The sequence below is a fragment of the Lygodium microphyllum genome, chromosome 1 (genome assembly GCF_053477565.2).
Source record: "Lygodium microphyllum isolate KBCC chromosome 1, Lygodium_microphyllum_v1.1.10, whole genome shotgun sequence".
Lineage (NCBI taxonomy): Eukaryota > Viridiplantae > Streptophyta > Polypodiopsida > Schizaeales > Lygodiaceae > Lygodium > Lygodium microphyllum.
The window spans coordinates 160,700,437-160,844,615 of NC_141135.1; the positions used below are offsets into that span (position 1 = coordinate 160,700,437).

Here is a 144,179-nt window from a genome sequence, read left to right on the forward strand (position 1 = left end):
TAATAAATGATAGCAGGGTACAGTGAGAGTCAATTACTGACCAAATCATTGCACCAAGTCAAGAAATAACAACCAAGATATGACCAACCACAAACGGGCATAAATCAGCACACCAAACAATCATCAAGACCCTGAGCAAACACCCAAACATGTCACCAAAGCATCCATCGGCATACCCCCTGGACAATAGGGCAAAGTATACATAACAGTGGCAAGACTTGACCCTAGTAGATGTATGCTCACAAGAGTGCAAAGCCCAAGCTCAGGTCAAAAGCAACTCCAAGATATCAGTGCATGAACCATGCAACATATAAGTGTAAGAGATCCCAAAGTCTCAAGTATCTGCAAAATGCTCAAATAGCATAAACCTCCTGCTTAATGTCGGTCAAGCATACAAGATGCTCCCACTGGCACAAAAGGCAGATAAATGAGCTCAACAGCTCAATCAAACCAAGTCAAAGTACCAAAGACAGGTAACCAAGACAATGCCTCAATAGCATCCCAAGAGCATGACGGCTACAGAGCAATTGTAGGTAGCATCCATGAGCAAGACATACATCCCAATAAAGATCTCTGACAATCAAAGTGACATCCAATACAAAATTTTGGAATAGAAAATGAGAATCCAAGCCACATCTTCAAAGAGCACTAAAGCTCAACAGGTACATGGTACATTGTGCCAAGACATATGCATCAAGCCATAGGCGTTGGGTAAGCATGTACCCAAAGAGCATATAACTATCAAAGCACTGACCACTGTCAAGCATAGACCGATGTCAATATTTGGAATAAGCTCAAGCTTCCAAAATCATCTGGATCCAATGACAAGCTCGAAGTCATCCCTCGATGATCAATACGTCATAGCATAACCCAAGACATACACCCGGAACCAATAGGCATATGTCAAAGCATGAAAGATAGCTTCAGCCCAAGAGTATTCAGCATGCATTTATGTTATAAACTGTGTATTTCCAGCCCCACAATCAGGCCAAAATCATAGCATTACATGTAGCTTCAATCCCCCAATCAATTGGGATGCAATAGGCATCAAACTGGTTATGTAATCATGCCCAAACAAGCATAGGCATACAAATACATGTTGTCTCAGACCTGAAATCTGTTGCAGAATATTCTATCATCAGAATTTGGCAAATTTGACATCACCATCGCTTTCGGAGCATGCCAAAACCCCAACTTAGACTCTTACCTTGCCTGAATCGGGTTCCGAATGCCCGAGATATGACAAAAAGAGTGATTTTTGGGCCAGATTTTGAAACATGCGTAAAAAAAACGTGAGCTGACTGGGGGGGTCTGCTATCCCACGTGTTAACAATGGGACCCAAAGGGGGCACAAATGGGGGCCAAAGAAGGCCTACACCAAGCCTCAGCAAGCCTTGATAGGCTGGAAGCAAGATCCAGGTGAAGGAAGCTCCAAGAGGTGTGAGTTATGGCTGTCCACAACCTGTGAAAACCCTGTTTACCTAGACCTGTGGACTGAGATAAATCTCTGAAATAATGAAGCAATACCTCAATGTCAATGCCCTGATGGCCCCTCAATAGGCTGGGAAGAAGCTCGGGAAGCCGAGGAGTGACTCGAGCTCAAGAAAATGAGCTATGGCTACCGGGAAGGAGACCCAATGCGAGTGCGGAGTCAATGGGAAGCTGAGAATGCCATGAGCCAAGCTCAAGAGTCGGGAAGTCGTGTTGTGATACCAGTTGAAAGGTGAGAAGGATCGAAGCTTGCACTCGAGAGCTATGGCGAGAGAGCAAGAGCAAGAAAGAGAGAGACAAGAAATGGGAACTCCAACAGTCACAATGTGTGACCGGGCCTTCCTTTATTCAAACTGTCACTAAAAGAATAAAGAATAAAGTGACGGTGATGGGCGCCCGCCACCTGCAGTGTGAAGTGGTGGTGACTATTAGTGTAGTAATACACGGGTGGCTAGGCGAAGGTGCCTTTACCCCCAACAGATCTATTGGATGTAGAATTTGTAGATGACACATTTGTTTACTTGGTTGGGGAAGAGGAGAATTTCGCAACCTTTTATAGCTAGGATGGAGGTCTTCTATAGAGCTCTTATTAATTGGCACAAATTCTATGGACTTTGGGTTTGTGACACATGTTCCGCTTGATTAAGTCATGGTTCTTATTCTTGGGTCTTGGATTTTGCTAATGAGATGCTTCTATTTCAAGCATCGAAGGATCACTTTTTAGAAAGATCAATTAACTTTTTATTTCAATTTCATCAAGATTTATTCTTCTATTCAAGAGTGAAATACTCATTGAGATACCTTGCTAGAAAATTTTCCAGCAAACAATGGTGATATTTTCCTAATCCTTACTAGCTTGAGAGATCAATTTCTCCCTACTACCTGGTTCTATAAGATTATTAGAATTTTCTTAACTTCTTTGAGTTTTGATATCACAAAAGGTTTCCTTTCAAAGATGGAAGTCAACTTTTTAAATTAAGTGAAAATTTTTAAATAACTCATTTCACCATATCAATATAAAACGTCTAATTAATTAAGAAAGTTCTATGTGTGGACCAAGTACCATCACTAGATGGGTTATTCCTATTGGAATTTTCTCTTGGATACCTATATTCTTCATCCATCTACTTGATTCTCGATGTCCACAAGGATCTTGGGGTATCAACTAGTTGTGAGCTATATCATTAATATTATTCATACAATGGTTTGATTATTATTGTATCAAGATTATGTTTTGAAATATAGAGGGAACACATAGACTTGAGTTGGCATGATTATTATTGTATCAAGATTACTTTTTGAAATATAAAGGGAACATGTAGACTTGAGTTGGCATGACGGGAACATCGCATGTACATGCTAGTTCTAGTCCAACTGCAACATTCATTTGGTTTGGGGCCATCTTGCTAGGACATTCCTCGTCTCACTCTCTTTGTAACGCCTTCAAAGGATTTTGTATCTTTTATCAAGGCTTATCAAGGTAGAAAAATAAACTCAAAGAAAGTGTGGAGTTTGGTTGACTAAGAAGAAGTTTCGGTTATGAAGAGTAAGCTTTGGTAGTAAGAGGGAAGATGAGGTATAACATGTTAGAGGGTTTGATGCAATTTTGAGTGAATTTAAGATAGAGAATTAGGAAGGGCCATCATAGGCCATGAAGGATAAAGGCGATAATTAGAAAATTTGAAGATAGGGAATGGAAAGGGATTGGTATAGGAAATTGGTGTTGATTTGGGAAGTAGATGGATGGGGTGAGAAGAGTGATTCATGGGGAGAATGTAACTTGCAAGGAGGAGGAGGAGGGTATAAAGCAATTGGATATACAATCCTAGACATTACCCTCTTCAATGTCTCTCTCTCTCTCTCTCTCTCTCTCTCTCTCTCTCTCTCTCTCTCTCTCTCTCTCTCTCTCTCTCTCTCTCTCTCTCTCTCTCTCTCTCTCTCTCTCTCTCTCTCTCTCTCTCTCTCTCTCTCTCTCTCTCTCTCTCTCTCTCTCTCTCCCCCTACCTCTCTCTCTCTCTCTCTCTCTCTCTCTCTCTCTCTCTCTCTCTCTCTCTCTCTCTCTCTCTCTCCCTCCCTCCCTCCCTACCTCTCTCTCTCTCTCTCTCTCTCTCTCTCTCTCTCTCTCTCTCTCTCTCTCTCTCTCTCTCTCTCTCTCTCTCTCTCTCTCTCTCTCTCTCTCTCTCTCTCTCTCTCTCTTTGTGCACAATAGTGTGTAGCCTTAAGCCCTATAGGCTAAGGCTTTTATACCCTTTGGTTATTCCCCCCTCTCATCATGCTTTATAGTGGTGCATCCTAGCTTTTCTTCATAGCGCATGAGACATGTTCCATCTCATCCCCGATGTTATTTTCAACTTTTTACAGCAAATGTGTAGAGATTTTAATGTCCGAATAATGAGGATGAGGATAGTATTGGCATTGTTGCAGCCAGTTGTGCTGCTGATGAGGATGATGACAATTATAAGAGTGACTTTGGCAAGGTAGTTTAAAAGACTTTATTTCTCATTTTATTCTACTCATTATATCCTCTCCTCCTTAGAGGGATATAGATTTCATTATCTCAAGGGAGACTAGGGATATTGTCTATACAGAGCTTCCTCATCAATCCAAGTGGTCCCTTCTTTAGGGTAGTCCTTCTAGTGGATAAGGTATTCCCTTAAATTTTTACTTATAAGGACTCTCTCCTTCACATCAAGTATCCTCTTAGGCTCCTTGGCTTGGCATTACAATCTATTGATCATCTAATATATGATCTGGGTCAGGTACATAAGCCTTTAGTATTGGATTGGAAAATTTGAGCAAGATGAGATAGTCTTGCCCATACAAGTCTTGGAATGGAATCATCTTGATGCTTTGGTGGTAAGAAAAATTGTAAGCAAATTCCATTAAGGTCAGACATTGCCTCCATTGCTTAGATTCTCTAGAAGAGTATGTCCTTAGAATGTCTTCTATAACTTGATTGACTCGCTCTATTTGGTCATCGATTTATAGATGATATGTTGTACTAAAGCATAGCTATGTGCTAATAGCTTGAATTAAGCTCTACCAAAATTAAGAAGTAAAGAGGAAACCTTGATCACTAATGATTCTTTTTGGAAATGCGTGAAGCTTAAAGTGATAGGAATGAAATGAGTAACCATTGTTAGCATATAGACAATCACCATGATAGAGTTGTATCCTCCTTGGATTGGAGGAAACCCTACCACAAAATCCAAGCTAAATATTCCCACTTCGTCTCAAGAATGTCAAGAGATTGAAACCTAGCATTTTAACATGCTCTACTTTTAGCATTTGGCAACTTAGGCATTCAATGACATACTTAAGTACAACACCTCAAAGCTTTTCCTAGTGATAGCTTTTCCTAATTGCATTGAGTCTCTTGGCATAGCCAAGATATCCTGAAAATAAAGAGTCATGTGCTTCCAAGAGTATCTTCTTCCTCGGTTTATGACTAAAAGGAATGCATAATCTTTTCTTGAAGTACACAAGTTCTTCCTTGATGGAAAAGTTTTGATACTTAAGTTGCAATTTAGGATATTGATCCTTAAGTTAAACATCCCTTCTTAGTTATCAATATCTAGGGTCCTTGAATTACGAAAACCATTGGGAACAATCTATACAAGCAAACTATTTGGTAAAAGCTCTTTGGTAAAAGCTCATCCATATTAATCAACTACTCCTTGAGATGTTTTATCTTTTCAAGAGATTTTCCATAGAGTTCCCTTCATCCATATTTTGACTCTCTCATTGCCCTTGCAAGTGAGAAACATGGGCCTCGTTTCTTCCTTGACACAAATGTGCAAGTATATCCTAAGCATCTCTAGTTATCTTGCATGAGTGAATATGCGAGATCATTGTATATTCAACAAATAATCAAGGCATGAGCCTCTGCATCTCTACCATCCTAATAAATCTACTCAAGTGTAGGTAGTGGTGGTGCTCTAACAAGACCCTAAACACTAGGACTGTACTTTAATTCCATGCACAATGTTCTATAGCCCTTTTGTAAATAGATGGAATATATCATTGTTATCAACCATGGCCATTGACTGCACTTCATAAAAAGTTGCCTATAAATAGGAAAATTTGGACAAAATTTGCATGTGCTATATAGCATAGCACAAAGTAGACTATAAGAGCCCTTACTTGCAAAAAATGACGGCTACAGAGAATTTTACACAAAGGCCTAAAATACCCTATGCAATACTAGTAGTAGTGCAAACAGAGCCTAAAATAAATCTGAATAAATTATTTGACAATGTTGAGACCTACATGCCTTCTTGTAGTTTTTCTCAACTTCCAAACACTCGTGGCAAATCTCATCTTGCAATCAAAGGAAATCAAGCAAGGGGTATTGATGACTTTGCCCAAGAGGTCCAATACCACTTTTTGGATTTAGAGTTGTAAGAATGTATGCACACATCTTGAGTGGGAGAAGCTTGAGAGCACACAACACAAAGTGTATTGAGAGGTATCAAAGGGAAAAAAAGTATCCTAGTAATCCTAAGTGTGTTCACACACATCACTATCAAAATATGGTATAACATAAAGTATGCACATTGAGAAGGGATGTTTGAGTATTCTTACCAGATCCATATAGCAAAGAGTTTATTGGTCCTTTCTTGGTGGAAAGTAATTAGTTCCATGACTTTTGAGCTCCAATATGTAGATACATTAATGGTTATATACTCTTGCATCATCTACTAGTTGCAAATGAGATTAATTCATTTTTAATTTTGTTCACTCAAAGTGCGTGATTAAATTGAAAATATCCAAGGATAGTGACTTCATGTATTGCTTTTGAAACTTGTGCATCTTGCAAAATATTTTTATTTTTTTATTTTGTGTAGTGAATTATGTGTCCATTAAGGAAACCATGTCACGATCCCATGAGGTTATAGTAGAGAGAGTTGGGAGTTAGGATGAGGATGAAGTAGAAATGGATACTAAATATGATGGCATTGAGAAAGTGTGGATGATATGGCTCATGTACCTATTGAAGAGCAAATCATTTGAATATTTAAGTGTCTTTGCTCATAGTTATTATACTTTAATGAGATAACAACAAATTATAACATTAAATTATGATACACATAGTATAAAATTAACTAATTAACTTGTTATCCCATGGATATCTGAAGCATGCACTTTTTAACTTATAAATACAAAATTACAGCATTAAAGTGTGATGTGCAAAGTATAAAATTGAGCTATTATCTTGTAGTCATTGTGTATTCAAAGCATAAAATTTGTGCCTCATATATGTAAAACATTATCATATTAAATTATGATGTGAAAACTTAGAAGTAATAATTGAGATATTAGCTTGTAATCCTATGCCTATGACAATTTCAAAAGTTAATGTAATCCATATTCAATATTTTCATAAGCACATGAATAAATGCTACAAAAAGTATCCAATTACAATGAGTCTTTACTCATTAATATGGAGGCCCTTGCCTCATTAGCTTCATTAGTAAGCTTAGAAGAGAATTCCTAGGTGAGCTTACCAAGGAACGCATCTTAACAATCCCACTTGTCAATCTTGTGTCTCTTGGCCCTTTTACCTTAGGTAGTGTCAAGCTCTTTCAAATATTGAACTAATATATATCTACCCTCATCTCTTTCCCTACATGCATCAAGATTTGCTCTTTAAGGTCTTCAACCTTTATTTAAGTTGATCTGTTGCATTTTTGAATGTATCATGTTGCTCCTATGTCATAATGATGGGCATAGTGGGCATAAACAATTGATTCTTCCTTCAAGAACAAGCCATCATGCTTGATCTTCCCAAGCATATGCTTACATCGAATGGCTTTTTTGCCCAATTGAAAATTCTTTTTAAATGATAACACTTGTTGAACCATACATAGGGACCAAACATAGCTTTGTTCACCTTTACAAAATGTTTCAATAACACATGAACCATCCCAATATGGTGGCATTCCAAGAAATTTAAGGGAGTTATGTCCTTGTATTTTCTTAACTTCTAGAATAATTACTCCCTTACAAACTTCTTCAATTAATCTCCCTAGCCTTCTTAAGAGAGCAAGGTGGTAGATCCTTGCATGCACTATCAATCAAGGGCAACAATCAAATTCAATGGTCTTATGCCCCCTAAGAAATACGTGCCCCTTTACAAACTTCTTCAAACAAATCTTTGTGACATTCTTTAGATAGAAAGATGGTAAATCCTCCCATGTGCTATCATGGAAAGCACTTATTAAATCAGATGGTCCTACGTCCTCTAACGCCAGAATGATATTTTTTTAACTTTTTGTAGCTCTATTGGGTCAATATAACCATCTAGATGTTTGGCCATTGTGTCGTTATAATGCAAGAGATCTTAGTTAGAATACATAATGACATGTAAATTTAAAACAAGGGTGCACTATCGCATGCAAGAACATTGCCCTTTCTTTCTATGAGAGAGAGAGAGAGAGAGCATCCTTTTTCTTTAATTTTCTAAAATAAACTCTTCTTTCTTGAAAGTAAAATAGCCACACATTTCAAGCCTAAGTGGACCACTTAATTGAAGTTAACAATGGGTAATATTTTTGGGACCTCCATCACCTTGTCTCACCACCATTTCTAAGCATATGCCCTAAAAGGCAATGCTAACAAAGTAAGGGTACAAGTTGTAATGTGTAAAATAACCAAGTAATTAGTGAAAAGCAAAAGTATTTACGTATACATTGTGCATGTCATGTAACTTGTAAGTTCATGTAATTTTTAGGCTTAAGTTTTAAGCAATGTGGATTATAGACAACCAATTTTAAATTGCAATTAATTTGATAATTCTCTAAAAATTGCCCTTTCCTATACATGGAGCCATCATTTTGCAACTTGTGCCTTACAACTTATTTTCTTACAATTCAACAAACCGTGAACCACAACTTAAATCATGATTGGGAGGTTTCCTCCAATGATTAGGGCTGCATGGGAGACCTTGACTTCACTCCCTTGATTCTTTGCAATCCATTGTAGGTTCTCAATCACAACTTGAGAAATCTAAGTTTTTCCCTTCATCTCAACTTGAGGAGTCACTATCCCCATCACATGATATCACCAAGTTGGCACAACTTGATACAAATGGCCCTTATCTTAACACATGTCCTATTAGTGTTGAGCCAAACATACCTCCCCCATCTAGAAATGTTGATACCCCTTCAAACTATTATGATCCTAGAGGTAAGGGAAGGGGCAAGGGCAAGAGGATAGTACCTAGATTATTACACCTTCTGACCCTAACAAGTCAAAGTGGCAGGAGTGGGAGATAATGGTTCTCCACAAATGTAAGAAGAAATACAATCTCATTCATGGAGTGTCAGTCATAAAAATAAAGGAGAAGCATGGATGGCAAATGATTGTCTCCATGTGTAAGGAGCAAGGGTGCGAAGAACTAGCACCCAATGCTAGGAAAATTGGGAGAAGTTGTAAGGCACCTTCAATAAAATATATGATACAAATGATGCCGCAAGAGTGGCAAGCTTGGCTTTTTCTAGATGGCTCATAAAGCTTGGTCCAAACTCTTTTTCAATGGACTTTATGATAAAATGGTAGCTTTGTTTGCTAGAGAAACGTCCATGAACCCTTACTCCATTATGATTGCTTTAAGCAACTAAAGGTACATCTTCATTAAATTGAGTGCTGCCTATATATAAGCATACAATGGTGTATGCATGGATTTTTTATTTTTGGTTATGAAGGCACCCAAAAGGTGGCACCGATTGTAGCAATGATAGTCCCCATTAAAAGTGAGGAGCCTTTTATAATGTTGCCTCCTTGTCTAGAGTCGCAAGGTGCTTCCCTTTTTCATATTGTGAGAGGCAATGGATACAATGAGAAAAAGTGTAACCATATTTGATGTAGGGCCAAGGAGAGAAAAGAACAAAGTGAAAAGGATATGGAGGACCATAGAGCCAGGGACTCGTCATTTCATGAGCACATGGGCAAAATGGAGGCTAGAAGAATCTAGAAAAATATATTTACTGGTTGCATTTTGCCTTTAATAGGTATCTTTGTTCTAAGGATTTGTTTATGTTGTTACATGGGGTGCTTTGGAGCATTCACATTGTCTTGGAACATTGTTACTTAGGGATGAGTACTTTAGGGACCTCTTTATATCATGATTTGTTTGCTTTAGTACGGCACTTTGTCATCTCTTGCTTTGGTATTTAACATCTGAGTTTGCTTTCATGTTTTTGCCAAAAAAGAGTGAGACCTAAAGGTAAATGATCCCGTTACATTGTGAAACATAACAATGTGCCACAAATTAACCGAAAGAAAGGTGGCAAGACCAAACAATTAATGACTTGAAACATGAAAGTAGTTTAATATTGAAGTTCACAATTTGATCAAGCTTACAAAGAGGAAGCAACAAATTGCATTCGCAAGCATACTCAAAATTTTGATCAAGCTCACAAAGTGGAAGGCAAGCAAATAATTACACAATGAAGGGAATAAATGATCACTACTTGTTCATAAATAGTACTAAGTCCAGCACAAATAGTGAAAGAGAGCATCCAGTGTCATCCTCCCATGTGGAAGGATTAACAATATGGTTGGGAATGTTGGAAACTTCATTCAATTCAAGGACAAAATGTTCTTTTGTTACATCTATCTCGTAATCTAGGGCTAAGTTATGTAAAATGAAGCAAGCCACTAGTATTTTTGTGAGAAACTCTTTGTCGGTTTTCTAATTGGGTCATACAAGGCCATGTTTGCTTTAGGCACTCATTCCACTTCAATCCTAGTGGATGCTAATTTGAAGTTGAAGGCTTGGTTTCAAGAATCTTATGGAGGAGGGAAAGAAGTCACAAGACATGGAAGGCATAGGTAGTCTACATATGCAATGATGTACTCATATATTTATTCATTGCACCTATGAATAAAAGGAGATCCATTTTAGATTTCTCCACTTTTAGCTTGTGTGAAGATGGATCCATTACACAGATTTCAAAGATCTGCATTGTTTCATGTCCACCCAACATTGATGCCAAGGAACCTTCAATTTGGATTAACAAGCCCTTTGCATATACATGGAGTATTTATGGCTTCAATCCTTCCAATTCAGTTGAGATTCATTGGAAGGGAACTTATTCTCTATGTGACAATTTGAAAACCCTCATTGAGGTTGAAAACTGTATTTGATTTGTTGGAGATGCTCAAGAGACAATGAAGTGAGACAAGTGTGAGATGAGGGCTTCTACAAATTGCTGCACTATTTTAGAGACCATCAAATGAGCAACACCATATAATTCAAAAATATCTATACGCCTCTTCTTTGAATCAAGGTGGTGATGGCCTATAGCCATTTTCATGTCTATGAGGATGACACATGTAGGCAAAGTGTTAAACCCTTGGGAATAGGTATTTGTGTGAGTTGTGGGGCAAGTAGGTTAGAAAGGAAGAAATACAACTCTCTCATAATTTTGGTGTTGGCCTCAAACCTGAGATCGTCATCCTCCATGTACCATAATAATGTATCCTAGTATTTTGGGGACCTTGGTTTAAAGTACCATCTCCCGATAGTGGATGACTTGCATAGATCAATGATGTAGACTACATAATTTAGGATAGAGAGTAGAAGGACAAGGGAATAAGAAAAATTATTCTCATCAAAATGGTCTTGAATGTGAGAGGAAGTAGAAGAGGTCATGTAAAAAGGTGCAAAATCTCGAAGAGGTGAATCCATGGTTGAGGGATGCAACATAGGTGAGAAGTCATCATCCATGTCCTTGTCCTCAATGAGCTGCCAAATCACAATAGCAATAGAAATCCTCACTTATGCAAGCATATTATTGATATCATCATCCATGTCCTCGTCCTCAATGAGCTGCCAAATTGCAATACAATAGAAATCCTCACTTATGCAAGCATATTATTGATATCATCCACAATTTTTAAAATCAAATGCCAAAAGGATGTGCCATGTTTCTTTCATATGGATAGAGTCCTTGGAATAATATTGTAGTTCATCTAGCTACATTTGATATCTAAGCTATAGATTAGAGGGTTGATGAGTATGATCCAAGAAGGTTCATGTTATGTTTTTGCTTCACTAACACAAAGCATAAGATATGTAAGAATCCAAATCTCAATTGCAACTTTCAAGAAAAGTAAGCAAAAACCACCATAGTCGAGAGAGATAGGTTGTGATCTTGTAGAGGCAAGCTTCCATATACTACATAGCCTAAGAAGAGGAACTCTAAATGTTACAAAGGTTGCTCATTTGTAGAGAGAAGACCTTGAGCTCTAAAGACCCATCACAAGCCCTACACCAATAAGAAGAGATGGGATTCAAGCACCCATTGACCATCAAAGACCTATCTATGATACCTGACCTCGAAAACACCACTTAAAGCTAGCATTATAACCTTCTTGCAATTGTAGTTATTATACAACAACATCAAGCACCCCCTCTACAATCCCCCTCATGATCACTGCTATGACTAACTAATCTACAACTACAAGCTCACGAGTTGCATCTTGAACAAGTCCAAGGTCAAGTTTCTTCTCATCAAGATGCACCTCAAGTTGATACATCATATATGAACATAGATCACTCTCTAAATCTCTTGAACATAGATGTGCAAAAGACAAAGAGAAGTAAGAAGAGGGATTTGAAGTATGTAGCATCCAACACTGCAATAACATGTTTTTCATGTAGCATAGAGAAATTTAGGCAAAAAATGAACCTAAGTTGAACCAAATGAGATCTTAACTCAACAAAATCTAAAACTAGGTGACTTAAGTTAACTAGGGGTGATTTTTTGAAGAAACATTGTGTGATCATCCTACGACTATAATAGAATATACCCTAATGTGTAATGCTAACATACAAAAGAGATGCAACCAACAAATTGTCATGAAAAGTAGCACATTCTCCAAAAAACACCTCAACTTTCCATTGTGCACTCTTTTCATTGGTAATTAATTAACAATAATATTAACTAAGGTCACACCATGTGTATCTTAATGCATCAAAACATGCTTGCAAGATTGATGCCACTAGAATCAATACACATAATTGCAATTTCATCGTGCATGCAATGCAAGAGTACTTTAGAGCACGTCTATCATAACGTCATCATCATCGTTATCCATAATTAATTGATCAATAGGAAAACAAATTCATTATGATTTGTCATCTTGCATGTTACAAGGAGGATAATTGACTACAACCTTGAGTACAACCTAGAATATGCTATTACTACAATATCATCAGCCCTGCACAAAACAAGCTTCCACACATTCTTAGAGCCATACCACTCACCTTAGCTCGTATGGTTTGTTTCCATCTCTATTGATCATAGACATGGAGAGGGATAATTTTAAGAAAAGAAAGGAAATTAAATAAGAAAACAAATCAAATTCACTTGTAATGGCCAATACACCATTGAAATTAAGGATATTCATCATTGCTTGATGTCATATCATGAAGCATCTTTCAGTCCCTGCCCTTATGATCATTATCATGCCTGCCATGTCTGCACCTCTAACAGTCAATGCATGTGAAGAGCGGGAAGCATCCTTATTTCTCTTGTTGATTTTCTTAGTCAATAAAGCACTCTCAACATCTTTGATTTTCAGCCCATCAAGCTTGTTAGTGCATATGGTAGTACACAGAAGACATCCCATGATTCAGGCAAGGTGCCAAGCAAAAACAATGGGTGCAAGTTGTCTTTGAACTCAATACCCTGTGACAACAAATTCTTCATGATAGCATGAAACTGACTGAAATGAGATGATAGGGTTGTCCCCTCCTTCATGCGAAGGTCCATTGGTCCAAAATCTCAATGATCCCCCCCGGTGCATTGTTCAGGTCCCCCATCTCCGGCCCCTCTTAGGTAGTGTAGGTTTGGCCTCTTTCATCCAATTTTCCTAGTTTTTAATTCTTTTCACCTTTTGGAGTTCTAACACTACCTTTTACTTTCTCGTATAGATGGCTAGGACAAAGCAGACTGCCAAAATGGTACCATCGAGAGACCCTCACGCAACAGGGATTTGTCTCTAGGGGGAGCATGCAATAGTGTGAGTAGCCAACAATTTTGGAAAAATCATATCTACATTGCAAGCTGGAGGTTGATGAAAGAGATACCAACAACATGGGTCCATTCTCAAGGAACTAAAGAGAATCATGGACCACCATAAGCCTACTATCTCCAAGCTCTCGCTCATAAGGATTGTTAAAGATATATGGGAAAGAAGTCTCAACACTGGATTGCCTACATGAAATTGCAGAAGACTTTATGGTCAAGTTATTCTAGGATGCATATATTTTTGAGACTTGTGCACATTGAGTTATGGTTATGCCAAGATACTTCACATCCCTTAGGCTTTTTAAGGTTCAAATAGGAAAAATTGCTTAGCATAGATGGCATTTAGGATAGAAAAATGAAGGGAATTTTGAAAATACCTCCCCTTAAAAGAAACATGAAGGTAAAGGTGACTAATGCCATAAGAGAACCCTCACACTCAAAGGATGACAACCCATGAAGGAAGGGAGATATGTGAGACAGAGGCTAGAGAGACTAATGTTATTAGTGAAATCAATGAGATTCATGAGAGATACATTAGTATGCATGAGGAGAACTATGAGACACTACATATGCTTGATCCATCCTTTGACATTGTGCTACCTCTACGAAGGTTGCATTATCCAGGCTCAGGTGCCATCCAGTTCAGAGAGGAGGACATTTTAGTGCTTGCAAACCTCCATAAGGAGGTCAACAATTATGTGATGAATGCCATCCTAAGGTATATTTGTTAAGTCATTATATTTGGAAATTTTTACGTTCTTTTCTTGGTTTAGATGGCTTGAAACTTATTATTTGTTAAATTTTAAAACTTGTTGTAAATCTATAATTTGATCAACAAGATAAGGATTTTGTCATAGGCTCCTTACAGTCCATAGTCTTAATCTAGGACAAGACACCCCTTATGGATGTATGCCCTTGGTATAGAGATTGCAACTTAGATCTTGTCAAGAACCTTGTGATGGTATACCATTAGAGATAATGAACTATTTGGTATGTTTTCTCTAAAATATCTCAATTCTATTTTTTGGTAATTTTGTTCTTCTCCTTGCCTTATAGATCTCATTGGAGCTCTCTTAGAGTTTAATTCAATGTCACAATAAAGAGATGCTTTCTAACCAACTTTACATATGGACACCATGATAATGTGAAGAAGTAAATTCCTTAAGCCCATGAGAGGGAGGGGGGAGAAAGAGAGAGAGATACTAACATTGACTTCCTTTATCAAAATAAATCCATTGAAAATTTTATCAAAGTCTTTGAGAATGTCACCTAAGACAGTGAAATGCTAGAGAATATATTCATAGTCAATTGTAGAGTACCAAAGCAGGGTGACAACCATAGCCACAAATGGAGGGTTTGCTACAACACCAAACTGCTCCCAGAGCATCTGCTTGAGATCAAAACCAATGATGCGAGTTGAATTTTTCTTCAATTAACTTAGCATAGTGTCAATGACTTTAAATTTAGCCTCATTTTGTACAATCGGTTGATCATTTGGTAAATTACACAGATGACAATCTTCTTTTGTTAAGAGAAGAGATAGTTGAGAATTTGATCAACTCTGTAATACATAGAAATGTCTCAATACCACCTATCTATGCACCTCCGCCACCTTGCCCACCTCCTAAAGAAGTTAAAAGCAATGAATCCCATCTGAATACCATACATTTGGATGATGTGGAGCTGAGTAATGAGGCAAAGGATAGCAATGATGGTTTTAAGAGTTCAAATTTGGAAAGAATGTAAAGATTATAAATACAGAACGAATTTGTATACAAATTAGAACTTGCCTTGTTATATATAAAACATAGCCTTGTAATTAGATGCAATCATTAATGATAGAATTCAAATTATTTTTGTATTATGTTTTGTCATTGTTACAACCATTGCGTATTCCTATCAGATAGGTTGTGGCAAGAGGAAAACTTGTTTTGTGATAATGTCCCCACATAAACTATTTTTGTCTTTTCTTTGGGCACTTACACATAAGATTCACCATGATTAGCATTATTAGCAAATAAAAAGATGTGTATCTTAGACAATGCCACACAATTTTGGGTTACACGTTCTATTTACCTTGTAATTATTGCACTTGAACAAATAAGTATTAGGCATACTTATGTCCTCATTTGCTAGGTCCATTCACAATCGATGTAAGGAAACGTTTGCACTTACATTTAGCATTGTTAAGAGCTTATTCTCTAATCAAACCTCTAACATCATGATAGGATTATCAATTGCAATAGAAAGTCAAAATAATTTTGTGATGCAATCATGTATTTACAGACAATCAATGTCCATTACACTTTAGACATAATCCCACACACTTCTTTTGTATCTTAACTTTGATGTAAGAAGTCCATGCATTTCTTTGATTTACATATGAACATTGATGATATTTTTCAAACTTTCTCATCATAAAAGAAGTCCACAAAAACATGCAATGGTATGAAGACTACGATCTTCACGTGTCAACTTGCTACATTAGGTCGCATATATCTTTGATTATATGCATAAATCTTCAACCTTAAAGATTCACATACTCTATGCTATCTAGAGCTCGGAGTGAAAGAGGCTTGAGATATCCATATCCTATCATGCTCGATGGTCCATTGGCACCAATAGAGTCATGAAATGCATCAAAGCAACTATGCTTTCAATAGGTTGCCAATCTTTGAGGTTTGATGGATATATATCTACAAACATAGACAAACTTCAATAAATTCTTGAAATATAAAATTGAGTTCAAAGCCTAATGAAATATTATAGTAAACTTATAGTTTGGTCTCTATGGCATGGCATGTTAATGGGCTAGTTCTGTAAGCACAATTCTGAGTCCATATATGCATGTTGTATAAGCATCTCCTTGATTGTTTTTCCTTGTCCTTCAAGCTTGAAATCCTTAACTTGCCCCTTGAAGTGTCAATGAATTCATCCATGTTTTCTCCTCTTTTTTGCGTGTAACATAACCCAAGAACCAACATACATGGTAGTAGGAATCCACCTATTGTTGTTAAGGTCAAAATTGTTGTAAATTGTGATTACTTTGATAGAAGATGAAGGATGCCAAGGATATGAATCTTCCATTGAAATAGAAGATGAAGTAGAAGAGGATGTTGAGTGAAAAGAAAGAATAGCAAATCTTGTGCAAAAATGACGAGAGGGTATACAATTTCTTGAACTATTTGAGATTTTCAAGAAAAAGAGAGAAATACGACAATGGAGGGAATATCTTTGGGTGTTTTATTCAAAATTTCTAAGAAAAACATTGGGAGACTATAAGCTTACATGGGAATAATAAGAAATATCTCTATCTAGTGTCTTTAATTGCACCAATACCTCTCATAGTTTGTGTCTCCATGAAAATTTTATCCAAAAATACCTCAAAATGCTTCAGTTCAAAAATCTTCAAATATGAGATAAAATACATCAAAATTAGAAAGCCTCTATTTTACCATAATGGTAGCTCTCACCTTATTGTTTGGGAGGCTTTCTCTCTCTAAAACTAAAAGGCCCAAACTTGAGTCCAAAGCTCACCTAATGGATGTATGCGAGTTGCCTACACATCTATCATCACCATCACCCATGGACAAATTAATCAACATTTTGCAGCAATGCTAGCACACTAAAAAAGTCATCCAAATCCAGATCCTACATGGATAACTCTACATTCAACACCTAGAATCCCACCCTGGGGTGGGTGACTAGCTTGACTGAGAGCAGCAGTGCAAAATGTAGGTGATAATGGGTAATTAGACCTGTTGGGCTACAAGCATAGTTGTTGCAAATATAGGTAACATCTGAAGAAGTCTCAAGGGATGTTGGGCAACAATAGCAGACTACAAACTCAAGGGAAAACTTGCTATTGATGGAGCAAATAAATTGGGCAACTAGGTGGAATATGAAACATAATTGTAATATGTATTGAATCGTATTGGTGTAATGGAAAGAGATCATGTGTAGTAGGGTGAGGTGTTTATGAAGACATCTAGGATGAGGGAACACTCTAGATCATGTTGGTTGCATGTAGAGACCTTAAAGAAGGCTTTGGTATCACTTGATAGATTCCATAGTCTAAGATGTACTCTATGTAGGGGTGTGAATAATAGTGTTTGTGCACTACAATTAATTATTAATGCATGTGAGATTTTTGGTTGCTTAATATCCCTTTAGATCAACAAAGGCTTATCTTTAGTAAGCAGTTAGAAGATAGACACACCCTCACATATTACAACATCTAGAAGGAAAGCACCCTCCATTTGGTGTTGCTTATGCATGGATTATAGCAAATTCTGAAGACTGGTGCATTATGGGACTTTCTCACAGTCACCTAGTCTAGAATAATGGGTTGAGGTCACTCTAAATTTTTCTTCCCAAATTAAGAAATATTGTTGCCTTGTAGTGGCTCCTCAAGTGTTTGTCAATTATTATAGAAGCTCTTGTAATGTCTATATGCATGTGTTTGTTGTTGTAGAAGCTCTTGTAATTCATGTATGTACGCATTTGTTGTCCCTAGCTTGTTTATATGCATCAATTGTCTATGAATAGAAGAAAAATAAGTCTACATTTTGGAACAAAATCTTTGACTTTACTTTTACTTGTTGTTGGTTTTCTAAACTCTTTGGGTGGCACATGAAGAGAGATTTTTTGAGTATATGATTGAAATGTTTATGTATCAAGAGTTTTGATGAAAATCTTAAGTATAAAAAGGCTTTTGTGTTTGCCTTTGCATAATTTTCTTGGGAATGCATGTCTTATTAGTTATTGTTCCCATGGCATGACTTTATTTTAAATAGAGTATCATTCATGTTGCCTAGAGAGAACTTTTGTGGGGACTTTGGAGAAGTATATCATCCATTTCAACTTTATGTGGGGAATTTATGCAAGTTCAAAGAGATGTAGTTTGGTCTTTTCAATTTGAGCAAGATATTATTGGAGTTTAAATTCCACAGTAGATTGTGATGTAAAGTTTTCCATACTTTGAACTCTTCCTTGCTCACTTTGAGCTGGATTTAGGCAACATGTTCAATTCTCTTATTACCTTAATGTTGGTTTTTATAAGTGCAAATGGTAGCCACTAATTTTCTTAGAATTTTCCTTGTGACCTAGTGAGCATTCTAAGGAGATGAGCCAAGTTTTTAACCAACATAAATAGTCTAGTATGGAGTATGCTTAGGCTAGTTCTATAGGCATGAGTACTCAACCATGGATGTAAGAATCTCACAAGATAAAGTTGAGTAGGATAAAATCGATTGAATGCATTGCTTTGATTCTCAATGATTGCAATAGGCATACCAAGTTGAATTCTAGTCTAGTGAATTGGTTTGAAATAAATTTTATGGCTCTAATGTTGAAAATGACCATTTTGAATGGATTTTATCATGTAGGATTGAGTGAAATGGAGATGCTAGACCCATTTGACTTAGACACATGTTTGGAAAATGAAGTTTATGCATATCCCATGAAGGAACATAAAGAATCTTACGTAATACAATGTGCTAGTCAAGGAGGTTGGAAGCCTCACCAAGATCATAGAAGGAAGGTTGTTTGGTAGTTATGGGCAAGGAGGATGCCTCCAAAAAAGGGGGATCCCAAAGAGCTAATGGTCATAAGCATTATATCATGGTTGGTCCCTACTATTTTCAAGAGACAATCTCTTCCACTCGCATTGTGCAGTACAACTCTCAAACTTGAACAATTCAAGGGGGGTTCTCAAGATTTTAGAAACCCCCCCATTGCATTGTGTGATACACCCCAAACCTAAACAATGTGAAGGGGGGGATTTTCAAGATTTTGGGAGCCCCCACCCTCACATTGTACAATACCTCCTAGGGACCCAAACAATGCAAGGGGGAGTCCTTTGGATTTTGGACCCCCCCTCCCCTTGTGTTGTGTGGTATACACTCCAAACTCCAACAATGTGAGGGGGTCCTTAAGATTTTGGATCCTCCCCTCCCCATGCATTTTGTGGTGCCCCTAGGTCTTGAACAATGTGAGGGGGTCGTTGAGATTTTGGAAACCCCTCTCCCTCTCCCTCTCCCTCTCCCTCTCCCTCTCCCTCTCCCTCTCCCTCCCCCCTTCCCTCCCCTCCCCCCAATGTTGTGCGATATTTCCCAAAACTTGAACAATGTGATGGGGGTCCTCAAGATTTTGAGGACTCCCTCCTTGCATTGTGTGATATATCCCCCTTGGACCTGAATAATATGAGGGGAGGGGCTCCGAGGGGGCTCCTAAAGATTTTGGGTTCCCCCCTTTCCCCTTTCTCATTGTGCATTATCCCATTGAGTCCTAAACAATGCGACAGGGGTCCTTGAGATATGGGAAAACCCCTTTGCCCCTCGCCTCATCCAGTTGTGTGGTATCCCCCACACTCGAACAATGCAACTAGGGGAGTGGGGGGAAATCCTTGAGATTTTGGATAACCCTCACCTCGCATTGCATAGGCTACCCCCTTGAAAGGCAACCACACAATGCGATAGGAGGTGAGCACCAAACAATGCAAGGGGAGGCCATCAAGATGTTGGACCCCCACCCCTTCACATTTTGTAGGGCTTGGACTAGCACAACATGAGGAGAGGGTCCTCTTTGAGCTTCTATGGGTGTTATCACATTATCATAGCTTTATTAGTGGGAAAGACTCACCATGCAAGAGCACTAAGAATCATCAGGATGAGAAAGACATAGAGTTCCAATAGGCATGCAACATGTGAAATGAAAATTTAATTTTAATTTGAGCTATAATATATATGCGACGTCACTTGGTGCAACATAATCGAAAACATGGAGTGACACATATGAAAATTAATGGAGGTGCATAGATAAGATTGTGCAAGTACCCACCATGTGTCCAATACTTGAGGCTATAAATGGCCAAATATGCTTGCCATTTTTATGATCTCTCTCTCCCCATTTTCATGATCTCTTTCTCCTCTCTCTCCCCATTTTTGTGATGTTTCTCTTTGTCTTTCTTCCCCCACTTATGGTTTGCACCCACATGCTCTCTCTCTCAAGAGATTGAAGGTCTCCCTCTTCAAGGATACAACCCTTGTCCTAATCATTTCTTCATGAAATTTTGTTATAGCACAACGAAGGGGGGGACTTGAGATTTTTGTGCCCCCCTATCCCCCATGTTGTTTGGGTCCCCGAGGTGAATGGCACAATGTGAGAAGGAAACCTCAAGATTTTAGCATCTCTCTTATTTTCATTGTGCGGGTGCTAAGGGGATAAACCCACATAACACAATGAGGGGAATTGAGATATTTGTAAACCCTCTCGAGAGTGACTCATCCAACAAGCCCAAGTGGGGGAGGGTTTTGAGATTTTTTCACCCCCTCTTCACATTATGCAGATCCTAGGGGGTGACCCATACAATGCAAGGGGGCCTTCCGATTTTTGTAGCCTTCCTTTGCATTATGTAGTTCTTGAGGGGTGGCCAACACAATTTGAGGGGGGGAAGCTTGAGCTTTTTGCAACCCCCCTTCATGTTGTGTGGGTCTAGAGAGGAGTGCACAATGCAAGGGGGGGCCTCGAGTATTTTACACCCCCCCCTTGCATTGTGTGGTTCTCGGGGATGATCTGCACAATGCGAGGGGTGGGTCTCAAGGGGTGACCCACCCAATGCAAAGGGCCTTAAAATTTTTGCAACTCCCCTTGGGGCATTGTGTAGTTCCTGAGGGAGGGTGGCCCATACAATGCGAGAGGGGAGGCTTGAGCTTTTCATAGCGCCCCTCCCCCCCGCCCCGACATTGTGTGGTACTTGGGAATGATCGCACAACGAGAAGGGTGGGCCTCAATATTTTTGCACCCCCTCTTCACATTGTGCAAGACTTGAGGGTTGCCCACACAATGCAAGGGGGGGGGGGGGGGGGGCGGCTCTCCAGAATTGGCCTGCACAATGTGAGGTTGGGGCTTGAGACTTTTGTGCCCCACTCCTTCACATTTTGTGTGTCTTGGGGGTGACGTGGACAATGCGAGAGGGAGCCTTGAGAATTTTGCACCACCTACCTGTATTGTGTGTGCCTTGGGGGTGATGTGGACAATGCAAGAGGTAGCCTCGAGAATTTTGCACCACCTGCCTGCATTGTGCGTCCCCCCCGCCCCACACACACACACATTCTACAGGTCCACCTTTGGACCTAGTAGCCATTGGAGTTTCTTATGCAATTATGTATTTACAGATGGATGCTACTGAGTTGCATTATGTGGAGCATGCTCAAGAGCCTGCGAGTCTAGGAGGAGTGAAGGCATCTCTAGCAACATGATTTTAGGTTTCTTTTCTCGAGTGAGACAAGAACATCTACTATCACAAGTGTTACATGTGTTTTTCATTACTATCTCCATGGAGAAATGGCTTTAGATCTCATGAATATACCTTGGAGAGTAAAAGGCCACTTTTCTAGACTAGACATCTATTGGAGAGGTTCATATTTAGGGCCCTTTTTGATACGTTATGAATGATGCCTTTCCCAAAAAGCCCCTAAGTAGAAGGTTCAATAGGGCTATTTTAAGGGTTTTTTAGGGTATGAAAAAGGCAAATTTGCAATGCCTTGTACACAATTAGAAGTGCTATGTCATGGAATACTTTCACAAGTTTGTTTACTTTCTGTATGTGTTACTGGGGGATGAAGGGAAAGAGCATGTCCAAGATCCAGAAGATACACTAGAGCCTATTGAAGCAGAAATTGATGAGGTGCAAGAGGTTTTGCAATCAGTAGATGTGGCAAGTGAGAGGGAACAAAGTGATCAATTGGATGTTGAAGCTTTGAGAAGGGAGAACTCAAAGGTGGATTCAGTTTAATGAGCAAGATGAGGTTGAGGAGGAGGATGGCAGCATTCTTATGGCTCTATTGTTCACCTTCCCTATTGGAAAAAGGTAGCATGTTCTCCCCTATGATATCCAAGCCCTTTTTAACATCAAGGAGGACTACTGCCTAGCTAACATTATGCAAAATCTTGCAACAAATTCTAACTTTATTGTTCTAGATTAGGATAAGTATCTGCTTGTGGGTTCAAATGTTAAGGACACAAAATACTACTTTGTAGTAGAGACTTTATCATTTGCAAAGAATCAATTAGGAAAAAATCTTGAGTTAAGAACTAATAATGGTGCTAGATATACTTCTCAAGCCTTTATGAACTTTTATGCTAGCTATGGTATCAAAAGAGAGTTAATAGCTCCCAAGAGTATTGCTCAAAATGGTGTTGCTAAGAAGATGAATAGGGCCATTTAGGAAAGGGTCTATATTATGCTCTCTAATGTTTGTCTTCTTAATGGGCTTTGGGTCTTCTAGTAGCAAGCTATTGCATAGTAGAACTCGAGGAGTTATGGTTTGGAAAAAGACCTAGTTATGATCACTTATGTGTCTTTAGCTTTGAGGAAATTTTGCATGTACCTAGGGACAAGCAGAGTAAGCTTAATCCGAGCTTAATCCTAAGTCTAAGATGTGGAGAATTAGGAGAAATTGGTTATCACTTAGGGAATCCTAAATCTAAGAAGGTAGTATGCAACTATGATGTCATTTTTAATGAAGATAAGATGCATAAGAGGCCCATTAAACAGGTGATATCCATAGGGTAGTGTCCAAGAGCATGGAATACCACCACATGAGCAATGTGTACAACTTACTCCACATGATGCAAGGCTTGGACAACTAGCTCATGTTGAGGTGGGAGTGCCAGAGGTAAGTGAAAAGCCTTGTGTTTTACGGGATGGGAGATGGGACAATTGCAAGCTCCTATTGAGCAAGTTTCACGATAGCCTACAAGGCTTTTTAGACCCCCGAATAGATACACTCCACCTTCGTTCTCTATCTTGGTTATGAATTGCAGTGAAACTCCATGTAATATTAATACTATGATTAGGGATGAGAGTCATAAGTGGAAGTGGGCTATGTCATCAGAGATAGATTCTTTGGTGAAAGATACTATATGGAAGTTTGTTCCCTTGCCAAAGGGCAAACAACATACATTGCCATGCATGTGGATCTACAAGTTAAAGGTATCTCCATCTCATGTACTAACTAAGGTTGACGGCCAAGGGATTGAATCAAGAGAAGGATATTGACTTTGATGATATATTCTTAGTAGTATTCAAGATGACCACCCTTTGTATGGTACTTTTATTGCCAATGATGATATGGAATTGATTCAAATGGATGTAAAGATATATTTATTGCAGGGAGATTTGCATGAGGATATTTATATGCAGCATCCTAAATTGTCTATTTGTGGAAGGCAAGTAATAGCGAGTATGAAAGCTACATAAGAATTTACATGGTTTGAAGCAAGGTCCTAGGGAATGGTATCATAAGTTTGATGCCTTTATATGATCTTAGGTGTACACTATTGCCTATATACTAGGAAGGCTAAGGATGGAAACCTTATGTTTTTGATTCTCTATGTGGATAACATGTTGATTGTTGGGAAGTTAGTCATGTTCTTCATATACTTATATATAAGTGCATTGGCCTTTAAGTGGAAGGTTATTGGTGTAAGGAAGTGGGAGGTTGTTGGGGTAAAGGCCAATGGAGGACATCCTTTATATATGGCATACTATGTGATGATATATAAGTAAATATTACAAATAATAATGTATTGTTAATTATGCCTACTAAAATCTATTGTGTACTTCTCTCTCTCAATCCTCTTGCACTCCATAGCTTCTACCTTGCATCTCACCATTACTTCCCTCTCATCCTAAGTCTCCCACTAGATGAATAAGCTATATAGCTTCCTTGTAGGCCTTAGTGGTTGTAACATACATGGCCTCAATTCGATAACGTTGTAAATGGTTGGAATCAAGAAGAGAGTACACCATCTATGAATATAAAGGAAAAAAACTATAACAGACCTCCTAAAGTCTACATTTTATGTTACAAAATCAATATCTATATATTCAAGATAAATGCATCTTTCCTTCCAAAGCATATACATACCTCCTAATGCTCATTGCCATGGTTTGCTATATACTTGCTAACAACTTTCAATATATAGGTAATGTTTAGACATGTAGCAACCATGCTGTACATCAAGCGTAACTAAAACATGAAAAATGATCATCTATTATGTCAATAGACTAAATGTAGTATTTAACTCATTGAGATGTTTGGATATAGAAGCCCCCTATTCGATGTGTAGATATTAATGAGTTTTTAAAATCAATAAATCTAGGAAGTGGTACTTTCTTTCTCATATAAATCACCAAGCTTCTTCCATACACCAAACATACCACCTACCATGTCTTTTACATTAAAATAAATGGGATTTGAGAGTGTCAACATGATCATAGAATTGACTAACTCATCCATTTCTTCCCATACATATGCATGTAGGCCCTTAAGCTTAATCCCATTGCATTTGATTGGATCTTTTAGACCAATACATTATAGATTTATTATTTTTAAAAATAAAAATTTGTGTCGTCCAATTTAAAAAATTTAAATAATATATATCTAGAAGTGGATGAAGAAGCCACAATAGTTGCAATATGTCCTACACATCAAAATACCAAAATATGCCCAATCGCAAGCTCAAAATAGACCAAGAAACTACAATTTAAGTACCCCATAAAGCCAAATTGATGGGTAACATAGTATCAAACCAACCCAAACCTAATGCAGATCTAATATTCTAGCACTCCCAAAGGCAAATGATTAGCTTGCAATTTTTTGATCATTTTTCAACTATTTTCCAATCATTAAATAGCTATCCAAAAACAAATCCATACAAATTACCTTTAGAAATCTAATGCAACTAGCATAATTACTATAAATTGAACATAATAGAGAAAAAAGTATATCTCTATGATGATCATTTGTGGATGTTGATGTCAATCACAAAGGCTAGGAAGTGTACAGGTGAAGGCTAGTGTGAAGTGTGAACAACCCAAAAGAGATAAGGTTTAAACCTAAGTTTATATTTAATAGTGAAAGCAATGGCCTAAAACTCTCATGAGGCACCATTTTCTTACACAAGAATGAATTATGTCAATGCCAAGGTCGATTTGATCCATAAACAATATAATTTAACAAGTGATCATATTCAAGGGGATGCAGGCTTCATAATGATTTTTTAAAAATTATTTCCTTGTCTACTATATAGGGAATAAGATCCCTTTCTTAAAAGTGTTGCTTGAATCCTCTACTCAAACCCCCATATTACAACAATAAGCAGGCCTCTTCTTACAAATGACAAGTCTACCCTTGCTTAAGCAGACCCCATGCTTGAATATATAAAAACCACCTTCCAAAAATCTCTTATTGATCATCCAAAGCCAAGCAAATTTTCATCAATTTGAGCCACTAATAGCTGCCTAAACAATGCCAAAGTGGGCTATTGTAGCCCCTAGAGTGAGCCTCAATGGATGCTCAATCTGAAGTATATGTTTATCTTAGATGTAGATCTTGACGATAAGAATAATACCTCTATTAAGATGTGTATGGCAATCATAAATGTTGTGAAAGAGGATTGAATCCTCGATCTTCATGATGAAGCTTCACTTCTCACGCTCCTTACTCTAACGAGCTTTGATGAATGCCTATCTAATACTACTTCAAAGGGAATTAATAATGGGATGCCATCTAGAAGCTATGGAGTGCAATAGGGTTAAGAGAGAGAAGGACACAATGGATTTCTTTAGGGTACAATGAATGATACTCTTACTTTTTGTTATCTTCACATAAGTATGACTATATGGTATGTATAAGGGATGCTTGCCAAACTATTAGGGCCATTGACCATTACTCCAACATCTATTAGCTAATACAATGATTTACTAATTACGACACACTAATATCTATCTAAGGAAGTAAGAAATTTAATTTTAGAGGGATGAGTTAGATTTAGGCAATGTAGCTAGGTCCCAAATATAATCAATGATCACCTTGGAATGGAATAAGGCTAACCTATGATAAGAAGTTTCATTATACTAAAAAAAACATGATACAAATGCATTCAATAATTATATTAAAATATGCAACTATACACAGACTTCATAATTCTATAATGCAATTGGTGGCATGCATTATTTAAACAAGTATGTTTTCTTTCAAACATTAAACTAAATACATGTCCTTAATTTGAGGTTTGAGTTTATGTTAATCTTACTCCTATAGTTAACCCAATCAATACTAGATTCAAATATGGCCATAGTATGTTTGTGTTATTACAAAGAAATCTAAGACTAGGAAATTTGAAAATAATAATTATAAAGAAAAAAGGAACTAGGAAAACTTTTCCAAAGTTTGAATAATATTTTAAGTAGCCTACTATGTATTTGTAGCATTCTTAGTATTTTGAATTAGTTCTATATCAAAACTAGAAAGTTTTAGCTATCAAAAAATGCTACAATATATGTACTTATGATGGATAGCTAACACACACTATGTGCATAACATTGGCAAGGACCCTGATTTTTTCCCAAAATCATAGGTTTTGATTTGCAAGCTATATTTGCCTAATTATGATGTTTATTATATTAAGAATATATCAAAAACATCTCTAATACAAGTTGTAGACCTTTGTACAGGATGTAACATTTTGTTAAATAAAATGATCAAATTCTATACCTACAATATGGCACCTAAAGAAGATTTTGAGTGGTTATGGGTAACATGATGGTAACTTCAAACTTCTTTGACTTGGGCCATTGTTGAGCTTTTATGCCATGTTAGGAATTTAGACAAACTCTTATTATTTCAAGACCTTTCATTCTATTATGAATGAGGCTACCCCTCACATAGCCGACCCGTGCTTTGGTTTTGAGTTGTTTATGCCTCCCACTCTCTATTCCAAGAAAGAAAGAAGACAAAGATAACTACTCAAATGTTGTAGTAGGGTCACCAATAATCAACCATCTCATTGTAGTCTACCACTATGAAAGGTGGCTTTGATAGCCTAGTGATTCAAATGTGCTCCTCTTGTGTCTCTCCGAGGGTTGCTAAGAAGAAGAGGAAGAAGAATGGAGGAGTAGAAGCTTCACTCTTTTGGTCCCTCACTCTCTTTCTCACTTTCAATCAGATATGGAGTCTCAAGAAGTACCACATTGTATCCTTGAAATAAAAAGAAGAAGAATGGATGTAAGAAAAGCTTCACTCTCTTAGTCCCTTATTCTCTCTCGCTCTCAAACTCTCATTCTTTGTCTGTGTCACAAGCAATGGCTATGGGTAAGTACAAAGGTAGAAGAGAAAGATTGAGCTCAAAGTTGCACACATAAGAATGAGACATTCTATTCATTTTACACATTATATACACATGGTTTCTTGGGCAAGTAACCTCAATCCTTGGCCTCTCTCAAGTCTCATTACTCTCTTTTGCATATATGTGGCCTTTATGCAAATAGAATTGCATGTGGATCTTAAGTATTTCTTGTCAATCTTATATGCATACATAAATAGATAATAAAAATACAAGTTGTGACTCTAGCAAATATTACAATGTGTATGCTACTTTTTGATTACATGTACATCATTATGAGATTAAATGATGACTAAGTGGTTGAAGTAAATTCTTTGCCTATTGACTTCTAGTGCATATGCTACACAACCTTCATATCCCACACTCCTTTGATATGGAATTGGCCTTGGTTCTTTCTCCCAGTCTACTAACTAGTCTTCTTTGACTCCTTTGATTACCTTGATTAGCCATTGACTTTGATTTTTTTTCAAAATTTTCATATTCTTTTTTAATCTTCTCTATTTGGTATTAATATTGGTCCTGTCTCTAGATAAGTGTTGGTGTCTTTGCATATCAGTCTAAGGTATCAAGGTTTTGCATCTACTCTCTATTTGAAGGCGATCTAAATGTGCTTTAATTTGATGAGTTGGTTTTTATCTTACTAGAAGAAAAATCTCAGCAAAACATGGCAAGTATATGTGTTGCAAATCAAGCTTTTGTGGCTAGGCAAAAATATATATGAAAAGCTACATTTTTTTATTAGTAAGTAGAAATTTGTAGATGTTCTTCGAATAAAGAAAGATGATAACGATGAGAAGAAAAATGATAGTAAAATCTAACACAGGTATTGTAAGGCAAGAGAGCATGTGATTAAGAATTGTCCTAACTTGGCTATGAGAAATATGCTAAGTAGAACAAGGCTAATATGACTATTGTAGCTACATTTTCTTCTAAATCAATTATGCTAATGATATGCAAGATGTAGAATGGACAATTACTATACAATGTAGTTATGACCTTTCATTACATTGTCCTAATATGTCTATTGTGGATTCATATATTTGATACTTTGACACAGCAGATATGTGATACTTTGACAATGTAGTTATGACCCTGGATTCAGATATCTGATACTTTGACAACAGATATGCGATACTTTGACAATGGTGCCTCTAAGTATATTACTTCTCTACCTAGTCTATTCACTTCTTTTAACTCCTCTTATCCCATTAAAGGAGTTGGCAAAATTTGAATGACTGTCACTACTAATAGAAGTACTCTAGGTGTTCATACTTACAAATACTTTGTGTATCGAAAAGAAATTGTTGTTAGTTTCTATACTTACCAAGATCAGCTTGATTGTCAATTTTGTGGATGACAAACACATGGTTTATGATCCCTTATGTGGTGATACATTTATAACATCTCATTCCTATGTCATGGGATGTATAAGGTCAATAATATTGGTAAATGTGTGGAAGATATAGCATGTACAATTGAAAGTTTGCAAGCTATTTCAGATGCAAAACTTTACTATGCTTGTTTTGGTCGCTTGAATTTTGTTGATTTGCTATGTATGGATAAATGTGCTATGGTGTCTGCACTGTTTGCTCTTGAGACACATGCAAAACATATTTTCTTAAGGGATATATATTGGGTCAAATGTAGTACACTTCCTTTCTAAAAGATGGTTTAGTGAGAGCTATCCTCACAAATTATAGCTTGTACATAGTGATGCTTATGGTGTGATGTAAACACTGCGTTTTAGTAGTTTTCTCATGGAAATGGCATAATACAAGAGCAAATCACATAATTTTTGGCACGTGACAATCATGTCACATGTGCAACTTGTCTACTTAACAAGTGTCCAAGGCATTGCAATCTATCACTCCATAAGAGGCTTGCCTTGGTAAAAAGCCATCTAATATTCACTTGCATATATTTGGTTGATTGGCTTGTGTAGTGATACTAGTGCAATGACATAAAAATTTGGATAATGTTCACCACATCACTCCCAAGGGCGATTTCTTACCATATCTTGGTGGTGATATGTGAAGACACTTAAGACCACACTTAAGGAGCTTTTTTTCATTAGCCTTGTATATATGCCTATTCACTTTAGGGAATACTTAGCTTGTAAATTTGTACTTTCATACCTCTTAGTACACTTTTAAAACCAACACAAGTTTGTCTCCTTGCCTTGGTCCCTTTTGAAAGAACTAGTCACACATTCTTTTGAAAGCTACCATCACCTCTTTGTTTTATGAACATTAAAAGACTTGGTACTTTGGATTTAGTAAAAATCATGCACCATGTAGTGGAGTATGCATGTGCAACCAATACAACTCTGCAGATCTTTGAATGGCTGCCTTCTCACACAAAGTAAAACAAGTAAGCTCCTTTGTTTTTTTGAAGTGCTTTATGAAAGTAAGATTGAGTTTTCCCATTTAGAAATTTTCTTTGTCAACCATGCACAACAAGTGCGTAAATGGCTTCACCAACTCAATAATCTTTTTGATTTTTTGCCAAAAACTATTACTCTAAATATCTCTAATATATTTTCTCTAGATTTTCTCACACATTTTGCATTTCAGAATTGTGAGCAAGCCCCTTATTCTAGAATCTACATGTGATAGTCTTTTGAACTACATTTCTCCCCTTTGTACTCTTACTTGAAGCTCTATTCTAAATGAAAGGACCTTCCATTACATGAATCTACCAAAGACTAGGTTGATGGGCTTGCTATGTAAGAGATGAACTTGCCTAGCTACCCTTGGTATTAACTTTGCTCTTATTAACTTGCTAGCATGTATAATGTCTACCTATGAATTGCATAATAGTATAATGCTAGCTTTGTATGTAAAATCAACAAAGTTTTAAACCAAACAATCGAATATTTTCTTCATAAATTTGCTCAATCAACCATATAATTTTTGGCTTACTTGCTTGTCGACAATACCATTACATTTTCTTATGTATCTTGCAACATCTATATTTTCATCCTTTTAAAGTAATTACAATTTTCTCTCATGTCCCCTAAATCATGCACTTTTGTTTAAAGAATGAATTCAGTAAGTAATTTTTCATGACCATCTATAATGTATGGAACTTTTATTGGCTTATGATAGTTCATAAAGGTCAATGCTTCTTGTGAATAATGCACTTTCCTTTTTTGTTAGAATTAACTAGGCGCTCCGCGCCTAGACTAGCCCCGACGCTTTGTGTCGGGGTGGGCGCGATTTTCGCGGCAAGGGCGGGTGCTGGACGCGTGGCACCCACCCCCACGTTTCTTTGTGGGGTGGTTGGGGGCTGCCACGTGGCACCCGCCCCCACCTCCCCTTAACTAATAGTAAAGATGCTTATGGTAAAGGACTTTAACTTTTTTTGCATGAGGGTTCTTATGGCCCTTCAACCTTCAATAAAGGAGTAGAGTTGTAGCTTTTCAATTCACTTTTAGCCACTTGAGTTTCAATCTTGCAAATTTATTCCCTAGAGTAGGTAGGATACTTAACATATTAGCTACAACATTGCACAAGTTGATACATGTTGTGTTTAGTATCCATTGTTTATAGCTAGAATTATCAAAGTATCTCATTTCGTTTTCTCTGCAAGTTGTGGGGATGTTAAAGTTCATCCCATCCTAAATAGGTTTATTTGAAGAATAAATTTGTTATAATAGAGCTATTAAAATCCATCTAAGTCCCCTTTTGTTCATCTTCTTTACTTACCTTTAGATAATATGATTTTTCTATTCTAATAAGCTTTTACTCATTAATAGTTCCGTTCTTACCTTTTGCTCATTAATAATACTTTTTACTTATTAATTATTATAAAATATTTTTAAATATAAGGATTTAATATAGTTTAAAATTATAAATATACCATAAAACATAATTATACATTAGTTATTATTTTTCAATTCTAATAAACATTTTTAAGTGAACCTTAGGCACACTTTGACTAGGTATCATAAATATATATACTATTTAATTTAGACTCAATTACATCATTATATATAAATATAAAGGCCATCCTTCACCTCAAAGACTAATTAGACACGTTAGTGCATTATAAAACCTCAAAATCGATAAGAGAACGTTCTTTTATTTTCTATGAAAGCATGAATGCTAATCATTTTTTAATACAATAAGATTATCCATATATTTAATGAAGTATCCTCTTATTATATCTCATGTTTTCAAAGTCCATCATATAATAGTCTCATACTTGGTATATAACATGAACCTCATATTTAGTACTATGCAACCTAGCTTAAGAGCATTCTTGAAATGCCTATTGGCTAACAAATAGTGCGTATATATAGATAGAGATATAGTTAAGAAGGACATCATGGATGATAATACTAAACATTAGACAATGCAATACTTTTTACTCCAAGCTACCTACATAGTAAGGTGTTTTATGTTTGTGTTTTGGTTAATAAGTAAGGAAGCACGATTCATAATACCAAGGCTCGAATTTAGAGGTTTCAACAGCTTTCAAAGGGGGGTTTAAGGGTAAGGGGGCAAAAAGAGTGACTGTCCCCTATAGTAGTACATGCTAGCATTGAGAAAGATGATTTGTTGGAAATTCAAAAGCAAAGCTTTTGATTAGCTGTTGCTCGACTCATTTTGTCCTCCTTCTTGCCCCTCACTGTCACGTTGGTTTTTAACGAAGGATACCACCTTCACAAGCTACATCTTGAGCTTAAATAAAATTTTTAGCTAGTCTATGACTTTGCGATTGTAGTTGAGTCGTCAAAATGATGGACATCTTATGTCATAGATTTGCTGATGCATCTTACTACTATTTTATTTTTGCTATAGGTTCGGAAAGCCCGGAACCTCCAGAGGGCTTCCAGAACCTACCCCCCTTTTTAAAACCTCCCTTTTTCAATCAAAACCCCCTCCCCTCCCCTCCCCTCTTTCTCATGTGTAATCTCTCATTTTCTCTTCCCCCTCCCTTTTTTCATTAAAGCGAAAATTAAAACCTCCTCCCCTCTCTCTCACTTATAATCTCTCTCTTTCTTTTTCCCCTCCCATTTTTCATTAAATTTCTCCCCCTCTCTCTCTCTCTCTCATGTGTAAGGCATAGGTTTTCTCTCTCACTTTCTCTCTCTTTCTCTCTCAGTTAGATTAAACTTTTTAATTTAAAAATTTAAAAATATTTTTTAATTTAAAGTTTTTCGAATATAATTTTTCACACACTTTGAGAGAGAGAGAGAGAGAGAGAGAGAGAGAGAGAGAGAGAAGAAGAAGAAGAAGAAGAAGAAGAAGAATAATAATAATAATAATAAGAAAGATAAAAAGAATAAGACGAACAGAGGAGGGGGGAAAAAGGAAATAGAATAGTCTTTTTTAAATTAAACATTTTTCTTCTCCCCCTCCCCCCTCTCTCTCATGTGTAGGGCCTATGTTCACACACACACACACACACACACACACATTGATATATATATATATATATATATATATATATACAGCAAAAAAGAAAGAAGAGAGAGAGGGAGAGAGAGAGAGGGGGGAACAGAGAGAAAGGATTATACAGAGGAAATATAAAATTTAAAAATTGAGAGAGAGGAAAAGATAAAAGGAAAAGAGAGGAGAGAAGGGGGAGAGAGAGAAAATAAGAAGAGAGAGAAATTGAACATAAAGAGAATTATAGAGAAAGGAAATATAAAATTTAAAAGAAAGAGAAAAGAAAAAAAATTAAAGAGAAAAAGGAGAGAGAGAGAGAGAGAGAGAGAGAGAGAGAGAGAGAGAAGAAGAAGAAGAAGAAGAAGAAGATGAAGGAAGAGGAAGAGAGATGGGAAAAAAGAGAAAAATCTTGTTTAAATTTAAATATATGAGAGAGAGAGAAAGAGAGAGAGAGAGAGAGAGTATAAAATTCAAAAGAGAGAGAGGGAGAGAAGAAAAAGATAAAATTTAAAAGAGATAGAAGTAGAGAAGAAAAAAAGGAAAATTAAGAGAAAGGGGAAGAGAAGAAAAAGGGACGGGGAGAGAGAGAGAGAATAAAAGGAGAGAGAGGAGAAGAAGAAAGAGAATTATATATAGAGAAAAAATAAAATTTACATACTTTCAAAGAAAGGGGGGGAGAAAGTGAAAAAAGGAGAGAGAGAGAGAGAGAGAGAGAGAGAGAACTTTGCTTGCCGCTTCTAGGATCGACCTAGCATTCCTTGCGAGAAGCGCGTGTGTATTATGGTGACACATTAGTAGCTCGCTCACCCTATTTGGCAGCAAATATATAGTGTGCCTGTGGAGGCGAGAGTGAGGGTTTGAGCTCAAACCACTATGGGAGGCAAGATGGAGTGTGCCTATGGGAAGGCGAGACGGAGGAACTCAACTCAAACTCAACCCGTACTCAAACCACAATGCGAGGACCCCATTGGCAGAAATGGAGATTTTAATTCTTTCAAGTTAAAAATTTGGGTTGTCCTTCAAAATTCGTACGCTATCAAATCAACAAAACATTTGTTAACGGCGCAGGGAATCTGTAGCGAAAGTTGGTGAACTGAAAGCCACGCCACGCCACGCCATGCCCATATTATACCAAGCATGAGAGAAGCAGCAGTGTTGCAAGCGAGCAGGCTCTCTCTCTCTCTCTCTCTCTCTCTCTCTCTCTCTCTCTCTGTGTCAGTCACACACAAACACACACACACACACACACAGAGGAAGCCCAGTCCGAAAGGGACATATACTTACAGTTCTGCAGCCATCGCTGGAGACGACGATGATAGGGGCCGCCGCTGCGGAGGCCTTGCTGAGCGCTTTCGCGCACAGCATGAACAATGCCTTCCGTGAGGAAGAGCAGCTCTGGCAGGCTGATTACCTGGCTCACAACAGAGCGCTAGATGCAGATTGGATGCAATCGCAGCGTTCCCACTGGACAGAGCAAGCTTCCGGACGCGCTCGAAGAAACAGGTTAATTTCTTCTTTATGTAAATACAACATATCATTACAGACTTAAGAGGTGGCCTGTCTGCTGGCAAAACCATTACAGACTTAAGAGACGGGTTAATTTCTCCCTCATCTAAGTGCAACAATCATTTTTTTAAAGGAATAGAAAATTTCTATTAATAACACCTCAGAGAACCCCCTGAGGCAGAGTACAGAGTTCAAGGAACTCTGTAAACAGTAGCCAAGTACATCACAATTACGATGGTTGTGTGAATAACCGATTTGGTGATCATCTGAGGGGCAGTGTGGGAAATAGTGCCCGAGTCCCAGGTCCGCAAGACACAGGTTAATTTCTCTGTTATGCAAGTGCAAAGATCATTGAAGAATTAAGTTGCTCTAGTTACCTGTCTGTCAAGATCAAGCACGAAATAAGATACTCTAGGAGGTGGGCCACTTTGCAACATTGGGAAGTGTTCTTCCCAATTCAACCTGCTCTTGAACAGCCAACAGACCTAACAGTACTAGAATCCCATTGCAGCTGCCAGATGATCATGCTTTTTGCAAATTTTAGGCTTAAGCTTATTTCCTCTATGTTCATACTTTCTTCTTGCTATATCCAGGAATTAGAATGTGGAAAAAATTGGACTTCTAGCTCTTTCGTAGGCTTTTCCATCCCTTGGGAACTAAGGAGAAACAGTAGTTAGCAGAGGCTTTTTCCATGGGAGTAGCATTTATGAACTTTGACCTCAAGTTTTCGTATACTTTCCGGCTTTGCACCATCTATTTAAGCCTTTTGGATAAATTCCTTGCGCTGTGCTTTGTCTTATTGACAGCTTGTCGTTCGGATAACTGGCGGGACCTGGTCCCTAATACGCGAACATTTATATTTTAATAGATAATGAAGGATTTATATTTATAATAATAAGCACAATACAGAATGTTTCAATGTACTGATGATATTGTAATGGAAGTATGATGGTCTACTGAGTACAAGGTCTGGGGTTTAAACCTTGGACAAGGGTTCAACATATCGGATCTGGGTTTTATTATTTTATACAATTCTTTTTAAGTGAACGGAAAATTGCAAAAAATTTTCTAAGGCATGACGGTCAACATCACTGGCGCCCCCAAGGGGCCCGTCATAAACGACAAACTTGACACCAAGTTTTTTATCCTAACCCTTGTGTAAGCGATGCGTTTAGGTCTTATCAACCCTTTAGTGCCCTGGATGGTCCAGTTTTGGTGGCTTTGGGATTCCTTGCTTAGTTGCTTGTCATTTTGCAGTCTTCATGAATCATAGTCTCATGCAGGCATTACACATCAGACTCAATGATCATAACTCAGACAAAACTCTTGTCCCCAAGCTTAAGAATCACAAGTGCTATACAGTCCTGGATGAACTGTGTCAGGATTTTGCCACATTCACTTGTAACAAAAGAACACTGTGTTTTGTGTATTTGGCATACTCAATAGCCATGCATACATTGCAGATGTTATGAGAAATCTGCCGTTGAGGCACAAAATCATAATGAGTAGGATGCAAACCTTTGTATAGGATGGTCTTAAGTGTTTGTTCAATTTAATCAGCTTGTAAATGATTGGCACAAGGATGGTTGGTCTAGAATCTAAGAGGTTTTGACATAATCATTGTTTGTGTGCAAGACATCTCTAAGCACCATGAATTCAGGACTGATTTATCATCAGCAAGAGGTGCTCCTCCAACACATCAAAATCGCAAGAAAAATTCTGCTAGCAATACATCCTACAGCCTCTTTCATTTATTATTGAGAGAGCCTTTCATAATGACATGCAAGGTGACGTGTTTTGCAGTTGAGAAGCTTCATTTACTGTTCCAGTGATTGGTACCTAGCAATTTTTCGAGTGTTTTGATGTACTGAGTGGTGCCTTGGTTGTGAGAGACTTGCATTCAGTGACAACTATTCATTTTTCTATTCTCCTAAGGTATTTAGGAATGAGATTGCATGCTATTTTTAGTGCAGAAACTTGAGACATATGACTAGTTCTGTTGAAGATGGCAGTTCCATAGGCTAGTGTTGTGCATGCATTTGCTGTATCTGCTCATTTTTGGGTGTTCTATGGATGCTTAAGTTATGGTTTAGATAATAGTTGTGCAAACTTTGCCAAGTTACATTCACTTCTCCATATTCTATCTCAATGGAGGGTTAACTTCAACAAGAAGACCTATGTTAGTCATTTTATCTATATATCTTTTTAGAATCTAGAATTCTATGAGGTTTTAATTGCTTATATCTACATAGAAAAATATATATTTGCAAATAAGTTCATTGCTAGAGTTTCAAGGTTTAGCTGCAACAACTCCACAAAGCATTTTAAATGTGATGACATCAACATAACCATGCTTGAACATTGTGTGTTGTTTGTAGATGGAGAGAAGAAGATTTGATGCAGTGCAACCTTGAAAACGCTCGTTGCTTATGGCTTCGGTATGCAATTATACTTATCATTTCATTTTTGCTTTAAATTTCATTCATGATTTGATGATGTTATTTCTTGAATTTTAGGTTTCCAAATAACATATATGTATAAACTTGTTTGTTCCTAGAAACATGGGATAGAAATAGGAATGGGGATGTGAATAAAACAATGACGAGGACGGCCAAAATAGGTAGCGAATGGGGACCAAAGGAGGTGATGGTACTAAAAACTAAGGGAGAGAGGTGACTAATTGAGATAGAGGGTAAGAAGGATAGAGATGATGGTGCAGCTTTAAAGACAGAGTTTGGGCTCTGGAGGCACTCAAGTTAAGGAGCAAAGTGTGTTTTAGGGTTGCTAGTTTATAGAGAATAGCAAGTGGTTTTAGAATTGTGTGGGATTGAGCTTGATTAGTGGGCTTCCAATCTCTTGGAGCATTGGCCTTTCTCATTTGTAAATAATCTTTTAAATTAATGTGAAAATAAATAGTGCAAGGGGTGCCAATCTTTTTTGGGGCTAATTGATATTGGCTTGTCTCTATCTGTCGTGGAGATGTGAACTTTTTGAGATGCTTTAAATCTTGCTAGTAACATTTGGTTAATTTAATAATCAAATGTGCAATGTTGCTAGGCACATGTGATGCATACGGCAGTTATTTCATGGTTGATGGCCAAGGACCTAGAGGAGTGAGTGGATGTCAAATGCAAAAGTTGTGACAAGTTATGCCAGCTGGGCTTTGGTTGTTAATTGATGTTAGTTTTGACCCTACGACATGTATTTGACCATTAAGTGTCATTGGTGACACTAGGGATTGACATTAATTAATTAATTAACCATTCTAAGGGTTAACTGAGGTTGGGGATCACTCTAGGTTGCAAATGGCCTAGCCAGTTTAATTATGGATGGACACATGTAATTTTGGGCCGGGTCAGAAGGGTTAAAATTAACTTTCAGAATTAATTAATTTTGAAAATTAATTTAATGACTGGAATTTGTTGGAGAATGGGATTAGAAGATTGCCACTTGGTAAGAATACCCACGCAACTGAGAAAAAGGTTTTTGGGGCTGGTGAAGAGCCATTTAGTATTGGTAGACAGAGAGAGAGAGAGAGAGAGAGAGAGAGAGAGAGAGAGAGAGAGAGAGAGAGAGAGAGAGAGAGAGAGAGAGAGAGAGAGAGAACACGGTTATTCATGCTTCCTGGTGGCATGCACTTAATTCTATGAGGCCTATAAAGGTCTCCTAGTCTTTTCTCCTTGCTCATTTGATTGCTTCTTAGCAGGAGATGCTTTGTTTTGTAGTTTGGCGTCCTTCGGATATTCGTAAGGAGAAAAATTAGCTGCAAGGAGAAATACTGGCTTCCTCAAGGTTGTTGGATTGGCCACAAAAAGATTTGCAGTGAGATAAGTTTAATCGGATGGCTAGGTTAGGGTTGAAGACAGTCCGTGATGGTGTCATTCTTGGGTTATTCTTGGGCAGCCCCGCCTTTATTCTTTTAGGCGTATTCGTTAGTACTTTAGGGTGCCTCGTGGATACAAGGACATTTGGTTGTCCATATAGGACAGTCTTTAGAGGTTCTCTCCTTTGCCTGCGTTACAGCCATTGGATCCATGGCGTGACTGGATGTTTGTGCTTTCTGATGACTTTGAGAAAAGGCCAGCTAATTAGATATATCATCGGATGGTGGAAGCTAAGAGATGGGTCATGGGGAAGGTTAATAAGTTCTGGTATCTCAGGGATAGCAAAAAGAAGTAGTAGGAAAGATTTATCTAGCTTTGGAAGTCTAAGGTTCCGTATCAAGGTAAAGTGTTCATGTGGAGGCTGCTCATTGGGGGTCTTTCAACGGGAGATGTGCTCCGTGCCCGAAAGGTCTTTGCAGGTCGTTGTGCATGTGATGGGACATTGCTTCACCTCTTTGTCTCTTGCCTTGTTGCGCAACAGATCTGGAATTTCATTTCCCATGTGTGGTTCTCGGTGACTCAGCACTGCATACCAGTTCGTTTGTGGATTATGGGAAATACGTCCTCTATGCCCTCTTTGCCTTCAGATTGTTCTTGCCTATTCCATTTCCTTAGATGGACAACCCTGTGGCATATATGGCGTACTTGCAATGCCTTTATTTTTGATTCAGCATCAGGCATCCATGGGCATGTGGCCCGTGTGTGTGGATTGGTGCTATGGCAAATCTCTTCTATGATATTAGTTGACATGGTTCTTCCGGATATTGCTGCTCCTTGGCTCGTGATTGTTAGCTCTACTCCAGCTGTTCCTTCTGCGTGATTTATTAGAATTGGTCATGTAATAGGTTGTTCTGGTTGTTCAGAGAGCCTACAGGCCTCATGTAAATATTCTACATAGAGAGTGTGAGAGAGCTAGAGTATGATGACCTGATAGTCTGATGTAATAGAATGTAAGAGATACAGAGAGAATGTTGACCTGATGGTCTGATGTAAATATTTACTACTTAATTCAATTATCTTCACGAGAGAGAGAGAGAGAGAGAGAGAGAGAGAGAGAGAACCTGGTTCTTCTGGATATTGCTACTCCCTGGATGGCGATTGTTCGCTCCACTCCAACTACTCCTTCTGTGTGATCTGATAGTACTGTTCATGTAATAGGTTGTTTTGAGAGAGAGAGTGTGTGTGTGTGTGTGTGTGTGTGTGTGAGTTTCTCGAATGACCTGATGGTCTGATGTAACAGAAAGTAAGAGGTACACAGTGAGAATGTTGACTTGATGGTCTGATGTAAATATTTACTACTTAATTCAATTATCTTTACGAAGCGAGCGAGAGAGAGAGAGAGAGAGAGAGAGAGAGAGAGAGAGGAGAGAAGTTAGAGAGAGGGAGAGAGAGAGAGTGTGTGTGTACTGCCCCTGTCTTCGCCTGGGCCTACGTGCCCTGTCAGACGGCCCCATCGACGCCTGAACGCTTGAATGCCTGAACGCCTGCGGTATCTTGCTCTGCGTCAACGTGCAGAGCTGAGGCAGCCGCGTAGAGAGAGAGAGAGAGAGAGAGAGAGAGAGAGAGAGAGAGAGAGTTCTGTCCTCGCCCCATGATCAGACAGAAGGACCACGACTGCTGTGGGCGGGTGCTGTTATTCTGTTGGACAGTCATAGGCACTACTAGTGTGGTCATGATCGCATCTACCACAGGCGAGGGAGTGAATCAGCTAGCGGGAGCAGTATAAACAGGAGGCGGGTGCACTACAGACTTGACCGTCAGTCCCCTGTCTGTTCTGGCCTTCAAATCCCCTGTTGTAAGAGCGAATGACACAGTCATACAGGTTTCTGACACAGCAGAAAGAATTCTGTGATACAGCAGAGGGGCGGCCTCAGCAGTGTGAGAAACAAGCATACAGAGGTGCAGATTTCTAACACAGCAGACAGAGATCTGTGATACAGCACAGAGAGAGAGAGAGAGAGAGAGAGAGAGAGAGAGAGAGAGAGGCCTGTGCTGTTTCTGTCTTCCGTGAGCTCTTGGCTCAGCATCCGACCTGCACAAGTGGTGATACAATATGGCTGGGTCTGGATATGGCCTTTCTCGACCAAATGGTGGCAGCCCTTGGTCCGGATTCTGATACAGAGGAACCAGAGGATATGGTTCCTTGTACGGAGGAGATGCCCCCTGGTCCTAACTTCCAGCCTGCGGGCAAACGCACCAAGCATACTTCGGAAGAGACAATGGATTATCAGGAACGTTCTTATGCGCAGGTTGCTTCTAATTCTGTGGATTCTTGGGATGTTGATTGGGAGCATTTGTTGGAGTTTGCCAACACTTTGCTTGGCGATTATGTTCAACATAATCATGAAGCGTTTTCTGACTCTGGAACTGAAGATGTTCTGGAAGCCACTGTGGACCCGAAAAATGTCTTGCGCTCATTCTTTGTATTTTATGAACGTGCTGTTATACTCTTCTTCACTGGTAGGATTCCAGTGCTTTCCTATATTCGCCAGTGGCTGCAAAGTCTACTATAAGGGGAGTGTGTTGAAGAGATTTTTGTTGGGCCTCGAGGCTTTTATGAGGTGTTGTTGAAATCTGAGAAGCATCGTGCCGATCTTCTAACTAAACTGCCATTGTTCTTTGATTGCCGTTTGGTCCATGTTGTGCCATGGCGCCCAATGGCAGATTTTCAGCGCTTGCTTCAACATGAATGCCCCGTGTGGGTTGAGGTGTGGAAAACTGTCAGGCTGTCTATTGGCCAGTGTTAAAGGATGCCATGGCCGTTGTGGGCACTGTTTTGGTCCCCCCGAGCCTAAGGGCCACGAATCGTAACCGTTTGTGTATGTTATGGGACTCCCTCTCTCCCTAAGATATAGATGTCGATGGGGAAAAAGGAGAAAAACTCATGGAAGAAGAGTGAACTACATGTCCAACTAAAAACCTATGAAATGAATGGCCAGCACTTCAAGTAAAGCAAGAAGTCGGCCTCTAAAGGAAAAGACTCCTTGCTGGTCTAGAGTATAGATCCCCATGTAGGAAGGGCAACCAAAAAGTGCCGAACGATCCAAGTCTTCGCTTCAATCAACCGTTAGGTCTTGTAAGGGTTAGCCCCAAGGTTCAAAAGACAAGTGAAGAGCAAAAATACAACCTAAGACCATAAAACATGCATACCTCAACTTCAATGAAAAGTGCTTGCAACTGTAACGTGTTAGGTTTTCAGATGGTCCCACTACCAAAAAGTAGGCACGCTAAAGATGGAGGAAAGTAAGAGTTGGAATGTCTAGAGGAATAGCAAAGCTAGACTAGAGCTTCAAGGGAGAGAAGTGCCTGAGGATTTTTAAGTCCAAATCAGTAGGACGAGTGGACATTTTTTACAACTCCTCACGTAAAGAGGGAGCAGATGGTCCAACCACCATGTGAATAGAGAATCTACCCTGCTAGGGTGGAGGATGACCTCCTCTCAGCTGTGCGGTGGCACAGAAGGGCCCTCGCTTGATGTGCTCGAGGGATGAGTCTTTAGGCAGACTGCCCTTGGCCTTTGAACAACACTCGTTATCAAAGTGATCGGCATTTTGGCAATGTTGATAGTGCATGTTTCTTTTGCAAATGTTTTGCCAATTTGATTTCAATCCTACAACGGCGCTACTTTGTGCCTCATTATCTAACTTAATCTTGGTATTGCTCTTGCCACCACTTTGCTTCACTTTCTGGGAAGTCAAGGCTCCCCCTAAAGAGGAAAATTGAGAGGTCTTATGAAATTGATCAAACAACCGAGTATAACGCAGTAGTAGCTGACACTCAAATTTATAGAAGATGGGCATAGTCGGTTTAAAATGAAAGTATTTTCAGGGCAATTCATTCATAAACAAAGTAACTTGATCATTTGGTGACTTGCATAATCTAGTTCTAGCAATTTCAATAATCACAAATACTCATTCAACTTGATACACAAATAATTCCTCTTAGTGGTTTTGAACTCTTGGAGCTCATGGTCAAGGTTTATACGGTGAGAGCCACATAGCGGTCAACGAGATGCGCTCAATGCTCAGAAGCAAGGTCAAAGCCTTCAAGTTGGGAGTAAAATTCAAGCATAAGACCCTGCATCAACTCAACTATGGCTATGGCGTTTCTGCAAACAACCTCATACAAGATCTAAGTTGGGATTCTTTACCTTGAACAAGTTCCCACCGTCTTTGGAAATCCAAGACATGCTGCATCAAATTAGACCAAGTGATAAAAGGTCGACCCATTAAAACGAGTCTTATCTGTAAACTCATGCTTTGTTGTGATGAGGATGAATGGATAGCTGGTGGGAGATACGTGAGTGGCATAGGATAGAATCGTGGGTAACTAGATGCTACTTGTGGCATAAAAGTGCTAGACATGGTGACTCTAGATGTGGATCCCAAAGAACATGACTAACCGATGGATGGTCCAAATATTGTAGAGGTGTAAGATAGCCAATCCAAGGAAAAGTAGATACAAGACTCTGACAAGAATTAGGAAGACATTGAGAACAATCTACACAAGTGAACTGTCTCGCAAAATATCATTTGTAGCAATCAAGTGCTCCTTAAGTTCTTTGATCTTTGCTACCTCCATTCATATGTTCACTTTCTAACTGATTATGTAAGTAAGCAACATGAGCTTCATTTCTTCAATAATATAAACATGTAAGAATATCCCAAGCATCCTTAGTTGTCTTACGTGATTGAATAAGTGGGATTGTGATACATCTAATAGACAATGTAATCAAAGCACAAGCCTCCGCATCTCTGCCTCCCAGCGAATCTTCTCAAGAGTAGGTAGTAGTGGCACTCTAGCATTAGCTAGAGCAAAACCCAAACCTGCAGTATCCTCAACATCACCAAGTAATGACATGTTGGCAAACTCTGTGGCCGCCTAGGAGATGGGAGAATAGGATGGTGCTTGAGATGCATGGGTGGGGTACCCATACATATAGGTCTCCATGGATGGTTGGGATGGAGGCTAAACTCTCACCACTCATGCACCACCACCACCTAGCTGTGCAAAAGAAAAGGATCTAAGGGATAGAATGTGCCTATATTTGAAGAGCCCCGAAAGTGGTGTGTAGTTGGACAAGTGGAGTTTGAAAGGGGAATGTAAATGGTGTGAATGGTAATGGTGATGCAATAGAAGAAGTGAGTGGGATAGGTGGGTTTTGAAACTGAGAAGTTAATGATGTGGATGCAAACATTAAATTGATTTTGTTAATTAATGATAAAAAACTAAAAATACAATGATGCAAAATGCATAGAAAAGGAAACACTGAACTAATTCTGACTTTGAGAACTAATTCTTATAATTGCCTCTTCGTGTATTGATATACACGAATGGATCTTCAAGAGGACTTTTTCCATGATTAACATATGATACTCTAACTTCCTCATGATCTTTACCAAAATGCTGCAAAGGAGGAGAAGTAAAAGAGAAAGAATGAACAAAAGTCAAAACTTGTATACTTGCAAAATAGTAGATGAAAGAGTTTGAAAGAAAGGGATATACTCCGGATCTCTTTCTCCAACAAAAGGGCTCATCCTTGATAGAGGTCTCGATGGTCTTGCAACATCATCACATTTATGTACAACATCTAATGAGAAAGAAACATATATACCTTCATTAATTAGTTGTTGTCGAATTATTATTCTTCTGTCAAGCTCTTTGATCTTCTTGGCTCTCTGAGCCATGATCAACTGCATCATGTCTATATAGGATAACACCAAATATGTCTAGCAGCAGCAAACGCAACTCAAAGATGGTTCAATCAGTATCAAAGCAAAACGTAGTAGTGTTAATGACATGGCAGCTAAGGCGGTGCATTGATATATAAATGTCTCGAGGCATTAGAAGATGACTTCCTCTTTTTACCCTTGCTGCCCTTGTTTGGGGACTACATAAATGCACTAAAACATGAGTCTTTGGTGAGCTAAGACAAAGTACCTATTGTAGCAATCAACTAAGTCTTAAACTAAACATCAAAATCTTATTCTTCTTTCTAATTTCCAGCATCATGATGCAATGAAGTTCCGACTTCATGACCAAAACCAGCATTTATAGCATGTTGCTCGTACTAAGAGCCCATTTCAAGATTGAGCATTGCATTATTTGCATTGCCTTTAGACTCTTCAAAGAGTGATGCATCATCATAGTGAGACTTCATTGCTTAAAGACATGCTTGCTGAATTTTGTGACAACTAAGAAAAATTTCAATAACATGCTTGCAATGAGGTACCACAAACCCACTTACTCAAGGGAGTTGATGTATCCCGATGATGGAACCATGAAACCATCCTTCCTTTTCAAAAAAGGATAGTGGAACCTTTAACAATAGAAAAACAATAAACGCATGAAGCAAATAAAAATTTAAAAATTCAACACTCTACCACTTTGGCCTAGATTGCCTCTAAAGAGATAGTGAAACTAGCCTTCCTTCTTGGATGGGGTGGCAAAACCTGATCAAGCACCTGATTACAGAAATTAATTGAAGAGCATAAGCTTAAATGCACACTTTACCTTAGCAACCTTGGACAATAGACACCCTATTGGCTCCTAAACTAGCACCTCTTTCGGTATTTCTTTAACTTTAATTGCTAATGGATTGAGTAGAAGCTAAGATTCCATAGTCTCCTTCGCTGATCCAAAAGCCCCTTGTACAAATAATCAACAAGCAATTTGGGCCAATGGCCCCTCGATTTTCACCCAAGACTTGCTCTAATGGAACCACCAACTAGCTAAATGCTAGTCCAATTCACAATGGATGAGCTAGCATCTGAAATCCCTGGCAATTCCTCAAATTTTAGGTGCTGATTTCAATGTATGATGCCCTTGACCAATGGTACAAGTCCCAAGGTGGCTACTAAACCCTAATTTCTATAGAAATTTAGGATTTACAACAGAATTCTCCCTGTTGTCCACCAAATTTGGCTGAGATATGCTGAGATCTTCAGAGAATAGGCTAGAGAAGGTGAGACAATGCTAAGATGAGAGAGAAAATTGAGATTCTTCGCAAGCAAGGAAATGCCCAAAATTGATTTGTTGGTCTGTCAAATCTGCAACTAATGTAGTCGCCTATTGTCCTAAAGCCTCATACATGATATTGCTTGATCAACAATGTTGTCCCTCAACCCTAGAGAGAGTCCCCCTGCTGTCACCTGCCTCTTGGAGCCCTCTGATGGTGGCTGACACCTGCAACAAATGCTGACTTCTATGCAGAGAATTGGACCAGCAGCCTCCTCTCTCTCTCTCTCTCTCTCTCTCTCTCCATAAAAGGTAATTGTATTAATTAGGAAAAAAGGTACAATTTTACATGATTACAAGATACACGATGGCTCTAAGCCATCGTGTGTAAATCTCTCTCTCTCTCTCTCTAAAGTACTAAACGACAAAAGAGTTACAAAAAATCATGGCAAAGACGCAGAGGAAATTGCCATATGCCAGGGAAGTAAGTCCTCCCGAGGGAGTAAGTCAGAGTGCCGAATGAGATCTATTTGCCAATACAAGAGGCCTTTAAGCCTAGCAATATGTCCCTGAACATTATAGGCTGAATCAAAAAGAAAAGCATTCCGAATGGTCCAATTGTGCCAACAGCCCCAGTATCTAAGAAAGTGGAACAAGATCTTCATATGCGACTGAGCCGGTGTGGGGTATTTGGGCCGCGCAAAAACCTAGTCAAAAGGGCTTAGTGAAAAACCAACCACTGCTCGCCAAACTGCCGACAAGAGTGACCAGATTTTCTTAGCAAGAGGGCAAGAAATAAATCGATGACAAGGCGATTCCACACTGGTGGTGCAAAAGAAACAATTGCCGTTGGAGGTTCGCGCTTGGAAAGGGCTGAAGCAAGAGGAAGACCACCGATCATCACCCTCCAAAGATAGACCTTGCATTTGAAAGGTGTCTTGTTCAACTAGCCCTCCACCACAGTTACCTTCCACCATGACTGAGATTTACGCAATCCCCATACAGTATTAGCTTTAGTCAAAAGATGATACACCTGGTTAGCTGAGGCCTTTTCCAAATTCAGACGGCTTGCAAGGTCCGAGTCCTGCCAAGGACGCCGAAGCAAGGGCAGGAAAGGGTTGTCTACTCTGGAGCACCATCAAAAGCTGTCCCCATAAATCACAGTATCCACGAGGGATCCTGAAAAGCCTTTTGGCTGTACGAAACGATATCAACACATTGCGACTAGCAAGGGTAGCATCTGCAAACTAAAGTCAAGCCCAAACGTGCCATACGGTTAAATTTTGGTCTGAGCTCATGTTTGCCTTCCCAAGAAAGTAATAGCGAGGCTGCCAACAGTTCCTGTTGAAAGGAGTTAGTAGCTAAGCGGTCCTCTGTTGGATGCCATTGAGCCTTCTGGAGAACCAATTTCCAGGAACATACCAAGTGAGCAAGCAGGGATGATGAAGGACTAGAAAACCGAGTGTGCATTAAGAACATGCCACCAGGAGCTCCGAATTTGAGTATTACCATGCACAAGCCCGTGATTCTCAAGAAAATAACGGGCTATCAAGACCTACGGGTGATGATCCAAGCACATGGCACGAAAAAGAGACCAACGGAGTGCCAACATATGAGTTTCGGCATCCAAAATAGCCCCACCACCCATGCCTTTGGGGGTACATGCATGCGACCAAGAGATCCATGAAATACCTGCATGTAAGAAGTCCTTCCATAACATGAAACGAATGCACTGAGTAAGAGCATTCAATGTAGTAGTAGTCCAAGGCAGCAATGGCAAGAAATATGTGAGCATTGGCAACATAATTGTCTGAGCCACTTTGAGGCGAACATGGAAAGGCCAAGCCTGTGACTTCCAATACAGAAACTTAGCTGTCAGTTTCTGTGAAATCCACTCTAGTAGTTGCTTCGGCCGAACATCAACACCCAAAGGGTACCCAAGATGCCTGACAATGGAACCACGAGGAACAACCATTCCCTGCCAGTCCAGTGACTGCAAATCTGACTCCGTGCGACTGAGAATGGCTGATTTCAAAGCATTGATATGAAGACTAGAAGCATGACCAAAGAGAGTCCAAACATCTAATGCTTTGCGAAGATTATCCTTATCCGCACGCAAAATCATAAAGCTGTCATCAGCCAAGGATTGACTAATGAAGTGATGTCCAAAAGGAAGAGACAATCCAACCAACTGAGTAGAAGCTGCCATCTGAGATAACATCGAAAGAACCGGATGAGTCACAAGGGCAAAAAAGAGAGGACTCAAAGGGCAACCCTGTCTCACAGAGCGTGCAAGGACAAAAGGCTCGGTAACACCACCATTCAGCATAGCTCGCGAAGAAGCCGCAACACTAATGATGTAGATCAAACGAGCCATCCGAGTACCAAAGCCCATAGTAGACATAAGGTATGCAATGAAGGACCAGTCTAAATAATCAAAAGCCTTTTCCAGATCCAATTGAATCAATACCACCTCCTGATTAGAGTGCCTTGCATAGTCAATAGCCAGTTGCACATTCAAGACATTATGCAAAATGTTTTGGCCCTTAATAAAACCATATTGAAGAGGATGTACAATGGCAGGAAGATGCTTATGGAGCCGATTCGCCATTACTTTGGAAAAGATTTTATACATAGAACCCATCAAAGAAATTGGTCGCCAATGTTTCAACATAGACGGCGAAGGAACTTTTGGAAGCAGTTTGATAAGTCCTCCTTTCCGTGAGGAAGGCATGAACCCCGTTTCCTAAACCTGCTGAAACATAGCCGTCAATGGTTTCACCAGACTGGTAGCAAAAACCTCAAAGAATTCATTGGTGAGACCATCCCAACCGGGACTTTTATTCTTGGGCAAGTGTAACAAAACATCCATAACCTCCGCCTCACAAATATCTGTCTCCAAAGTAGTTTGCATGTCATGTGGAACCTGATTGCGAACCAAATCATAGAAAACTGAGCGAGCATGAGTAGTTTGGTCAGAAGGTGAAGGAGTAGAACCAAGAAGGTCTAGAAAATAATTCCTACACATATTCACAATAGTCTGAGGATCAGTGACCATTTGACCTTTTGCATCCTGGAGTCTAGTCATATTCTCTCGAGCGGGAGATGCATGAAGAGCACGAAAGAACTTATGGGTCTGACAAGCACTATCTTGCAAATTCTCCGTCAAATTTTGCAATTTGGCCTGTTGATAAGATTTCAACTGAAACTCTTTAAGAAGATTAGCCAAACGCATAGCCAATGGCAACAGAAATACATCATCTGGAGTCTCCACCAGTAGAGAACGAACCAAAACCAGTAATGCCTCCACTGCGTGTCGACGCCGCCGACAAAGAGAGGCATGATGGATCCCATACTGTCGTGCAACCCGCTGCACATTAGAGAGCAATCGTTCAAAAGAAGCGTTGCCCTCAGAAGGGGAGTCCAATAAAAATCTATCAATCAATTGCTGCATATAACCCTAAAAGATTGAATGCTTCAAATAAGACGAGTTGAAACGCAAAGGGAGTCTATCCAAAAATTGCTTAAAAAGTGCAATGGGTTGTGCAAGCATCTCAAGCTGTAGAGGAAAATGGTCCGACAAGGCGTATTGCTGCAACACTTTCATTTCCAGCATCTCAGGAAGAAAAGCATCATCCTGCATGATGTACATGCGGTCCAACCGCGACCATGTAGATGTATATTGTGCAGAATGAAAAGTAAACCCTGTAGACGAACGGTGTAGCCATGACCAGAGATCTTGCTTAAGTACGGCAAGAGCAAACGCATTCCACACACGGCTTTCCGGAGTATCCATCACCGAATGCTCTGATGTGGACTGCAAAGGATCAACACACATATTAAAATCCCCCATCAAGAAACCCCGTCTACCAAGTGACAAGGAGGTCTACAAAGTATTCCAAAGATCCCGGTGGGATAAAGGGTCATTTGGAGCATAGAGCCCAAGTAACCATAAGATCTCTCCCTCAAATAAAACCTCAATCACCACAAAACGACCATGTACATCATTTTTTATAAGAACAGGTTGATATTTCTCATGTACAATCATAAGCACACCAGAATAATGCATGGCATGGGTCCTTGCATAAAACAAGCGAAAGCCATGGCAATCCACAACTTATCCTGCTTCGCCGTGACTCTTGTGCTCAAAGGCATGCTGCTTATTGCGAGAACAAATGCCTTGTACATTCCACGTGGCTATATTCATGTATATTCAAAAAGAAGATCAAGAACGAGGCAACGCTTGCCTCGATTTAACCTTTTCTGCTAGAATATCAAGGACTCCCTCATCCAAAAAATTAGCCAACACAACAAAAGAGTTCCAACGGGCAGATTTAGAGGTAGACGGTGTATCCACTGACTTGGGGATGAAACGGGGATAACGCCGATCCCATGGGGTAATCACATTACCTCTAGCATCAAAACCCAACTTAGCAGGTGGGCCCTTCAGACCATCCGTATATACTTTCCTAGTGGGCTGATTGCGAGGAACAAAAGAAACCATAGCATGAGAAGGGTGCTTTGACGACAACATGTCTTTCCTACGCATATAAGTACGCAAGGAATCTTGTGAAGCATTAGGCACAGTATCCGCCATGCCAGCATCAAACCTTTTACCTTTTTTGGCATGTACATCTACCCAATCATTGTCACGGGAATCCAAGCCCCAAACATGTTATTTGCCTTTATCCAAAACTTTAGGGGGCTGGGTCGCACATGCGACAGAGTATCAAGCACCATATCTTCCCTAGGAGGCAAAATATGCTCAGCATCTGAAGTCGGTTGCTTTGCTGGACATTGGGCCATAAAATGCCCCAATTTTCCACACGAAAAACAATGGCCTGCAAAGTTACCCCATTTCAGACGAAAGTGCAAAGGATGCATGCCAGAGCAGTTAAGACGTAACCAAGCAGGCCTTGCTTACTTCTCCTTCTGTGGTGTTGTTCGATGGTGAGAGGGGACAGTCTTCTACTCTTGGTGTCTATAGGCTTTACTTCATAGACATTATCATTATTGTACTTTGTATCAATATTCGTATCATCAGTATGATCATGATTGTAAAGGGTATTTGGGAAAATGAACAATTCCCCCGTGATGGCACTATCCAAGTGGCACCGTTGCATAGCATTTTGCATGAACATGATGATTTGTATTGCCCTTTGCATGACCCCATGCACTGGCATTCTATTCTTGTATACATGCATCTATGCGCATTTATCCCTTTTTAGTCAAATAGTGGTTGACCCACCAGTGATCATATTTGTGGCAACTCACATGACAGTCTCCCAGGGTAGTCTCCCTTTGCTTCTATTTTTTTTTTTGCATCTCCACATATCCTCCATAGATTTCTTTGTCATCGACACCCTGTGGTTGTCAGCATAGCTTGTCCATTTTGTGATGTATTGGGTTTGACCATCCCTTTATTCTCTCCTAGGGGCACATATTACTCAATAGGACGAACACCGATTGAAAACCTATACTTAATGCTAAATCACATCAAAGGTTCAAACCCCTCAACACAGAAAAATAAGCAAAGTCAATTGTGGTTCCATTTGCCTTTGCAAGTCCCAATAGGCCATTGGGTAGCTGATGAGCACCCTTTGTCCGATGCCTTGGTCTCTTTGGGGTGACCACTTGGGCGTCCTTGGTAAGATAACCATTATCTTTGTAGTCTTGGTAGACATTGGGCAGATGACATGTACCCTTTGTCTGATGACTTGACTGCTTTGGGATGTGATGCCTTGGGAAAAGAAAAATATATGGGCTTGGGCTACTACAATCCCTTTCTAGTTTCGGTTTTGGACTTGAGAGGGGGTGTTGAGCTAAAAATTCATTACATGCTAATTATCCACATTAAACAGCCCCATAACAAGCTTAATTAATAAATTACCAAGCTTTCATTAAAAAGAAATGCGTTCCTAGAGAGTGTTTGCATCCCATAAGCCAAACCCTAATTTGGGAGGACCCAACCATCTATAAATAGACAAGTTGCCCACCACTCAACTTGATCTCGTTTTTACAAATTGCTAGTGCGTAAACTCTACTATCCACACCCCACGCAGAGGATATCTCAATTTGAGTTGCTGCCTACTACTGTTAGCTGTTGGTACCAGCTTCCAAACACTCTCAAGCTGTTGATGATTGCTGGCCGGGCCTTCTTGGCTGTTGGCAACTGCTATTTCGACCTTCCCTATTGCTGTTGACCTGTTTCCAGCCTGTTTGATGATGACTCAACTTGTGTTTACTGTTGTTTTCACTCTGTTGTCTAGCTTGGCTGTGTCATCATCAGGGCTGCGTTTTGCTGTCTGCAGCACCGCCTAAGCTGCCATATCATCAACATTGCCGTGTTTTGCTATTGTCACATTGTTTGGCTCCATTTGACATTGAGCTAGACATCTTCGAGCTGCATTTGCTGTTGCTAGACATATTTGGTGATTGTTTGTTGTGTTTCGAGATCTGTCAGAGCATGAAATACCGTTTTGCTCATACTCTTTGCTTCAATCCTAGAGACACGGGAGTTTGGGGGTCAATATTTCACCTAGCATAGCGTGTTTGCTGCATTGGGAATTGTATTCATTTGTTATCCATATTTCTTTCATCTTCTATGTTCATTGTCTTTGTGTTAACCGTAACCCTAATTGTGTTTCCTTATCAGTCTATGTGTTTGTTATACAATTGTATTTGTATTGTGTAGGCGAGCATTTCTTTACACATCCTAGAGGTTGGCACAGTCTACTTTTGCCTTGTTGATAATCTGCTTTTAGCTTGTTGTCGAGGTGATCTACCAACCGACTATAGTGTGCATTTTTCTATCCCAGCTTGCTAATGTCATCTAGAGACTTGTCAGCCGGCATTTTGTAGCTGCTCAGGCCGCCTACCAATCTTGCTCTTCCAATTATTGCCCAGCTCCAGAATGTTGTGTGATCAATTGCCATCATTTCTAGGTGATAAACTACTACATTTTCCTTCTCCAACCCCAGAGATTGTTGCCTTTTGGAGTTCAACCTACTACCCTGACATCTACAACCTCATCTCAACTCCGATTTTACAACATTTGAGATCAGTCTCTAGTAGTGGACAACATATATTGATACCTTCCTCAACCTATTCCCGTGAGAGCCACTGGTGGCTATTGGATAGTTGTCATCTTGAGCATTCTGTACATTTTCATTCATTAGTTGGTTATCTTTATTTTGTGTTTTTACGTTAGTGTTTGAGTTCATTGTGTTGCAATTGGGGTCATACAATGTGTTTTCTTTGCAAACCCTAGTGTATCTCCACAGCGTGCACACATCCCAACACAGCCATGTGAACTCCAATTCTTGTTGGTTATTACAAACTAGAATCAATAAAAAATCCAAATGTCAACAAGTTCCAATTGTTCCAATTGAGGGTTAAATCTTCAATGTCCTTCACCAGATTGCATGTACATAGGCATAGAGAAGAGAGAAATCTCTAATAATTGTGGTATCATTGATTGCCCATAATAATCAACAATCCTTAATCTTCAATTTTTCCCTTGAATCTAAATGCTAAGGAGCCAAATTGAGTCTTCAACAATTGTATGCAACTGAACATTGCTGTTGTCATGAGGACATGTATTTTTGAAACCTCACTTAACATGTGGATTAATTTCTAATCACATGATTAAGTAAATGTTGTACATGTGAGGTGCAACTGGGGTTAAAGTAAATTTACGAGCCCGGGATCCGAAGAAATCACCGGATTTCAAAGACAAAAGTTGCTATAAGTTATGCCGCACAGGTACTTGGTGGTATTTGGTGCCAGTTGTTGGCCTAGGTCATCCATTTGGCCATAAGTGTCAGTTGGTGACACTAGAGAAGTGGTGTTTAATGGTACCTAATGCCAATCTCAAAGATGGCATAGAGATACTCGGGAATGGAAGTTGCCTAGCCAATTTAATTATTGGCCAGTCAGATTATTTTTCAGGGCGTCAAAATAATTATTAGATTAATTTTCAGTATTTTAAGACTAAAAATTAATATTTCATTATGAAAAATATAGGAAAAACCATTTGGGAAGGTTGCCACTTGTCAAAAATGCCCATGCAAGACTGAAAAACGTCTTTAGAGGCTAGAGAGAAGCATTTTTATAAGTTTAGCCTACAAGAGAGAGAGAGAGGAGAGGCTGCTGGTCTGATTTGCAGCCATTGGAGGACCTTCTGAGAGGCAGCTAGGGGCAAAAGAAGACCAATAAACAGCACGAGACAGCATCTATAGGCTGTTGAGTCAGGGCAGCAGCAGTAAATGATTGATTTTCTTCAGTTCTTTGTATCTACATGCTGTTGTGGTAGGGCAACAGCTGCACTTGACTGAATTTCAGTCATTCTTCGTGACAAAACTCTTAATTTTCTCTCTTTACAGCTTTTCCTCTCATCTCCCAGCCATTTCATAGCCTTGCTCCAAAGATATTAGCATTTGGACCCTTGGAGGTTGAGAAATTGCAAATTTCTTTGCTGTAAATCCTAATTTACAACATAAATTAGGGTTTAGCAGCAGCCTTGGGAAGCGTGCCAGAAACTGGAAGCTCCAAGACTTGGATTCAACAAGGTTGAAGGTGAATTTCAGCTGAATTTAGGTGGAGGACTAGACAACCATTGAATTTGGGGCATTTCCATCGTCTATGAAGTGGGTGAAGGCCAATTGAGTGCTCGAATCAAGGGGCAAAATAGATTGAAGATTTGCTGGTCACTTTGGACAGCAAGGGGAGTTGAAATACCGAAAGGGATTGGGAGAATCCCATTGTAAGTCAACTTTTTCTTCAATAAAGCTAAAGAAATACCGAAAGGGGTGCCAATTTTGGGGCCAATCGGGTGTGCATTGTCCAAGATCATTAGGTAAATTTGTATTTTCAGATTTGCATTTATTGTTTGCTACTATAACTAAGTTGTAATCGGGGATTTACCACCCTATACGAGGAGGAAGGCTGGTTACACATGCAATATTGGTCCACGAACTAAAAGTGTACTTTTGTTGTGACACAAAAATACTAACCCCAGATCAAACTACCTCCATCCCTAGAAAATAAGATAACAAACCAAGTTCTATCATCTCAAAAGTAGAACAAAGTTGGGCCATTATTAGTTCTAAGCTATCTCGAGAGTTGTTTTGATAAGTTAGATTCAGGTATTGCCCTAATCCCATTGGGTCTATTGGTCAAGACCATGTGGAAATACGATCAAGGGCTTATAATTGTACTTGCCTAACCAGGTAGCCATTATGAGGACCTTGTCAATAAGCTGAATAACTAGAATGTGATGGAGTGAAACTATTCATATGGGATTTGCAATAATCTGACCAACTCTATGTCTTCAATAGTCTATGCCTATGTCTAGGTTAGTGCGGCAATATGATAGCTAACGTAATGCTGCCACCATATAGATGCAACTAATGAAACCTTTTCCTTGCGCATTCATGGATGAGCAAGTAAAATGTATTGAACTAACGAAAAAATGAAGGAATTTTAGAGGGATCAAACTTATATTGAAGGAGGCTTGTGTTGAAGTTTTGACTCGGAGTATTTTTGAATGTGGGAAACCTCAATAGCAAGTGTATACATGGTAACCTCATGCTGAGCTGTTGCCTCAGCCTGTTCAGCCTAGAGAACCACTTGTTGAGCGAAAAAATGCATAAATTGATTAGCTCTTTAAAACAGCCCCAAACATGTAAATTACCTAAAGTTTCATTAATCGGTGCATGATCCCAGAGAGTTTGTGTCCTATAAGCCAAACCCTCATTTGGGAGGATCCACTCATCTATAAATAGATAGGCTGTCCACCATTCACCTATCCCTTGTCTTGCAGGTTTTCAGCCATCAGCCCTCTTTTCTTGGTTGTCCAGCCCTTGTCGACTGCTGCCACACTCCATCCAGCCCTTGGAACCCTGTTTTCAGCGATAGCCTTGCTGCTAGGAGGTCACACACAACTACGTTTGCTGCTAGACTGCCATTGCTAGCTGCTGCCCCATCCTTTGCACCCTTATCAGCTGCGTTTTTTGCATCAGCAGGCCACTCTGTATCAGCAAAACACTTCTCCAGCTGTTGCCTAGCTTCCCATTGTTGTCGGTGATCAGGTGCCTCCGTAACCCTAAACATGAAACTCAAAACTCAAGCTCAAACTGCAAAAACACAAATATGAACAGAAAGAGGAGAAACAGATGAATCAATGTAGTAAATGAATGTAAGAGTGTACAAAATGCTCAAGGGTAGAGCCAAATAGTGTCGGAGTGTGACACCCACCAGAGATAGATCTAGAGTGTTGAAAACCACCAATCAGAGTTGTGGGGGTGCAAAGAAAGGTTGGAAACTGATTACTCAATGCTGAAAGCAGTTAAGCAATAACCGAGGTGTGAGATGATATAGGCAACTTGCTGAACAACAAAACGCAAGGGTTGTAGCAATCTCGTGAAGAAGAAATTGGCCTACATTGTCAAAAGACCAATTGTCTAATATGATTTGGAGGCTGATTAACAAGGTGGTAGCTATAGATTGAAAATGTAGGCTGACTGGGACTTTTGATGCAGTCACCAGCACAACTGGTACATTAGCCAGGCAGCATTGGACAAGTTGATGATGATTTGGCAGTAGTTGAGAAGGTTGTATTAAGTGAAGGAGGATGGTTGAAATTTACACGGTAGATTGAGAAACCTCCACACAAGGATGGGCTAAATGGTGGACAACTTGTCTATTTATAGATGCAAAAGGATCCTCCTAAATTAGGGTTTTGCCTGTGGACAAACTTTTTAGGACCGGGCCCCATTTAATAAAACTTTTGGTAATTTACATGTTTTGGGGTTGTTTTAAAGAGCTAATAAGATTTCAATCCATTTTTACCTCAACACCTACTCTCAGGCCCAAAAGTGGAACCAAATTTTGAGAAAAAGCTCAAGTCCATGTTCACCCCAAGGCATCTCACCCAAAAGTAGCCAAGGCATTGGACAAAGGGTGCATGCCGGCTACCCAATGGCCTACTAAGACTATAGAGGTGATGGTTATCTTACCAAGGGAGCCCAAGTGATCACTTGAGAGAGGCCAAGGCATCAGACAAAGAGTGCTTGTCAGCTGGCTAGTAGCTTACCAGGACCCGCAATGGCAGATGGAACCACATTGAAACCGCATAGCCCCCACCTTTCTCCCCCTATCCCCTCCTCACACATCCACCGCCCCCTTGTCCGCCCCTCTGTCCCCTCCCCCCCAAAAAAACCTCTTTGCCCTTGGGCCTCTTTTTTTTCTTTTTGAAGAATATAAAATTTGCAGCCTATCAAGTAACTTTGTCCCAAGGGGAGAATGAAAAGGGTAATTAAATTCAACACATCACAAAATTAACAAGCTATCTCAATCACTCGTGGGTATTGATGATGAGGGAAAGGGGTGAAGAAGTATGGTGATGTGGTGGTAAAGAACTATCAATGTGACAACTCAGGATGTGCCTAGGTGTGCTCTACACAATGAGATGCGTAGAGTAGTGTGCTACATGATGAGAATATACATGCAATAGGTGCCACTTGGATAGTGTCCCTTGTGGGGAAATTGTTCACTTGCCCGAGTGCTCTTTTACAAAGATGATGATCATGCAATGCAAAAGGGAGGGTACAATAGGAAAGGGAGGCCAATGTCAAAGACAAGTGTTGAATTTTGTAGAATACTCAGAAAGGTTAGCAACCCTCTCTCAACCTTGGAAGTCTAGGCCGAAGGAGAAAGAGGAGCCTAATGTTAGTCTTTGTGTGGTACTGATAACCATGATGATAGATAAAGATGAAGATGAGGATGAAGCACCTTAACTGGAAGAGCAAGATAGAAGTCACCGCCATAATAGCATTAAGAGAGATATTGCATGATTCGACTCGGGAGGGGAAGCCTCCATCTGGTAGAAGAGCAAATCTCCTAGAGAGATGAAACCATGAAAGGAATGGTGTGCATTCTATATCTCCAACCTAGGAAGAACCGATACAAACCTGCATGTTAGCCTTGTACTAAAATACAAAACTTTGCAAAAGAGATCAGAATTTGCAAAAATAAAGGTCAATGGAGTGAGATGCTTCAAAGCAAAACAGAAAAGTAAAGCTAAATGAAAGATGTGCAATGAGTATGTGTGTGTGTGTGAGTCAATGCAACGAAAGACAAAAGAAGGAAAACCTAAGAACAAAGTAATCTATGGGCTTGACACATAAGCCTAAGGAACTAAGAGGTCTAGAGGATGCTAGCCTAGAGTAACCTAAGGTACCTAGAGAGATGCTAGTCTAAGGGTGTGGCCATGAATGTGTACAGTTGTTAGCGGATTATTGCCAATGAAATGCATGACGAGGTGGGGAAGTGTGACTAGGGTGGGGTGTAGGAGGAGACCCCAGAATGGATGCAAATAGTGCAATGGATCAAGAACTAGTAGGCCAATCAACTAATCCTTTAGGGGTATTGAAAGATATAGGCTGCTGAGGCTATCCATGTGCCACATGTCCAAAGGCAAATGTGCTAGGAGGAGGAGATGGGGCAGTAGTGGGAGGCATAGTCCCATTGGATTGCCCAACAGGAGAGGAGGTAGTTGCAGCAGTTTGTTGAGGTTTCTTAGGGGGGAGACCGTGGGTATTGGTACGATACTCCTCATCCACATGGCTTGATCTCTGGCAGTGTATGAAAAATCTATTCTTTTTAGGGAGTTGGTGCTAGATGGGTTTAATTTCTATGGTTCCGTCTGAGGAAGGGGTGTCACCCTTGTTTTGAGTTGCCTTCGTATCTTGTGAGTTTTTTCCACCTCCGGTTTTCCCTTGCGAAGAAGAGTTAACCAGACCCCTCTTGGAATAAGATTGTGGGAGCTTCTTGTTGACATGATCACAATCTTGTGTAATGCAAGAATTGACTTTCAAACTCATAGAAGGTCGGCAATTGTGGAAATGAGATGATGTGCTAGATGCATTGGAAATACTTTTTAAGAAGCTTGTTCAAAAGAATATAACCTGATCATCATCTGACTTTGGTGAGCCAGTAATGGTAAATTCAGCGATGAGCGATCTATATTTGGCGAGCTTGACTTTTAGATCATCCCCTTCCTCAATGGAACTTGACTTTCAGATCATTCCCTTCCTTGATGGAAACCTCCTAAAGCTCAAAGTCAAGATTGATACATTGAGTGGGATCTCATGCCACATAGCGGTCCATGAGTGACTCCAATGCTCAAAGGTGAGGGGAAAATGTTGTAACTGCGAGTGGAACTCAAGAAGGAACCCTTACATTAACTCAACATTGGCTATGGCATTGTTGGTTCTCCATTGAGACAAATGTGATTAGGGTGAGCTAGTCAGTATAGGCTCTAGACCAATGATGAGGTCCCAAAGACCCCAAGATTCAAGCACTTGTTGCATGAAGTTTGACCAAATTCGACCCGTTAAAATGAGTCTTATGTGTGAAGGCATTCTTGGCTCTAGTAACAGGATTGGTAGCGTTGTAGGATGGGAAAGGTGGGGTAGGGTTAGAGGTGTCAGAGTGCAGCGGTGCGGAAGCGTAGGACTGAGAGAGAGAGAACGCAGAGAGAGAGAAGAGAGAGAAAGAGACAGTGGAAGATGAAGATCTGCTGTATAAAGTGTCATGTATACAAAGATATGTAGATATATACACGGGCGCAGTGCGCTGGACTGCGTGTCTCCACCTCGACGATGCAACCTGCTGTTCTCCTCGAAGTCCGTTGCAGTCTGCACGATCTCTTGACTGAAATCTGTGAACCTCTGACAGAATTTGCGCGAGCCTCCAGCTTGTAATCTGCGAGCAGAAGAATGTGGGAGACTGTTGGAAGAAACGGCTATAAATAGCCAAAAACCTGGGCGCCAAAATATGCAGGTCGGCTGCATTAAATGCAGCCGACTGTACTGCAGCAGGTCGGACTGCCACGTGGCAGTCCGATTGTACAGTCCAACTGGATTGTGGACTATGCAGTCCGACCAGGCAACTGATCTCTAACACCCCCTCTCAGAGCCTGGACGGTGCAGAAGCTTGAGGGATCTGGAATGTCTCCGAAGTAGAGCCTGGGGAAGTGCCTTCGTAAACAAATCTGCAAGATTGTCCTCCGTCTTGCAGTACTCCACGGTGATGGTCTCATCCAGAAGCTTCTCTCTGATAAAATGGTACTGGATCTCTATGTGCGTTGTCCGGGCATGAAAAACAGGATTTCGTGCCAAGGCAATGCAACTCTCATTGTCGCATTGCAGCAAAGTAGGACGAGTCTGGGGGTAGCCAAGCTCCTCCAACAATCTCCGAAGCCACACAGCCTCACATTGGTGGAAGACGCGGCCCGATACTCCGCCTCAGTAGGACGAAAGGGCTATCGTGGGATGCTTCTTGCTACTCCATGAGATAACACCTGCACCCAAGGTAAAACAGTAACCTGTAGTAGACCGCCTGTGGTCCACATCACTGGCCCAATCGAAGTCGCTCCAACCTGCAAGAACAAGATCGGAACCACCTGTGCCTGCGGGGATAATGAATGCGTCAAATACCGAAGTATCCTCTGAGCAGCTTGCCAATGCACCGTCTGAGGTTCACTCATAAACCCTGCCAAGAGCCCAACAGCAAAACAAAGATCAACACGAGTGTTGAGGAGCCAAATCAATGATCCAATCAACTGACGATAGCGGGAAGCATCCGCCATGGGAGAAGCTGAATGGGAAGTGGCCTTCCAGTTCGGATCCATAGGAGTAGAAAGGATCCGACAATCCTCCATCGCAAAAGAAACCAAGAGCTCCTGTACATATCTCTGCTGAGAGATGAAGATCTCCCTCTGAGGCTGATAAATCTCATGGCCCAAAAAGAAATGGAGTAGACCCAAGTCCATCATCTCGAACGTCCGATGTAAAGCTGCCTTCGTCTCTTGGACCTTCTGTGCATAATCACCTGTGACACTTTCTTGAAAGGGAATGCATTACAGTGGTGGTCCACTCTTTTGATGCAAGGTAGAGCACCGTTAACGTGGGCACAATTCAAGCAAATGTTTGCATCGAATTGGTTGACAAGTACCTTTGAGGTGGACATAATGACAGCTTGGAATAAGATGGATGCTAAGGAGTGTAAGAATTTGGAGCAATATAATAAGAAGTTTTGGGATGCATTGCTGCCTATCACTTCTTATCACCCCGTACCCCTTCATGAGCAAGTGGAAAAATATGTTTGTGGGCTGCCCAAAGGAATTAGGGATTTTTGTATTAAATCCACCGTGTCTAGCATGTCTTAGCTTATAGAGACTGCTGTTACAGCCGATGCTTTGCTGTGTGGGAAGGATTCGGCCTTCCTAGAGAGTGGGGAGAAGCCGAATAAAATGTTGTTTAAGGCTGAGAAAAGGGACAGATCTGAAAATCAGCCTGAAAAGAGGCCAAAACAACAAAGAAAGGGCTCGAAAACATTGGCACAATGTAGGGAATTGATGGCTGCAAATAAATGTTTTATTTGTGAACAAGAGGGACACATTGCAAGGGACTGTCCCAATAGGCAGCAAGTTGGAAAATTAGAAAATTAGGGAGATTCTAAAAGAAAGAAGCCTAAAACATCAGTGGGATTGGTGCCTGATGTTGTTAGTGATCAGCCCAATGATGATGCTACTGAGTTGTGCAGAGCATGGAGCAAAATTAGGGATCAACATGCATTGATTTTCTTTGATAATGGTGCACAAGACAACTTCATCTCTGTTGATATGGCCGCTCGTCTAGGCATCAGGGAGGATGAAATGGGACCCATAGGGGAAGTTGGAACGGCATGTAAAGGCCATGCAGAGCCCGTCAGACCGCTCATTGGAAAGCTTCGGTTGCATATACAAGGATATGTAGACAGTGAAGAGTTCTTCATTGCTCCACTTGAGGGTTTTGATGTATTGCTTGGTATGCCATGGTGTCACCGTATGCATGTAGTGATTGATTATTGTGCAAAAAAGATCACTATTCAGCATAAGGGAAAGGTATTCTCACTTGATGTAAAGTTGAAAGGTAAATCTGTCCATGTTGTATGTGTAGCTGCCATTTCTAAAGTAATGAAAAATCATCTTTCAACGTACTTGGTTTTTACTAAGGATAAAGATGATAGTGAGAATGTTGGGAATATGTCTAAGTTAGAGAAGGATCGCATGTCATTTCTGAAAATGTATGTTGATTGCTTCTCTCAATCACTTTCAGGGCAGCTACTGCCTGAAAGGCCAAAAGATCATGGCATAGATTTTATCCTTGAAAGTAGCCCACCTAATAAGCCACCCTACAGAGCCAGTGCAGCCCAATAGGAGGAGATTATGAGTAAGGTAAATGAGCTGTTAGAAGAAAAAGGGTTGATTCAGCCCAGCTCATCTCCTTTTTGTTCTCCAGTGCTTTTGGTGCAGAAAAAGTATGGTTCATGGCGTATGTGCATTGATTATCGTGCTTTAACAAGATCACAATAAAGAATCGCTTTTCGATTCCTCGGATTGATGATGTTATGGATAGATTGCAGGGGGCAATCATATTTAGCCATATAGATTTGAAGAGTGGGTATCATCAAATACGCGTTAGACCAGAAGATATGCCTAAGACAGTTTTTAGGACATCTTTTGGATTGTATGAGTTTCTTGTTATGCCTTTTGGACTTACGAATGCTTCTGCCACTTTTAATCGGATGATGGATCGTATCTTCAGACCACAAGACACAGTGGGAGCAGTATTTGCCCTTGGTTGAGTTTGCTTACAACAACACAGTGCATAGCTCTACGGGCAAAGCTCCATTTGAGGTGGTTGAGGGTGGCAAGAAGATACCACCTATTCTGCAAACTAAGGATAAGATCTTTGAGGCTGATCGTTATATGGAAAACTTGGATCTAGCCTATGCAAAGATAAAATATGCACTTCAGAGATCGCAAAAAAAGCAAAAGAGGGCAGTTAATCGACATAGACGTGCTTTGCAGTTTGCAGAGGGTGATTATGTATTGCTGCGTTTTGAAAAGGCAAGGCTGAAAAAGATGAAAGAAAGAGAAAGATTGTATCCGAGGTTGAGTATGAGATACTATGGACCCTTCCAGGTGTTGAAGAAGATCAACGATGTGGCATATCGGCTGAAATTACCTCCACATTGGCGGATATATAATATCTTTCATGTCAATTTGTTGAGGCCTTTTCATGGTGATGTGCCAGAGCATATGTCTGCTGAAATTCAGCTTGAGGTTGAGGAGCTAGATGAGATTTTGATACTTGAGCAGATTTTGACACATAAGGAAAGAAAGGTCAAAGGTAAAGTTTCCAGGAGATAATTGGTGAAATTTTAGAATTATTCATCAATGGATGCCAAATGGATGGAAGAGGATGACTTGGCAAACCATCCTCAGTTGTTGCAGCTTTACCTACATGCCTTTCAGTTAGAGCCCACTTTAGTTTGGGCTTTGTCAGGTTTAGCAGAGCAAGGGTTCGGAGTATTGCCTACATGTATTTTTGAAACCTCACTCAACATGTGGATTAATTCTTAATCACATGATTAAGTAAATGTTGCACATGTGAGGTGCAACTGGGGTTAAAGTAAATTTATGAGCCTGAGACCTGAAGAAATCACGCGATGTTAAAGGCAAAAGTTGCTATAAGTTATGCCGCACAGGTACTTGGTGGTATCTAGTGCCAATTGTTGGCCTAGGTCATCCTTTTGGCCATAAGTGTCAGTTGTTGGTGACACTAGAGAAGTGGCGTTTAATGGTACCTAATGCCAATCTGATGGTCAAAGATGGTGCAGAGACACTCGGGAATGGAAGTTGCCTAGCCAATTTAATTATTGGCCAGTCAGATTATTTTTCAGGGCACCGAAATAATTATTAAATTAATTTTCAGTATTTTAAGGCTGAAAATTAATATTTAATTATGAAAAATGTTGGAAAAACGATTTGGGAAGGCTGCTACTTGTGAAAAATGTCCATGCAAGACTGAAAAATGTCTTTAGAGGTTGGAGAGAAGCATTTCTATAAATTCATCCTGCAAGGGAGAGGGAGAGGAGACTGCTGGTCTGATTCGCAGCCATTGGAGGACCTTCTGAGGCAGCCAGGGGCAAAAGAAGACGAAACAATAGTAGGAGATAGCATCTACAGGCCGTTGAGACAGGGCAGCAGCTTTAAATGACTGATTTTCTTTAGTTCTTTGCATCTACAAGTTGTTATGGTAGGGCAACAGATGCATTTGATTGATTTTCAATCATTCTTCGCGACAAAACTCTGAATTTTCTCTCTATAGCTTTCTTTCTCATCTCCCAGCCATTTCACAGCTTTGCTCTGAAGATCTCAGCATTTGGACCCTTGGAGACTGAGAAATTTCAGATTTCTCTGCTGTAAATCCTAATGTGCAGCAAAAATTAGGGTTTAGCAGCAGCCTTGAGAATCATGCTAGAAATTGGAAGCTCCAAGATTTGGATTGAACAGGGCTGAAGCTGTTTTTAGCCTATTCAAGTGGAGGGACCAGCAAATAATTGAATTTGGGGCGTTTTCCATCTTCATCAAATCGGGTGAAGGCCAATCGAGTGCCCGAATCAAGGGGCAAAATAGATTGAAGATGTGTTGGTCAATTTGGACAGCAAGGGGAGTTGAAACACCGAAAGGGATTGGGAGAATCCCATCGTAAATCAACTTTTCCTTCAATAAAGCTAAAGAAATATCGAAAGGGGCGCCAATTTTGGGGCCAATCGGGTGTGCACTGTCCAAGATCAATAGGTAAATTTGTATTTTCAGATTTGCATTTATTGTTTGCTGTTGTAATTAAGTTGTAATCAGGGATTTACCACCCTATCTGAGGAGAAAGGTTGGTTTCAGGCAGTGGTAGAGAAGGTGTGAGATGATGCAGGCAATTTATTGGACAATAAAATGCAAGGGATGCGACAGTCACTCAAAGGAGAAATTGGCTTGCACTATCAAAACGCGAGCTATCTATCACATGTGAAGAAATGCTCTAAACGTAGAAAATGCAAAACCAATCATACGACAAAGCACAAACTGATAAACACAGAATATAGTTAGGGTTAGGGTTAGGGTAACTCAGAGATAGTGAACACAATGAATAATAAAGTGAATGAACAATGAATATACAATGCTCATGTAGCAAACACACTACGCAGTGATTATTGAACCTCAAATTCTTGTATCTGTGGGATCTAGGTAGAGGTTATGAGTTGGAGAGTGAATCGTACTCAGAATGGATAATGAAATGCAAGAAAGGCAGCCTCTGTGTGTCGAACACCAACAAACGTAGCCAGGGAAGGTTGGATCTAATGCAAACGGTAGTGCAAGAGAGACAAAGACTAAAAATGCAAGTATTAGAGGTGAGGGAAAATCAGGAGATAGTTGGAGATGGCAAACACAACAGTTTGGAGGTGGGCGACAATGTAGATGACCTTGTGGAGGAGAGAAAAGATCAAATGCATGCAGCCAGTGCAAGGTGACAACACTTGGACGATGGTGACAACTCTAGAGACTCGACTGTAAATGTAGCTTGGATGATGACGTCAATAGTTGGGGATGGATACTTGGTAGAAAACACAAATTTGATAGTGATAAAGTAGCAAGCGAGAGCTGGATGTGGATGATGGAGGCTGGAATCATGCATTAGGTGGTAGCAGATGGCTGTTGACTGCGATGTCCTCCGTGAAGGGGTGTAGGCAGCAAAGATATGGCTCTTGAAACTTGAAAAAATGAGATTAAGGGAGAGTGGTGGGCTACATGCCTATTTATGGAAAGTTTGGGGCATCCAAATTAGGGTTTTGCATGTGAAACACAGTAACTCTCTAGGATCGCATTTCTTTTTAAAATAGATTTTTTCTTAATTAATTAAGCATGTTTTGGGACTGTTTAAGTCAAGCTAATGCATTTTTAGCTCAACACCCTCTCTCGGGCCCAAAACTGAGCTGTGAAAAATAAGCCCTTTATATTGATTTTGCTTTTATTCCAAGGCAGCTCCTCCCAAAGAAGCTAGGGCATCCAGCATATGGTGCATGTCGGATGCCTAGCGACCTGCCAAGACTATAGAGGCAATGGTTACCTTACCAAGGGAGCCCAAGTGATCACCCCAAAGAGGCTAGGGCATTGGACCAGGGATGCGAGTCGGTTGTCCAGGGGCCTATTAAGTCTTGCAAAGGCAGATGGAATCAACAATGGACTTTGTGTGTGTGTTTTTCTGAAAAAAAGTTAAAGGGTTGGTGGTGTAATTTGTTCAAAAGATTTAGTATTAAGTGAAAGTTTCAAACAAATGTTCATTCTATTGGATCACTGTGCCTCGAAGTAGGGGAAAATAAGAATAGATAGCCCCACTAGCTTTATAAAACAAGCAAAACAATCCCACACACTACTTGGACAAGTGTCTAGGGATTCCTAAGGGAGAGTGTGTGTGTGTGTGCGCTAATCTTATGGAGAATATGTGGAGAAGAAAGGCAATATGACGAAAAGCAAGCAAGACAAGCAAAGCCAATATACAAGCATAAGAAAAAAGTGCATTTGGAGATTACCATGTGCAAGGCCATGAGTATGGTGGATCCGGAGTTGACCACTCCAAGGGTGATTGAAAAAGGGATAAATGCGCATAGATGCATGTTTACATGAACAAAATGCCAATGTATGGGGTAATGCAAAGGAAGATGTAAGTATTCATGCTCATGCAGAATGCGATACAATGGTGCCACTTGGATAGTGCCCTCGTAGGAAAATTGTTCACTTGCCTAAGCATCCTTTTGCAATCCTGTCACATCTTGATAGTGCAGATGATGTTACAAATATCCATAATGTACAATACAAAATAAATAAATGTCTGAAAGTGAATAACTATAAGCATTGACATTCTTACTATCAAGAGAAGAAAATTGCTCCCTCTCAAATTGGAAGGAGAAATAAGAGGGAAGTACCCTCTCCTTGTCAATTGGAAGTAGAGGAGGGTGTATCCAAGCCGATTCGTGGTAGAAAATACTGTAGAACCGACATGTTGACTGCCTTGGTAAAAATATTTGCAAAATTATCATTGGGGTACAAACTCCAAGCGAATGGTACATAGCTTAACTTGCTCTCCGATGAAATGGTAATGGTATACGAGGGGTGAGGATAGGATTAGGATTGCCCGCAAGGACAATGGCACCTCCATAGCACCATTGAAGAGGGCTCGATACTTTGCCTTAACCGTGGAAGCCGCCACCATCTCCTGCTTATTGTTAGCCCAAGAGATGGATGCCATGCCCAAGGTGTAGAGGTAGCCGCCATAGGAACATCGGGCGTTAGGATCTCTTGTCTAGTCAGAATTAGTGTGGCCCTGCAAGCGTAAACTGTGACCATAAGTTAGTCCATAATTATAGGTACATCTTAAATATCTTAACACACAAAGACGAGCAATCCAATGAGACATTTTAGGTGCATTAAAATACCGACTAAGCACACTAACTGAGAATGCAAGACTTGGCCTAGTATCAATTAACCAAAGTAATTTTCCTACAACAGAATGATAGGTGTAAGCATCAAGATTCAAAAGGCTAACTGGAGATATCCTTGTGCAAATGGATAGTGGGATCAAGAGGCATGGCCACTGGCCGTGTCTGATCAGTGCAATACTATTCCACTAGCTGAAGGGCGTACTTTTGTTGTGATAGAAAGATACTTTTCTCAGATCTAACAATCTCCGTTCCCAAGAAATAAGACAACAAACCTAAGTTTGTCATCTCGAATGTAGAGCAAAGTTGTGCTTTAATTTTTGCGATAGCCGCAGAATTTGAGCTAGTGACTAATATATCATCAATATACATAGATGGCCACTGTGCTAGTGGTGCACACATATAGATTTGAATCATAGGGGGTAGATTGGTATCCATGAATTCATAAGAACTTGTTACTAAGACCTCAGTGCTTGCTTCAGCCCATAAAGACTTTTCCGCAAGTGAAATACCTTATTAGTCCGATTAGTGGAAGAAAAGCCGGGAGGTTGCTCCACATCGACTTCCTCCGCTAAATAACCATTCAAAAAAGAACTTTTGATGTCCATGTGATAGATTAGCCAACTGTGTGAGTGGCGGGTGCAACCAACAGACGAAATGATATCAACCGAGTGGTAGATGTGAAGGTTTTCTCATAGTCAATGCTATGCTTTTGCCTGAAACCTTACACTACAAGGTGAGCCATATATTTGTCTAAAGTACTATGAGTCTTTAGCTTGGTCTTAAAAATCCACTTCATCTGGATGACGGATGATCCACCAATGTCCAAGTCCCATTTCAATCAATGCTATCTAGTTCCTTCTTCATGGCCTCCTGCCACAGAGGGTCTTGGAGAGTCTCTTGTCAATTGTCCGGCTCAGAATGTGCAATGTAATCAGTTATAAATAGCGATGCATATGAAACGTGAGGGGCGATAGCAGATTTTCTAAGGCCCTCCGGAATGTAATTTGGTGGAAGGATCCCTGAATCCCGCATGGTCTGTTGGTACTAAGGAGAGGTAACGGGTCTCATGGAGGAGGCTTGGAAGCTGAAGTATCTGTAGGAAGGTCAAGAATGGGCAATAGACCCGGCTTAGTAGGCACGATATCAAATGATGTGAACGGAGGTGAGGATGAAAAGTCCAATGTAGAGGATTGCACTATGTTCCTCTAAGTAAAAACAACATTTCTCCTAACGATCACCGTGTTTTTCTGGGGATTGAAAGAAGTACGGTGTGCCATTCAAGGCAGCGGTGGATGTGGGACCACAAAGATCTACATGAATGAGCCTACGGGGTCCAGCAGCACGAGTAACAGACTGTTGAGAAAAGGTTGTATGATGCTGTTTACTTAGCTGACTCGCTTTACAAACCTCTCAAGATAGTTTTAGGGGTGGAAGGCTCTCAACCATCCCTTGACGCGACAGCTCATAAAGAGAGTCATAGCCAAGATCTCTTAAGCGAAAATGCCAAAGACTCTCATCGACAGTCGGCTTGGTAAGAAAGTGTGTTATGTGGTAAAGGCCATTGGGCTGTGCCTTGCCGCAAGCAATCACTAAACCAATTTGAGAGTCTAGGACCTTGATTGTGGTTGTGGTGAAGAAAATTGCTCGCCCCAATCGGCAAAGTTGTTGAATGCACAACAAGTTCACTCCAAGTTGGGAGACATAATAGATATCATCCAGCGAAGCGAGATCTAGACCTAGGTTAGTGGGAAAATTGATGTAACCTTGACCCTAAATCTTGATCAAGGAGTTGTTTCCTACGTGAACACTCATGGCTACAGGGGCTCGAGAAATGAAAATGTTCGCTATAGGAGTCATGTGATGGATAGCTCCATTGTCCACAAGCCAAACAGGTGCTGAGATGCTCGGCTGTGATGAGTGGGCTTTTGTAGGCACCTCATTAGGAGGCAACTCATAGATGTGAACGAGTCTTGCATCCGATGTCTCTAAGAAGAGAATGTGGGCCTTTGTAGACTAGTTAGACAAACCCTTTGAAGTTGAGTAGTTTGCTGACTGTAATGAGTGATCAGTAGCAGTGTGGGTCTAGCCTTGCCACTGATCCTGTTTAGGGTTGCCACCACCGTGCCTTCCCTGATGGGGGTTACCTGACTGGGGTGTGGGGGTTTGATTCTTGGATTTTGGCTATGTGCCTCTTGCCTTAGATCGATACTCCTTGTAATAATGGCTAGCCTTTTGACAATATTGACAATATCTATTTTTCTTAGGTACATTTTGCCATCCGAGTTAAAGAGGAGATTAAGTGGTGCCTTGGGATTCACTAGCCTTGGTTTGATTTTGATTTTGATTTGAGTTTTGTTTGCCCCTGCCTTGTTGCCCCCTTTGAGAAGATGCAACTAGAGTCTCTCTATTGAGGACATATTATAAAATTGATCGAACAACCGCACGTAATGTAATAGCTGCTACTCAAACTCATAAAATATGGGCATCTGACTGTGAAATTACCTGTTGCACAAAATGGAAATAATTTCTTAGCAACTTGTTAAGGAATAGGATAACCTAATCATCAAAGGACCTAGGAGCTAGAGTGGTCGAGAACTCAGCGAGGAGACGCCAATACTCAGCCAACTTGACTTCCAAGTCATCCTTGTCTATGATTTTAAAGTTTTGAAGCTCATGATCCAAATTGATGTAACGTATCCTATCTTGAGCCGTATAGTGGTCAGTCAAGTGTGCCGAATACTCAGATGCTAAGTCAAAATGCTGAAGCTCAGAATGAAACTTACGCAATAAGCCCTGCATAAGCTCAACAACAGTAGGGGCGTTACAAGCCTTTCATGAGCGGATGATCTCGTACGGAACAAGTGCGGGATTAGGTTGGGGTTCTAGCCCTTGCACTAAATCCCATAGGTTTTGAGAATAAGACATGCCTCATCAAATTTGACGAAGTGGTATAGTTTGACCCATTGAAACGAGTCTTATCAATAAATGCATGCTTGGCAAATGACGAGCTAGAACCATGAGAAGTTTGTGAAGATGGATAGGTGGGGTAGGATGGAGGATAAGTTGGTGGTAGGGGTGGTGGATAAGGAGGGGGTAAATTTGGATAGGTAGAAATAGGTTGCGGATGTCCAATGAGTGCCGATTGCTGTGGAGGTATTGAAATGGACATAGGTCCATATGATACCGTAGGCATAGGTGGAGGCACTGGGGCATGATAGCCCTTGTTCAAATGTCGATTGGGGCACAACATAACGACCGGATGGTTCCTTAGGTAATGCCATAGAGGTAAACTATGATACCAAACGATCCATACTGGAGTATGTTTGGGAGGCACTCCCAGAGGGATAACTCAAAGTGTGTGTGGGAGGTTGAGCCTCTGTTATTGGTACACCACTTGGAAACGGATATGTAGAGGTCCTAAAGACTGTGTCTAAATGTACAGAATCTCTTGGTGTGGTGTGTGGTGAACATAGTAGCTGAGAAACACGTTTCTTTGAGTTTGAAACTTACGAAATGTTTCTTAAAGTACGAAACGTTTTTGAGAGTAAAAAACGTGGGTGTTTTTATTTATTTTTATTTTTTTTGACAAAAACTATTGGGCAATGTTAAACATGATGATGATGATGTGTAATGATTCGTGAGGGCTCAAGATTTTGGATGAGAGACTGATTTTTTAATGATTTTGTCTAGTTATTGGACTTTGTTAATCTAGTATCTATTCTTGGCTTGAGATTTGAATATTATATGACTTTAGTCTAATTTATGAGTTATTTATGATATATTACGATTCATTCTCGATTTTGACATTTTGTCAGTTTATTTTGAAATGAGAATCATGATGTTGCAACTTAACTCAGTCCATATTATAGATAGACTATTTACAAGTTAATTTTAATTTTCTTTGTATGATATGTATGAATCATAATGTTTGAGTTCTAAACCATAGTATAGCCTAACTTTGACATAAGTGACAAGTCAATAATGGATCATGGATATGTAACGTATAATGTATTATTCTCAATCGACTCTATTATCACTCAAGCTCAATTAGCCATTCTTTGTTTAAGAGAGAGTTCCATAGATGTTTAGAACCTCTTTCCCTAGTCAAAACTATTAAAAATCCCTATATTAAAAAACCCGCGTTTCTTATTTTACCCCCTCTTGAAAGGAACTTACGAAACATGTTTCTGACGTTTCGTTTCTAAACGTTTCTAACATTTCTAGCTGCTATGGTGGTGAATAATGTGGTGCACTTAATGGAAGTGGAAAGGAAGAGACAGTGGAAGATGAGGGAGGGATGGGTGGAATCCCAAATGGATTTGTGATGGATGTTATTGTGGAAAATATCATCTGTTTCTTTTGTTCATTAAATGCATTGGATGAAGATGCACCTACTTCAAATTGACCATGAGAAATAAAATCATTTGAAGGAAAAGGAAGGGACCAAGTTTTTCTTTCATGAAGAAATACTTGTCTTTCTCATTACTCAGAAACCAAAGGTTGCTTTGAAGAGTCCCTTCTTGAGAAGCATCCCGTGATCTGACAGAAAATATAGAATCAATTGTCGGCATAGAATCTGCAACAATAGTATTCATATCTGGCATTGGAGAAAAGATGTATTGTGGAAGTGATGTGTAATTTGAGCCATGTTCCACTTGTGGATGGCCAATTCATAGTGGGGATTCCAAAGCTCTTGCAAGATCATTGGTTTTGTGCACCGAATCTAAAGGATAAAACTCAGGCTTACCTTCAACCTCCTGTTGAGCTCTATACATAAGGATGAGATCATACTCAGTGGCAGAAATCTGATATGGCCTATGGACTCCATGGTAGTTCGATAGTTCTCCACCCATGTTAGATTGGGTAGAAGCAAGTTGGGAGGCCCACTTCTGATTGTTTCTGTCCATGTTTGGTTGTGGAGACTAGAGTGGTATTGTGAATGTGTTCAAAGTCATTTGACCCTTATGTTGTTCATGCTTTTGTGGATGAGCTTTCCGATCAAAGGCCAAGGTTTCTCAAAGAGTACCTAGTTCTGATACCATGTGAATAAATGCTCTAAATGCAAAAAACACAAAACCAATCGTATGAAAAAGCACAAACTAATAAACATAGAACATAGTTAGGGTTAGGGTTAGGGTTAGGGTAACTAAGAGACTGAACATAATGAATAATAAAGTGAATGAATAATGAATATACAATGCTTATGCACCAAACACACTATGCAGTGAATATTGAACCTTGAACTATTGTATCTTTGGGATCAAGGCAAAGGTTATGACCTAGAGAGTGTGTTGTACTTGGAACGGATCTCGAAATGTAGCACAGGCAACCTTCGTGTGTCAAACACCAGCAAATGCCAAACGTAGTAGGGAAGACTAGATCTGATGTAGACAACAGTGCACGAGAGAGAAAGACTAAAAACGCAGGTATCAAAGATGAGAGAAAACTAGGCGACAACTGGAGATGGCAAATGCAATAGTCTGGAGGTGGGCAATAGAGTAGATGACCTTGTGGAGGAGAGAGAAGATTGAACGTAGGCAGTTAGTGAAAGGCGACAATACACAGTCTAAATGATGACGTCAGTAGTTGGGAATGGACGCGTGGCAGCAAATGCAAATTTGATGGTGATGGAGCAGCATGCGATAGCTAGATGTGGGTGATGGAGGTTGGAATTGGGTTCTAGATGGTAGCAGATGGTTGGGGGAAGCTCTAACCGCGATGTCCTCTGCGAGGGGGGTGCGTGCAGTAGAGATACGGTTCTTGAAGCTTGCAAAAACGAGGTAAAGGGAGAGTGATGGGCTGCATGCCTATTTATAGAAAGGTTGGGGTACCGAAATTAGGGTTTTGCATGTGGGACACAATAACTCTCTTGGATTGCGTTTCTTTTTAAAATAAGATGGTTTCTTCATTAATTAAGCGTGTTTTGGGACTGTTTAAGCCAGGCTAATGCATTTTTAGGTCAATACCAGGATCCGAACATTGATTAGCAAGGTGGCAGCTCTAAATTGAAAATGCAATGTGTTTGGGACTTTTGATGTAGTCGGCCAATAGTTGGTACAATTGCAAGGTAGTAGTTGAGAAATTGATGATCATGTGGCAACAAGCTAGAAGACTGGACAGCCATTGAGTGAAGGCCAATGGTTGAAATCTACATGGTAGAGTGTGAAACCTGCACACAAGGATGGGCTGAATGGTGGGCAGCCTATCTATTTATAGATGCATAAAGATCCTTCCATATTAGGGTTTTGCCTATGGGAAATGGAAACTCTCTAGGACTATGCTGGTTTAATGAAATTTTTAGTAATTCACACGTTTTGGGATTGCTTTGAAAAGATAATCATTTGTAATGCATTTTTAGCTCAATAGTACACTCATTCATTCATTTACAAAATTCATTTATTTACTTCAGAGCTCACTTTCTTCTTTGTTTGTGTTTTACATTTTCGTTTTATGTTTCTATGTTTATTTCATTGTTGTTTTAGTTCTTGTGTTTTAGTCGGATTCATACATTCTATGTTTCCTCAGTGTAAACCCTAGCATCACTTCACATGGTCTTAGAGCTAGTGCTCTTCTAACGAGTATCTTGCGTTATCGTGGAGAGCTTGGTTTGTGTGAGATATAGGAACGACACACAACCAATTCACAGTGTCTCAGACACCTTAATATCCCACAATGTCTTTTTAGGCTTCTCTATCACTGGAGGCCTTGAGGAGGCATTATGGACTTAATGAGGAGGACAAGACATCTTCACTTTCTTCTTCTTGGCTAGATGTAGGACTCATGATGGAGGAGTTTAGTGAATTCTTACATATCAAATATTCTTGTTACATGGGAGCCTTGCGTATTAGATAGGATCAATGGGTGAGGCTGGCCCCATCTCTCCCCTCAAGGAGGACATGTTGCACTCGGGATGATTGGTGATCCATCTTCTTCATCATAGCTAGGCCAAACATCAAATTCGTATAACCCTTTTGAGCTTCACTTTCTTCTTCTTGGCTAGATGTAGGGCTCACAATGGAGGAGTTTAGTGAATTCTTACATGTCAAATATTCTTGTTACATGGGAGCCTTGCGTATTAGATAGGATCAATGGGTGAGGCTGGCCCCACCTCTCCCCTCAAGGAGGACATGTTGCACTTGGGATGATTGGTGATCCATCTTCTTCATCATAGCTAGGCCGAACATCAAATTCGTATAACCCTTTTGAGTCGTATGAATCAAAACCCTTCCATGTTTCTTCTTTTGGTGTGCGGGATCCCAATCATGAAAGGGTTGATTATGTTAACTTCAATAGAGGAGGCTCTAGGCACAGACATACATCTATAGGCATACTTGAAAGGATCTCGATCATGAAAACATATATTTGTAGCCATATTTGGAATTGTATCCTCAATTTCTTTTGAGCATGGAGTTGACATTTTTGGTTCACACTTTCCTCCCAATCCACCCTCTTATGTCAATTCACTTATTTACTTTTAGTAACTTGGGGTTAAATTCCACCATTCCCTCAAGTACACTAGGATTAGAAACCTCTATTTCTACTCCTAGCACTTTTTCTTTTCCACACCATATGTCAGCTATCCACAAGTGAATGCTACTTTGCACCCCAATACATCGTTAGCGGGAATGCCACCCATTAACATTGTGCCTTATATACCCATGCAAGTGAGCACATTTGTCTACCTTGGGATGTCTATTATGGATATCTTGCTCATTCCCCTTGGGCATTCACCACCCTTTCCTTCGGCCTCTCGGACATAGGGATATCCATCCTCTACTTATGGTGCATTGTCCCACACTCCAGGAGTCACTCCCATGTAGGGATTTCCATCCTTTGCCTACAAAGTCCCTATCCCTCCTCGGGCTACTCACGTGACTACGATGCCTGCTCAACCCATGCCCACTTTTGGCAAGTGTACTCCACTTCTCTCCCTACCAACCCTACCCATATTATTCTTCCCTTAACACTACCACTCTTGTTGCTACAACCAAGAATGCCTTCATGGATAAGGCTTGTTTTAACGGGTCGAATTTCACTACTTGATCTTACCTTATGTAATGAGTACTTGAGTCTTAGGATCTTTGGTTTAGAGTCTATGTAGACCCTCAACTGGCCCATCCTAACCACATTCATCAATGGAAAGCTTACAATGCCATAGTCAATGTCGAGCTAATGCAAGGGTTAGTTGTCTAGTTCCACTCTTAGCTACAACACTTTCCTAGCATCCAATCATTGGAGTGATCTTCTTGATTGCTACCCGCAATGAAGGATTGAACCCAAATCATCAATCTGAATTATGAGTTGTAGGAGTTTTCTAAAGGGGATGATCTAAAAGTCCAGTTGGCTGAATTAAGCCAGTTACTCGCCAAGTTCGTCACTATTGGCTTATTGAAGTCAGATGATGATTAGGTCACATTTTTCTTAAACAAGCTGACTTCTAAATACTTCCACTTTATATAACATTTCATTTCGTTGCCTTGATCGCTGACCTTACGAGTTTGAATGCCATTTCTTGTGTTACATGATGCTGCATAACCAAGTCCACAAGGAGTCCTTCACATTTTCCTATTCAGAGTGGGCTCTTGTGACAACTTTTATGAAGTTGTATGGTAGAGATGATAAGAATGTAAAGCTAGGAAGGCAATTCAACAAAAGGTGACACCCTTCCTCAAACAAAACCAAAGATACTAAAGAAACCAAACCCATTTGGCAGTAGCTCCCTAAAAAGAATAGGTTTTGCACACATTGCTAGAGATCATGCCATGTAGACAAGGAGTGTCATACTAAGTCCCAGGGTCTCCCAACTAAGAAACCACAACAATGTATGCGCATCTATTCCTTTTCGGTCTTCGAAGTAGTTCTCGATCCATTATATTCATGACATTGCACATGGCAGTCTTTGAGGCAATCTCCCTTGCTTGCTTAACTTGTCTAGCGTGCTTTCCGCACTTCTTTTTGCCTCTCCACATATCCCCTATATTTTCTTCATCCACACTTCGCCTATTTCCTTTGTCATTGACACCCAATAGTGGTTGGGATAAGTTTGTTTGTTTTGTGATAGTTGCGTGGGGCTATACCTCATGTTGTTGCTCCATCAAGTCTCCTTGGCATGCATGCCATTGGACATGTGGCATATGAACAATCTTATTTTCCCTTGCCTTATAGTAGACGGGACAGTTTGAGTGACTGGTTTGCTAACACCACTCCATTTGCACTCTTTATATTCATCCTAGGGTCTCCTCATGCACCCCCAGCTAGGACCATTTCCCCATCTTGACATGAGTTTCATTGGTAGAGACTTGTTGGTGGCCATGCCAGATGGTGGCCACACAATTAGGCTAGCATCCTTAGGGTACTTTAGGCTAGTCTACCTTAGCGCTCTTAGTTCCTAGCCTAGTGAGTTGGGCCAGAATGACACTTTGTCCTTAGGCTACTTAGGATTTAGGATTTTCTTCATTTGTCTTCCATTGCATTCATACACTACACTCATTCACACATCTCTTTTGTATATTTTAACTTTACTTTTTGTTTTGTTCTCCTTTGGAGCATCTCTCTATGAAGCTCTTGTTTTTGCAGATTCTAATCTCTTTTATAGGGTTATTGCATTTCAGATTTGCACCGATCCTTCCTAGGCTAGAGATATGGGAAGCTCATTGTTTCTTTGTGGTTTCAACTTCCTTGGAACGGATCTTATGATATCTCTTCATGCTATCACAGGGGTGGCTTCTCCTTCTCCTCTAGCTGGGGTGCTTCATCCACATCCCTTTTCATGGTTCTTGGCACCACACAAAGATTGACATCAGGTTCCTCTTCCTCCTTCAGCATCGATATCCATGGTTGAGAGGGGGTTCCTACCCTCGGTATTCTATAGGTTTCGGCATTTATCTTCTACATCGGTCTCCCTTCTTGTTTCACCTTCCCTTTACATTGCATGGTCATCCTCATCTTTATAAAAGGGCACTTATGCAAGTGAAAAATATTCCCACCTGGGATGTTGTCCAAGTGGCACCTGCTGCATGCACATTCTCATCATATAGTATACCTCTATGCATTTCGTTGTACCAAGCATCCTTTAGCGGATCCTAAGCTATTTCCATTTGCAGTTCTTTTACCATCTTGCCACCACAGCTCCATACTTCTTCACCCTTTTCCTTCATCACCGACACTTGGGATAGCTTGTCTATTGTATGATGCGACTGGATCTAACCATCCCTTCTTATTCTTCCCCTAGGGTGCACTACGTGATAGGCTACGTTGACAAGCACCCCTTGTCCGATGCCTTGGCCTCTTTGGGGCTGACCCTTTGGGCTCGCAATGTAAGATAAGGATTGCCTTTCTAGTAGCATTCGGCAAGTTGATGTGCAACCTTTGTCTAATGCTTGGCTACTTTGGGGTGGGACGCATTGGGGTGATTATGGGCCACAACTATGCTTGTAGTCCCTTTTTGGTTCTAGTTTTGGGCTTGAGAGGGGGTGTTGAACTAAAAAATGCATTATAAATTGATTATCTCTTTAAAACAGCTCCAAAGCATATAAACTATCCAAAGTTTCATTAAAAGGTGCACGGTCCTAGAAAGTGTATGTTCAGTAAGACAAACCCTAATTTGGGAGGATCTAATCATCTATAGACAGGTTGCCCACCATTCAGCCTATCTCTCGTCTTGTAGGTTATCATCCTTGTCTTATAGGTTTTCAGCCACCATCAGCCCTCTTCCACCGGCTGTCCAGACCTTGTCCACTATTGCCACACTCCCTCCAGCCCTTGGTGCCTTGTTTTCAGCTGTTGCTTTGTTGCCAGGAGGTCACATACAGTTGCATTTGCTACCAGACTGCCATCGCCAGCTGCTGCCTCATCCTCCACACCTCGATCAGTCGTGTTTTCTGCATCAACAAGCTGCCTTGCATCAGCAACCACTTCTCCAGCTGTCCCTTAGCCTTCTGCATCAACAAGCTGCCTTGCATCAGCAACCGCTTCTCCAGCTGTCCCTTAGCCTCCCATTGCTATTGGTGATCAACTGCGTTTGTCTTTGGGTGGTTACATTGTTGTGTTTACTAGATTCAGCCTCTAGACAGCTGCTTTTTGGTTTCCAACCTACTGCCTTTCCACTTTCAGCGTCATTTCATCTCCGACTGGATGGTTACAGACCTTGGGATTCATCTTTGGTGGCGGTCACTCTCCAACTACCTCCATTTCTTTGCCTTTGAGCATCTTGTACACTCTTTCCTTCATTTACAACATTCATTTATTCACTTCAAAGTTCTTTTTCTTCTTTGCTTGTGTTTTGCATTTTACTTTTTTGCGTTTATTGCATTCTTGTCTGAGTTTGTGTGTTTTAGTCGTGTTCATACATTGTGTGTTTTCTCAGTGCAAACCCAGACATCACTTCACATCACTTTTTAAGCTTCTTTATGCTTGATCCTTATGCACTTATACTCGGCCTTTATATCCAAGTGGATGGGCTTTTGCTCCTTAGAATTCTCTTGGTGGCCACTACTTTTTGAGCATGGCTACCGTCTACCCCATCTATGCTTATAGGAGTTGGAACTCCGATGGCTTGGAGGATTTGCCTTGATATAGTTCTAAAGAACTAAATTACTAAATGTCAAGTGACTTGCAGTCTGGATGCCAGAAATATCTGAAGATCTTAAAAGATTCAGTTACTCAAAACAACCGACAAGCTAAAATAATACCGTATGAATGTGAATCTGTGACATTGCAATTAAATTTCCTCTTTACCCTGTACATACACAATTTTGTTTGGGTAAAGTCCTTGAACACATGGTATGTGTTTCATAACAGGTTTGTAGAAAAAAATCGAAGAGACGTCGAGGAGAAAATGGAACAACTGAAAGCTGTCTCCAACCTGGCCGCAATATTTGCTGGCTTTGCAATTGTTACATTGACTCAGTTCAGTCCTCAACCAGGGTCATTTCAGGTACTTTGATTGACAATATCTATCAATCCTTTAGTGATTTCAACTGTAACCAACCTCTAGATAAAACAAAGGATCATAAAAATAAAACTGTCAACAAGAAACAGTTATGGAATTTGAAGATAGCATCTGATTACTCCATTCAGATGCTAGTGCAAATAGTGGGCAAGGCAAGAACAGATATACTATAGATTTTGGCAGAAAGAAGACATTGTCTCAGCTGTTATGCACATGCCCTACTTTCTTCATAAATCTTTCTGCTGCTAGCAGCTGGATTCCTTGTAAACTGCTCCTCCAAAATTTTCTGGAGCTATGACAAAGTACTGGCAGGATATGGTGAATTCACAGGTCAAGTTTTTGAAGGTAGACTCATCTTGCCTAGTACAAAACATAGTTTTGTCTTTGTCACAAGGACAGATTGATACAAAAATAGAAGTGTAAGCTAACAATCTTATGGACCAGGCAAGATGTGTTACCTTTCAATTTTAATCTAGGACTGTTGTAACATTGAATGTCCTGAGTGACCAAAAACCATAGAGGTAGTCCTAGAATTGGACGTGTGTTCAAGTTGCTAGAGGCAAAGGGTGAGGAATGTTGGGCTCTACATACTAATGCATACAAGTCTGGTGGTAGTACATCAAAAGGACTCACCTAGACTTAAAGGATGGAGCAGGAGAACTCTTCTAGCATTTTACAGGTTTGAAAGAACTGGTTTGGGCAGATGCCTTTCCTTACCGGACTGAAAATGACAATGTTCCAATCCATTTGAAACAGCTTCTCAATAATCTGCACACAAACAGCTTCCAATAATCTGCACACCTCAAGAGGTCAAGTTTATGAAAAAAATTCAGAGGCAGCCATAGCACCAAACTTTCATCTTGGTGTAATAGTTACTGCATGGATACCATAAATGATTGGGCACTTATGTCTAAGCATTTGAATACTCTCTAAAATCCTCCAACATTTACTTGGATTGTTTCACCATGACTTAGTATTGGCTGTTCATAACTTCATTTAAAATACCCACAGCAAATAGTGCAAACAGTGAAACATGAGTAGAATATCTTCGAAAAAGTCTTGTCACCTCCTTGGATCTTCATATGTATACCATAATTGTGCTAAAACCCCTTAAAGCAAACAAGAGGATATCCATGTCTCCTCCAGTGCTCTCCATTGTCAAGTCAAACCAAGAAGATTATAGAGACTTGAAGTTAAAAACATGCTGAGATTTCTTTCAAGGATTTGGATAGAGAGCCTCCACACTATTCATGGGTAATGGGAGGGGATGTAGGCCGGTTCTGAGAGGATGAGGATGAGGAGGAGGCCTTCTTGCTGACCTAGGACTCATGCACCTTTTTCCTTACTGCTCCCCAGATGTACTTGGTTACTCTCTATAGAGTTCCCTGTACTATGTATTTTACCTTAGGGGGGTTTTCTCTGAGGTGTTATTCATGGAATTTTCTTTTCTTGGGGAAAAAAGATCATGCTGAGATTCCACAATCTTAATAGATTACTGAAAACTATTATGTAGGCATCATAAAAAATGTCAGGCCTCCCTTTAAATGTGAATAGCCACCCTTAAGCTCTAGTGTTTCTTCCAAAAGCATTTGGATTTCTCTCCCAGAGCAACTATCATATGTTTCATGTTAAAATAAATGATCGACCTTGCCGTACCATGCATTTTTGATCTCTCAATGTCTCTCCGACGTAAGGCAACTTAAGCATCTTCTTATTGTATTTTCTTTGGTTTTCATACTTTCCAGGCCTCCACTGTTCCATGCATACCAGAGGCCTCCTCTTTTGGATACTGCAGATGCCTAAGTGCATCAGAAAAATAGTAGTCCTAGAAAATATTTGTAAAAGTAACGTGATATTTTGTACTTTTGATGTTACTGCAGGCATTACAGGAAAGTAAAGGGAATGTATGTATAAATCAAAAGTCAATTCTTATGCTGATTATGCACAATCATTCACAATGTGGATGTTTATCAAGCAAGCATCTCATGCAAACTTGCCTGTTGTTTGTCTGCAGCAGATTCTGATCAGCATTTATGGTGTGCTTACAGCTATTGTGGTAAGATCCAGTGACTTCTTAATTTTTGTGGTTTTATAATCTCTCTACAGCTTATGCAATTGCTTAGGCTCTTGTAAGTCCTAGTTTAATCAATCTTATTTACAGTCAGTGTTTGCATAACTGAAGGAGCACTAAAGACAAAATCAGACTCACATAAAAATGGATTGTATGAACCTGCTAATGGGCTTGATTGTGAAGAATTTGAACTTTCGGATGTTTCTTGAGTGGGTAGTCTTTTCTCAACTGAGAGGTGATTTGTGACGTGCCGCCCAAGCCGCTTCCTCATTGGCACGTCCTTAGTAGTCCATCAAGAGGTATCCTAGACAATGCCATGTGGGATTCCGTGGAATACCTCGGAATTTGCTATCTAGGCTCGCTTGAGTCTACCTTATAGTGGAAGTTTTTGGCCGTTCCCACAAGGATGGACTTGAGTTTTGGGTTCCTAATATTGGTCAAGTCACCTATCGGTCAGCTAGCATCAATATTTCGAGTTCTCACTTCTCACAAGATCACTCGAACTGAGGCAAACTTGCATTGCACTTAGTTCAAAGAGAATAGGAGATGAAGGGGAGTGTAGCATGTCGACATCTTTGCTCATAAGGCAAGATCCCATTCCGACCCCCTAAAATGAAATAGGTCGGGTTTTTCTTAATATCTAGCAACCATTCGTTTGCCTGTTTTTTACTAACGTAATTTTTTTCCTTTTCGAGAAAAGCTTTTGATTATTCGAGATCACCCATCCGTAGGTTTGGATTTGTCAAGGACCCATCCACCCTCTTCCCTCAACAGAGTATTTTTTAATTACTTAATTACCTATCACTTTAGGTTTGACATATAAAAACAACTTTCTTGATTATCTTCTGGTACATGTTCGCTACACATCTTTATTTGACGATACAAAAACAGTGTAAAACAATTCTCAAAAATAGTGTAAAACAATTCTTTCTCGAATAGTTTCTTTAAGAAAATATCTTTTTACAATGCTTCATGTCTTGGTTGGATATAATATCAACCTGAAGGTATTATTCGTACCAAGTTCAGTCACTAGACTAATATTGGGACTTTTTGAATACTATTTGGGCTTGAAGGGTAATTGACAGTTTGTAAGAGTTTAAGGAATTTGTGACCAAAGCCCCTTGGTATTCTCATCTCCTCCTGCCAACTAGAATTCCCTACGATAGGACCTTTCGTGTGTTCGGACAACCCATCAATCCTTCTAAGATTGCTAAAGTACTTCTATAAGCAAAACTTTTGTGATGATTTTTTTTCTTAATTTTTTTTTTTTTGTTGGTCCTTGTCTTAGCGAAACTCACCAGATCCAAAACCCTTGGATATTTTATTACGGAAAGTATTCTAATAATTTCATCTCAAGATTTTTCAAAAAGAAATTAGCATTCGTATTTATCGATCAGAGGTTTCATCAATTTAGTACAAATTGAATTCAAAATTTTAATTATTTAAATATTTCTTATTGCAAAAATCATAGTCCTTGAATCTAGTTCTTGGTAATTCTTATTTGGTGCAATAAAATCGTAAAATTTTTAAAGTTGTATAGTAATTTCCATGTGTCCTATTCCTAATAAATCTTGTGTAATCTAAATTAATCCTTTTGAATTTGTGATTATCAAAATAAAAGAATTCTTCTCAGTAAATTTTTAATGCATGAGACCATATGTAAAGTTCTTCTCTTACTACTATCATGGATACAAATTTTCCTTTACTAGTTCGTAAGATGATGATCTATTTGTCGTATTTAATATTTAAAATAATAGTAAAATATGGCACCTCGAGATTTACGATGAGTGCTTGATTGTTGTTGGGATTCGCAACTTCGTTTATAAATTCGGTACTTGACATTCCCTTTGTAATGGTCGTACCCGTAGCATTATTAGTAGCTCCCATTTCTGTGGCCTTTGTAAATTTTCTCTTTGGGGCCATGGTCTTCGATCATGAAATTGTAGAGAAGACTTCGATAATAGAGCTATGGGTCATCTTGATTTGATTGATAGAGATGGCGACAACAAAAATTGAGAAGAAATCGAGTAGAGTCTCGATTTTACAAGGGAATGAAGGTTGAATAGATGGGATTTGACTTAGAAAGATGGCAGATGGTGGTGACACATTGGCCAAGTTATATGCCTCCATTCTTGAGTATGTCTTCTTTTTCATCTTATCTCCTCCCCCTTGGGAGTGATAAAAATCCTTTCTAGGATTGGAGGATGAAGGGTAGAGTTGAGTGGTTGGGCAAAGAGATGAGAGAGATGGGGTCTCAAAGTACAAGGATATGCTGGTTATATGGCAAGCTTCTCTACAGTGGATCACATCCTTACACTTAAGAGAATATTGAGGACCAAGCTCATGGACTTCAAATATACTCCTACTTTGTAGACTTCCGCAAATCTTTTGATACAATATCGAGAGATAGATTGCTACACATACTACATGATATAGGAGTACCTAAGGAGCTCATTTGGGGGATTTGCGTGCTATATAAGAGGGTTATTAGTCGAGTATGAACACTCGAAGTCCTTTTAGCACCATCTATTTGTTCACTATTGGGGTGGAGTAGGGATGCCCTCTTTCTTTGGCAGTATTTGATCTACATATTGATAGGATTTTTTATTATATCTCTTAGGAAGGGGATAGAGGAGCCCTGCTAGAAGCTAGTACTTAGATACCTCTCTAACTATATGTAGGTGACACTAAATTGATAGATGAATCTCCACAAGGACTATAAAGACATTTGGATGCATTATACTCTTATGCATTGGACAATGCACTTTTAGTGAACCTTGGTAAAACCAAGGTTATATTGTGTTTAATACCGCATCATAGTCGGCCATGATATCAATACCTAGGTTTAGTTATGGATAGAAAGAGATGGAGTTTGTGGACTCTTATACATATCTAGGAATTCTATTCACATGTCCACTTTCTCTATGAGAGAGGTAGTAGATGCTAGGTTGATAGGAGGATATACAACATGGTTATTTGGAGAAGATGTGCTTATAGTTCCAGGAACCTCCTATTAAGTTGTGGCTATTTGATACACTGGTTACATCCACATTACTATATGAAGTGCAAGTATGGGAGCCCAGTCTCAATCACCACAACCGATTAGGTCGTGTGCAAGTATGGGAGCTCGACCTTTATCATTGTAGCTAATCAGGTCGTAGTCATGGATGGAGATCGATGGAGAGACCTCTTATATCCGTGATTTCCAAAGATGATTAGATATAAGGCCTTGTTTCCACATGAGGTCATCAAAGTTGAGTTAGGGGCTATATCAATTGTAGTAGAGACCCTCACCCAATCAATCTCATTCATACATGGTTCATGGAATTTGCCTAGATATAGATTTGCACGGTTGGCTCGAGTCCTCTCGATAGCTTGCCATAGAGTGAGATACCTTGTTGGTATGCACGCATATGTTAGCCTCGTTTGAGGTACATGGCTTTAGTATGGATAGATCAACCCCCTTTTAATATTTCCTTGATGCACCATCTTTTACTTTGAGTCACTGAGAGATGATAGGATTCTTAGAATGGTCCTCACTTAGTCGAATTCTAAGAGGACATGGTTAGGACTAGTACAAGAGTTGGGGATGAAGATGGATGTCCATCCAAGATACATGGACACACATCTTTCCCATGGGATTAGATGTGCTATTGGCTAGTTATACATCTCTTCATATCAGTCAGAAACTACACCCAAAACATCTTTAGTTTTCTAAATAGAGTCTTAGCACATTCAAAATAAGATTCCTTAATTAACCCTTTAGCAAAGATTTGTTTTATATCTTTAGATCACGTACATAAAAATAGGTGAAAATAGTACTTTAAAAATAATTTTTTAATCTCAAACGAGATAAATATGATGGCAATCAATATACAATCATATCTTGCTCTCAATCGAACATAAAATTGGTTCCAGGCAATAAACTACCCTGTATCAAGCTAAAACTATCTTAGATAGACCCCTTGATACCGACCAGAAACTACTTTAGATTAAAACTATAGGTTTTGGGCCTTCACCAAACCACCTTTAAATGTACATGGACCTTTGAGGATGTATCCGAGCTCAAAGTCACTGATCTTGTGTTAGATCTATGAAGGTCTTCTTAGAGCCTCGCTAGTTGTCATGGTCTTGGGTGATGAGTCGCACCTTGTAGAGAGATCTCTTGTTTATGGGCTCGGTCCAATCACGGATTAACAAAGCCAATTCTTGGTGAGTAGTGGGACTTAGTGGTATACTTGGGGATTGCCACACTGCTCTCCATATGCTATGTATGAACTTAATCTATCATTAGCTTTCTTTGGAAAACACAATGAAATTAATCAATATTCACTTAAAATTATTACTTGTAGACAATCCTTTCCAAATGGGGTTTGTTTAATTACATCTACTAAATCAAAGTAACAAAGCAAACAATAGTTTCAGCACTTAACAACTGCAAAAAGTATACTATGTTCATCTTATAAAGCTAAGAGTTTTATTTGTTAGGTATCTTAAATGAAGTATAGTAGTTTCAATCTCATGGTTTTAGGAGAAGGAAAAGGGGTATTCCCTCTAGTGAAAATATAACTTACCTTAAGTTACCTTGTAAGCTGACAGTGGAGGTGGAAGAGGGGTTATGCTTGTTGTCGCAACCGCGTGCTTTGCTCTTATTGTGGTTGGGACTTGCTTTTCTCTTTGGGGCCTTCATATCGTAATGATCTTGATGGGCTCTCAAAGTGGAGTGGATGGTAGTGAGCTTGGTTAGGAGAAGGTGACAAAGAAAGGTTGGTAATTCGATTGAAGTTGGGGTAGGAGGGCCAGGTGTAGGGAGTTGGACAGCAAGAGTATTGCCGTAGAATAGTTCATAGGAGAGGTACACCCAAGATAGGGGAGTTCTATCCAAGGCTAATGACGACTTTGCTCCTTTAGTCAAAATCAGGTCTTCTACTCGTAGTGTCTCTACGTGATGTCCTCCTCCCCTTTATATACTAGTGGAGGGGAGGGTTTACTTTTAGCATTTGTAGCTTACATGATCAATGATGACATGGAGAAATCTGTTTCAAGGCTCCGAAGGGATAAATGCAGTGAATCCTTCTTTACCATGGTCAACTTTTACGACTTGAAAATGGTGCAAGAAAAAAAAGAAGCTTTAAATTTTAATTCGTTTGAAACAAAAAAGAGGTCGATTGTCACCCAATCATAATGGCTGCACGAGTGTGTTGGGCAATGTCTCTCTTGTGTTTTACGACCAAGCAGTGACCAAGGCATATACCTTGGCATACTTGGCAACTAGGCTACAAAGGCTTGTTTGGACTGTTGGTTGTGCGTGAGGTGCGGAAAAACTTCTTGGGAGATCACCCATCAAAGTACTACCATTATCTGAACATGCTTAATTACAAGGTGACTAACCATTAAGCTAGTCCTTGTTGTTGCTCTATATTAAAAAGAAAGTTGTTATAAGCTTGCTTTGGAGGGGCTTTTCAAGCACCTCTTACCTATGCTATGAAAAAGGAACCATGAGCATATGCTTGTGCCAAAAAATATGAACCACCAAGTAATACCATTTCACGTAGATCACATGTAGTTGTCAAATGATCTAAATGTTTGAGGAATGGATGGTTTGCCATTACATGCAGCGAGACATTAAAAGCACAACCATGGTGTACTATTCTTCCCAAAGTCCAAGCTTCAAACAAATCCAATTCTATATAAAAGAAACCTTATATCTTTATAAATCCAAAAGAAATCCTTATGATTCTAGAACCAAATTTCGAATTTTCCATGATTTGTACAATGTAGTCCCAATTCATCGTATGAATTACTTTCACATGTTTGTGTGTGTGCGCGCACACACACACACACACACACACACACACACACACACACACAGGAATGCTTGCTTCATTCAAGTTGCTTGATACATAGATAGATGTCTCAAGGCAAGACACCTTACTGTAAAGAGTAATAGTAATACAATTTCAGTTGACTACCACTAGACACTAAATTGTATAGTATGTGATTAACAAATGGGGTTTCAACACTTTTGATAAGCGTGTAGGTATGAAGGCCATATTGAAATCTCTATTTATCAAAACATACTTGTACAAATGTGGTAATCACTATTAAGCAAGTGCGATGTAAGTCAAATGTTTTATTTGAGATAATATCCAACATGATCTTTTGGTTACATCTTTTGTATGAACATATGTTTGCATATGATTACCATAATTTTGTGGCCTAATGTATTTAAGTTGGGGGTATCAATTATGGGCTTCTTTTCTTTCCAAGTTCAATTATAAAGTGTGAATGAGTTGAGAAAACTAGGTGGCCTTCCTAAATGATGGGCAACTTGGTCCATGTCACCAACTTATTACTTTGAGCATGAAGTTGCCTTAATCTTTAAGTTCTATTTCCTTAATCATTTAATTACATTTCCCTTCAGGAAGGTCTTATGACCATATCAATGGTAACTTGTACCTTCATCATGGGAAGCATTTTGAAGATTGGAAAAACCTATGTAAGTGAAATATGTGAAGAGCAATTCATTTTTGATTGCCTAGAATTTTGCCAACACTATCATGAAGGAGCAACTCCACCTTGTCCTAAGCACACATTGGATAACTTTTGGGAATCAAGGTACGATACTTCATTTCCATATTTGTACTATTGAACATTAATTTTATTGTATAACCTTTCTTTTTAATATATTTAATGCACACAATTTATTCCCATATTTGTACTATTAAATATTAATTTTTATTGCATAAGATTTCTTTTTAATATATTTAAAGGACTATTGAACTAAGAAGGACAGAGAGGGGAAGATACCCTCATTTCCACAATCACAAGAAAGATATGCATTTAGTATGCATTACAAAACTCTGACAGGGTAACCCCATTAGCTTGTCATTCTACCCAATCAAATGGAAATATAGTTATTTTTTTGTCTTGTAATATCAAATTCAAATGAGGCGTTCAAGCTTATGTAGAAAAACAAAAGCATTCCTTACCAACCACATATGGATCCACATATGGATAAATAGTAAAACAAAATGAGAGGGGGTTTGATGTTTCTTCTCCAAGGAACCTTTTAGAATGTGTCCAAATTTGCAAACAATAAAAGAAATGAAAAGATGCTCATTCTCTAAGACACCTTTGAGAATGTGTCAAAATATATAATCAGTGGGTTCATTGCATAATTGAGTAACTAGAGACAACTTGAAGAAATGTAAATATTTTTCAGTTAATGCAATATCCATGACTAATCTTCTTCTTATGTAGTTGATACCCAACCATAGTATTATTATAGAAGCCCAACCATTCATTCATGTAGCCTTCCACTATCTTGCTCACCATCTAATTTCTCAAACCCTATTGAGAGTTATCATAAACTGTCATATGATAAATAGGATGAGCTAATGATATCTTTAGAACCTTTGAACTTCCAATCAGTCAAAGGATCCTAATTACAAGAGAAAGGCATGGTTGTAAAGTGGACACGTTATATTAAGATCTCAAAGTGTTTTTTAACTTTTAGGTATCTCAAATATATGACAACCTTCCCAAATGGATAGAGACAATATACTAATTTATTGTTTTCAGGTTGTATGCACAAGCTTGTAGGCACTTGATAAATGATGTTGAGTGATCAAGGAAGCCATATCTTACTTGAACACCAAGCTTCAAGGTTAATATACTAAAGGCATGATATCTATAAAGTGAATTTGTATATTATTCTTGAATGAGGAAGGAGTGACAACCAGTTTAAGTGTCAAATGTGAATTAGTTGAAAAGATGTGTCTCATCTTTAATTCTCAAATGGATAGACATGCCATAATGTTGAAGGTAAATACTTTTACAGATGTGAGCGTAGTTGGCAATGGGCTTTTCATTTTTTATCATTTGGTAAGCCATGCACCATTGGTTTCATAATTGCAATTTTCTAGACATGAAAGGATTTATGAGACTTACAATATCTCTATTTCTAGGTGTCTCACTTTTCTTACTTAGTATGATCATCATCGGGTTAGTACCAAAATCTTTGTAATTGTGATCAATTGGTGTGTAATTTATTCTAGAGAAGGAATGTTTATTAGGTGTACTTGATAACATTTCTTTGTAGGTGGATTAAATATTCAGAGCAATCAAAAATTACATCGAGTTTATTTGCTTTGGTTCTTGGTATAGCAATATTACTATGGTGAGTCTCACTTGGTTGCTTATTGTTAATGTTCAAAGTTTCATCAAGATGAATGTGGAGTATATTCCTTGAATCAATTAGGTTTGTGGCACAATACTCTTGGGGAGCCTATTTACGAAAAACACGAGATTTATCTTCTTATTCTCGCCCTTACAAAGGATATGGTGGACTTCCTTATGATTGGCACCTTGTTCCTAGTGGTAGTAGTCAAAGGCCTGAAGCTTGTTGAAGTCGAAACGAGGAGATAAAATCACAATGACACCTTTCTAGCAAATCTTATTAGAGGCCATAGAGAAGTTAATTAGAGAGGTATGAATATGCAGTTATTTGAACATATTTAACAATAGGCAAGCAAATTTGAATAACAATAGGTAAGCTCAATGATATATATCTTCTTTAGTATTCATTGTAAGAATCTTTACGTATATTTTCAATGGTTGTTGAAGCAAGCCTTTGTTTTAAGGCTTGTTGCAAATATGTGAAGACATTGAAACATTACAGTCATAAATATGTAACATGTGTACTAACTATGGAAAGGCAAATCTCTTTAGTTCCTCAATCTTGTGTGTGGATAGATCCACTTTTCCAAGGTGATGTTTTATGTGTGGATATGTAAGTATTGACAAAACCTTTCATTGTCAATGTTTCTTGGGTGCTTCCACTATTGTATCTTGTTGCTCATAATCATGCAACTTTGGAATCATTTGACAAAGAAGTTAACGAGCTTTCCGACTATTAACACTTAACTTGTGAGCCTTTGGTTCAAGAATTGGAAATTACTTTATCCTTGACAAAGGATCAAATTGCAATAAGTGATGGAACAACAATCCATCACTCATTTAATTCCCACATGACTAGGATTGAACTCCAAATAGTCTAGTCAAGTATCATGGATAGTTGATGGATAAGGACAATTCCTTGTGGGTCTATGGAAGCGCAAAGATTGGTGGAAATCTATAATGATGGCGGATTGGATTAATACAAATCCTTTTGGTGAATACTGGTGGGTGGTCTCCCACTTGTTGACCTCTTGAGATGCGACATTTTCAACGGCTTCATTATAAGTTTTTGGTGTGCTCTATCAAATAGTGCATATGGTCTCTATTGCCTCGAGTTTGGTGTCTGGTTGCATCAAAGCGACAAGGCTTCTAGAAACTCTATCCATTCCGTTTTCCTTCTCATCCTCGTTTCTTGCAACACTTCTAGTTCGCTACTTTAGTCACCTCGTGTGATATTGATTAGTTGTGTGACTTTGGCACTGGTTGTACTTTGTAGTTAATACTATATATATATATATATATATATATATATATGTATGTATGTATGTATGTATGTATGTGAGAGAGAGAGAGAGAGAGAGAGAGAGAGAGAGAGAGAGAGAGAGAGAGAGAGAGAGAGAGAGAGAGAGAGAGAGAGAGAGAGAGAGAGAGAGTGTGTGTGTGTGTGTGTGTGCACCTTAGATGACAGTAGGGCCACTGAAAGTGAGGTCTACCCTCCTTTAAGATGAAACGTGCTGAGAACACGTGGCTTGCAAAGGGTGACATGATTTCCTTATAATAGTAAGGAACCCTTTTAGTCCATCTTATCGTTATGTTGATGATTTGTTGCGGCAGAAAATTTGAGTGCTCATGGGTAGAAACAAGGTTTGCAACAGAGGCAATTGCCTCAATCCCTCATATGAGAAAGAAAGAGTATATTCATATTTGGAAAAGGCCAATGTGGCCTATGAGGCGACACTAATACATACAAAGTAGTGTATCTCTCATCCTTAAAAGAAGAATAAAAGACATGCCTATGAGCCTAAATGTTAGGTGATATTCTATGTAAGAATATGTTTATGGTATAGATGTAAGTGATACTACTAAAAAACAAAAGAAGAAAAGATAAAAATACTTTGTTCCTTGCATCCTCCTCGAATGGAAATTTAGCTTTTTGTGATTGAGATTCCTTAGCGTCCATCCCTCTGTGACACTTGACGATAGCTCTGATCTGTCTATGACAACAATGGTATCTAGGTCTCCTCCTTGGTGGACGTGGGGATCTCACTCAGTTGAGTGTTAGTGCTCTATCCAAAGAGATACCCCCTGAAGATGAAGCTTCTCCATGATGTAGCCTTACTAGTTTGTCAGCGATGGTTGTGGATCTTGGGCTTGACTATTTGGTAGTTAAAAAGTTAGTGCCAGCCCTTTGTTTATAATCCAATTGAACTTGACTGTGGAAGGCTCGTATCCTATAGAGTAGTAGCTTTCCACCCTTTGCTTCAAAAAGAAGAATTCCAAACACATATGATCCTCAAATCACATCACCTATAATAAAGAGCCAAAACCTCTTGAAATATATAATGGCATCTTTCTTGAATATCATAACATACCATACTTCAACGGAAGCAATGGTCCTCACTCTCTAGCTCCTTGTCACACGCAATCTTTAGTCTCCATAGCTTCCCATCTACTTGTCTCGATTCTTAAATGATGCATTGATGTATGTAACACATGTGGTAATTGAGTATCCATATAGCTCACTCAAGTAATGAAGCCATTCGTAGAGAGCTAAAAGAAATAGCTCCAATAGTATATCATCCTTGTGCCGTTTGGGGAAAGGGCTCTAATCTAAGTCTTCTTCGCATCTAGTCTCAATATCTCTACTTTGATTACATAGTTTAGCTTTGGTTGGCTAAGCTCGAGTGTAGGGCAATCCATACTATAATCATAGGGGGGTAATTCGATGCCAACTTATCCATGTACCTAACTTGGCACACCAACGATGCCTGTCAACCTCCAATGCTATCTATCTAGATGAAGGAAATGATAGCTATGGGGTATTTATCTTGAGGGAGCTCTCGTAAGATATGTAAAAAAAGTCAGTATTTGAAGAAAAGCCTCAACCACTATATGTGTTGTCCCCATCCATGTCCACTAATAATCTCATGTGGAATTAAGCTCTTTGCTTGTATCATTGGTGATATCATCATGATTTATAGTCACTCCATCTACTCCCATCCATCATAAAACTTCCTCTTTGGTCCATTATAGGCTATGAGTTTTCGCATGATAAGAGGCTTGGGATCCAAATGGTTGCCCCATAGAGGATTGTAGGCATATTCAATATATCAAAGCGCCACAATGTGGTGCATGGTTTATAGAATTGTATGTGTACATAATGCTATGTATGCTCATACTAGTGAAGCCTTTGATGTCTTCAAGAGAATTGTGGCCCTTTGAAAGTTGTTGAAAGATATGACAAATGATGTATGCTTTAGAAAGAGATGTTCTAAATCCCATAAGCATAGTGAGGAGAGTGGAACAACCCAAAGGCTATATAAGCATGTACTTGGTTCTTATTTCAATGCAATGCTATTGTACTTTGTACTTTCGATTTGTGTCCTTATCATGTCCTACTCAAGATTGTGTTTATGAGTCCAAGCACTTAATCTTGGAACCTAATTCACTTGAGTAACAATTGGTCTATTCATTGTCCATGCCACTATGAATCTAGTCTTCATCTTCCAATCTCCATAACTGCCATGGTCTAGATCCGTGTTTCACAACATGGTATCAGAGCTCAATTGAGAATGGCTCAACTCTCCTCTCACTTCTCTCAGCTTTGCTCAACCTTAGGTCGGTTCAGTTTGAATGCATGACTTCAGTTTCTCACTTGAATTTCACAATCACTGTTTGGCAGCCATAGCTAGACTGGACCTACTGCACTTTAAGCTCTTATATCTCTCTCCATAAGCCTTATCTCTATGAGCATCCTTCTGGAGTTCTCTCCCTTGATTCTGTGCACTTCTCCCTGGCACATCACATTGATAGATTAGTCACTTTACAGCCTGACATTGCTGAAATTCATCGTTGATGTCATGTTTGCACTTGTCATTTGTACTGTCGATTCTCCTCCTACATGTCGCAATTCACCTTGCACATATAGGGATTTTGAAGGTGTACACATAAGCTACTTCCCACAAATATTGTGGTAAATGATCCACTGTAGCTGCTACAAGCAAAAAACCAGATCTACTGCAAACCCTAATAGAGACTCCATAGCCAATATTGTGGTAAATGATCCACTGTAGCTGCTACAAGCAAAAAACCAGATCTGCTGCAAACCCTAATAGAGACTCCATAGCCACCAAGCTCAAGCTCTTCTCCCACTTCAATTTCACGTCCTTCTTAGTCAATTGGAGTTCCTATCATTTAGATTTGATCAGTTCCAGCAAGGGCAAACTTCAAGAAGAAGATTTGAAGCAACTCACTTGAAGATCAAGCAACCTACTTGAAGATTAGGCATCATCAAGCCTAACACCAAGATAATATCTCTTGATACATATCTAGTGCTTCTTGGCACTTGTGTTTCTTGACACATACAAGAACAATTCATTTGTTGGTTTTACCTTAGTTCCTGTAATGACAAACATGAAGATTTTTAATGTGGAATGCTCAATCCCTTGTAAGTCTCAATCTCATTGTAAAAGGATAGACACTGCCTGATGAGTATACTCAGAGTAAGACCTCCTTCAAAATGTCTGAACTTGAACCAATATCCAAATTCAATGGTAAAGGCTTTCACGCCTGGAAAGAAAAAACAATGTACCATCTCATGAGGAAAAACCTCTGGGGTCTATTTGAGAATGATACAAGAGATGCAGATGGCAAGAAGGAAGATGATGAAGACGTGTCATTGAAGAAGTCTAGCTCAAGACAAAAGAGTGGAAAAAGATGAATAACAAGACTCTAGGCATCATTGCCTAGGGACTATCTGATGATGTATTGTACCATATCTCCAACATCAAAGATGTAAAAAAAGACATGGGATGAGCTTGACAGGATGTTTGGAACTCAAGCTAAAATGTCAAAAGTAAAATTACTCATGTAGTTCTATAAGCTAGATATAAATGATAGTTCTTTTATGACCATCCACATTAACAAGTTTAAGAGCCTAAAAACTCAACTTGCAACTTTAAAGAACATAGATGAGGATGAAGCCACAGCTGTGTTACTAGCAAGTGTAAATCAAGAACCATATGAGAACCTTGTATCTACCCTAAGTAATGTTCCTAATCTCTCACTTCAAGACAATGAGCATTCTCTACTTGATGGAGAAAGTAAACTTAAAAACAAGGATGCAAAAGAAACCATCTTAAAGGACAATCTCTTGTACACCAAGGGAACTTATGGAGCAAAAGGACACGTGGACGAGGATTCATTACCAACAACAAGGATTGGGTCACATGTCATTATTGTGGTAAGAGTGGGCACATGACTAGTGTAGGAAAAGAGCACAATAGGTGCAAAATGGTAACGATTAAAATCACTTCATGAATGAAGAAGATGAAGAAAATACTTTTGCTATCGATAACAACTTAGACATATTGTTTTGAAGAAATTATTTTTCCCATAGTGGATCTTATGTTTTCCCATAGTGGATTTTGTTTTCCTTAGTGGGTTTGCTTTGTAAAACAAAACCTTGCCAAAGATGTAAAGTTTGAAGCTTTAACTTGACTGGGTTTCCTATGAGCTAGTCTCCTAGGTGTTGGGGGGGGGGGGGAGCAAAAGCCAACAAGTGTAGGAACTCATCATTTGAGGGGGGTTGTTGAAAGATATGACAAATGATGTATGTGCTCTAGGAAGAGATGTTATGAATCCCATAAGCACATTGAGGAGGAACAACCAAAAGGCTATATAAGCACGTACTTGGTTCTTATTTCAATGCAATGCTATTGTACTTTGTACTTCCAATCTGTGTCCTTGTCATGTCCTACTCAAGTTTGTGTTTATGAGTCCAAGCACTTAATCTTGGAACCTAATTCACTTGAGTAACAGTAGGTCTATTCATTGTCCATATCACTATGAATCTAATCTTCTTCCAACCTCCATAGCTGCCATGCTCTAGATTGGTGTTTCTCAATAAAAGTGACTCCCAAGTATATATACAATCTAATAGCCTCTAATGGCTCTCCATCAAAAGTAAACTAATACTTGGATCTCATCACCCAAGCAACTAAGGTGTTGAATCCCATAACCTTGGTTTTCTCAAGGTTCACCCTTAGGTCTTTATCTCTATACAAAAAGCCAATAGTGTATTTAAATGTCTTTGTAGTTCCCCAGGTGTGTCAAATATAAGCATAATGTCATTTGCATAAAGCAATATTGGCACCAATACCATAGCTAAATTAGACCCAACTATTACTTCTCTATCAATAGAATCTGAGATCGAGCTGAGACCTCATTTATATAGAGCCCAAATAAAGTGCATGAGAGTGGGCATCCTTGTTTTGCATTGATAGTAGTTTTGATTGAATCTGAGATATCCCCCCTTGGAATTCGTACTTTGCTTGTTAGTGTCTCATATAGAGCATATATACTCCAATATATCTCCTCAAAGATACCAATATTCTATGATATCCTCAAGATTCTAGCACATGGTACCGTATCAAATGCTTTATGAAAGTCACATAACAACAATATATCTTTTTCTTACATGCTTGACGCTCCTCAATAAAAGCCCTTAGATGAAAATATGATGGAATGTGGTATATCCCTCTTTGAAACCAACTTGAGTTGTCGATCTCATGGCATGCATCTCAGTCCAATCACTCAAGGCTTGCTCCACAATAGATTTATATATCTTTGCCAACATCTGGCCAATCATAATGGTCTTGTAATTCGTAGGTACTATAAGGTCTCTCCTCTTAAAGAGCAGTACAATCTTATGGTTTGACTAGCTAGCTGGAATTTCCTCACAAATTGCTATATTGAAAATATGATCCAACATTGGTGCTAAGATATCACAAGTATGTGTAGAGTGTTCAACCACTAAGCCATCGCGATCATGAGCTACCCCATTCTTTAACCTTCATATGGAGTGCTTCACTCTCCTTTTTATGAAAAACTACAATAAATTGGCTTAGAGATAAAGGGGAGGAACAAAGGGTCTTAACCTAGAATATCACAACGCATGCAAGTATATCCATGCCAATCCTTAGGTCTAGCTACTATCGATATTGCTAACTAACTCTCATAAAGCCTTCTCCATGCTCTTTTGCTCTCGTCCCAAAAACGTGGAATACATCATTGTTTCCAATCTAGCAAAGTACTATTGTTTCTTTTTTTGCACTAGGCTTATGAAAAGTGTATGTGCATGCCTATGTGTACATGCACCAAGTGCCACCTCCCACCACTAGGCTTATGAAAAGTGTCTGTGCATGCCTATGTGTACATGCACCAAGTGCCACCTCCCACCACTAGAGATGTATGCATGTCTCTATAATCATAATCATACCAACAATTTTGTGGGGCTCAACATCTTGGTGGTAGTGGATGCCATCATGTGTGGGAAGGCATGGGTTGCTAAAGTATGTAATACTTCAACTAGATGTTTCATGAACACATTCAATGGAATCTATAAATCTATCACCATCAATGATTTTTAGACTATAGTGATGTATACATGTGAGGTTGCCTCCATAAATACATAATGTAGGAACCTAGGCACATATGATTGTGTCTCCTGTACATGATCACATGCTGTTTGATCCTATCATCCCCCCAAATCTCCTTGATTGAGGTCGATGTGTACTTTCACATTTGCATCTATGTACATCAAGTAAGCTACTACCCAAACATCGGCATGTCTCTATGTACATAGTAATCTTTGAGTTTTTGAAAGTATCTTCAAAGTACCTTGCATTAGGTCTTAAAGCTCCATTACAGCTCCAAATTGCCATATGTAAGGTCTCATATGCTATGCATCATCATGAAAACTGGTGCTTCGTAAATGATCACTTTTTTGTCATGATACACAATACACTTTCCTTCTTTCCTCGCCTTAAGGATGCACAAAATGTGCTCTCTCCTATGTGCCAATTGGGCAGGATTAAGATCCTTATCCAAGAATAGTTCTTCCCCTTTGAATGATTTAGTATATGTCAAGAAGGCTTTCTTTCTATCCATATTTGAAAATTTTAGGATTGGGATCTTCCTTCGACTATCCCTATCTTTACCTACACACCATGCATTCATAGTGGGCACCTCTGTTGCCCCCATTATATTGTGTAATGACTTTGCATCCTCATGTGGGTTCCTTTTTTGGTCCATCCCACAACTTGTACTCACAATGCAGAGATCTTCCTTTTTTCCTCGTCCTTAAATGTATCCTTAATCATTTGCATCTTTTTTTTTGCTCCTTTTATCACATATGCCCATATATGTTGTGGTCTCTTCCATCTCTTTGTGGTATCTTTAGTGTCTTTATCACATATAGTTCTCTTGTGACTTATAGTTTATGTTTGTAGAAATAATAGGATAGGGATGCTAGTAAGCTAGTGGCCCCGCATAAGGCTATAATGGTACCCCAACTAGCCTAGCCTACCAAATTATTATAATAGTTGAGGCTAAGGGGCTATTATTACATCCCATCAAGCTATATTTATTTCTAACAAAGTGCAAGCCTCCTATTGTTTGTGTTTGTATATGATGTGTCTTTTAACTTCTAAATTTGTGTACATTTGTTGTTTATACTGCCAAATATGTGATATTACCAATTTTGAAGATCGTTGGTATTCCAAGTTGTGGTTTTAAAGAGTTCATTAGTAGTAAAAATGTACCAACTCATTATAGAAGATTTCTTAATTTAACACTATAAGAAACGTAGAAGGTAATTGGTGTTGTGTAAGATCAATTAAGTGTTCAAATTCTTTGGTCTAGTGCAAAATTGTAAGAGAGCAAGGATATCTAAGTTAGATGAATGTTACATTGCTTGTTGCTTATTTTGGATTCCTTCATCTCCATCAAATTTGTTAAATAAGCTATGTAAGGCTCTGTATGAAACTCCTATTGGTTAACAAAACATCTACCAATATGTTGTTGTACTATTATAGATTAAATCGTTAATATAAATGCTTTTTAAAAAGGAAAAGTATATATACGAAAAACATTACAAGCATTCATATGTTTCAATAATCAAGCAAGATTTAAGTAACTTGTTAGATAGGACACTCATTTAAGTTACTACTATTCTCTATCAAAACTTGAACTGCCTTCAGAGGTTTATGCTAAATAGACCTAGGCTAGTTCTTTATTGTTATCGAGTGCCTTTGTTAGTTACCATTCAAATTTACTTGAGTTTGTCAATCTCTCTAAGCAGATAGTTGCCATGTAGATGTGCTTGTAAAGTCATGCAATCTCTTATATGCTTAATCTCTTCAAAAGAGACTCACTATGGCTTCATTTTTAATTCAAATAACTTAGCAAACTAGATATGTTTTGTAATGGTCACATGCTTGTGGGGTGATTGTTTAGTAAAGGAAACATACAATAAGTGCATCTTGCATTGGGTGTGCTACTTAGTCGAAAGTGATATTGAGGGTTGATATTGTGTTTTTGGCTGTTTTTTGTTGGATTTTTGGGTAATTTTTGCATGATTTAAATGATGATTGATTGATTTGAAAGTATTTTATAGAGGTTTGAATAGGTTTGAGAATCTCATAATGTTTTTTAGCGGAGATATAATGTGTTGAAAGGTTCTATTGAGTGCTTGAGGTTCTGATTGATTCTATCTAGTTTCTGTTTATTTTGATTTCTTTTTGTATGAGAGGTTGAAATGATGATTGATGGAGTTTAAGAGTATTTGGAATCTTATTGAATGATTCTTTATGGTTTTAAATGGTTTTAGTTGAGCTGAATGTTGTTTGATGATCTTTTGTATGGTAATGTAGATTCTTTGTAGACCCTCTGTAGGGTCTGTCTCTTTTCTATTTTTGCTTTGTATGTCTTTGTAAGTGTTTTGTGGAATGAATATGTAGCATGGAAAAGTTTCCTAATCTTGGGAAGAGATGAATATAAGTTCAAAATGGCCCAAAGAAGCAGAAAAAGTAGATGCTGAAGACTCAAGTGAAGACTGAAGTGACATTGATATTATTGAGCTACGAAAGGACACTGTAGTGGCTCTGGTGACCCTTCATATCATACATATCTTGGAGGGATATCCATGACTAAAGAGGGATTATGGATGATTATCATTTATTATTTCAATATACTATTGAGAGAGTATATGTGAGATAAATAGCGAGCCAATTTTTCATGCAAAACAATGTATATATAATGAGAGAGATTATGAAGACTAGGAAGACATTAAAGATGAAATCTATGTGATGATTTTCATTCAAAGTTGATTATTCCTTTGTGTTCTCTTATTCTTTTGATATATTTGATGAAGAATATGTTGAAGTTTTGTTGTGATAAATCCATGGGAAAATTGTTATATGATGTTGCATAAAGATTTGAGAAGATTGGTGTTGTTTTTTTTCTTATAGTTGATTAAATTATGAAAAGCATGCTTGTTGATGATACAAGATAGATTTTCTTGCAATAGATTTTTCGTTTTTCTTTGAATTCCTCTTGGGGCTTCATGTTTTTGGTGTGCAGTTGGGAAAAACTGCCATCAACAGGTACTAAAATAGAGATTGAAAATGGAAGAAGTGGCATTATTGAAGAGGAAGAAAAACAATGGAAGATTGGAGAATCCCTGTAACTGTTGAAGAATTGAATATTTTCATTATCAAAGCCACTTTCTATAAGAATCGCATCCCTCAATGGCGGAAGCATGTCGCTATCTTTATGTGGGCTCTATGTGAGAGACCGATCTCACTATTTTCTAAAGCTATAGAAATTTATATCACAATAGCTAATTATTTTCCAAAAAAATGAAGCGTAAAAAGTAGAAACAAAGAGAATGACCATTCATGGGGGATTTGGCTTCCATTGAAGAATTTTCAAACATCATCAAGTTGAAGATTGTGAAGAAGCTTTAGGAGTCATGGTCAATTGAAGTTCACAAGAACAAGAAGGAAAAGAGTTGAAATTTTTTTGTTGATGCTCAATAGGAAGATACGTGGGATGCTTTGTGCACTGATAACCTCGTGTTTATCCAATTGGGAACTTAGTGGAAGCTAGTAGACAAAGTGTTCTTCACAATCTATGCTATTGAAACCCTTCGAAGTTGGTATTATCAAGACAATGACACTATGGCGATCCTTAGAAGAATGAGTTTTGATATCTTTAGAACTGAATATCTTTCCCTTTGGAATGAAAGCTAAATTCAAAGACGTTAAAAAGAAGAAAGTAGAAGAAATTTTGGCAAGAGAGTCCTCCAGAGACTGAAGCCCTTCTGATTTTGTTCTATTGAGTATAGACAAACTAGGTGGAGCTAGCTTCTTGATAAATGACGCGATCAAGAGGCAATCACTAGAATGAGTCTAGAGGTACGTGAGAAGGGAGAATGCAAAAATCAAAGTTGAGAACAAGCTATAGCAATAGAAGCCTCCTTTGTTTGACACCCTTGTAGTACTCTTTATAAAAGTCCATATGGTGACTCAAAGTCCCCTTTCTAGTCAGATCCATCATTGAAATATTGATGACCGGCCAACAAATATAGTCCAGTTGCCCATTTTTAAGGGAAAATATAATGAAGACCTTGATATTTATGTAGTTGAGTTCATGATAGCGTGTGTAGCCAACAATGCCAAAACCCCTGAGCATTGATTGGCGATATTTTTTGCTACTTTTAAAGGCGCGGCATTTCAATGGTATGAGAGGCAAGTAGTATGAACTTTTGGCACATGGGACAACCTGAAGTTGGTCTTCCTTACTAAATTCAGGCATGAAGGCTTTGAAGAGCGGATGCAAGAGGAGTTCATGAACTTAAGTCAGTCCTCTAGTGAATGGGTGGAAGCATATATCATTAGAATGGAATCCATACTGAAGAGATGGATCAACCATCACTTGGATGAAGGCATCTAAAAGGGAGTTTTTCTTAGAGGCCTACAATCATAAGTTTGCAATTTTGTGGAATTCAAAAGACTAGTCAACTTGCAAGCTACAGTGGAGGTGCAAGACTGTATGACAAAGTTGACGCAAGGTTGTCAATGACCTCATAAAGAGGAGTCTTACCTCCTCCCATGCTAGGAATGGTATATCCACTAAGTGCGGTCACATGGATTGTTCCCTATCCCTACCCTTAGATACACATAGTGCTGCAGTACAGTGCACCAAATCTACAGTAGCCACAGATAACAGTATCTCAAATAATGGTTCAACCACAACAATAGTTGCCTCAAATAGTTCCCCTGCTGGTGACTTAACAACAATAGTGGAATCCTACTAAACTGAAACCAATAGCCATTAGTCTCAATAGGAGCTCATAATCAGAATCAGAATAGAGGACCTTTTGGATCAACACAACTATTCTATACAATGATTATGGAGGCTTTGCAATATCCTACTATAGTACTTAAGGAGGAGAAAATTTGAAGGACTATTTGTTCAATTCAATCATAAAAGCATCAAGAAATAACTGATGAATGTGATTATAGAATAGCTGTAGACGCTAAAGGTGAATACCGCCAACATATCTAGTCTTGCAGGAGGTGGAAGAGATGTGATGCAATCTAATATATAGTATAGAAAGTGCCATCAGGCGGGACATTTAGCCACTGTGAATGCACTCAAAAATCAACTATCCCTAGAGTCTTCTCTTCATATTGTTTAAGGAAGAACCATACAGAGGATATTTTCTCTATGAAGGAGATGCATGAAAGAAGGAAGAAAAATGAAGAAGCAAGATTCAACTTGTTGGAATCCAAGATGACCACCCAGGATATCGGACCAAAGCCTAGAGAGTTTGATTCTAATTTTGGCCCAAGGAGGTTTCCCTCTTAGAGTTACAGAGGACAATAGTTTGGCGGTGGCCAAAGATTGAAAGTGGAGTGTTACAAATGTGGAGAAAAGAGGCATATCTCACAAAACTGTCCAAATCCTAGAAGATCCATGGACTACAAACCCTTATGTAGTTGATGCAAAGGAGAAGGCCACACTGTAAAAGGCTGTCCCAATTCGTCGGCTCCCGTGAAAGCTACCCATGATACCAAACAAAAGACCCAAGAACTTACCTCCAATTTGGTGAAATTGTAAGTTGCCGCAATAACGTGTACCAAGAAAAGAGAACCCACAATTCCAAAAGAGAATATATCCTCTACCAAAATGGTGAAGTTCAATATTCCAAAAGAGAAACAAAATAATACAAAACAAAATGGTATAGTACATAGTAGTCTAGTACTATAGAAGGATACACAAATAGTTACAGAGACAGGACCCGAGGTCCAATAGATAGAGGATTTAGAACTACCCCCAGTGATAGAAGAAGTGCAGATGTTACCACTGCTAGAAAAAAAAAGAAAGATAAAAGTGGGCGTTGCCCCATTCCCTAGCCGATTGGAGAAGCCCAGGGTTATCAAAGAGTATGACTTGGTCAAAGACCTAAACACCTTCAAAAATCAAGCCTAACATTCTGACAGTTGTGTTGATGGTGTTCCCCAATTTTTGAAAGAAATTTAAAAGTATATTGACAAGAAGTTCATGCTTAAGGATTTCTCCTACAATTGCCCCTAAGTCCAATAACGCCCCAGAGCCTGTGAAAGAAGTAGATATGGCTAACATATTTCTAAATCCTGGTACCATAGAGATTGATGTGTGGATTGAAGGATGTTTTATAGTGGATGCATTGATTGATGGAGGTTCATCAATGAACATAATGATGGATGTGACAATGAAGGATTTAGGCATGTAAGGTATGTAGCCTACATAATGGCTTATCAGACTGGTAGACCAAAGCAGAGTTAAGCTTTTGGGCATTCTTCCATATATGAAGACAACTCTCGTAGGAAGAGACTATTGACTGACCTATCTAGTTGTAAAACTGAATTCATACGGACCTCATATCCATTGCTATTGGGAAGACCATGGCTTTTTGAAGCAAGAGCACGACTAGATTGGTTCAAGGGAACCCTAACCCTAGGGAGAGGATCCAACAAAGTGGTGCTAAAGTGGTATGGCTCGCAAAAAGATAATGGATCCACTTCCATTGAAGTCTTAATAGACTCCTTTGAAACAATAGATAGCACATTAGGAGATCAAGAAGCTGTCAAACATATCTTTCCCAAGAAATCAAAGGCACTGTCCTCCCTAATAGTGGGCATTGTAAGCCAACTCTTGAAAGAAGCAAAGTCCTTGTCAATGGGTGAATGCCTCCTACTTGAACTAGGAGTGATATCCAAAACCACCTCTAACAGTGAGATAGAGGCATGGATGTAAAGACTCCTCAAAGTTAGATCAGTCTATCTACTATGCAAGCCAAAAAGCAACTGACTGAGAAAGAAACTACACAGTGTGATGGAGCTCGAATGCCTTGCAATGGTGTTTGTCTTGTAAAAATTTTGACACTACCTGCTATCAAAGCTCTTCAAATTCTATGTGGATTATAAGGTCCTATCCTTCTTGATGAACAAAGTAGATATGAAAGGTTGGATAATGAGACGACTCTTTCTATTCCAAGATTTTGATTTCGAAGTGGTAACCAAACCCGGTCACTTCCATGTCCTAGTTGATCATCTATTGTGTATCCCTTAGAGCGACGGAGGGGAGTAGGATGACCCAGACCTCCATGATGCTTCCTTCTTTTTGGTTGAACCTGTAACCCCATGGTATGTAGATATAGCCAACCTCTTCGCAACTCAATAGTATTCTCCTGGTATCTCCAACCATGAGAAGAAGAAGCTTTTGTTGGCATCAGCTCCCTACACCCTGTTAGGCGATGCTCTATACAAGAGTTAAAGATGAAGTGTTGAGAATATGTGTTGCAGGAGATGAGATCATGATAGTTTTACAAGCATGTCATGACGAGCCCTATAGGAGGACACTTTGTAGAAGAAGCGACACCACGAAAGCTCTGCTCGTAGGATATTGGTGGGCAACCCTACATAAAGATGCCTATGACTACTGCAAACATTGTGATACTTGTCAACAAATGGAAAAGTCTACCAAAACTAGTGCTATGTGACTACAACTGTTGAATGCTAAAATGACCTATTTTTTGGTTGATTTTTGTTGTTTTTGTGGACTGAATGGTTGATTTTACATAATTATTGATTGGTTTGGAAGTGGTTTGAGAGTGTTTTGGATAGGGTGGAATGGTTTTAATAAGCTCATGATATTTTTCAGTAGAGATATGAGGTTCTATGATGTTATGTTATGTTTTGTTGTTGATGTTCTGATAGTGTTTGATTGGTTCTGATAACTTTTGTTTTGCTTCTATTTTGTTCTATTTTTCTTCTGTATTGAAGGATGGAGTAATGATTGATGAAGTTTGAGGTTTTTTGAAAGCTCATTGAATGGTTTTGATTGGTTTTAGTTGAGCTGGATGCATTCTCTTGACCTTCTATAACCCTCTATTGAGCTTTTGTAGAGCCTATGTTCCTGTTCTGTTTTGTATATCTTTGTAAGTGTTGTGTTGGAGGAGGATGCTTAGCCTTGGAAAGAGTTGAATGCAAGTTCAAAAGAGCTCAAAGAAGTGGAAGAAGTAGTCGTTGAAGACTCAAGAGAAGACTGTAGTGAAGTGATAGTGATGAGCTATGAAGAGTCACTTTAGTGGCTCGTATGACCTTTCATATCAGACATACCTCTTGGGAGAGGTATTCACGACCAAAGAAGGGTTATTGTGAGTGATTATTGAATATTGTAGTGAGGATATGATATACTATTGAGAGAGAGAGAGAGAGAGAGAGAGAGAGAGAGAGAGAGAGAGAGAGAGAGAGAGAGAGAGAGAGAGAGAGAGAGAGAGAGAGAGAGAGAGAGAGCCAATTCTATGCCAAACAATGAATCTACATATGAGAGATTATGAGAGAAAGCTATGGAACCTTTGAAGATGAATAATATGTGATATCTTTCCATTCAAAGTGATGTATTCTTTTATGTTTTTGATATTTATCAAAGAATTCTATGAAGAATAATATGAAGAGCATGATAGATTTTGTTAAAGTTAAAGCCGTGGGAGAATTGTTTCTATGAAGCTGCTTGAATATTTCTTGTTCCTAGTGTTCTTTTCTTTGTTGTGGACATATCAAATATGTAAAAGATAGTTGATAGTACAAGATATATTTTCTTGGTGTTCGTCTTGGGACTCCAATAGCCCATCTTTCCCCTAAATCTGTTCGAGAAATGAAGTATCAACTTTATTGGTCCCATCGATCTGTTAACCAGAAGGAAGCAGAACAACATATACATTTTGGTTTGTACAAACTACATGACAAAGTTGTGTGAATCTAAAGCTCTCAAACAAGATGATGGCAACATCATAGCCCTGTTTCTATATGAGAACATCATCACTCATTTTGGCAATCCCTTAGAGCTGGTTAGTAACAAAGGCACTCACTTTCTCAACAAGATTATGAAAGAATTGACAGAGCTATATAAGATACACCATCGCAAGTCCACCCCCTACTACCATAGAGCCAATGGCCAAGTCGAAGTTATCAATCATATCCTTTGCTTAATTCTCACAAGGACAATTGCTGCACATTGCTGTGATTGGGATGATCGACTTACAAAGGCTCTCTAGGTATACATAATCTCTTATAAGTCTACTACAAGACAGACACCCTTCCAACTTGTGTACGGTACAAAAGCAGTCTTTCTTGTCAAGTTAAAGTTACCCTCTTTGGGCATGGCTATCAAAGAATGCCTAGGCGAGGATGAGTTACTACAATGTCGTCTCTTGAACTTGGAATGTCCAGATGGGACTTGTAGGATTGCCCTATAGTGTATGGAAGCTACCCTGGATTGATGAAAGGCCTATCATGATAGCTTCATAAAGCATAAGGAATTCAAGGAAGGTGACCTAGTCCTCACCTATGATTGGAGATTTGGCAAGTTCCTAGAAAATCTCCAACAATGTTGGATGGGCTCCTATGAGGTGATTGCTATCAACCCTAGTGGCTCTATCCAAGTGTATACCATTAATGCTTTTGATGATCCCTTTCTGATTAATGGATATCGCCTAAAGAAGTACTTCCCTCCCTAGGGATCTTGACAATCACAGCCATTAGTTCCTCTCCTTCTTCTAAGTTGTCGCTCCTTTCTACTTCTTATGCTATTGTTGATGCCCATCCTTCTTATCTTGATGAGGTGGCCTCTTTTTCTTTAGCCCCTCACAACTACTCCCCATCCCTACTTTGCTTCCTTCTCGGTTGATCTAGCAGAGGTGGCAAGGATGATTTTGATACATGGTCCCTGGTCTTGTCGACCTATTCTTCAAGAAAAGGTGGAAACACCCTTGAGAGTAGGGAAAAAAGAAGAAACAAAAAAGAAAAAGAAACCGTTGTGGGAGAAAATGAATAAATTCCCTAGTCATAACCAGCCTCATTCTAAGAAAAGGTGACGAATACCCTTGAACGAGAAGTTGGATGTGGAAAAGGTGGTAACACCTCGCAGTCCAGATCACTTGATTTCTCTGTCGACCTTCTAGGATGATGTTCCATAATAGTCTCCCTTGGTGTGTTGTCTCCTGCAACTCCATCAGTGCATCTAACTCCTACAATAGATGTCATCTCTTACTTGCAATTGAAATTCTAGATCTATTGGCTACCTCGCTTGATATGCCTCATTATCAACATCCATTGTTCAACATCATCAACTAGATGAATCCAATATTCATTAACAATCTCCTGAGTGATGTGAGCTTTTATCATAACCAGATGGGGATATGAGTATGAGATGCTCTCTATATTTATCAGAAGAGTGTGAGACAGAGGGTGGGGTGAGTGACCAGCCTTTGCTATTTAAATCCAAAAGAGAGGTGAGATGTGTGAATGGAGGCACACATGGGTTGGGCCTCTCACTGCACCAAGCATGACCTGTTTCTATACACGGTACTATAAGGCTCCATGACCTTTCTTCTTACAGCGTATGCCGACACAAGGTGGGTACACTGTTGCACCATCAATTGTGCACAAGGTATACAACCTTCACACAAGTGGTAGTGAGAATTATATCAATGGGTGTGATTTAGAGCCTTTCTTGGCTACTATTTGGATATTTGAAGATAAAGTGATGAGCTATTAATTTAAACTTTTATTCTCTTTTTCTAAGGCCGCGAGGACACTCCTTGATTAAGTGTGGGGATATGTTGAGGGTTAATATGATTGTGTTTTTGGCTATTTTTAATTGGATTTTTAGGCAATTTTTGTATGATTTGAATAATGATTGATTGTTTTGAAAGTATTTGAGATAGTTTTGGATAAATTTGAATAGGTTTAAGAAGCTCATGATGTTTTTCAGTGGAAATATGATATGCTGAAAGATTTTATTGAGTACTTGATAGGTTCTGTTTTGTTCTAATTTCTTTCTACATGAGAGGTTGAAATGATAATTGGTGGATTTTAAGAGTGTTTGGAAGCTTATTGAATGATTCTTGATGGTTTTGAATGGTTTCATTAGAGCTGAATGCTTTTTGATGACCTTTTGTATGGTATTGTAGACCCTCTGTAGAGCTTTTGTAGAGCCTTTGTCTTTGTTCTATTTTTGCTTTGAATGTCTCAGTAAGTGTTCTGTGGGATGAATGCATAGCTTGGAAAAGTTTTCTAATCTTGGGAAGAGATGAATATAAGTTTAAAATAGCTCAAAGAAGCGGAAAAAGTAGCTGCTGAAGACTCAAGACTGAAGTGACATTGACACTGCTGAGCTATGAAAGGACACTGTAGTGACTTTGGTGACCCTTCATCTCTCATACATACCTCTTGGGAGGGGCATCCATGACCAAAGAGAGATTATGAATGATTATTTTTCATTATTCCAATGTACTATTGAGAGAGAACATATGTGAGAGATAGAGAGTGAGAGATAGCCAATTTTCATGCAAAACAATGTATATATGAGTGAGAGATAATAAGGGAGATTATGAAGACTATGAAGACATTAAAGATGAAATCTATGTGATAATTTTCATTCAAAGTTGATCATTCCTTTGTGTTATCTTGTTATTTTGATGGATTTGATGAAGAATATGTTGAAGTTCTATTGTGATAAATCCATGAGAGAATTGTTATATGATGTTGTGTGAAGATTTGAGAAGATTGGTGTTTTTTTCCTTCTTGTGGTTGATTAAATTATGAAGAACATGCTTGCTGATGATACAATATAGATTTCCTTACAATAGATTCCCCGTTTTTCTTAGTGTTCCTCTTGGGGCTCCAAGCAATGTATCCTAGTTCAAGTATTGCCCCGTTTTTCTTAGTGTTCCTCTTAGGGCTCCAAGCAATGTATCCTAGTTCAAGTATTGCCCCTTGCAATGCAAGATGGAGCTCCTCTCTAGTGAATGTAATTGTTTCTCTTTTGATATCGTGAACATTTTGCACATAGTTACCTTTGAGTTAAGTCCACACTCTTTCCATGTATGAATTATATGTATAATATATTTGCATATAAGAATGATAAATTTTGATAATGGAGTGGGTATCCAAAGACTTACTTTAAAAAAAATTGCTAGCCCTCATATATGTGTTTATGTAATTTTCTAGTTTTCAATATCCCTTAGTTTCATTATTGGCTAAATGTCTCAAACTTCTTCAATACTTATAAATGTCTTTCCACCACTGGAGGCATGCAAGATCAAACCACTTGCTTGTTCTAGTAACAACACATGCTGCTTCTCTTTTCCCTATGCATAAGGTTTATGATCTCATACATTCAAATGCACATTAAGCCCTCTCCTTTGCTATAGCCTATTCCTCTTCTTCCTCTCTTATCAACAATATTAATATCCTCACACTTTTGATTTTGATGGTATTCCATGGGTTAAACTGTAATGAGATAAAAGGCAACATGATTAGTAAAAATATAAGTAAATAATTATCCTTTTAATTTATAAAATAATAATAATAAATAACAAGCCACTTTACTTCAATACACCATCAAGTTTATAACTCAAAGAACACTTTTGTCATTGGAATTGATTCCACAATTATAATGATGGGAAGATTATATTAGAAATTAAATCAATCATTATTCTTAGGATGTGAAAAATGATAACTTCATAAATGAAGTAGTAGCAAATTATGTCCATAAGAAAAAACACAAAATCACTATCAACAAGGAGAGGTCTGGGAAGAGAGAAAGAGGAGAGAGATTTCAGAAGAGAGAGAAGAAGAGAAGCAGAAGAGAGGGAAAGAGCGACGAGGAGAGAGAAATACTAGAAGAAGAGAGAGAAAGAGCGACGAGGAGAGAAAAATACTAGAAAAAGAGAGAGAAAGACAAAAAAGGAAGGAAGGAAGCCATGAAAGCTGGAGAGAGGGAGAGAAGATGAAGGAGACTTGTTATTATAATCTGATGGTAAAAAATGCAAAGTCCCTTACATCTTATATATACCTGCCAGTGTAGCAAGTATTTCCCTCCATTATTTTATTTCTATATTCCCTCCGTATTCCCCGTCTCTTACATTCCATCCCCATCCAAAGGTTTTTGCCCTAAAAGAAAAAGTGAGCACTTATTACAAAACATGGCAAGGCAGTCTAGAGTACTACTCTACTGCATGCTACAAGGGGTTATTTGATAAATCATGTGGGGATTATGTATGTTTGTTGGATCATGGATACAATATGATGTGTGGGCATGATTGGGGAATAAGAAAAATCCAAATTCGATCCATATTCAGTGAGGAATTGAGTGCTGCAAACAGTGGACATCATGTTGTCTACTATAAGACCCTGCTATAGTAAATCTACAATAACTTTTGATGGGTAACTCAGATTGGGGTGTTTGACACATAAGAAACGGATCTTACTTCGAGTACTTTCAGTCCATATATAGCATTAAATGTTTTCCATAATTCAGAATCAAATTTGGTTAAAAACAGAGAGATGTCTGTAGGTTGTCTACAGGTATTCTCAGCCCTGCCATTGTTTACTACCCTGAAATTATTGGTTTGTCTTAAGGCATTGAAGGTGGGATATATGGGAACTCTAGGGGTGCTAAATGGCATATTTCCACCACCATAATCGGCCCCAAACTGGCCTTGCTTTACAGCAACTCTTTGCTATCCAAGATTGGACCATGTAGGCCATCTAGGCTGCCCAAAAGATGGCTGAGAAGCCTCTTTGCTATCCATACTATGGCTAAATTGAAGTATTCCTACGATACTTACAAGAGTATCTTTCAGCTAATTCAATAGCCTTGAACAAATGAGAAGGTGACTGCACTGAAACAACAACTGATAAACTGAGGATCCAAGCCATATATATACTTATGCAGCTTGCATAATCACTTATGGACTCAACATACATCATGAGATTAAGAAATTGATTTGTGTAGTCCCGAACTGTCAAGTCACGCTACTCTAAGCTGTACCATTGTTGGGCAAGCTTCTCTTTCTCTACGGGGGATACAAAAACTTGAACCCTAAGTGCTTTAAATGCATCCCAAGTATCAACTTGCTGATTTTCCCTCTTAATATACCTGCCACCACGTATGAGCAAATCCTTCCAAGTGGATCATGGCAAAGTGGATCTTTTGGTCATCATTTCTTAGCAAAATATCAAAGTAGTCTTCAAGCTTTGGAAGCCATTCTTCCAATTTAGCTAGGGAAGAGGATTGGCCATTAAATTTGGAGAAGATAATCTTATCTCTCAGCTCTTGTTCATGAGGGGTGGCCTATCTAAACTATCCCAATTGAAATTCATCATTTTTAGTGCCAAAAATAGTACTATTATGAGAGTGATTCCTGCCAAAAGATTATTGAAACCTTGCTGAAGGCATGGGGGCTGATTGAAGTTGTGAGAACTTCCTCGTGATGCATTCCCTAATGGGTCCTCCTCTAAGAAGGATCGCCTAGCTCAAAGTTACTATTGGGAATGCCCATTCTTCCTAAAATGCCTTGAGAATTCGCATTGACTGATGGGAAAGTGGTTCTTTCAACATGTACATGTGATCGATCTTCTTGCTCTTTTCCCTTCAATTGAATCTCCAACCACTCAGAGAAATTGACATTACATGGGTCCATGGTGGCTCTCATTTGATGCATTTCCTTCATCGTCTTGGAATGATTTTTTGTGTTTTCTGTTATGCTTGCAAGTACACCCTTTTGTCTTTCTAAAATAGCCTCATGTATTTGATTATGCCTTGTCTCATGCCTGCATAGAGTGTCACTAAGAGCACTAAGGCTTCCAATGTCATGAGGATACTCCTTGTAATCTATTTTAGGTTGTTCTCAATCCTTGGTTCTCGTGGATCCTTGATTTGTTGCTGAACATCTTCATTGGCCTTAGTTTTTCCCTTATTCCCTACCATGGTTAGGTGTAGTCCCATTAGACCACCTGTCAGTGTTTTGCCCATAACTTGAGCTAGGAAGCTCTGATTGACCTAATTTTTTGTTCAATTTGAATTCAAGGATGCCCTTTTCAAGCTGATCATAAGCATGTGATCCCAAGTTTTATACAAAAAATTCTGTAATAGGAAAAGTATTGCTATACTGTGCAATCCAACACTCTGTCTACACTTGTAGGAGGCTTGTTTTGACATGTAAGTATCTTGTAGGGTCCAACTAGAGCTCCAAAACTGATTAAGGCCCTTAGTAGGACCTCTGGTACTCTGAAAGACCTGCACCTCAATTCTTGGGAATAGGTATACTTCTGTAAATACTAGCAAATTGCTTACAACACCCTACAGGGGTCAAGAAAGGGGTTGTTAGGGATCAACTTGTCAATGCATGACTGAAGGGTCATCCCACATGGCATAATACATTGCCCAATCATCCATTTTCATTGTTTGCAACCTTATTCTAGAATTGAGCATGTCATAAGCATCTCTTAGTATAATTCCCCATGCATAGGTATCTCCCATACATTCCAAGCATTGTATTCACTACCATTGACTGCATATGTATTCTCATGTATTTAAATACATCCTCAATAGTATTTGTCCATACATTTTTTTCTAGGAATGCATTCATACATAAGCAAATACATCTCATACATCAGTGCTAAGTCAATATCTTAGTTCTTCAAGAGGGTACATGCACCAGCAAGCAAAATTCGGGCTCCGAATCACCGGGAGGTGGGTAAAGTCCCCCCCCTCCCCCGAGCCGGGTTGTGCACCTCTTAAAGGTCTTTGATAGCAAGGGGGGTCACCCCTCTTTTGTCTTTCCACCTTACCTGGCATCGGGCTTTTCCTCACCCAGAATATACATGGCAGACATTTATTAATTAAAAACCTAGCATGAGACACATTTGGAAGTAGGAATTGAACCTTTTCATGAGATGCATGGAATGGAAAATTGGGATCAAAGCAACGACTCACTACTGACTTACACTTATACAATGGATTTTTTAATGATTTAAGTGGCTTAGTCAAGAAACAACAACTCAATTGGTTAATGTAAGAAGAAGCAATAATCCTGAATGAGTTTCAGCATGAATTTACCCATTCCAATGCAATGAGAGTGAAGCAAAATGATTGTGAAGAATTGAACAATAGACAAGCATCAAATTTATCTCCTAATGCCTACTTGAGCTCTTGCATTCTCTCAAGCAATTGGTTATGGCTCAGCAAGAGGATGAATTTGAGAGAATAAGAGTTCAAGAACCAAGTACCTTATGATGTTTGATGAAGATGGCAATCAAACAATGATTCAACGCTTCTTGTGTGCTCCAAGATGCTCCATTATACTCCAATAAACTCCATGGTTGCAATGCTTAGCCAAGAGAGGAATCTTTGAGCTTGAAAAAGAAAAGTTCTTCAAATGGAATGGAAGGATTGAGCTCTCAATGTACAACCTCCCAGTTCTTGTAAAGAAGCTCTAATATCAGTGTAGACCCTGTTGATCTCACCAGCCAAGACCAAAAGCACCAAATCTGAATTAACTTGAATCCAATATGGAACAAGGTCTTTGAGTTTGATGTAGAGCACCAAGAAACACATGCACTTGTACTTTAGGTGATGGATGAAGACAATTGGGAGGCAGATAAATCGATGACCTTTGTTAAAGTTTCTTTGGAAAACCTGAAGCCTGAAGTTCTCTTCTGGCTCACCTAATGGATCTTTGTGTGCCCCTCCTTCAAGCTTGAAGAAGATGCAGCATTCTCCTATTCAATTTTTTGTCAAGGATTCTCTGATCATCCACATGAGAAGCTTGGATCAAAACCTTGTCTAGCAGTATTAATTCTGAGAGTAGAAGTATGCCCAGTAGCTTTGAACGAAAACTCTTGAACAACAATTCCTCGAAGTGAAGTTAAAACAACAAGATGAATTGAACAAGGAGAAGTAGAACTTTGACTCAGATCGTGATGGTTTTGAGGTTGAGTTCATCGGCTTTGAGGGCTCAAATTTTGGAGTTGCATGGCTAAAAACCCCGGATGAGATTGATGCAATGCATTCGTCATTTTAGGAGGTGGGAGGGATCATGAAGTCAGAGAGAGCATCATGCCTAGGAAGATTTTGCAAGCGGGATCTATACCCTGTGGTTGTATCAAGAGATCCAATCTTGGAGAGTCTGTGCCTGTTGTATGAAGAGATTCAATCTTGAAGAATTTGTGCATGTAGCAATGTCTTCCTTGGATTCAACGGCCTTCCACGATGAAGACGTGAAAGAGGCTCTTCTAGGAAATGCTTAGTTTGCTACCAATCAATTCCTCCTTGATGGATGTTGTCAGCTTAGCCCCTAGAGAAATATGTGCAAGTACATGAAAAATGTTGGGCTTGGATCGCCACTTGAAGATGCCAAAGAGGCTCTTCCAAGAAATGCCTAGTTTGCTACCAATCAGTTTGTTGTGGATGTCATCTTCCACAATAGGATGAAGCAATATGAATGTTTGACAATTGATTCAAGCAAGGCGGCGGCATTATATGTGCCTTTTATCAATTTGTTGTGGATGTCATCTTCCACAATAGGATGAAGCAGTATGAATGTTCGACAAATGACTCAAGCAAGGCGGTGGCATTATATATGCCTTTCTATGCGGGCCTTGACATTGCTAGGCATCTGTGGTGGGAGCCAATGTTTCTGTTAGGGATTTGAGGCCTGTCAGAGTAGCAAGTTGGCTACAGCAAACACATGAATGGAAAGTGATGGTGGCCATGACCACTTCCTTGTAGGTGGAAGAATTACATGGGATTTCTTATTGATCCTGCCTTCCTCATTGAAGTCCAGTCCAAGCATGAGCTCCCAGAAAGGCTTCTCGGTGTTGTTCGATTTGCAAATCTTGACCCTGTAACTGCAGTAGCCATGGATCCTGAGCATGCCCTTATAGGATCTCTGAAAGAACCATGATGATGGTGATAATGACAACTGCACCACCACTAAAATGATATACAACCTGTAGCTTTTAATGCTTAGAGGCTCTCTATGTCATTTACTCTTGAAGAGCAGATGGATTCATGGAGTAGAGTGGAGATAATGGGCTGATCTCCTCCATGGAGAGCTTGAAAAGAAAGAGAGAGAAAGACTCTCCCTAAAAAGTAACAGTAACTATACCCTCTTCTACTCCAGTTACCACTGAACACTATATTAGTGAGTTTGGGATCTCCCAATTGCCATTTTTTAAATACTAAAAAGGCGGCACCCGGATAACATGCCCATAAGTTTCTCAAAACCATATGATGTGACCTATCATTGGAAAGCACTTGAAAAATGGAATCTATTGAGCTATAGAGCACTCGATTTGGAGTTAAAGTGTTCAAGTTATGACCAATCCAAAGATTTGACCATGTGTCGCAAACTAATGGGAAATTCCCATATTCCCCAATATGGTGTTATTGTTTTTTAGGAAAGTACCTTCATAAAATGGCCTAAAATGACCAATGAGTTGCTAATTTCAGCCTTCCTACCACCAAACTCGATCCAAGACTCCATTAATGCTCTAGACTTGTAGTCCTTATGGTCGAGAAATCCTTGATAATTGCACTACTCCTCCATGTCATGTTTGTACCTATGTACCTGTGGCTCTTAAATCTGTGTGACTGAAAAAGGATAATTGAATGGAATGTTGGCCAACTAGATCAAGAACTTATGGCTCTAATACCAATTGTCAAAGAGAGGACTGAGAAGAGAGAAAGAGGAGAGAGAAGATTGCAAAAGATAGAGAAGAAGAGAACCATAAGAGAGAGAAAGAGAGTGACGAGGAGAGAGAAAAACTAGAAGAAGAGAGAGAAAGACAGAAAGGAAGGAAGGAAGCCATGAAAGCTGGAGAGAGGGAGAGAAGATGAAGGAGACTTGTTATTATAATCTGATGGTAAAAAATGTCAAGTCCCTTACATCTTGTATACCCACCAGTGTAGCATGTATTTTCCTCCATTATTTTATTCGCGTATTCCCCATCTCTTACAATCACACTTTAGAGTAATTTTCATCTATATAAGAGAATAAATTATAGCTTTAAATTGCAACAAAATGAAATATCAACCTAGGATTTAACCTACACATGAGATGCAACACAAAATGTATCCTCAGCCATGAACATAAGAGAAATGGAAATTAAACTCACCTCCTAGCCAGAGTGTCAAATAATCTCAAGTAGGAGCCTAGGAGCTAGCAACAGACTAGGTCACAATTGTATCCCAAGAGCTGGTGTTCCATACCACTAGGCCACACCATCCAAGTGTACAAACATGTTAGCCTATGTATCATGACTTTAAGAGTGGTGATCCCAAAAATCATGTGCATAATAGGGCCTTGAGTCTTACTAATAGGACTCAGGTTCCCTAACAATGATGTGCATAATAGGGCCTTAAGTCCTACCAATAGGACTCAGTTTCCTTAACCTTAAGGACCCTTAACACACTTACATTAGGTCACTTTATAGCCACTATGTTCCCATCTGGGTGTTTAGGAATGTAACACTTTTTATCTAATGAATATTTACTATCCTGAGCGATACCCTTAGGAATGAACTGGGGGAAATGATTGTTCAATGAATGTACAACTCTCAACAAATATGACTTTGGTTGGCACAAAATCTAACATGATCATGGGATGTTTTAATGCTTTTCCTAGCAATTGTCAACATCTCTTGTATATTGTGCAAAAAGTTGACTATGGATTTCATTTTCACCCCCTTAAGTTTGACGGCTACTAATGGTTTTGTGTCCATAACCATACACTAGCATAAATTGACTATATGCTAGTAGCTGAATACTTAGCACTATTATAAGCAAAATTAATTTAAGGACAATAGCACTCTCAATTAGATTATCTATGGGAGATATATCGATGTGACATATCCTCCATAGTTTGATTTTTCCTCTTGGTGTATCCATCAATCTCAAGATGTTTCAAGGTGTTGGGAGTAAAGGTGCATGTACCTAGTCACCCATGTATTAATTACACTGATAGTACCTACACCGTGTATTAGTTACCCACACACTTGTACACTGCAGAGGTGGCAAGTACCCATCATTGTCACCATTCTTTGTTCTTTTAGTGACATTTGAATAAAGGGAAGGTTGGTCATACATTGTGATTATTTAGTTCCCACATCTTCTCTCTCTCTCTCTCTCTCTCTCTCTCTCTGTCTCTCTCTCTCTCTCTCTCTCTCTCTCTCTCTCTCTCTCTCTCTCTCTCTCTCTCTCTCTCTCTCTCTCTCTCTCTCTCTCTCTCTCTCTCTCTCTCTCTCTCTCTCTCTCTCTCGCTCTCGCTCTCTCCTTCCACCATAGCTCTTGCTTTCATTTTGCGCTTCCAGTTTGGGGCTCACTCCCTTCAACTGGTAAATCAGAGCCATCTTCCCTAAGAGTGCAAGCCGACTCAGCTTGTGGAGAATACATTTAGCTCATAGTTTTAATGGCAGCCGGCTCAGCTTGAAATGATATGTATTGTTGCTTACTTACTTCCTAGATTTTTAAGGCAAGTTTTGGAGCTTCATTGAACTCCCTTCCCTTGAGCCCTATTAACCTTAGGCTAGCCAACACTAAGCCCAGAATAGCAAGTACCTCCATTTGACAATTCTTTGCATTCGCTCATTACTTGGTTAATACTCCTTATTTTCAGCTTGATCTAGTAGAGGTTTTGGGGTTAATTTACAAGTTATTACAATAGCTTGCTTTGCCATTTTATGCATTTTCTTGGCCTCATTATGGGGGTTGGTGGCTCTAATGAGAGTGCTATATTTAACACATTGGACAAGTTGGATGGCACCAACTAGAGCTATTGGAAGTTCTAAACTTGGCAAGTTGTTTTAGTGCAAAAAATACAAGTTAAGCCTTTTAAACATGAGGATGTCAAGCTCAAATGTATTGATGTAAAGGATTGGGCTGAACTAGATGAGCTATGTAAGTCCACAATCATATTATCCCTCTCTAAGCAGGTTTTTTATAATATTGTCTCAGATGGGTAGTCCACATGGGGCTTATGGGATAATATTCATGATATCTCTTGCTTCTTAGATGTATTGGTGGTTGAAGCAACTCTTGAGCCTTTGCATATGAAGGAGGGCACTTCCATGTCAGTCCATTTAAATGAGTATCATTTCATTCTCAGTGAGTTGTCTTCACAAGGGATTGAATTCAAGGGTAATCTTTTTCCTTTTCCTCTTGGTTACACTGCATGAATCATGGGATACATTTTGTACTGCTAGGTATGTAAACATGTCTATAAATGGGTTCAAGTTAGAGGTTGTAGAGGGCGCACTCTTGAATGAAGAGGTTAACAAAAAGAGTGTCATTCCTCTTGGCACCTCTTATGCTTTGATAGTTAGAGGCAATAATGGTAGGAGTGGTAATGATGACCATTGTGGGAGAGACTCTCAATAGTCTAGCTCTCAGTCATGTGGATAGTCTTACAGCAAGTCCTGTGGATGTAAGTTCTCATTGACTTGTCATTACTTTGGAAAAGCATTACATATTCGGACACAATGTCATAAAATGCGCAAGGAAAAGAGAAAGGGTAAGGTATATTACAAAAATGATGATCTAAACATTGTCCCTAGCAAGTCGAGTGTTAAGATTGAATGGATTAATGTCGTGTAGACTCATTCTGATGATAATTTCATACTTGCATCTCCTTCTCTTGATACTTCACAATTGATTGATGCTCTGTCAAGGTATACTCAGTGTTGGGTGATAGATTCATGGGCTTCCTTTCATATGACCCCTCATAGAGATCGTTAGTATTGGTGATGTCCAGCTACAGTTTGGTTTAGGTAGTGCATTTACTCTTCATGATGTATGTCATGTTTCATTTTCCAAACATGTGTCTAAGTCAAATGGGTCTAGCATCTCCATTTCAGTCAATCCTACATGATAAAATCCATTCAAAATGGTCATTTTCAACATTAGAGCCATAAAAATTATTTCAAACCAATTCACTAGACTAGAATTCAACTTGGTATGCCTATTGCAATCATTGAGAATCAAAGCAATGCATTCAATCGATTTTATCCTACTCAACTTTATCTTGTGAGGTTCTTACATCCATGGTTGAGTACTCATGCCTATAGAACTAGCCTAAGCATACTCCATACTAGACTATTTATGTTGGTTAAAAACTTGGCTCATCTCCTTAGAATGCTCACTAGGTCACAAGGAAAATTCTAAGAAAATTAGTGGCTACCATTTGCACTTATAAAAACCAACATTAAGGTAATAAGAGAATTGAACATGTTGCCTAAATCCAGCTCAAAGTGAGCAAGGAAGAGTTCAAAGTATGGAAAACTTTACATCACAATCTACTGTGGAATTTAAACTCCAATAATATCTTGTTCAAATTGAAAAGACCAAACTACATCTCTTTGAACTTGCATAAATTCCCCACATAAAGTTGAAATGCATGATATACTTCTCCAAAGTCCCCACAAAAGTTCTCTCTAGGCAACATGAATGATATTCTATTTAAAATAAAGTCATGCCATGGGAACAATAACTAATAAGACATGCATTCCCAAGAAAATTATGCAAAGGCAAACACAAAAGCCTTTTTATACTTAAGATTTTCATCAAAACTCTTGATACATAAACATTTCAATCATATACTCAAAAAATCTCTCTTCATGTGCCACCCAAAGAGTTTAGAAAACCAACAACAAGTAAAAGTAAAGTCAAAGATTTTGTTCCAAAATGTAGACTTATTTTTCTTCTATTCATAGACAATTGATGCATATAAACAAGCTAGGGACAACAAATGCGTACATACATGAATTACAAGAGCTTCTACAACAACAAACACATGCATATAGACATTACAAGAGCTTCTATAATAATTGACAAACACTTGAGGAGCCACTACAAGGCAACAATATTTCTTAATTTGGGAACAAAAATTTAGAGTGACCTCAACCCATTATTCTAGACTAGGTGACTGTGAGAAAGACCCATAATGCACCAGTCTTCAGAATTTGCTATAATCCATGCATAAGCAACACCAAATGGAGGGTGCTTTCCTTCTAGATGTTGTAATATGTGAGGTGTGTCTATCTTCTAACTGCTTACTAAAGATAAGCCTTTGTTGATCTAAAGGGATATTAAGCAACCAAAAATCTCACATGCATTAATAATTAATTGTAGTGCACAAACACTGTTATTCACACCCCTACATAGAGTACATCTTAGACTATGGAATCTATCAAGTGATACCAAAGCCTTCTTTAAGGTCTCTACATGCAACCAACATGATCTAGAGTGTTCCCTCATCCTAGATGTCTTCATAAACACCTCACCCTACTACACATGATCTCTTTCCATTACACCAATACGATTCAATACATATTACAATTATGTTTCATATTCCACCTAGTTGCCCAATTTATTTGCTCCATCAATAGCAAGTTTTCCCTTGAGTTTGTAGTCTGCTATTGTTGCCCAACATCCCTTGAGACTTCTTCAGATGTTACCTATATTTGCAACAACTATGCTTGTAGCCCAACAGGTCTAATTACCCATTATCACCTACATTTTGCACTGCTGCTCTCAGTCAAGCTAGTCACCCACCCCAGGGTGGGATTCTAGGTGTTGAAGGTAGAGTTATCCATGTAGGATCTGGATTTGGATGACTTTTTTAGTGTGCTAGCATTGCTGCAAAAGGTTGATTAATTTGTCCATGGGTGATGGTGATGATAGATGTGTAGGCAACTCGCATACATCCATTAGGTGAGCTTTGGACTCAAGTTTGGGCCTTTTAGTTTTAGAGAGAGAAAGCCTCCCAAACAATAAGGTGAGAGCTACCATTATGGTAAAATAGAGGCTTTCTAATTTTGATGTATTTTTTCTCATATTTGAAGATTTTTGAACTGAAGCATTTTGAGGTATTTTTGGATAAAATTTTCATGGAGACACAAACTATGAGAGGTATTGGTGCAATTAAAGACACTAGATAGAGATATTTCTTATTATTCCCATGTAAGCTTATAGTCTCCCAATGTTTTTCTTAGAAATTTTGAATAAACCACCCAAAGATATTCCCTCCATTGTCGTATTTCTCTCTTTTTCTTGAAAATCTCAAATAGTTCAAGAAATTGTATACCCTCTCTTCATTTTTGCACAAGATTTGCTGTTCTTTCTTTTCACTCAACATCCTCTTCTACTTCATCTTCTATTTCAATGGAAGATTCATATCCTTGGCATCCTTCATCTTCTATCAAAGTAATCACAATTTACAACAATTTTGACCTTAACAACAATAGGTGGATTCCTACTACCATGTATGTTGGTTCTTGGGTTATGTTACACGCAAAAAAGAGGAGAAAACATGGATGAATTCATTGACACTTCAAGGGGCAAGTTAAGGATTTCAAGCTTGAAGGACAAGGAAAAACAATCAAGGAGATGCTTATACAACATGCATATATGGACTCAGAATTGTGCTTACAGAACTAGCCCATTAACATGCCATGCCATAGAGACCAAACTATAAGTTTACTATAATATTTCATTAGGCTTTGAACTCAATTTTATATTTCAAGAATTTATTGAAGTTTGTCTATGTTTGTAGATATATATCCATCAAACCTCAAAGATTGGCAACCTATTGAAAGCATAGTTGCTTTGATGCATTTCATGACTCTATTGGTGCCAATGGACCATCGAGCATGATAGGATATGGATATCTCAAGCCTCTTTCACTCCGAGCTCTAGATAGCATAGAGTATGTGAATCTTTAAGGTTGAAGATTTATGCATATAATCAAAGATATATGCGACCTAATGTAGCAAGTTGACACGTGAAGATCGTAGTCTTCATACCATTGCATGTTTTTGTGGACTTCTTTTATGATGAGAAAGTTTGAAAAATATCATCAATGTTCGTATGTAAATCAAAGAAAAGCATGGACTTCTTACATCAAAGTTAAGATACAAAAGAAGTGTGTGGGATTATGTCTAAAGTGTAATGGACATTGATTGTCTGTAAATACATGATTGCATCACAAAATTATTTTGACTTTCTATTGCAATTGATAATCCTATCATGATGTTAGAGGTTTGATTAGAGAATAAGCTCTTAACAATGCTAAATGTAAGTGCAAACGTTTCCTTACATCGATTGTGAATGGACCTAGCAAATGAGGACATAAGTATGCCTAATACTTATTTGTTCAAGTGCAATAATTACAAGGTAAATAGAACGTGTAACCCAAAATTGTGTGGCATTGTCTAAGATACACATCTTTTTATTTGCTAATAATGCTAATCATGGTGAATCTTATGTGTAAGTGCCCAAAGAAAAGACAAAAATAGTTTATGTGGGGACATTATCACAAAACAAGTTTTCCTCTTGCCACAACCTATCTGATAGGAATACGCAATGGTTGTAACAATGACAAAACATAATACAAAAATAATTTGAATTCTATCATTAATGATTGCATCTAATTACAAGGCTATGTTTTATATATAACAAGGCAAGTTCTAATTTGTATACAAATTCGTTCTGTATTTATAATCTTTACATTCTTTCCAAATTTGAACTCTTAAAACCATCATTGCTATCCTTTGCCTCGTTACTCAGCTCCACATCATCCAAATGTATGGTATTCAGATGGGATTCATTGCTTTTAACTTCTTTAGGAGGTGGGAAAGGTGGCGGAGGTGCATAGATAGGTGGTATTGAGACATTTCTATGTATTACAGAGTTGATCAAATTCTCAACTATCTCTTCTCTTAACAAAAGAAGATTGTCATCTGTGTAATTTACCAAATGATCAACCGATTGTACAAAATGAGGCTAAATTTAAAGTCATTGACACTATGCTAAGTTAATTGAAGAAAAATTCAACTCGCATCATTGGTTTTGATCTCAAACAGATGCTCTGGGAGCAGTTTGGTGTTGTAGCAAACCCTCCATTTGTGGCTATGGTTGTCACCCTGCTTTGGTACTCTACAATTGACTATGAATATATTCTCTAGCATTTCATTGTCTTAGGTGACATTCTCAAAGCCTTTGATAAAATTTTCAATGGATTTATTTTGATAAAGGAAGTCAATGTTAGTATCTCTCTCTCTTTCTCCCCCCTCCCTCTCATGGGCTTAAGGAATTTACTTCTTCACATTATCATGGTGTCCATATGTAAAGTTGGTTAGAAAGCATCTCTTTATTGTGACATTGAATTAAACTCTAAGAGAGCTCCAATGAGATCTATAAGGCAAGGAGAAGAACAAAATTACCAAAAAATAGAATTGAGATATTTTAGAGAAAACATACCAAATAGTTCATTATCTCTAATGGTATACCATCACAAGGTTCTTGACAAGATCTAAGTTGCAATCTCTATACCAAGGGCATACATCCATAAGGGGTGTCTTGTCCTAGATTAAGACTATGGACTGTAAGGAGCCTATGACAAAATCCTTATCTTGTTGATCAAATTATAGATTTACAACAAGTTTTAAAATTTAACAAATAATAAATTTCAAGCCATCTAAACCAAGAAAAGAATGTAAAAATTTCCAAATATAATGACTTAACAAATATACCTTAGGATGGCATTCATCACATAATTGTTGACCTCCTTATGGAGGTTTGCAAGCACTAAAATGTCCTCCTCTCTGAACTGGATGGCACCTGAGCCTGGATAATGCAACCTTCGTAGAGGTAGCACAATGTCAAAGGATGGATCAAGCATATGTAGTGTCTCATAGTTCTCCTCATGCATACTAATGTATCTCTCATGAATCTCATTGATTTCACTAATAACATTAGTCTCTCTAGCCTCTGTCTCACATATCTCCCTTCCTTCATGGGTTGTCATCCTTTGAGTGTGAGGGTTCTCTTATGGCATTAGTCACCTTTACCTTCATGTTTCGTTTAAGGGGAGGTATTTTCAAAATTCCCTTCATTTTTCTATCCTAAATGCCATCTATGCTAAGCAATTTTTCCTATTTGAACCTTAAAAAGCCTAAGGGATGTGAAGTATCTTGGCATAACCATAACTCAATGTGCACAAGTCTCAAAAATATATGCATCCTAGAATAACTTGACCATAAAGTCTTCTGCAATTTCATGTAGGCAATCCAGTGTTGAGACTTCTTTCCCATATATCTTTAACAATCCTTATGAGCGAGAGCTTGGAGATAGTAGGCTCATGGTGGTCCATGATTCTCTTTAGTTCCTTGAGAATGGACCCATGTTGTTGGTATCTCTTTCATCAACCTCCAGCTTGCAATGTAGATATGATTTTTCCAAAATTGTTGGCTACTCACACTATTGCATGCTCCCCCTAGAGACAAATCCCTGTTGCGTGAGGGTCTCTCGATGGTACCATTTTGGCAGTCTGCTTTGTCCTAGCCATCTATACGAGAAAGTAAAAGGTAGTGTTAGAACTCCAAAAGGTGAAAAGAATTAAAAACTAGGAAAATTGGATGAAAGAGGCCAAACCTACACTACCTAAGAGGGGCCGGAGATGGGGGACCTGAACAATGCACCGGGGGGGATCATTGAGATTTTGGACCAATGGACCTTCGCATGAAGGAGGGGACAACCCTATCATCTCATTTCAGTCAGTTTCATGCTATCATGAAGAATTTGTTGTCACAGGGTATTGAGTTCAAAGACAACTTGCACCCGTTGTTTTTGCTTGGCACCTTGCCTGAATCATGGGATGTCTTCTGTGTACTACCATATGCACTAACAAGCTTGATGGGCTGAAAATCAAAGGTGTTGAGAGTGCTTTATTGACTAAGAAAATCAACAGGAGAAATAAAGATGCTTCCCGCTCTTCACATGCATTGACTGTTAGAGGTGCAGACATGGCAGGCATGATAATGATCATAAGGGCAGGGACTGAAAGATGCTTCATGATATGACATCAAGCAATGATGAATATCCTTAATTTCAATGGTGTATTGGCCATTACAAGTGAATTTGATTTGTTTTCTTATTTAATTTCCTTTCTTTTCTTAAAATTATCCCTCTCCATGTCTATGATCAATAGAGGTGGAAACAAACCATACGAGCTAAGGTGAGTGGTATGGCTCTAAGAATGTGTGGAAGCTTGTTTTGTGCAGGGCTGATGATATTGTAGTAATAGCATATTCTAGGTTGTACTCAAAGTTGTAGTCAATTATCCTCCTTGTAACATGCAAGATGACAAATCATAATGAATTTGTTTTCCTATTGATCAATTAATTATGGATAACGATGATGATGATGTTATGATAGACGTGCTCTAAAGTACTCTTGCATTGCATGCACGATGAAATTGCAATTATGTGTATTGATTCTAGTGGCATCAATCTTGCAAGCATGTTTTGATGCATTAAGATACACATGGTGTGACCTTAGTTAATATTATTGTTAATTAATTACCAATGAAAAGAGTGCACAATGGAAAGTTGAGGTGTTTTTTGGAGAATGTGCTACTTTTCATGACAATTTGTTGGTTGCATCTCTTTTGTATGTTAGCATTACACATTAGGGTATATTCTATTATAGTCGTAGGATGATCACACAATGTTTCTTCAAAAAATCACCCCTAGTTAACCTAAGTCACCTAGTTTTAGATTTTCTTGAGTTAAGATCTCATTTGGTTCAACTTAGGTTCATTTTTTGCCTAAATTTCTCTATGCTACATGAAAAACATGTTATTGTAGTGTTGGATGCTACATACTTCAAATCCCTCTTCTTACTTCTCTTTGTCTTTTGCACATCTATGTTCAAGAGATTTAGAGAGTGATCTATGTTCATATATGATGTATCAACTTGAGGTGCATCTTGATGAGAAGAAACTTGACCTTGGACTTGTTCAAGATGCAACTCGTGAGCTTGTAGTTGTAGATTAGTTAGTCATAGCAGTGATCATGAGGGGGATTGTAGAGGGGGTGCTTGATGTTGTTGTATAATAACTACAATTGCAAGAAGGTTATAATGCTAGCTTTAAGTGGTGTTTTCGAGGTCAGGTATCATAGATAGGTCTTTGATGGTCAATGGGTGCTTGAATCCCATCTCTTCTAGTTGCTGCTTTATTGGTGTAGGGCTTGTGATGGGTCTTTAGAGCTCAAGGTCTTCTCTCTACAAATGAGCAACCTTTGTAACATTTAGAGTTCCTCTTCTTAGGCTATGTAGTATATGGAAGCTTGCCTCTACAAGATCACAACCTATCTCTCTCGACTATGGTGGTTTTTGCTTACTTTTCTTGAAAGTTGCAATTGAGATTTGGATTCTTACATATCTTATGCTTTGTGTTAGTGAAGCAAAAACATAACATGAACCTTCTTGGATCATACTCATCAACCCTCTAATCTATAGCTTAGATATCAAATGTAGCTAGATGAACTACAATATTATTCCAAGGACTCTATCCATATGAAAGAAACATGGCACATCCTTTTGGCATTTGATTTTAAAAATTGTGGATGATATCAATAATATGCTTGCATAAGTGAGGATTTCTATTGTATTGCAATTTGGCAGCTCATTGAGGACGAGGACATGGATGATGATATCAATAATATGCTTGCATAAGTGAGGATTTCTATTGCTATTGTGATTTGGCAGCTCATTGAGGACAAGGACATGGATGATGACTTCTCACCTATGTTGCATCCCTCAACCATGGATTCACCTCTTCGATATTTTGCACCTTTTTACATGACCTCTTCTACTTCCTCTCACATTCAAGACCATTTTGATGAGAATAATTTTTCTTATTCCCTTGTCCTTCTACTCTCTATCCTAAATTATGTAGTCTACATCATTGATCTATGCAAGTCATCCACTATCGGGAGATGGTACTTTAAACCAAGGTCCCCAAAATACTAGGATACATTATTATGGTACATGGAGGATGACGATCTCAGATTTGAGGCCAACACCAAAATTATGAGAGAGTTGTATTTCTTGCTTTCTAACCTACTTGCCCCACAACTCACACAAATACCTATTCCCAAGGGTTTAACACTTTGCCTACATGTGTCATCCTCATAGACATGAAAATGGCTATAGGCCATCACCACCTTGATTCAAAGAAGAGGCGTATAGATATTTTTGAATTATATGGTGTTGCTCATTTGATGGTCTCTAAAATAGTGCAGCAATTTGTAGAAGCCCTCATCTCACACTTGTCTCACTTCATTGTCTCTTGAGCATCTCCAACAAATCAAATACAGTTTTCAACCTCAATGAGGGTTTTCAAATTGTCACATAGAGAATAAGTTCCCTTCCAATGAATCTCAACTGAATTGGAGGGATTGAAGCCATAAATACTCCATGTATATGCAAAGGGCTTGTTAATCCAAATTGAAGGTTCCTTGGCATCAACGTTGGGTGGACATGAAACAATGCAGATCTTTGAAATCTGTGTAATGGATCCATCTTCACACAAGCTAAAAGTGGAGAAATCTAAAATGGATCTCCTTTTATTCATAGGTGCAATGAATAAATATATGAGTACATCATTGCATATGTAGACTACCTATGCCTTCCATGTCTTGTGACTTCTTTCCCTCCTCCATAAGATTCTTGAAACCAAGCCTTCAACTTCAAATTAGCATCCACTAGGATTGAAGTGGAATGAGTGCCTAAAGCAAACATGGCCTTGTATGACCCAATTAGAAAATCAACAAAGAGTTTCTCACAAAAATACTAGTGGCTTGCTTCATTTTACATAACTTAGCCCTAGATTACGAGATAGATGTAACAAAAGAACATTTTTTCCTTGAATTGAATGAAGTTTCCAACATTCCCAACCATATTGTTAATCCTCCCACATGGGAGGATGACACTGGATGCTCTCTTTCACTATTTGTGCTGGATTTAGTACTATTTATGAACAAGTAGTGATCATTTATTCCCTTCATTGTGTAATTATTTGCTTGCCTTCCACTTTGTGAGCTTGATCAAAATTTTGAGTATGCTTGCGAATGCAATTTGTTGCTTCCTCTTTGTAAGCTTGATCAAATTGTGAACTTCAATATTAAACTACTTTCATGTTTCAAGTCATTAATTGTTTGGTCTTGCCACCTTTCTTTCGATTAATTTGTGGCACATTGTTATGTTTCACAATGTAACGGGATCATTTACCTTTAGGTCTCACTCTTTTTTGGCAAAAACATGAAAGCAAACTCAGATGTTAAATACCAAAGCAAGAGATGACAAAGTGCCGTACTAAAGCAAACAAATCATGATATAAAGAGGTCCCTAAAGTACTCATCCCTAAGTAACAATGTTCCAAGACAATGTGAATGCTCCAAAGCACCCCATGTAACAACATAAACAAATCCTTAGAACAAAGATACCTATTAAAGGCAAAATGCAACCAGTAAATATATTTTTCTAGATTCTTCTAGCCTCCATTTTGCCCATGTGCTCATGAAATGACGAGTCCCTGGCTCTATGGTCCTCCATATCCTTTTCACTTTGTTCTTTTCTCTCCTTGGCCCTACATCAAATATGGTTACACTTTTTCTCATTGTATCCATTGCCTCTCACAATATGAAAAAGGGAAGCACCTTGCGACTCTAGACAAGGAGGCAACATTATAAAAGGCTCCTCACTTTTAATGGGGACTATCATTGCTACAATCGGTGCCACCTTTTGGGTGCCTTCATAACCAAAAATAAAAAATCCATGCATACACCATTGTATGCTTATATATAGGCAGCACTCAATTTAATGAAGATGTACCTTTAGTTGCTTAAAGCAATCATAATGGAGTAAGGGTTCATGGACGTTTCTCTAGCAAACAAAGCTACCATTTTATCATAAAGTCCATTGAAAAAGAGTTTGGACCAAGCTTTATGAGCCATCTAGAAAAAGCCAAGCTTGCCACTCTTGCGGCATCATTTGTATCATATATTTTATTGAAGGTGCCTTACAACTTCTCCCAATTTTCCTAGCATTGGGTGCTAGTTCTTCGCACCCTTGCTCCTTACACATGGAGACAATCATTTGCCATCCATGCTTCTCCTTTATTTTTATGACTGACACTCCATGAATGAGATTGTATTTCTTCTTACATTTGTGGAGAACCATTATCTCCCACTCCTGCCACTTTGACTTGTTAGGGTCAGAAGGTGTAATAATCTAGGTACTATCCTCTTGCCCTTGCCCCTTCCCTTACCTCTAGGATCATAATAGTTTGAAGGGGTATCAACATTTCTAGATGGGGGAGGTATGTTTGGCTCAACACTAATAGGACATGTGTTAAGATAAGGGCCATTTGTATCAAGTTGTGCCAACTTGGTGATATCATGTGATGGGGATAGTGACTCCTCAAGTTGAGATGAAGGGAAAAACTTAGATTTCTCAAGTTGTGATTGAGAACCTACAATGGATTGCAAAGAATCAAGGGAGTGAAGTCAAGGTCTCCCATGCAGCCCTAATCATTGGAGGAAACCTCCCAATCATGATTTAAGTTGTGGTTCACGGTTTGTTGAATTGTAAGAAAATAAGTTGTAAGGCACAAGTTGCAAAATGATGGCTCCATGTATAGGAAAGGGCAATTTTTAGAGAATTATCAAATTAATTGCAATTTAAAATTGGTTGTCTATAATCCACATTGCTTAAAACTTAAGCCTAAAAATTACATGAACTTACAAGTTACATGACATGCACAATGTATACGTAAATACTTTTGCTTTTCACTAATTACTTGGTTATTTTACACATTACAACTTGTACCCTTACTTTGTTAGCATTGCCTTTTAGGGCATATGCTTAGAAATGGTGGTGAGACAAGGTGATGGAGGTCCCAAAAATATTACCCATTGTTAACTTCAATTAAGTGGTCCACTTAGGCTTGAAATGTGTGGCTATTTTACTTTCAAGAAAGAAGAGTTTATTTTAGAAAATTAAAGAAAAAGGATGCTCTCTCTCTCTCTCTCTCTCTCACAGAAAGAAAGGGCAATGTTCTTGCATGCGATAGTGCACCCTTGTTTTAAATTTACATGTCATTATGTATTCTAACTAAGATCTCTTGCATTATAACGACACAATGGCCAAACATCTAGATGGTTATATTGACCCAATAGAGCTACAAAAAGTTAAAAAAATATCATTCTGGCGTTAGAGGACGTAGGACCATTTGATTTAATAAGTGCTTTCCATGATAGCACATGGGAGGATTTACCATCTTTCTATCTAAAGAATGTCACAAAGATTTGTTTGAAGAAGTTTGTAAAGGGGCACGTATTTCTTAGGGGGCATAAGACCATTGAATTTGATTGTTGCCCTTGATTGATAGTGCATGCAAGGATCTACCACCTTGCTCTCTTAAGAAGGCTAGGGAGATTAATTGAAGAAGTTTGTAAGGGAGTAATTATTCTAGAAGTTAAGAAAATACAAGGACATAACTCCCTTAAATTTCTTGGAATGCCACCATATTGGGATGGTTCATGTGTTATTGAAACATTTTGTAAAGGTGAACAAAGCTATGTTTGGTCCCTATGTATGGTTCAACAAGTGTTATCATTTAAAAAGAATTTTCAATTGGGCAAAAAAGCCATTCGATGTAAGCATATGCTTGGGAAGATCAAGCATGATGGCTTGTTCTTGAAGGAAGAATCAATTGTTTATGCCCACTATGCCCATCATTATGACATAGGAGCAACATGATACATTCAAAAATGCAACAGATCAACTTAAATAAAGGTTGAAGACCTTAAAGAGCAAATCTTGATGCATGTAGGGAAAGAGATGAGGGTAGATATATATTAGTTCAATATTTGAAAGAGCTTGACACTACCTAAGGTAAAAGGGCCAAGAGACACAAGATTGACAAGTGGGATTGTTAAGATGCGTTCCTTGGTAAGCTCACCTAGGAATTCTCTTCTAAGCTTACTAATGAAGCTAATGAGGCAAGGGCCTCCATATTAATGAGTAAAGACTCATTGTAATTGGATACTTTTTGTAGCATTTATTCATGTGCTTATGAAAATATTGAATATGGATTACATTAACTTTTGAAATTGTCATAGGCATAGGATTACAAGCTAATATCTCAATTATTACTTCTAAGTTTTCACATCATAATTTAATATGATAATGTTTTACATATATGAGGCACAAATTTTATGCTTTGAATACACAATGACTACAAGATAATAGCTCAATTTTATACTTTGCACATCACACTTTAATGCTGTAATTTTGTATTTATAAGTTAAAAAGTGCATGCTTCAGATATCCATGGGATAACAAGTTAATTAGTTAATTTTATACTATGTGTATCATAATTTAATGTTATAATTTGTTGTTATCTCATTAAAGTATAATAACTATGAGCAAAGACACTTAAATATTCAAATGATTTGCTCTTCAATAGGTACATGAGCCATATCATCCACACTTTCTCAATGCCATCATATTTAGTATCCATTTCTACTTCATCCTCATCCTAACTCCCAACTCTCTCTACTATAACCTCATGGGATCGTGACATGGTTTCCTTAATGGACACATAATTCACTACACAAAATAAAAAAATAAAAATATTTTGCAAGATGCACAAGTTTCAAAAGCAATACATGAAGTCACTATCCTTGGATATTTTCAATTTAATCACGCACTTTGAGTGAACAAAATTAAAAATGAATTAATCTCATTTGCAACTAGTAGATGATGCAAGAGTATATAACCATTAATGTATCTACATATTGGAGCTCAAAAGTCATGGAACTAATTACTTTCCACCAAGAAAGGACCAATAAACTCTTTGCTATATGGATCTGGTAAGAATACTCAAACATCCCTTCTCAATGTGCATACTTTATGTTATACCATATTTTGATAGTGATGTGTGTGAACACACTTAGGATTACTAGGATACTTTTTTTCCCTTTGATACCTCTCAATACACTTTGTGTTGTGTGCTCTCAAGCTTCTCCCACTCAAGATGTGTGCATACATTCTTACAACTCTAAATCCAAAAAGTGGTATTGGACCTCTTGGGCAAAGTCATCAATACCCCTTGCTTGATTTCCTTTGATTGCAAGATGAGATTTGCCACGAGTGTTTGGAAGTTGAGAAAAACTACAAGAAGGCATGTAGGTCTCAACATTGTCAAATAATTTATTCAGATTTATTTTAGGCTCTGTTTGCACTACTACTAGTATTGCATAGGGTATTTTAGGCCTTTGTGTAAAATTCTCTGTAGCCGTCATTTTTTGCAAGTAAGGGCTCTTATAGTCTACTTTGTGCTATGCTATATAGCACATGCAAATTTTGTCCAAATTTTCCTATTTATAGGCAACTTTTTATGAAGTGCAGTCAATGGCCATGGTTGATAACAATGATATATTCCATCTATTTACAAAAGGGCTATAGAACATTGTGCATGGAATTAAAGTACAGTCCTAGTGTTTAGGGTCTTGTTAGAGCACCACCACTACCTACACTTGAGTAGATTTATTAGGATGGTAGAGATGCAGAGGCTCATGCCTTGATTATTTGTTGAATATACAATGATCTCGCATATTCACTCATGCAAGATAACTAGAGATGCTTAGGATATACTTGCACATTTGTGTCAAGGAAGAAACGAGGCCCATGTTTCTCACTTGCAAGGGCAATGAGAGAGTCAAAATATGGATGAAGGGAACTCTATGGAAAATCTCTTGAAAAGATAAAACATCTCAAGGAGTAGTTGATTAATATGGATGAGCTTTTACCAAAGAGCTTTTACCAAATAGTTTGCTTGTATAGATTGTTCCCAATGGTTTTCGTAATTCAAGGACCCTAGATATTGATAATTAAGAAGGGATGTTTAACTTAAGGATCAATATCCTAAATTGCAACTTAAGTATCAAAACTTTTCCATCAAGGAAGAACTTGTGTACTTCAAGAAAAGATTATGCATTCCTTTTAGTCATAAACCGAGGAAGAAGATACTCTTGGAAGCACATGACTCTTTATTTTCAGGATATCTTGGCTATGCCAAGAGACTCAATGCAATTAGGAAAAGCTATCACTAGGAAAAGCTTTGAGGTGTTGTACTTAAGTATGTCATTGAATGCCTAAGTTGCCAAACGCTAAAAGTAGAGCATGTTAAAATGCTAGGTTTCAATCTCTTGACATTCTTGAGACGAAGTGGGAATATTTAGCTTGGATTTTGTGGTAGGGTTTCCTCCAATCCAAGGAGGATACAACTCTATCATGGTGATTGTCTATATGCTAACAATGGTTACTCATTTCATTCCTATCACTTTAAGCTTCACGCATTTCCAAAAAGAATCATTAGTGATCAAGGTTTCCTCTTTACTTCTTAATTTTGGTAGAGCTTAATTCAAGCTATTAGCACATAGCTATGCTTTAGTACAACATATCATCTATAAATCGATGACCAAATAGAGCGAGTCAATCAAGTTATAGAAGACATTCTAAGGACATACTCTTCTAGAGAATCTAAGCAATGGAGGCAATGTCTGACCTTAATGGAATTTGCTTACAATTTTTCTTACCACCAAAGCATCAAGATGATTCCATTCCAAGACTTGTATGGGCAAGACTATCTCATCTTGCTCAAATTTTCCAATCCAATACTAAAGGCTTATGTACCTGACCCAGATCATATATTAGATGATCAATAGATTGTAATGCCAAGCCAAGGAGCCTAAGAGGATACTTGATGTGAAGGAGAGAGTCCTTATAAGTAAAAATTTAAGGGAATATCTTATCCACTAGAAGGACTACCCTAAAGAAGGGACCACTTGGATTGATGAGGAAGCTCTGTATAGACAATATCCCTAGTCTCCCTTGAGATAATGAAATCTATATCCCTCTAAGGAGGAGAGGATATAATGAGTAGAATAAAATGAGAAATAAAGTCTTTTAAACTACCTTGCCAAAGTCACTCTTATAATTGTCATCATCCTCATCAGCAGCACAACTGGCTGCAACAATGCCAATACTATCCTCATCCTCATTATTCGGACATTAAAATCTCTACACATTTGCTGTAAAAAGTTGAAAATAACATCGGGGATGAGATGGAACATGTCTCATGCGCTATGAAGAAAAGCTAGGATGCACCACTATAAAGCATGATGAGAGGGGGGAATAACCAAAGGGTATAAAAGCCTTAGCCTATAGGGCTTAAGGCTACACACTATTGTGCACAAAGAGAGAGAGGGAGAGAGAGAGAGAGAGAGAGAGAGAGAGAGAGAGAGAGAGAGAGAGAGAGAGAGAGAGAGAGAGAGAGAGAGAGAGAGAGAGAGAGAGAGAGAGAGAGAGAGAGAGAGAGAGAGAGAGAGAGAGAGAGAGAGAGAGAGAGAGAGAGAGAGAGAGGTAGGGGGGGGAGAGAGAGAGAGAGAGAGAGAGAGAGAGAGAGAGAGAGAGAGAGAGAGAGAGAGAGAGAGAGAGAGAGAGAGAGAGAGAGAGAGAGAGAGAGAGAGAGAGAGAGAGAGAGAGAGAGAGAGAGAGAGAGAGAGAGAGAGAGAGAGAGAGAGAGAGAGAGAGAGAGAGAGAGAGAGACATTGAAGAGGGTAATGTCTAGGATTGTATATCCAATTGCTTTATACCCTCCTCCTCCTCCTTGCAAGTTACATTCTCCCCATGAATCACTCTTCTCACCCCATCCATCTACTTCCCAAATCAACACCAATTTCCTATACCAATCCCTTTCCATTCCCTATCTTCAAATTTTCTAATTATTGCCTTTATCCTTCATGGCCTATGATGGCCCTTCCTAATTCTCTATCTTAAATTCACTCAAAATTGCATCAAACCCTCTAACATGTTATACCTCATCTTCCCTCTTACTACCAAAGCTTACTCTTCATAACCGAAACTTCTTCTTAGTCAACCAAACTCCACACTTTCTTTGAGTTTATTTTTCTACCTTGATAAGCCTTGATAAAAGATACAAAATCCTTTGAAGGCGTTACAAAGACCAAGGAGAGTGAGACGAGGAATGTCCTAGCAAGATGGCCCCAAACCAAATGAATGTTGCAGTTGGACTAGAACTAGCATGTACATGCGATGTTCTCGTCATGCCAACTCAAGTCTACATGTTCCCTTTATATTTCAAAAAGTAATCTTGATACAATAATAATCATGCCAACTCAAGTCTATGTGTTCCCTCTATATTTCAAAACATAATCTTGATACAATAATAATCAAGCCATTGTATGAATAATATTAATGATATAGCTCACAACTAGTTGATACCCCAAGATCCTTGTGGACGTCGAGAATCAAGTAGATGGATGAAGAATATAGGTATCCAAGAGAAAATTCCAATAGGGATAACCCATCTAGTGATGGTACTTGGTCCACACATAGAACTTTCTTAATTAATTAGACGTTTTATATTGATATGGTGAAATGAGTTATTTAAAAAATTTCACTTAATTTAAAAAGTTGACTTCCATCTTTGAAAGGAAACCTTTTGTGATTTCAAAACTCAAAGAAGTTAAGAAAATTCTAATAATCTTATAGAACCAGCTAGTAGGGAGAAATTGATCTCTCAAGCTAGTAAGGATTAGGAAAATATCACCATTGTTTGCTGGAAAATTTTCTAGCAAGGTATCTCAATGAGTATTTCACTCTTGAATAGAAGAATAAATCTTGATGAAATTGAAATAAAAAGTTAATTGATCTTTCTAAAAAGTGATCCTTCGATGCTTGAAATAGAAGCATCTCATTAGCAAAATCCAAGACCCAAGAATAAGAACCATGACTTAATCAAGCGGAACATGTGTCACAAACCCAAAGTCCATAGAATTTGTGCCAATTAATAAGAGCTCTATAGAAGACCTCCATCCTAGCTATAAAAGGTTGCGAAATTCTCCTCTTCCCCAACCAAGTAAACAAATGTGTCATCTACAAATTCTACATCCAATAGCTCTGTTGGGGGTAAAGGCACCTTCGCCTAGCCACCCGTGTATTACTACACTAATAGTCACCACCACTGCACACTGCAGGTGGCGGGCGCCCGTCACCGTCACTTTATTCTTTATTCTTTTAGTGACAGTTTGAATAAAGGAAGGCCCGGTCACACATTGTGACTGTTGGAGTTCCCATTTCTTGTCTCTCTCTTTCTTGCTCTTGCTCTCTCGCCATAGCTCTCGAGTGCAAGCTTCGATCCTTCTCACCTTTCAACTGGTATCACAACGCGACTTCCCGACTCTTGAGCTTGGCTCATGGCATTCTCAGCTTTCCATTGACTCCGCACTCGCATTGGGTCTCCTTCCCGGTAGCCATAGCTCATTCTCTTGAGCTCGCGTCACTCCCCGGCTTCCCGAGCTTCTTCCCAGCCTATTGAGGCGCCATCAGGGCATTGACATTGAGGTATTGCTTCATTATTTCAGAGATTTATCTCAGTCCACAGGTCTAGGTAAACAGGGTTTTCACAGGTTGTGGACAGCCATAACTCACACCTCTTGGAGCTTCCTTCACCTGGATCTTGCTTCCAGCCTATCAAGGCTTGCTGAGGCTTGGTGTAGGCCTTCTTTGGCCCCCATTTGTGCCCCCTTTGGGTCCCATTGTTGACACGTGGGACAGCAGACCCCCCCAGTCAGCTCACGTTTTTTTTACGCATGTTTCAAAATCTGGCCCAAAAATCACTCTTTTTGTCATATCTCGGGCATTCGGAACCCGATTCAGGCAAGGTAAGAGTCTAAGTTGGGGTTTTGGCATGCTCCGAAAGCGATGGTGATGTCAAATTTGCCAAATTCTGATGATAGAATATTCTGCAACAGATTTCAGGTCTGAGACAACATGTATTTGTATGCCTATGCTTGTTTGGGCATGATTACATAACCAGTTTGATGCCTATTGCATCCCGATTGATTGGGGGATTGAAGCTACATGTAATGCTATGATTTTGGCCTGATTGTGGGGCTGGAAATACACAGTTTATAACATAAATGCATGCTGAATACTCTTGGGCTGAAGCTATCTTTCATGCTTTGACATATGCCTATTGGTTCCGGGTGTATGTCTTCGGTTATGCTATGACGTATTGATCATCAAGGGATGACTTCGAGCTTGTCATTGGATCTAGATGCTTTTGGAAGCTTGAGCTTATTCCAACCCACACTTATTGACATCGGTCTATGCTTGACAGTGGTCAGTGCTTTGATAGTTATATGCTCTTTGGGTACATGCTTACCCGACGCCTATGGCTTGATGCATATGTCTTGGCACAATGTACCATGTACCTATTGAGCTTTAGTGCTCTTTGAAGATGTGGCTTGGATTCTCATTTGCTATTCCGAAATTTTGTATTGGATGTCACTTTGGTTGTCAGAGATCTTTATTGGGATGTATGTCTTGCTATGGATGCTACCTACAATTGCTCTGTAGCCGTCATGCTCTTGGGATGCTATTGAGGCATTGTCTTGGTTACCTGTCTTTGGTACTTTGACTTGGTTTGATTGAGCTGTTGAGCTCATTTATCTGACTTTTGTGCCAGTGGGAGCATCTTGTATGCTTGACCGACATTAAGCAGGAGGTTTATGCTATTTGAGCATTTTGCAGATACTTGAGACTTTGGGATCTCTTACACTTATATGTTGCATGGTTCATGCACTGATATCTTGGAGTTGCTTTTGACCTGAGCTTGGGCTTTGCACTCTTGTGAGCATACATCTACTAGGGTCAAGTCTTGCCACTGTTATGTATACTTTGCCCTATTGTCCAGGGGGTATGCCGATGGATGCTTTGGTGACATGTTTGGGTGTTTGCTCAGGGTCTTGATGACTGTTTGGTGTGCTGATTTATGCCCGTTTGTGGTTGGTCATATCTTGGTTGTCATTTCTTGACTTGGTACAATGATTTGGTCAGTAATTGACTCTCACTGTACCCTGCTATCATTTATTACAGCAAGCATATATCTCCGGACTTTTCATGCTGAAATATTCTGAAATGATGCACTTTCACTAGTACTTGGTGGACAACATCTTTGGTTACACTTTTCTTGCAATTTTCTCTTGATTTTTGTGATTTTTTAGTCATTTTCTGCAGTAAACAACAAGCAGTTTTGAACTATCTACAGTCTTCCAGCCTGCATTATGGCGAGTTCATCCATTGATCATGTTATTTTCAACATTACTAAGCTTGATGGTACTAATTACTCTTATTGGAAGAGCCAGATTTGGCAGGTGTTGGTGCAAAAATTGCAGATCAAACCATTGAGATTCAACGGACAACCGCCTGCAACTATGCCGGATGAGAAATGGTTTGAGCTGGATGAGTTATGCAAGTCCACTATTGTATTATCTCTCACAGAACAGGTTCATTACAATGTATTTGAGGAAGAAGAGAGTGCATGGCAGTTGTGGGATAAAATCAAGAATCTCTATGACAAGAAAAGTCCAACGAGTCAGATGTATTGGCTGAAGCAGCTTATGGATCTGCACCGCATGAAGGAGAATGTGACCATGTTTGCTCACTTGAGCTAGTTCCATGCTATACTCAAGAACTTGACTTCGTAGGACATCACTTTTGTCGAGGATGTCACTCCTCTTTTCTTGCTTGGTACTCTTAATGAGTCATGGGATGTATTTCGCACTGCATTATCTGCTGCTGCTACCTTGAAATTATTTGATGTTGAGAGTGCTCTTCTAAGGAAGAGGTTAACCGTAAGAATTTGGATGCCTCTCGTGTGTTGCATGCTATGACAGTTAGAGGCAAGAATGATGGATATGGAAAGCATGGCAGTGGCAGTGGTCGTGGACGGGATTCTCAAACATCTCGGTCCAAGTCTCGTGGGAAGTCACGTAGCAAATCCCGTGGTAGGAATGCAGATGCTACTTGTCACCATTGTGGAAAAAAGGGCCATATTAGGCCACAATGCCATGAACTGCGCAATGAAAGGCACAAAGATAAGGGGAAAGACAAAGTGTAGGATAAGTCTTTTGATCGCACCATAGTGCCTGCAAAGTCCAATGTTAAAATTGAAGAGATCAATGTTATGCAGCCTGAGGATGTTGATGATGATTATATCCTTGCAGCTTCTTCTAGTGCTTCACAGATGATAGAGATATACTCTATGCATGCACAGTGTTGGCTCTTGGACTTAGGTGCATCCTTTCATGTGACACCTTGCCGAGAGTGGTTTCATTCATACCATATCATTTCAGGTTCTGTGCGCTTGGGTGATGCCAGGTCTCTTGATATTGTGGGCATTGGTGATGTTAGGTTGCGGTTTCCTTCTGACAGCAGCTTTGTTATGCAGGATGTACGTCATGTACCTGCTTTGACACGCAGTCTCCTGTCAGCTGGACAGCTTGATGATGCACGTTATCATGTATCTTTTGGAGACTCTGCATGGAAGATCACTTGTGGTAGACTTATGATTGCAAGAGGTCCCAAGGCTGGCAGCCTCTATCCCTTGATTGTATCTACTTCTTCCCTTGATCATGTTTTATTTGTGGGTTTTATCCCACATGTATCTCTTTGGCAAGCTCGTTTGGGCCATATGTCTTTGAAGGGAATGAAAATGCTTTCTGGTTTGCAGTACTTACCGCCCCTTGATTATGCATGTTTTGATTCATGTGAGCATTGTCTTTATGCCGACAGACTAGGTCTACGCATAAGAAGTCTGGTAGGCCACGCATGAGTGAGCCCTTGACATTGGTACATTTGGATGTCTGTGGGCCCATGCCTTGTCAGTCTATGGGTAGTGTAAAGTATTTTGTTACGTTTATAGATGATTTTTCACGAAAAGTTTGGGCTTATCCCATTAAGTTGAAATCCGATGTCTTGGCTGTGTTTCAAAGATGGCTTGCATTGGTTGAGAATCAGTCTCGGTATATGCTAAAATGCCTAAGGACAAATAATGGGGGTGAGTATGTCTCACATGCTTTTAAGCAGTTATGTGATGAGAGGGGTATTTCACTCCTGGGAGAGGGCTATGCAGTCTGAGATAGACTCCTTGCATAAGAATGACACTTGGGATTTGGTTTCTTTGCCTACGGGCAAGAAGGTTTTGCCTTGCAAGTGGGTGTACAAGCTGAAAAGTACCCCTAGATACCCCAAGCCGGCATACAAGGCTAGTTTGGTAGCAAAGGTTTTTAAGCAGGAGCATGGTGTGGACTTTGATGAGGTCTTTTCTCCTGTGGTTAAGATGACCACCCTGCGCTTAGTCTTGGCTTTGGTTGCTCAGCTGTCTTGGATTTATACCATATGGATGTCAAGACAACTTTCTTACATGGGGACTTGCATGATGAGATTTATATGGAGCAGCCTAAGGGCTTTGCAGAACATGGCAGGGAGCACCTAGTGTGCAAATTGAAGAAAAGTCTTTATGGCTTGAAGCATGCACCTAGGGAGTGGTATCATGAGTTTGATGCCTTTATGCAGTCACAGGGCTACAGCAGGAGTGCTATGGATCCGTGTCTTTACACAAAGAAAGCCTGTGATGGTTCTTTATTGATTTTGGTACTCTATGTGGATGATATGATGATAGCAGGGAAAGCTCATGATGAGCTAGATGCTCTTAAGGCTCAGCTCAAGAAGAGCTTTGAGATGAAAGATCTGGGATAGGCCGCTCACATACTTGGTATGCGCATTAGATGCGACAAGCATCAGGGACTCCTCTACTTGTCACAAAGGGAGTACATTCATAAAGTCCTTGAGCGCTTCCTCATGCGGGACATAAAGCCTATTTTTATGTGAAGGTATCATAGGCTGATTGTCTGCAAACAGATGAGTAGAGGACCGAGATGGCCAAGATTCCCTATGCATCAGCAGTGGGCAGTCTTATGTATGCCACGATCGCCACTCATCCAGATATTGCCTTTGTAGTTGGTGTTGTGGTACGCTATATGGCTACACCTGGCAAGAAGCATTGGGATGCCATGAAGGGTATCATGAGGTACCTGAAGGGCACTGCAGATATGTGCATATGCTATGGTAGGACATGCAGATAGTATAAAGTCCACTTCCGGCTATGTATTCACCTATGTTGGAGATGCTGTTTCTTGGATGTCCAGGGTGCAGAAATGCACGGCCCTTTCTACTACAGAGGCCAAGTATGTTGCAGCCACCACTGAGGCTTGCAAGGAGGCCATTTGGTTGGGTCGTTTGGTTGCTGACCTTGGTATTGATACTATCCCTCCATTGCATTCGGATTCTATGAGTGCTATTCAGTTAGCCAAGAATCCGGTCTTCCATGCGAAGACGAAACACATTGAGGTGAGGTATCACTTCATACATGGGGTCATTGAGGACAAGTCTGTTGACCTTGTCAAGATCTCGACTGACCAGAATCCTACAGATCTGCTCATGAAAAGCCTCTCTACAGAGTGCTTTGCCTTCCTTAGGAGGTTGATGGGCATGGGATGAGATGACGTCTTTTCTCATCCTGTTGTACATGTGTACATGTTTTTATTAGCTATTTCTAGTGCAAAAAACTTGTAATTCAGAATGTCAGCTTGAGTAATGCAAACATTGGTGAGAATCCAATGCCCCGAAAACCTAAGGGTTCCTCCGCAAGGTTCATCCACGGAGGGTTAGTCAGGGCTATAGATCAGGCCGAAAGGCGTAGTCGATGGATAACGGGTGAATATTCCCGTACTATCCCTTGTTGGTCCCGAGGGATGAAGGAGGCCAAGTTAGCTGAGCAAAATAGGTAAAAATCATCTACTCTTTCAACACTACTCTTGAAATGCTGATGGAGATCGTATCAATTCAGCAAATAAACGTACTGCCTTTTTCTTTTTCTTTTCACTCCTCACTAGGGCAGATTCACCTTTAAGTGGGAGGTTGTTGGGGGTAAAGGCGCCTCCTCCTAGCCGCCATAGCTCCCATTCAAACTGTCATTCTTTATTCTTTTAGTGAAAGTTGTAGTTCTTTTATTCTTTATCCTTTTAGTGACAGTTTGAATAAAGAAAGGCCTGGTCACACATTGTGACTGTTGGAGTTCCCATTTCTTGTCTCTCTCTTTCTTGCTCTTGCTCTCCCGTCGTAGCTCTCGAGTGCAAGCTTTGATCCTTCTCACCTTTCAAGCTCCTCAAACTCTAAAATGGTAAGTCTAATGCCTTGAATGCTTGTATTCCTATCCTTGATAAAGGAGCTCATAGCCTCTACAACAAATAATAAAAGATGAGGTGCAAGGGGGCATCCCTATCTCATTGACCTTTGAATACTAGATCTAGCACCCCTCGCACCACTAATGAGGGCTTGGCTATGAATTGATGAACATAAAGTTGATACACCTCTTATCCATTGCTTTAGGAAACCCCTCCTCAACATGCTACACTCTATAAATGCCAAATCAACTCTGTCATAGGCCTTTTTTGAAATTGAGATGCAGAATAATGAGAATTTATCCCTAGATTGTGCAAGAGTTGTCAACTCCTAAAGGATAGAATATTGTCCAAGATGTTGCACTCCAAAAAAAAACAAACTTGGGTAGGGTAAATGAGGTTTGGCACCAAGAGAGAGAGTCTGAAATCAATCACTTTGTCTAGGATTTTATCCACGATTTAGGCAAAGTGATTAGTCTCCACTAGGTGATCTATAGCTTGTCTCTGTTGCCCTTTGGGATAAGGTGAATGAAACCCTTAGACATCATCTCTAGCACATCTTCAAATACCATGATCTCCTAAAATTCTACTAAAAATCCTATGTTGATCACATCCCAATAGCTTAGGAAGAAAGCCCTATCCAATCCATCATCCCTTGGGCACTTCCCTTATGGTAGTGCTAGCAAGGCATTGGTAATCTCCTCCTCTAAGAATGTGCCATCAAATGTCTCCTCATGCTCTTTGTGACCACTCTGCTAGTAGTCTAGCACACAATCTCTTTATCCCTTTCCAATCCTTGAGGCCTCTTGTTGAGCCCAATAAAGTAATGTAATAATTTGTGGCCACCTCACCAACCTCTTGTGGCCCTTGGCCAAGGTATCCATATGCTCTCCTAAGTCTCCTAACACCCTATCTAAAGTGTCTAGGACATGTGGTATGAAAGAATTCTTTGTTGAACCTACCTGTGTATAGAAATAGGCCCTCAGACTCTAATTTGGCCTCCTTCATAGCATGTATTTTTTCTTTATTTTCATACATACTCTTGTTGAGAAACATGTATCCTTGAGCAAGGTCTAGCTATGGGAGATGGAAGTCAATGGAATCATGATGACTGAGACTAGACATAATGACTGTTACTCAAGTGAATTCCAAAGATAGATTAGAGTGGACTCATAAACACAATCTTGAGTAGAGAGAGACAAGACTAAAAGTACAAAGTACAATATCATTCCTATTCAAATGATTGTAAAGTATACCCTTTTATAGTAGTAGGATGGTACCACTTTCCTCCACTATGCCTATGGGATAAAGGCAACTTCTCCTAAGTTGTTGCATGTCCCTTGCTCTACTGCTCTATACAAAGGGGCCGTCTTAGAAGTGTGATTGCATAAATCTCAACGCCCCTCCTCAATCACAACCATAAAAGCACTAAGTATATAGAGGTTCTCATGAGTAGAAGCTTGCTAAGTGTAGACATGGAAAAACCAACCATATAAAGCTAGAGGCTATCACAAGGCATCACTAAGTGTGTAGAGATTGTAGTGCACAGGTTACATGAGGGTTACAAAGCTTATGATTGGATAATTAATGCACGTACATATAGGGCTTAAAAAAGTCAATTTGAATAGTGGGAATAGAAGGACCGATGAGGCTTGTCCTTCCGCTCTTGAGTATCTTCTTCTTCTTCTTCATGGACTTCTTCTTCTTTGGTAGTTGATAGGCAAGCCTTTTGTGATCTTTCTCTTGGCATAACAAAAATTTTCAATGTGTCTCATTCTTTTGCAGAAGTCACTGACAATGTCTTTCTTCCCTTTGTACTTGTTATTGGCATAGAAAACATGTTCTTCCTTTGAAGTGCTTGCTTCTTACCTTTGAGATTCTTTTCTTCTTCAAGGAGTGATGCTTTGATGTCTACCAGCTTTGGATTTGGCATATTAATTAGTGTGGTGGAGGCATTACTAAACTCTAGAGGAAGACTCTTCAGCAGAACTTCAATGCATACATCTTCATCCATTTTCAAATTAATCCCTACAAGTTGAGTTAGCAAAGTTTCCATATAATTAAGATGGGTTGTAAGGGATGTATTAGCCTTCATATCCAACTTGAAAAATTCAATCAACAATCCATATTTTGAAGATTTAGATTGGGCACCAAACAGTGTGTCCAATTGTTCCCAAGTGGCATGAGATGTATCACATGCATCTACAGGGTAGATATAACTATCATCAAGCTCAAGCTTGATGATTTATTGGAAATTTTCATTGTTCTTTTTCCATAATGTTACAAGAGAACCATCTCTAACTTTCTTCTCTTGGCCACTAGCTATTGACCAAAGGCCCTTCTTCATCAGGATCAACTTGTATGCCAAGTGTGGAAGCCCACTCCTTTGAAGTGATTATGTGGGTGAATCCTTGCCCATGTTGATGGTTGGATAGTAGCAAATATCTAAGAATAAATTAGAAAGCAGAAGAGTTGAAATCAAATGTGTCAAAAAACACAGGTGAAAGTAATGCCTAGAGACACTATGAGAGTATCAAAATATACTATGTTTTGATGATTTTGATGTCGAATCGTCCCCTCCTTGTTATTGATTTGAAGTGAAAACCTTGCTAAGAACTTAGTATAGTAGTAGATCAGAGTGGTAGAGACTTGGTTGAGCTCAAAGGAGTAAGAAAATAAAGTAAATATGAGCTTGAAGTTGAGTGGCTACAACTGCTAGTTAGGGTTTCAGGATAGGGCCCTGGTTTTTTACTTTGTGCAGCCACCATAGTGAACCATTTGGCCTGAGATTTAAGCTAGGAGTAGCTCAAATAATTCCCTTCCATTGTCCTATGGTTGTGAGGAGGATTTCACTACGTGGAGATTGTAAGAGTAGTATGACAGGAATAGGTACATAACTAGAGTGACCTAGAAAAACATAATG

The 144,179-nt window shown here is 39.1% G+C and overlaps 1 protein-coding gene across 8 annotated transcripts; it reads left to right on the plus strand.

Annotated features, from left to right (window-relative positions):
• The first annotated feature begins 34,144 nt into the window (after window positions 1-34,144).
• Window positions 34,145-89,704, plus strand: LOC148041889 (uncharacterized). 8 transcript variants are annotated; one of them, XR_015691719.1, is made up of 10 exons: window positions 34,146-34,624; window positions 37,006-37,065; window positions 78,655-78,790; window positions 80,820-80,861; window positions 87,301-87,324; window positions 87,419-87,494; window positions 88,461-88,545; window positions 88,720-88,763; window positions 88,847-89,058; window positions 89,140-89,210. XR_015691719.1 is itself a non-coding variant. In XM_087683861.1 (9 exons), exons 1-8 carry the CDS (start codon window positions 34,434-34,436, stop codon window positions 88,871-88,873), a joined length of 600 nt encoding a protein of 199 aa, XP_087539987.1. In that variant the 5' UTR covers window positions 34,145-34,433; the 3' UTR covers window positions 88,874-88,883; window positions 89,097-89,191. The 8 variants fall into 8 exon arrangements, 4 of the variants coding, with proteins under 4 accessions (XP_087539987.1, XP_087539985.1, XP_087539978.1 ...); XR_015691716.1 differs by lacking the exon at window positions 88,461-88,545 and having other exon boundaries at window positions 34,147-34,624; window positions 88,847-88,883; window positions 88,981-89,058; window positions 89,140-89,199; XR_015691717.1 differs by lacking the exon at window positions 88,461-88,545 and having other exon boundaries at window positions 34,150-34,624; window positions 80,823-80,861; window positions 88,847-88,883; window positions 88,981-89,058; window positions 89,140-89,199.
• The last annotated feature ends 54,475 nt before the right edge of the window (window positions 89,705-144,179 follow it).

Coding starts and splice junctions, on each gene's coding strand:
- LOC148041889 (XM_087683852.1), top strand. CDS start 34,434: ATGATAGGGGCCGCCGCTGCGGAGGCCTTGCTGAGCGCTTTCGCGCAC. Junction 37,066..78,654: donor GCTCGTTGCTTATGGCTTCG/GTATGCAATTAT, acceptor GTTTCATAACAG/GTTTGTAGAAAAAAATCGAA. Junction 88,764..88,846: donor TTTTCATTTTTTATCATTTG/GTAAGCCATGCA, acceptor CTCTATTTCTAG/GTGTCTCACTTTTCTTACTT.